The sequence below is a fragment of the Emydura macquarii genome, unplaced genomic scaffold (assembly GCF_026122565.2).
Source record: "Emydura macquarii macquarii isolate MOO-44397 ecotype Brisbane River unplaced genomic scaffold, CSIRO-AGI_Emac_v2 contig_1254, whole genome shotgun sequence".
NCBI lineage: Eukaryota > Metazoa > Chordata > Testudines > Chelidae > Emydura > Emydura macquarii.
In genome coordinates, this window is record NW_027131391.1 from 7,988,011 (window position 1) to 8,122,524 (window position 134,514).

Here is a 134,514-nt window from a genome sequence, read left to right on the forward strand (position 1 = left end):
GATTCGAACAAGGACTGGACATTTATATGGCTAATAGAATATCCAGAGTTGTCATCATTCCTAATAAGAACAATATTGGCACGGAAGTTAAACCTCATCCTTAAGGTTTAAGACAATCTCTAGCTATGAGAGATCAGGATGAGACTGAATACGGGGCAGATTACTCTTTTTCTGCTTAGTGCAGGTTTCTTGTACCTTCCTCTGTAACTTTTGGTGCTGGCCACTGTCAAAGACAGGACACTGGACTAGATGGGCCTCAGGTCTGATCCAGTCTGGCTGTTCCTATGTTCCTAGATTCTTGTCACTAATTTGCAGTTTCTTGAACCAGAAAGCGAGGCTGTCACACAGTTCCCACAGCCCAGAAATTCACCCCAGTGCAGAGGGTCCACACAAGGCACTTAGGGCCCACTGTGTTACTAACACAAACTAAGAACTGTGCATTGTGTATCATTTTGGGCCTTCTGCGCTGGGGTGTATCTCAAACATATTGGGCAAACTCCCAAAGGCTGGGGGAGGAATTACCGAGTGAGAGACAGGACGCTAATATGGAACCTCGTTGTCTTTGCTGATTCTTTCGCAGATGGAGCAGATAAAAGCTTGTGCCACATCGCCCATTTTCAAGCTGGCGGGATGACCCTGGAGAGTCCAACTAAAATTAATAACTTCTTTGCTGTCCTCGCAAATCCCAGCTTCTCCCAGATTGGCGTGCTCTGGAGAAAGATCCGTTCGGCCATCAAGTTTATTCCCATCCATTCCCTGGTGCTTATTTACCGGATGCTCAGTGCTGCAGATATAACTCTCCACCTCTACCTGATACCCAATGATCACTCACTGAGGAAGGTAAAACACAATCCGATTTATACAGCACTCCCACAGCCAAGATGGCCGGGCTCTGCCCACCTATTAGAGTGAAAATGAGCCACATAAATACACTGGAACAGCTAAGCACAGTACTGAAAAGCCAGGAACCATGAGAGGGAAAGAGAGAGGCCTACATGCCAGCCATTGACACTAAGGGAAACAGAAAGTACCTCAAACCGTGGTAGAGGTCTGTGCAGGGGATCTGACATCCTTCTCATCTGAGGGTTTAATACTGCCACCCATCGCTGTAATATGTGAGCATAAGGTCTAGCAGGTCAAATCCTGCTGATGATCCATCTGGAGATCCTTATGGCTGCCCCTGATGGAATCTTTTTCCATTTTTTTTTTTAATCCGGATTATTTAATTTGCAGAGTAAAAACATCCTTAAAAAGAGGTTTCATAGTTCAAAACCATTGTCTGTTATGACCTGACTTAGAACAAAACCCAGCTCTTCCACCCAGTGGTCATTTGCCCACATTTTAATTGCTTGTGTCACACAGTGGGAGGTGTGTGGGTTAAGAGAAATGGCTGTAGCCCACTGGCAAGGGACCTGTAACACACATGCCCCCGTCTTTTCCTTTGCTGATGCTCTGTGTGAATGGAGAGCTGGCTGCAGGTCAAGGGTTCCTGTCTGTACATCTCAGAAATGACAGTGCTTTCAATTTACAGGCCATTGAAGAAGAAGAAACGAAGTGCAAATCAAAGCATGTGCCCAAGTCTCCTCAGACCGACCCTCTGTACTTTGGAGCTCAGTACCAGGTGTCCGGTCCACCGGATCTTGAGATAACCCCCAGAGTAAGTGAGACTGTCCCCTGCTGGAACAAAGGCAGGAAACACAGGGATTCCCTGCCCCAGAGCTACTGTCAGAATCTACCTTACTAGGATTCAGAGTAAACTGAGCCAGTAATCAGTGGTGTGAGGTATTCATGGAATCAAATACTTCACTGGTGAGTCTTTTCCCCATGAACAAGGTTAAACTTGTGGTAGGGCTCTCGGTGGGATGGGTGGCCTAGTGGTTAGCACCCACTCATTGGGAGGGGTAGTGATAGGGGAGCCCGGGCCCACTCACTCCACCAGGCTTGGACCCAGGGCTCTAGGAGATGCTGCAGCGTTGACCCCTGGCGGGATGTGGACCCTCTGCATTACCCTCCCTGGGTCACTTCCTACCAATGCTCTCTCCACTGCTGGGCCCAGATCAGGAGAAAGAAACTCTAAAAGGGAAGCCAGGCCGTCAGCCCCAGCCGGGCTCAGCACAGTCCTGGTGTCTCAGGGGGGCGCCTCTAGCCCAGTGGTCCCCAAACTTTTCCTCTCACTTCCCCCCTTACCAGTAATAGAACGTATCTGTGCCCCCGCCCCCCGGACATTCCGCCACGCCCCCATAGGGGGGCTCACCCCACAGTTTGGGGACCACTGCTCTAGCCCCTTTCATTAGGAGCCTGCAGGGGAAATCCGCAACCCTCCCCAGCCCTCCCCCTTCTGAGCTGGGTGCCTGCCTGCTCCGCTCCCTTTCCAACCCTGTCTCCAGCTGGAGCATGCTCTGCAGGGCTGGAAGGGCAGGGCTCACTGGGTCCCATATAGTCCTTTAACCCCTTCTGTCCCAGTGCAGGTTTTGTATACCCCATCACAGGGATCAAGAAGGAATTAGACCCAAAGCTGTATTAGCAGGGACCTAGGAAGCGGAGCTCACTTTTATCTGGGGCACTGGGCAGAGACCAGACCCTTCAGTCAGCTTCTCTGTCTGCAGTCCCTTTCCATCAGCTCTGGGAGATTTCAGGGAGTCCTAGCACTGCGAACCTTGGACTGTCCCATCTTCTGGGTTTCTCTCCCGGGTTGCGTGTAGACCTCTGCACTGGGTAACAGACTGACTGCAGCAGCTGGCCTTTGAGAAGCTTTGGCACACATCCCTCCTTGTGTCTAACCCTGTGATACTGAGATCTGTGATTTCCTGAAGGCACTCGCTCAGGACCCACCTACTCTACAAGTGCTACCGTATTGTGATCTGGTTACAAAAGTCAAAGCCTGGTTCGATGTATAGGCATGACCGTAACCACATCCCTGAACTGTACAGCAGCCCTGCATTGTCCAAGGTTTCAGCACAGCTCAGGGGCACTGTTGGATCCCATCTACCGTACAAATTGGAATCAGGCTTTAATGGTTTCTAGAACCACCACTTTGTAACCAGGTGCTCTGACACAGCTGTACTTCAGCTCAGACAGACCCTTACAAGCTCTGGCCCCTGTATGTTCTCATGGCAATTCCCCTGCTGTCCGGGGGAGGAGATGTAGCCTGGTGCATGTGATTGTTCATTCCTGCTCTTGGCTGAGGAGGGAGATTCTCTCAACACCTTCTGTCTTTGCTTCAGCAACTGCTCTTCTGCTACTGGAGCCCAGGGGAGCAGCAGTCGTATATTGAGATCTACACCAGAGGGATGGAGAAGGAAATCCGGCTCCAAGTGAATGGTCAAGGTGACGGCAACTTGGTCTGGGAGGCCTTGGTGAGGCCAGGTAGGGTCGGCAGGTTGTAGATCCGTGGGGATGACATTTTGAGCAGAGAGTCAGGGGAGCTGGGCTGGTTATTGTGACTGATGCTCAAGCTGGGAGCACAGTGGTCTGGGACAGGTACAGAGACTCCAACTCAAAGCTTATTAACAGCTGTGGAAGACTTTCCAGTGACTTCACTGGATTTTGGCCAGGGCCCTAAATCAGCTGTCAGAGATTTGCCATCTCTGGCGCTGAGGCAAATAATCTTATTCAACGGAACCGAGTCCTGTGGATCAAACACCGCTAAAAGTACCCCCTTCCCCTTTACCCAGGGCAGTTTGTTCTCCATAACAGAGAGATCAGCACCCACCGAAGGGAGCCAGGTTTGGTCCGTGACGGGACTCATCTGTGGTCCCTGCAGGGAGGGCAGAGGTCATGTGTGCAGCATTCTGCCACTAAGGAAAAGGAGCCCCAAAGGCAATCCTAATTTCGTCAGGTCGCATCCCTGAGTTTCATGTGGGGATCCCCAAAGGAGAGAGGGAGGGAGGAACCAACTGTACGGTGTGTGTTGCACGGCTGGTCTCCTTGGTTCCCAGTGCATGCATAGCACTGCATCCGACTGTTCAAATTCAATTTCCAATTAAAATAAAATAACCAGGATGTCAGACACATACACACCCCAGTGCAAGAGGGAAAGTGCAGTTCCACGCTACAGGCAGAGATAAGAGGAATATCCAGCTTTTACGGTACATGTCCCGTCTTAAAAAAACCCCAAATCATGCATTCTCCTCTCCATCACTTTTCTAACTCGCTGGAGAGAAAGCATCCAATAGCAAGTGATACCAGGCAGGAAATGCACAGACTTGCTAACTGGAATCACATATTCCAAATTTAACAGGCGCACAAAAGACAGCGGAGGATTAGAAAAGAGAGAGGAAAACACACAGTTAAGGATGGAAAGGGGCACAGAAAATTGCAAAGAGAAAAGCAACAATCCTGTGTCTGGGTCTGATGATGTGCAATGAGAGATGTTCGGAGAGGACGAATTCTCTGCTCACACATCTAGAGAGAGTGCAGCCATTAAGGCTTCCAGTTCAATTCAACTGAGAATGTGTTCTTAACCTCCATGTCTCTCTGCCAAGCACTGCTGATCCTCTTAATATCATACAATTAGTGTAACCTAGCAAAAGAGACTCTCTCACACTTTGCATCCTCCATAAGGAAGTTAGTCCAGTGAGCTATAAACAGCACCACCTTGCATCTCTAGAGAGAGAGTAACTTATTTCTCAGTTACGGTGGTCCTCAGGACACATTCTTCATGGTACTGCTGTAGTATCCCCCAGAATAAATCATAATCCCCTGTGATGGGACAAGTTCCCATCCTATCCAGCAAGGGATTAATGAGCTCCTCTGGGCACCTGAAATACCTGGAGGAGGCTGGCTTTTTAAAGGGAGGATCCATAGCACCCAGAGAGAAGCAGAGTTAGACGGCAGAGATCCCCAAACCCACAGAGCAGGGACTGCTAACTGGAGAAGCAGCTGAGTATCCTCTGCTGCCTGGACTCTCTAGATAAGTGGAGGGACTTTTACTTTGGGGTTTTGTTTTTCTCTTTGAGCCTGGGACGCTCAGTCTGGGCCCCTCAGACTGACAAGGGGTTACAGACCCAGGTGCTCAGAGACTTTTACTCCATTCACCTTACAAGGATAGCGGGGAGAACTTTGGCTGACTGGGGGACAATGGGATAGTTATATTGTTGTCTTTTAGGCCGTGGGGGGTTTTCACCTTGCTCTATAGCATGGGGCACGGCTCACTTGCTGGGGGATTCTCTGTACCTTGAAGTCTTTAAACCATGATTTGAGGACTTCACTAATACAGTCATAGGTAGGCTCTGTTACAGGAGTGGGTGGATGAGGTTCTGTGGCCTGCGTTGTGCAGGAGGTCAGACTAGATGATCACGATGCTCCCTTCTGACCCTAAAGTCTATAAGTCTGAGTCTTTTCCATTTAGATCAGAAACCCCAGAAAGAGGGGAACTGAGACTCGTAGCCAGAGGGACATTCTCCTGTGGCAGACCACCTCTCTGGTAACACCTGCAGCCAGAGAAGCGTGTTGGGGACAGAAGAAGTGCACATCCCCACCCCAAGGGGGTGCTCTAGAGGCATGGTCTGTGACACCCCCACAATATTTTGATGCTGGTTCCTCCTGAGATTCCAGAAATTATCTTCAGGAAATTAACCAACTATTTGAAGATTCCTTGTGGGAAGGAAGCTATCCAGTATAGCTTTAGGAAAAGTCAGACACCTGGCTAGCCAAGGGTCTCTGGGAACGCAGAGCCTCTCAGATTGCCCTTAGCCTCTGTTATTCAGTCCTCCCAAAAATGAGAGAATTGATTTGCTGTTTGACTGACTTCTTTCTTTTCTCTTCTAGGGGATGTTCGTTTTTCTGCTTTGTCCTCCAACACGCTCACAGGTCAGTGTGATTTTTACAGAGCTTTGAGTTCCCATAGTCTGATTCCATCCCTTTGGCATCTCTGGTCCTCCTGCTTGAAGCACAGACATTGGAGATGGAAAAAGGCTAATAAGACCTTCTCCATCACTGTGCCCTCTCTCTGAGCAACAAAGCTACACTTTAGTTTGCAACGACAGATCAGTTCCCAATACTCTGCTGAAATCTGACCAGATGGTCGAATTATAAAAAAACCAAAAAACTTGAAAGCCAAGAAAGTTCTAAGTTAAAATTTTAAGATTAGGAAAAAAACCCAAACTGTTCAAAATTCTTGATCGTCAGCCTTAACCTTAATCCTGCCATCATACCCTACACTAGGCACATAATGTACATTCGCACCAAGGTTAAACATTTCTTATGCATGACCTGGAAATTGGTTTCTGTAATTAAAGCAACCTTTCCTCCCCTTCCCACCCAACCCCTCATGGGGCTGGCTGGGACAAGCCCCTTTGCTCTTCCTTGGCTGCTCCTCGACTGTCGAATGGCGAAGGAAACACCTTGAGTTAAAGGCTGGCTGCCTGGCCTGAAGTGGGATTGGGGAAGGAAACACTGAGATCCACCAATCTGGACTGAGAAGTAGCACAGAAGAGTGAGAAACTCCACCCAGTGTGAATTCCAAAGGGAGTTCTGATCAAAATGCTGCCATTCACCCCACTGTCCTCCCGGCCACCCACCACCGCAGCCTTAGCATCATATTCAACTCTTCTCTCTCCTTTCCCCACATTCAGCCTGTTCCTAATTCCTGCTAGCTCTTCTCCCTACTGCCAAAAGCATACTCCAGGCCCTGCTCATCTCACCTGGGTTACTGCCACCTCCTTCTCCCTGGCTCTCATGGGGGAACCCCCGACAGATAGCGCTAGCTAGCTGAGCAAGATCCCTCCAGCACCCCGCTGCCAATCTCCCCCGCTACCATGTTTCCTCCCTCCTTCGGTCTCTGTATTAGCTCTTGTCTCTTTCTGAATCACACGCAGGCTCTTCATCCTCGTCCTCCAGGCCTGCTGAGCCCCGTGTGTGCCTACGTTTCCTTATTCTGCTCCCTCGACTCCCTGCCACACGCTGTGCTCTCCCAGCTCCGCTCCCTGCGTCATGTTTGTCAAAAAGCAGCATCCTCTCTCACTCATCCCATACACCCCAAGGATGGATCAGGGAGGTCTGTGGCTGGGTACATGGCCCGTAGGCACAGTATGGACTGCTGTGGTACTGACTGCTCTGAGACTGGAAATGCACTGAGTGGTACGCCTGGGTGTAAAATCAATGGTAAGACATCCACTGATTTCTGCCGCATCTGGTGATCAGTCACGCTGGCACAGATCTGGAGTAACTCGGTTCTCTTCAGTGGGGTGACTCTGGGCTTACACGGGGGAATGGGAGAGCAGACATTTGCCAGTTAGTAAAATGGAACTGTATTTATAGAGACTTCCAAATTCTCTGACCTTGGGTTTAATTTCAAACCCTGACCTTTTTTGGTTTGTTTCTTGCATTTACTGTTTTGCAGCATTTTGTCCAGTGCAGTGACATTTCATCCCTCCTCATCTAGCTCGCTTAACTACACATATGACCCTAGTAGCACAGTCACGGAGCCTCTCACAGTCTTTACCCTCACAGATCCCTGTGCGGCAAGGCAGAGCTATGATCGCCATTGTACAGAGGGAATTGAGGCACAGAGAGGCTAAGTGACTTGCCCAAGGTCACACTGGAAGTCTGTGGCAGAGCAAGGAAATTGAATCCAGGTGTCAAGCAAGTGCCTGAAGCACTGGACAATCTTTCCTCCGCTAGAGAGACTACTCTGTAGTCTAGTCAATGTCACTGCTAAGAACTGTTTTATGGTATGCATTGTCTGAAGTTAAAATGGATGAGTCTTTACCTACCATATGCAACCATAAGTGACTTTACAGCCTTTATGCACAGAACCCGGGCTTTGGGCTAGCAGAACCTCGTGTACAGGGGTGGGAGCGGAGAGCAAGTCCCTGCAACCCAGAATGACACGGGAGTCGCTCGGGGGGGACTGACGCAGGGTTGTGTCTCCCACGTCCAGCAGAGTAACGCAGGGCTGGTGTCTCCAATAGGTGCAGCCTTTGTGACGACGCACCGGAGGCAGCTCTGGGATCGAATGGGCCAGATCCAGCCTGTGCTGACACGCTTACGGGAGGCACAGCTGCTTACCAGTGAGGAAGAGGAGGAGGTGAGAAGTGAACGGACGCGTCACATGAGGAACGACGCCCTGCTCCAGCTGGTTGAGAGGAAAGGCGCTCGGGCCCAAGAAAAGCTCTATGAGATTCTCAGCGTGACAGATCCTTACCTTGTACAGGACTTGGAGCAATCCAGCTAGCGCCTGGAGAACCACTAGCAGCCACCTGTGCTCCTGGCTGCTGCCATTGCCAGGCTTCATAGAACAATGTGATTTACACACGTGAGGAGCTTTTCGAGCCTTCTGACACGGCCCCTGGGTCTGAGCCTCATCACCTTTGTGCCACACTAGCACTGCAAAGGAGCTGAAAAGTGGCTAGCCATTCAAGCTAGTGCGTCCCCTGCATAGCTGTCTCTGAACCCTCACAATGACCCCTGGGGGGCCTCTGCCACCAGGCCCAACCGAGAGCAGCCCTGACTCCTAGCCCAGTGCCTTAACCACTAGACCATTCTTCTGCCCTAACAAAGACATTGACACCGGTATGAACTCCTCAGCTGGTTCCCAGCAGAGCAGTGCCTCAACATAGGAAGTACCTCCTTCGCTGATCTCCCAGCCCAGCCTGGTTTTTAGGGGCCAGGCTGAACTCTTTCTCTCCTAGAAGGATAGCCACTAACCCTGGGAACTCAGAATGTGTTATACCCAGCATAGAAGAATTCTATATTAGACCACATCTTGAGAAATAAAGAGGAACTGATCCCAGAACTAAAACTTAGCAGTAACTTACATTCAAGTGATCATGACTTGATCGTTTAATGTGCAAACAGAATAAAGTCCAAACCAGTGATGATGCTTCAAAAGGGCCAATTGCACAAAGCTGAAAACACTGATGAGCCAAATCATCTGGGAGGAAAAAATTAATCAGAAAAATGTGAATGATAATTGGGAATTGTTTAAGGACACTTTACTGGATGCGCAAAAAAAAAAAAACACACAATCAAGGAAGAAGGTCATATTGGTTTTTAAAAAATGACCTCTTTTAGAGGGGAAGTGAAGGCAGCTGCAATGTAATGTAATTAATATAAAATATAACAAGTGAAAAAAAGGAAAGTTGATAGTAATGAATATAAATCAGAAGAGTAAGGGAAGCAAAGCGACCCAAGGAGAAATCTATGGCCAGCAGAGATAAGGACAAGAAGAAGGAGTTTAAGTATATTAGGAACAAAAAGAATCCTTACAATGCTATTTGGTCCATTCCTAGAGGGAACTAGTAGCATTAATTATCAATAATTAAGACAGAAGTGTTCAATAAATATTTCTGTTCTGTATTTGGGGAAAAAACAGATGATGTTGTCTTATCATACAACACCACTCTTTCCATTCCACTAGTATCTCAGGAGGGTATTAGATAGCGGCTACTCAAGTTGGACATTTTTTAAATCAGAGGTCTGGATAATTTGCATCCAACAGTTTTTAAAAGACCTGGCTGAGGATGTTGATTTTTCTATAAGTCTTAGAGCACTGGGAAAACTCCAGCAGACTGGAAGAAAGCTCATTTTGTGCCAATATTTAAAATGGTAAACAGGGTGCCCCGAGTAAATATAGGCCTGTCAGTCTGACATTGATCTCAGGCAAGAAAATGGAGCAGCTGATACAGGGCTTGATAAAGAAAGAATTCGAGGAGGGTTGTATGCCAATCAACATGGGTTTATGGAAAATACGTCTTGTCAAACTAACTTGGTATCTTTTTTTAATGAGATTATAAATTTGTTTGATAACGGTCATAGTGTTTGATGCAATATCCTTAAACGTCCGTCAGTCGTTTGAATTGGTACCACTTGACACCCGAACCGCCAGGAGAAGGCGCCATCCTGAGGGCGATAGTGCTCCCCAGTTAGAGACGGTCAAATGCTTCGAAGACAAGGCTCCGTTAGGACCTTATTTAGATGTTTCAGGCGGAGCCCTGCTGTGTGTGTTCCTGATTCTGAGGCGGAACACGAGATGGGGAGTGGGTTGTATTGTTCTGAGCTGAAGGATGTGCTTTCATTCATGTGCTGCCATTTCCAGGCGTTGCTGACACGGGAGAACGCTGTGCCTGATTTGGGCACAGTTCTGTAGAGGTGCTTCTCTGGATAATGGCCAGTGACCTCATTTGGATCAAGGCTGCAGGGAGCCATTTGCTCACAGACTAAAGTTGGTTGGGAGTCCCCAGGATAGCGCGGGGGCGAGAGAGGGCAGAGCTACTGACCTGCCGCAGCTCCCTGCACTTGGTCCAGCAACCACTTGTGGCGTGGTGTTCTCCACTGTCGTAGTATGGGGACTGCTTCCGCTGGCCACATGGCCTGTATTCCAAGAGCCAGGATGGTACATTGACTTCTGCAGTGGCCCTGAATAGCTTCCGCTTTCCAGGCAGTCTCCAGCAATAGCGTTAGGAGAGCGGGGGACTGCCCTGCCTGAGCATCTGACCTCAAGGCGCAAAGCCCATGTACCGGGGTGAAGTAGCTTTGTAACCCGCAGGGTATTTCAGAGAAGCCCTGAGCTCAGAGCTGGCCAGGGTGGGGGACCACACCCACCCTACTGCCCACCCCGTGACCGGCTTGTGTCAGCTGACAGCTCACAGTTGTTGGCCTGAGGCGAGTTTGCCTGGACTCAGCTGCCCATGAAGGGCCTGCATTATAGGAGGCTGCACTTACAGGTAAAATCTCCCCGAGTTAGAAACTGCACGTCCCTCCCCGCCAGGGGAGACAGCCACGCTGCCCTTCAGCAGCGACACCCCCAGGCTGGACTTGGACGGGTGCACATTGAGAAACCTTCTGGCCTTACACAACAGAGGCCAGCGGGGCAAGAAGGGAAGAAAGAGGCCCCTTCCCGCCTGCTTGTTCTTCCACGGCGGGGCTGCTCTGTCTCCCTCTTGTAGCTGCACAGGGACGGGGGGTGGGAGGCATGGCAACCTGCTGGAGAAGCTGGGAACAATAACTGGACTTCAGGGCATGGTGACCCGCCACAGCGGCTGGGGACAACAGCCGGCTGCGTTCCAGCCTTTACATGTGGCAGGAAAACCCTCTCCCTCTATTACAACTCCGCCAGGTGCCAAGCAGCAATACACCACTGGAGCTTAACTGAGCTCAAAAAAGAATGAGAAGTTCATAGAGGATAGGCCCATCAATGGCTATTATCCAAGATTGTCAGGGACACAACCCCATGCTCTGAGTGTCCCTAAACCTCTGAATGCCAGAAGCTGGGACTGGACAATCACTTGATAGACAGGAGACAGGATACTGGGCTAGATGGACCATTGGTCTGACTCCATATGGCCATTCTTATGACAACAATCATGTAATATAAGTCTTCTTTATAACAGCCTTTAACATACTTGATGACTGGTAACAGGTCCCTCCTCCGACTTCTTTTCTCAAGGCTAAACATGCCCAGTTTTAACCTTTCCTCCTGGGTCAGGTTTTCTAGACCTTGTATCATTTTTTGTTGCTCTCCTCTGGACTTTCTCCACTTTGTTCACATCTTTCCTAAAGTGTGGTGCCAAGCAGTGGACACAGTACTCCCGCTGAGGCCTCACCAGTGCTGAGTAGAGCAGGACAATTACCTCCTGTGTCTTGCATATGACACTCCTGTTAATACACCCACGAATATTAGCCTCTTTCACATCTGCATTGCATTGTTGATTCAATCTGGGATCCACTACAATGCCTAGATCCTTTTCAGCAGTGCTACTACCTAGCCAGTTATTCCCCATTCTGTAGTTGTGCATGTGATTTTTCCTTGCTAAGTGTTACATTTTGCACTTATCTTTATTGCATTTCATCTTGCTGATTCCAGACCAATTCTCTAATTTGTCAAGGCCATTTTGAATTCTAAATCCAGTCCTCCAAAGTGCTTGCAACCCCTCCCAGCTTGGGGTCATCCCAAATTTTGTAAGCGTAACTCTCCACCCCACCATCCAGGTCATTAATGAAAATATTTAATAGTATCAGACTCAGGATTGACCCCTGCGGGAATCTCACTAGGTACATACTCCCAGTTTGATAGCCATGGCCGTCCAACATCTTGACAGATGAAAGGAGACACAACAAAGTCGGTCCGTCAGTGATCTTAGCAATGGGATGGGAAAAGAGCCTGATGTGCAAGCAGCAAATCTTCCCAGTGACCACAGGTCCACTCACCAGATGGAAGTTGAAGCACACTCTGCTTCCTGACTCACCTGGGGCTCTTTAATATGTCTCCGCAGCGACTGCACCGATCTTAACCCAGCTTCTCCAAACTGAGCGACTGTGGGCAGGATTTTCCCAGTTGTCAGTGGGAATGCTCAATTTCTTGAGGCCTTGCTTGACCTCAAGAAATTCAGCCAACCACTGACAACTACTCTGAGTATGGTCTTTCAACCAGCTGTGCACTCACCTTTACTAATGTCATCTAGACCACGTTTCCCTAGTTTGCTTATGAGAATGTCATGTGGGATATCAATTTGTTAAATAATTTGTCCCAGTACCTTTGCAGGTATTGAAGTTAGGCTGACAGGTCTAGAACTCCCCAGATCCTCTTTTCTTTTCTTTTTTTCTTTTCTAAAGATAGGTACAATGTTGGCCCTCCTCCACTCCTCTGGCAGCTCACCCATCCTCCAGGAGTTCTCAAAAATAATTGCTAACGATTCTAAGATTTCTTCGCTAGTTCCTTAAGTACCCTAGGATGAATTTCATCAGGCTCTGCCAACTCGAGTACATCTAATTTATCTAAATATTCTTTAACCTGCTCTTTCCATATTTTGGCTTGCATTCCTTCCCCCTTGTTAATATTAATTGGGTTGAGTATTTAGTTATCATTAACCTTCTTAATGAAGACTGAAGCAAAATACGCATCAAGCACATCAGCCTTTTTGATGTCATCAGCTCTCCTTCCCCACTACATTTCTCTTCATCTTGCTCTTGCGGATGAGACCATCTTATCCCATCCTGCAACTAAGAGGAGACAGTCCACTTCCGCACGCAGCTTTCCCAAATCAAGCATAATCGGCAAAGGCACCACAGTAAAACACCAGTAAGTGAAACAGAAGTTTTATTGTAATTAAAAATGAAGATTAAAAAAACCCAAAAAACGTTGTGCTGGTTTCTTCCCCTAGCAGTTGATTTTGTTATTATTGTTAAGCGGCATTAGAAAGCAGTTATTGCAGGTCTTAGTCAGAAAAGAATCAAAGTATTATTTGTAGTAGGCTAGTGCCCAGGGCTCCTCGTCAGGGATAAGCGCCCTACTCATTGTGCGTGGCACTACGGCTCTGTGCACAGTGTAGAATCATGGAGGATTTGCAGTGGTGTCAGTTCTTGTAGATGTTCCCAGATTGAAGTGGGGGCTGTGAGTTCTGAGTACCAACAGCAATTGCCTCAACAGGCCATGGAGGTCAGTCTGAAATTACAGCTGTGTTGCTATCGCTTCCTGATGGAGGCCAGATAGGCAAACCAGAAGAGAGCAACCAGGTTTCCAAACAACACCCGAAACTGTGGAGAGAAGTGTCAAGATACACACCGGCCAGGGGCTGACAGTCACCTAACTACAGTACCTTGGACAGAACTGGGTCCTTTCCTGCTGGGGATGCAACACACACTTAGGATACAGATGTGAGTGCCAATGTCTTATTGACAAAAGCATCAGGGTCTGTCTGGATTCGTGCGATCCTTCACATATGAACAACTGATTTGGGGTAAAGGAGGCCTCAGTTCCGTAGCTAGCCAAGGAGTGATAATGGATATAAGCCAAAATCTTAAGCACAAGGACAACTGAGGGAGGCTGCTAGTGCAGAGAACAGAAATATAAAAGGAAGGGGGTCTTGGGGTGATTGATACGCGTGCCCTGGGCAAATAGTAGTGGGGAAAAAATCCCATGCCATAAGCCTGGAATGTAGGGCTGCAAATGCAGTCAGAATTAACAGGCAAGGACAGCGTGAGAGCAGGCAGCCACTTACCTGCATAGGGACGTAATTGATGTTAATAAACTGGACTGGGGTCCACAGTTTCCAGTTCATTTTGAGAGCTACCCAGTATCCATTCTTTATCTTCTCAGCAAATGCAGACAGGTCCTTTCCCTGGAACGCAAGGAACAACGGTGATGCCCGGGGAGGGCTCCTCCTAAACTCCAGAGGAAGAGGCCCCGAAACTCACCTTACAGAGCCCTAAGCCATGTGCGCAAAGGGGTTACAAAGATACAGATCCCAACTGAGAGCACAGCCAGAGAAGCACTCACCTGCCTAGAGGCTCATCATGCTAGCCAAAGCTGGCTTTTCCAGCAGAGGGGAACAGAGCAACCGGCCATGCAGCACGCTCAGAACATCACAGTTCCCATGCCGACGTTAAACACGAGTATCCCCGCTGTGCAGGATAGCAGGGCAAACCAAGGCCCAAAGCAGCTGAGTGGGCGGCCCCAGATCTCACAGGAAGACAGCAGCAGAGCAAGAAGGTCCTTTGCTCTAATTGCTGACCCTCTTCTAGATCAGAGGTGACAAGGAGGTAGATGCCGTCCAGTCACATAAGCACACGGATCTATCTTAACTATCTGTTGCAGTCTCCGGAACCAAACCCCAAAACCTACAGCCCGACTCCAGCCAAGGGAGCGGACCCACAGCTTAGGGGCTGGTACACGGGGGGAGGGTGTCTGTTCCACGATGATGCAGAGCACACACTGGAGATAGGCACCTACCTCCAGCAGATTCATGACAAAGAAGAAAAGCAGCAGGAAGGGTGGAGCGACAACCAGCCGGTCCAGCAGAAGCCTCTTGACCATTGCAAAGGGGACGTTTGATGGGATCAGCTGCTCCAGGTACAGGTAGAAATAGTGACTGAGCGGCCCTGTGAACAGGAACCTGACAAACCAGAGGGCATGACTATGCTTTATCGCTGTCCTCCAGCCTTCCTCAGCCTTTCATCCATCCCCAGTAGGTTCTTAGCTGGCCCCCGTTACCATAGTGTCTGAGCACCTCATGATCTCTACTGTGTTTACCCTCACAACATCCTCTGCTGTTATCCCCTTTGAATAGATGGGAACTGAGGTCCCAAGACACAAGTGACTTGCCCAAGGTCACAAAGGAAGTCTGTGGCGGAGAGTTCTATGCTACTGCTCTAACCAGACCATCCTTTCTCTTGCTCCAGAGAGAGACGCCAACGACGCCATAACAGTGAGGGGGGAAGCACTTTGCAAAGCAGTGTATCCTGGAGAGGAGACCACCAACTCAGAACACCCTCTGTTCTATTCACGCCCATCACCATGGTATCCAAGCACCTTCCAGAGGTGCACTCAGTGATGTAACTGGCCCCTGTGCTTCTCTCCTTAGCAGCTGGGTATACGGAGTGAAACCTTGCAGCTTTCCCATGAGCAGGAATTGAGATACAATTTTGCATCCTCCCCAGTTCTAGTGGCTTCATATTTCTCCACCTGATCACCCCTGTCTTGTTTATTCAGAATGTTATTTTCCAGGTAAAATGATCCAAATTAAGTGGCCCCGTTGGCACCAACAATGGGAGCCGTTACATGGACACCTGTGTACGTCCCCATTCAGTACTCTCCTCCACATCTCTGCACAGTACAGAAGCTGGGCCACATCAGCCACTGCTGTGACTTCCTCCGTGATGAATGAACAGAGCCTGTGGTTCCCGGTATGTTTGGAGTGAAATGAAGCACGAAGGCTTCGGAACGCATCAGGTGACTGAAAGGGGTTAAGATGTCGTTTGGCGTTAAAGCGATAAACAAACAAAGCTCAAAGAGCTCCCATTCGTGGCATGTTGAAGTCAGAAAGAGCCAGTAGGCTGCTCCAACCCTGTCATGTTGCACACCACATACGCACTGCATGGTTTACATGTAACCAGAAAACCAGGGCTACACAATGCCCCATGTATGCACTGCAGATAAGAGGGTCAGGGCAGTCACACCTACAAGGATCTCCTGACCCTTCTGTGCTTGGCTGAGCACAGAGGCACCGGGCAGGGACTTTGCATTGCGCTATCATGAACACATCTTCCCCTTCCAGACTGTCTATGGAACTGCTGGGGGGAGAGGAGGCATCCAGCCCAGCTCTGCGCCCCTGCCTGGCACTTACCCATAGATGGCGAATCTCAAGGGCCCGCTCAGGTCCAGGCTTTTGGATGATCCTGGCTTTTTCCGGTTCCTCTCAATGACCTGGGACAGGAGGCTCCCAAGCGCTGACAAAACAGCACTGAAGGCAGAGGGAAGATGAGATCAGAAGACCAGCCTAGGGTACGGAGGGGGGTGAGAAATTCTGCATCTTTTATCTAGATTTAGTGACACTGGCTCACATCCTGCAGCTGGTAGCCAGGGAAATGCTCCCAGCAGCCACTATGGAGCCCACCACTTTCCACACCTTATAGCTGTGCTGAAAACATGCCCTGTCATAACTCCCCCCCCCTCTCACACACACACACACACACACACACGGTGCGGGTCTTCCAGAGTCTGCAAAGAGTATGTGCAACCCGCTCCTATTTATCTCAGCAGTGTCTTGATTCTGAAGACTAATGATAAAAACAATAGTTGGTAACTATTTCACGACACACCATTAGCAGCCGCATCAAGCTGGTCTATATGCCGCGCCATGGAAATCAGAGCTGGAACAGACCTATTCGGTCAGGTTCCCCAGGGGTGCTGTAGGCCTGTTCCCTACAACTTTCCCATGCTTCAGCCAGCCTCAATTAAAATATCCCAGGTGATGGGGCCATCACCTTAGTGAGAAAATTCCATCCCCGGATACAGCTCACCATCAGGCAGCTCTTCCTGATCTTTAAGCCAGGTTTTCCTTCTCAATTTCATCCTCTGATTCCGAACTGTGCCTCGGTGCTCGATCTGAGCTACCAGAGAAAGAGACCACCCCGCAGAGGAGAAGGGTTGTAGGAAGAGGCGAATGAGGTACCAGCAGGGTCACCACCTCGCCCATGCCCTCCTTCATTTGAGCCCTGCTTCTGCGGAAGACCAGGTCTGTTGACTGCAGCCCCATCCATTCAGCAGGGTCTTAAGCAACCCTGCAAATTAGCAGCTTTTCTGCCAGCTGCCAAGCTGAAAGCAATACTCTCTGCAGAGTCTGTGCCCTTGAAAGCGTCGTCTGAATTGCAGCTCTGCTTCGAAAATGGCCCCGGGAGATCTGCTCCCAGTGTGCGCCAGCCAGAGCTGCAGGCTTCGGGGCCAGGAAGTTTGTGCTGCCCTGAAAAGCCGACACAGCTAAGAAAGAGCGCTGAAGGCCCCTCCTTGAGTGCAGTTAAATAGACTAGTTCGACGTGGGCCAAATCCTGCTTCCACGGACACCTGCTGGAGCCTTCCACATTGATTGCAACGAGCATTTGATCAGCCCTGAACTTCAATCACGGCCACCTACGCAACCTCCCTGGGGCAATGGAATCACACGTGTTGTTCTGCGCCAGAGGTGGCCTGCAGAACCCTTCATTACTGGCGATGGTGTGTGGGAAGGAAAGAGCCCAGCATGGCTCTCGCAGCCACAGGGGGGAGGAAGGGGAGGAGAGTGCTGAGCCAGTGGAGAGCCACTTCTATCTATAGATGGCTCCCACTGACCACAGCCTGCAAGACACCGGTTACACTTTGCACTTGTGTAACATGGTTCACCGGTGGATCTCAAAGAGCTTTACAAGGACAGGCACTATTATCCCCATCATTGAGGCAACAAACATTTCAGACTCATTTGCCAGAGCAGAAATGGATGTAGATATTCTTTTTCATTCATCGTCCTTACTGCCCGCCCCTCCTGCTGGCTAGTCTGTGCCACAGGGAATGGAAGGAAAGCCAAGGAAATCCTGGAGCTGGTGAGAGGGAGCAGAGAGGAGCCTTGTCTATCTACCTATGGGACTCCCATGGCCCACATCTGTGTAATGTCTGAGCACCTCACAATCTTTAACGTATTGATCCTCACAAGCTGCCATTAATCCCCATTGTACAGAAGGAAACTGGGGCACAGAGACTGAAGTGACTGGCCCAAGGTTACACAGGGAAGTCTCTAGCAGAGCAGGGACTTGAACCTAGGTCCCTCAAGTCCTAGGCTAGCACCCTAACCACTAGGCCACACTTCTCCTCCTTTGACCCTCCCCCCAATCAGAGGCCATAAAGTGGGTAACTGAGTCTAGGGCAATGGAGATGCTGAAGAGAAGGGGGATGGGTAAAACAGGAGGGGAGGGTTTAAAGAGGGGACTAGAGAGAGAAGAAAAAGCCAGCCAGCGCTCTGAGATTAGCAATGTCAGTTATTCACACTGGGCTGGGCTCAGTGTATCAGACGGCGATGGGGCAAACACTCGCAGCACTTCACTCTTCACCACACCTTCAGCCAGGAATCGCCACGTGCTTTACAAACAGTAAAGGCTCCCAACCCTCCTGTGAGGCAGGGCAGCACTGTTCCCATTTTAGCGCTGGGGAAAAACAGAGAGGAAGCGACTTGTCACAGGAGTCAGTGACAGAACCCGGGAGTCCTGATTCTCAGCTCCTCAGCCCTAAACAGTTGCAAATCCCAAACTGGGGCATGTACCCACCTGAACGTGTGGGCGTCTGGTTTGCCCGCCCCACCCAGCCTTGTACTATCACTTGCTCAACACAGATCTGCTTCCTGCCAGCACTCACTCTCCTGCAGTTTGCAACATCTCCATGTCCAGCTCAGAAACCAGGGCAGGGAGTCTCCCCATCTGTAGCATTCAAACACAGAGATGTCTGTGCTAACAGCTTCAGAGTGCATCCCTCGGGGCTGGCAGACCCTCTTTGCACTGCATGGGAGCAGGACTCCTCAATGCTCCCTTCAGTTTGTGCTGGGAGGAGGCTGGCAGCCTCTGCAGAGGGGGCACCTCTGGGCCTCCTTGCAAAAGCCCTGCTGATAAGCTCATCGGTTCATTAAATCAGTAGCAGGGAAAATGCCTGAAGACTTCTGGATCCAGAATGTGGACTTTGGCCCAGCAATCAGGTTCCTCGGGCTCTGGGGGAAGCTGGATGGTTAAGTTGGCATATGGCGTGCTGGCAAGAGGTGTCAACCCAGTGGCTCTGGAAACTGGTGTTATTATCCAGACTGTGGTAGCACTAGGGACCCCAATCATAGAGTAGGGCCCCACTGCCCTAGGCGCTGTATTATCCACAAGGCAGGTACAGCCTGGGGGCAGGGCAAGTTTCTCCCACTCCAGCAACAACTGTGATGTAGAGGGGAGCTCAGTGTCTGTGACCCAGGCAGTCCTTGGTGCCTCTGCTGAGAAGAGCAATCGGCGCAGGCGGTACAGATGTCTTCAGTGAGTAAGGAGACACCCTCCCCCCCCAACTCACTGGCCACGGGCCGCTGAACCCAGCCAACTATGGCCTCTTGTGGGGCTACTGACCAGCTGGGCCAGAAAGCGGCCCAGAGGTGAAATCGGCTGCAGCCCCCTTTGACCCATTACAACCACATGGGTGAGAGGACCAGGAGCATCTGTCCGAGGCTGCAGCAGCACCTTGTCAGCAGACACAAGGAGAACTGGCTGACAGGCGGTGCGCCAGCCCCACGGAGTGCCCAGCCCCTAAGAGCAAGGGGGCGAGGGCCAAGCACCCTGCAACCCCACCAGCAGCTGGGCCTCTGCCCCGAGAACCGCCCTGTTCCAGACAGCGGCCGCTCTGTCTACATGGGGGGGAGCCCGGCATTCGTTGGCACCGAGTGAACCAGGACTCTGCCCTTGGGCACACCGGGCCAGCTGTATCCACGTGGATCCCAGCGCGTCCTGGCTACGGGCTCGGTAGGAGGGCACCTGCGCAAGCCACAGCCGGGCACCCACACTAGCAGTGGGGTGGGGGGTCGGTCCCGGTCTCTTCGGGGGGGGGGGACTGGTTCCCTGGGAAGGGGCGATCAGTCCTGATCTCTTGGGGGTGGGGTGATCGGTCCAGGTCCAGGGAGGGGTCATTCCCAGTCTCTGGGGGTGCAGCTGCCTCCCCGTTGGGGGGGGAGGTGCTCAGTCCCGGTCTCTCCCGGGGGGGCTGGTTCCCGGGGGGGGGGGCGCTCGGTCCCCGCCTCTCTCCCCTGTACGGCCGCCAGCCCCGCGCTCACCTGGATACCGCCTTGGTGAGCAGCGGGTGGAGCCGCAGCAGCAGCAGATACCGAGCGAGCAGCCTCTGAGGCAGCGGCCCCGAGGGGGGCTTGGACAGCGCCGGGCACATCGCGCTGCTGCAGCGGCAGCAAAAGAGCAAACCACCGCCAGCGCCGGACAGCGGAGCGGGGCTGGCTACTGCGCATGTGCCCTTCGGTTCCGGGAGGGATCAGCTGGGCGGGGCCAGCGAGCCAAGGGGCGGGGCTCCGAGTGCAGGAGTCAGGGCAGGCGACGCGAGGGCGGGGCCAGGCCCGCGGGAGGCGGAGTTATCCGTGTTGGGGCGGGGCCAGTATGGCTTGGAGGTGGGGTTGCGGCTCAGGGGCGGGGCTGGTCCGACGCGGGGGCGGGCCGATGGAGCGGAGGGCATCTCTCCCATTGGCTCTCGGAGGGGCGTGCGCCAGTAGCACCCGGCGATTGGCGCAGCGTCGGGGGGGAGGGGCGGAGAACGAGACAGGCGACCGCGGAGGGGGCGGAGCCAGGCAGATCTCGCGGGAGCAGCTGGGTGCGGGCAGCGCGGGAAATTCCGTTGCCGGCCGCGGCGGGAGGGGCGCGAGACGGGAGCTGCAGGCGCCGGCTCGCGGGGATGGTGCTGAGGAACAGCGGGCGGCGCCGCGCCGAGCCCGCGGGCGGGGACCCCGACAACGCCCGGTGAGGGGCAGCGCTGCGGGTCCGGGTCCGGGACCGAGGAGCGGGGGTGGGAGGCTCGGAGGCGACCCCCGGCCCGCCCCTCTCCCCCCGCTGGGCCTGACGCGCTGCTCTCCGCAGGGACGATGGCTCCGGGCTCTCCGCCCTCAAGCGCCTGGAGCGCCGGCAGCGGACCGAGCGGCTGGACGCGCAGTTCGGCTTCGAGCGGCCGAAGGAGCCGGGGGAGAAGACGGGCTGGCTCATCAACATGCACCCGGTAGGCGGCCCCGGCTCTGCCCCGAGGGGCCTGTCCGCGGCGGCCCGGGGAGCTGGGGGGACACGGCTGGGCCCGGGCGGCGGCGCTTGGAGAGCCGGTGCCCCGGGTGTGCGAGGAGATGCAGGGGACTCGGGGGGGCTGGGGCGGAGATGGGGCAGCCTTGGGGGAGGGGACAGCCGGCGCGCGGGGTGCGGGGCTGACGTGCTGCGGCCCTAGGCTGGGCGCTGTGATGTGTTTTCTCCCGCTGGCAGACGGAGGTTTTGGACGATGACAAACGCCTGGTCAGCTGTGTGGATTATTACTTCATCCAGGAGGACGGCAGCAGGTTTAAGGTGAGGCCCCTGAGCTGCAGAGGACGGAGGAGCGGCTGCTCCTGGGCACAAAGGAGTCTGGCTGGTCCCGGGGGTAGGATTTGGGAAGCTGTACACTGGAAACTGCTTCCTGACTGCCACCGGAGAATGGTCCGCATTGAAACCAAAGGGCTGTTTGTCCTTTGAGGTGCACAAGTCCGGTTGACAGAGGGGTGCTGATGGGAGTTGGGTGACTGCATTAAGGGGTACAGACCCACCAGATTTCCTTGCAGTTCAGTTGACAACTTGACGCTTTCCTGATTCTCCATTGATCCCTAAAAGGACATTGTGAATAGCCCTAAGGAAACAGAAAGACAAGGCGGGCAAGGTAATATCTTTTACTGGAGCAACTTTCCAAAGGATATTCTCTTGCCCATCTTTTCTTTCTAGCATCCTGGGACAAACACGGTTACAACACTGCATGCAATGAAGGAAACAGTCTGATCACACTGTTCTGTGCTGCCGGGTGTAGGTAGGGGTGGTTGGCTAGAGCTGGGATTAGGCCCTGTGCATAACATCTGCCTGTGTTGCTGTGTATTGGATGTCTCAGTCAGAAGCAGGTGAGGGTCAATGCACAAGGTTTGCTCATAATGGCCAGTGATTGCAGTGGTAGCAGGAGGTGTGTGTTTCTATAGTCTCTTCCATGTTCTTGCCCCAGGAGCTCTGCTTTTCCTAGGGGTCCACATGCTTTGATTCCTTCTTGCTTAGGTTTTAAGGAGGCCATGGAAATCTATCTGCACAGGTTGGGGCGGGAAGGGCCCCTGCTGGACTTTGCTTGAGAGCCAGAGGGGGTTGGAGAGGTGGGGGTGGGTGTCAGGACCAACAAGAGAGTATATGGGAAGAGGTGTGTTAGATTCTTGTCTGAATGAGAGAGAGACCAGAGGGAATATGCAGGTCTGTGTATGTCTCATGCACTAACCCAGAGCAGGGGAATGTGCTGAACTGTATGCCTCTCCCCTCTTAGCTAGGTGTGTGCCATGCTGACTGTCTCTGCTCTTTTCTAGGTGGCCCTGCCCTATAAGCCGTACTTCTACATTGCAACCCGGAAGGTGGGTATGGACTTTGTGGCTGTGGGGCTGGCAAGCAGGGCTTCAGGGAGAATGTGGAGGCAGAGTTTGGTCATAATGATTCAGGGACGTGAGTTAGGCAGGTGCAGGACTGGGGCAGCAGTATAATAAGAGGGCTTGGGGTGGGTGTCCTGGCTGGTGAGACAGAAATCCATGGTTATAGTTGGGCTTGGACGGATTAGTTGGTTATCAGTAATTGCTGGTAAATGCTGATTTCACTGCACATCCACAAACCAATGAAAAAATGTTTCCATCGACAACAATCACAATTTACAGATAGGCAAAATAAGAAAAATGCTGCTTGAAAAATCATTAGAGCTTGATTTAAAGATATTTACTTTTGTATATTTTGACATGAGCTGTTGACAGTTTACCAATTTCTCGAATTTCAACATCTGTCATTAAATAATTGTCTGGTCACTCTTGCATAATTTCCTGCAATTCTGAACATTTAAATCAATGAAAATAAAAGGCTTAAATCACATAATTTTGTGCAACTGTGAAAATCTAAATAGATAAAAATTGGAAAAAATGTTTAAAAATGAACATTAATATTAGCCAGCAAAATTAGAAGATACTGAATTCAGCACTAGTTACAGTGCTGATGTCTGAAGCCTCACCAGCGCTATCTATCTGTAAAGTCACTGTAGAGCTGAAATAAATGGGAACCAGCTATACCAAATGTATACAATCCTTCTAAGTGTATCAAAGGAGAGTTGCTTGTGTTTCTGAATGAGCTGCCCCCAAAGTACCAGCCACCTGCTGCTCTTGCTAAGATGAGTTTAAGCCTCAGCGAGCCCGTCAGCTCCTAACCAGAAGCCTCAGTTGGCTTCTGTACACACTCCTGTGACTAAATGCACCTTTTATTGCTGGTCAAGGCCCAGTATGTGGCTGACGGATCAGTGCCCCGTTGCTCTGTCCCTATGGAGAACTCACCTGGTTAGCTGTAAAATTGAGTGCATGGATGGCAGTTCTGGGGTTTTACATTTCCGGAAATGTTTGTTTAAAAAAGCAAACAAACCTGTCCTAGTGTGAAGGGACTGATTTCCAGTCAGGTCAGCCAGCATTAAAGCCCCTGCACATCTAGAGGTTCAGGAACACATCCTCAAGAACTGAGTGAGACAGTATCTGTAAATCTGCTCTGTTTTGATGGGTAGAGATTTGGCTGCCCTCTTGAAGCTCAAGTCTTTCTGCAGGGCTGCGAGCGGGAAGTGTCCTCCTTCCTCTCCAAGAAGTACCAGGGGAAAATCGCAAAGCTGGAAACTGTTCCCAAAGAGGATCTGGACTTGGTGAGCAGCTACTCTGCCTCCTGCTCTGTTGCTGTCATGTTGCACAGCTCTAATGGGGGAAGGGGAGTATAGGTCCGGGAAGAGCGGGTGCAGACAGGTCTGTGTGGCTGTGTCCTCCTAGTTCTGTTCTCTCTGCATACCAGGCATGGGGCCTGGACATTGATCATGGGGAAATGACATCAATTCTTGACAGGCCCATTATCTCTTCCCTACCTCTCTCGCCACTCACCCACACACACACTCCCCAGCCCTCAGCCCCTTGCTCTGTGGCCTCTTCTTACCTCCATCTCCCCAATTCATGCTGTTTTTCTTGGCCCACCTCCTCCCTGTTGGTTGATACAATCTCCTTTCTCAGCCACCTCTCACTCCTACAGTCTCTCCTCCCGACTAGTACAACCCCTGTTCTCACTGTCTCTTCCTCTGGCTGCTTTGTAGCCCAATCACCTGGTGGGCCTGAAGAGGAACTACATCAAACTGTCCTTCAACACCGTGGATGACCTGGTGAAGGTGCGGAGGGAAATCTCTCCTGCTGTGAAGAAGAACAGGGAGCGAGACCAGGCGAGCGACACCTACACATCCATGTTGTCCAGGTAGATGTTCTCTTCCTTGGCTTGGCAGTACACCTTGAGGCACTGGTCCCAGGGCCCAGCAGGATATCCTTATGTTCTTGTACTGTGTTTCGTGAGGCATTCCCCATGTGACCCAGACCTTCTCTAACCAGCACTGAAAGAGTTTAACTCTAGCTCCGTTACCTTTGTGTGGTGTTAAATTTACTTATGCTGATGTCAGTTCATCTGTATGGGGAGGGAACTCCCTGAGCTGATGCTTACCCTCGTGACCACAGCAAATGTCCCAGTTCTCCTTTGTCCATGTGGATCCCACTCAAGGTGAGCGTGAGCCTCAAACATGCAAATCTCTCGCACAATAGGCACATGTGCACTTTGAGGAAGATCCACACAGACAGAACACCACAAAGAACCACAGTGAGCCTAAGATAAGGACCTGTTCTTTTCCTTTCCTGAAGTTGGCTGTTGAATTAATAGGGAAGATTTCCCTCTGGTGCCTACCCTAGCATCTGCTGGTGCTGAATCTCCTGCTGCCCTGTTCAGCCCCCCTAAATATGAGATCTGTGCATAGCCTGATTATTTAAACCATCCTTTTCGCCTGACCCTTGCAGTGCTCTAGCTGGGGGCAGCCTGACCATGGATGATGAGGGGCCCTCGAAGAAGACTGTCAACCAGATGGACAATATCGTGGACATGCGGGAGTATGATGTACCATACCACATCCGTCTGTCCATTGACCTGAAGATCCATGTGGTGAGTGAAGAAGCTGGGGTGCCCCGAGGGCCTTGTAACTGGGTAGAACATTTGTTTTAGTGCTGTGCCCTTTGAAGGGCAAAGATGATGGAAATACTTTGCCTCTTTTCTATCCAAGGATCTCCATGGCAATGAGGCAGTCTCTGTTTCTCGGATATGGAAACTGAGACACAGCGGATAAATGGCTTGTCCAAGGCCATATCTTGATCCACTGACAGAACTGGGACTAGAACCCAGGATCCTTAACTTCCAGCCCCCTGCTCCAGCTGCTTAACCCGTGCTCCCCTTCTTTCATATGGCACGTATTAGATGCCAGTTCCACGGCCAGCACATGGCTAGCAGGGTTGGCACTGGGAGACGCCATGTTAACGCAGCTCCTCTGATTTTCTCCTGCTGCGACAGGCGCATTGGTACAATGTCCGATACCAGGGGAGCAGCTACCCTCCTGAAATCACCCGTCGAGATGACCTGGTGGAGCGACCGGTGAGTGCTCTAATTAGAGGGGGCCAGTCTGTGTCTCTCCTGCATGGCTGGCTAGTCTCTGCTTGATGCTGGCTTCCACCAGGGAAATGGGGAGCTTTTCCCAATAATGATCTTGTACCAGAGGCTCCAAAATGATCAGAGTACAGGGTTTGGGGATGGGCTCAAGGCGGCAGCTTGGGGTGATGTGAATTGAGGGGCAAGTGGTGTTTCTGCCTCACTTCCCTCGGTTCACACGTTCTCTACCCATGCTAGCCTGGAATCACTTTGTTTGAAATCCAGGCTCCCATGCTGACCTTAAAATGTTGGGTTCTTTTCAGGATCCTGTCGTTCTGGCTTTTGACATTGAAACCACCAAGCTCCCCCTGAAGTTTCCCGACGCAGAGACGGACCAGATCATGATGATCTCCTACATGATTGATGGCCAGGTAACTGCAGAGCCAGGGCTGCTGTCTCCGCATACTCCAGCAGCAGAGCCAGGCTGTGAGCCCGGCAGTGACTTCAGGCACCTTCCCTCCATTTTGTCTCATTGCAAGTTGCATAGTATCTATTGAATGGCTCAGGGAATAAAACTGATCTCTACGTCAGAGACTACAAGGTTCCCAGGGGCTTTACTTTGTCTTGTCTTTTGCGCTTCTCCCAGATGGGATAGCAGCAAATACCTGGGAGGGTGTAGGGAAAATCCAGGATTCTAGCATTACCTTCTCCCAGTCCCCAGCATTGAATTTAATAAACCCTGCATGAAGAGTTGAGGTCTCCCCACCTGTCACACCTGGTGACAGGCCCAGGTCCTTGTCTGGACAAAACAATCTGTGATGGCACTGGCTGACGTACCACCGGCATCTTCAGCACCGAGGAATGGTCATGCTGGCTCTGTGGCACTCCCCCCAAGCACACAGCACCCGCAGGGCATGTGTTCGGTAACCGTTCTCCTCTGCTGCCTCCCTAGGGCTACCTGATCACAAACAGGGAGATCGTCTCTGAGGATATTGAAGATTTTGAGTTTACTCCCAAACCGGAATATGAGGGTCCCTTTTGCGTCTTTAATGAGCCGGATGAGGTGAGTAGGTTCTGTTTGAAAGATGAGAGATTGATTGCTACCCGCCATCCACCCGGAGCCAGGCAAGCCAAAGAGAGCTGGCGGCTTCCTTTGGGGATTACAGTGGGATCGTAGTGCCAAGGCAACACGCAAACAGCTTTTGGTTCCAGTGTTTTGTCATGCTCGAACAGATCAGGGGCTGCGAGAAGGAGAGCAGCGGGGTGGGGTTGGGAGGTAACATTATACCCACATGCCCCACCTTTCTCTTAAACCAGGCCCATTTAATCCAGAGGTGGTTTGAGCATGTCCAGGAGACCAAACCCACCATCATGGTCACTTACAACGGAGACTTCTTTGACTGGTAAGGGTGGAAGCGCAGACCAGGTCTTGGGCTTCATAAGGCAAAAGTCAGCTGATTGTGGGGTGGGGGCAGGTGCATGTACTAGGTTATATGTCCCTCTGTATCCAAGGAGTCACAAGGTGATTGTGTGCAAGGCTGTTCCCATCCCGAGTGAGTATTCAGCCACACCATCTGCCTTGGCACACCCTCCATTAAGAGCTCCTCCTCGGTGCCGTGGGACTGCTCAAAGCCAGTGGGGCTCAGAGCCCAGACTACAGAGCACTGCTGTGGTGGGGAGGTGGGGTTAGAGCTGAATCTGTCGGAGCTGCTGGCTTTGAAGCAGTGATACTGAGTGTTCCAGCCTAGACGCTCTTGCACATGCTGCTGATCCCAGCACTGGAGGGGCAGTGACCAGAAAGGAGATGAAGTAAACTGCACAGTGATCCGGGGAGAGGAAAGCAGCAGAGGGCTCAAGCCAGGTTGGTTGATAGATCATTAAGTCCTGCATCAAGATACAGAATGTAACTGAGTAGCTGGGCCCATCCTCTCCGTAACACTGTGCTGATACGACACTGGAATGCCAAATGTTTCCCTTCCCGGTTAGTTTAGGGGCAGAGTCCATGGTAGGAGCTCCGGCTTCCATGGTCTATAAAGTAAGCCAGGTTTGAAACCACTTCTCCATGGGATGAGGGGTGAAGGTGCCTGTCTTTGGGTCCCCTCTGTCCTATGCACGGCTTTCCTCCCCAGGCCCTTTGTGGAAACCAGAGCAGCAGCGCATGGACTGAACATGTATCAAGAGATTGGATTCCAAAAGGACAGCCAAGGGGAGTACAAAGCCTCCCAGTGCATCCACATGGACTGTCTCAGGTACCAGCCGCTGCCTGCATTCTGCGAACCGTCTCTCTCCCCCTCGTGGCTCCAGGGAGCGGAGGACTTCTGTAAAAGTGCCTCTTCCCGGAGGAGTGTGGATACTGGCGGATGCTCTTCTCACTGGCGTCATGCGTAATGCCTCCTTGCCTTGGTGGGCCAGGCTATTATTTGGCTGGTCCATGTCCAGTGCTGGGTACACTAGGGTCTGCGTGGTGTAGTGAGTGAATGCCCGGGCTGGCAGCTCACGAGATGGCCGACAGGGCTCTGGCTTGGCTGACAAGTCCCAGGGGGGTTGGTCTCAGCCCATTGCCTAGTGGGCAGATGACATTCTAGCCTGTGGTCTTAGCTCAGGAGAGGAGGAGGAGGGACATTTGTGCAGTGAGGCAAATCCTCCGCAAAGAGCTGTGACTGGAACAGTGTTTTTAGTCTGCAATCCAGATAACAACCCTCGTCCTGGCTGGCAGTCCCAGGGCCAGGTCCCCTGCACTCATTGAGTGTAGGTCAGTGATTTAATGTGGGAGGGGCTGAGGTGCATTAAAGCTGGGGCTGGAGGGGTGGTTTGAGGTAGCAGAGCTGCTGCAGAGCAAGATTGAGACTAGCAGAGATGCACAGGCCTGACTCCCGGTACCTTGTACAAAGGCCACGCTCCCCCTCCGCTTGTCCGAGTGCCCAAGGTGCTGTGCGTGTGGTTCAGGGTTTCCTGGGGCAGGCTGGCTCATGGCGTCTGTTCACAGGCCAGCGCTCTGGTTACTCTTCCCAGGTGGGTGAAGAGAGACAGTTACCTCCCGGTGGGAAGCCACAACCTGAAAGCAGCAGCCAAAGCGAAGCTGGGCTACGACCCTGTGGAGCTGGACCCTGAAGAGATGTGCCGGATGGCTACAGAAGAGCCTCAGGTATTCTCCGCTCTGGGCAGAGATGGGCCTGGTGCACTGGTCAGCATCACTGGATCATTTGGGTTAGTGGCGGGGGGGAGAAATGCCTTCAGCTAAAGCAGTGCACATGGAGGGAAGCCAGGGGTCACTTTGGCCTCCTGTGTTTCTGGTGGCCGTGGATGGGGTTCCCATTTAATCAGCTCAGTCCACCCAGGAGCAGGAGCAGTCCACCCAGGAGCACTAACGGGATCTGTGATGCGCCTACAGCAGGTGATGCACCTCTGTTGCCCAAGAGCTGTGACTGTGCAATGCTTCACTCCAACTAAAGCAGTGGGGAAGGCTCTGTGTATGCATGGACCCTACGGAGCATCAGCTATGGGGCATCTGGAGGGACATGAAGCAGTCTCTTCCCTCTCAGAACTAAGAATCCTTTTTCCCCCTCCCCTCAGAGCTGAGGGCCCTCTGGGTGTACAGCTTATAGACAGCCTTTACTGTCTTTGTGACCGGGGGTTGTGCACGTCACCCCAGGCTGCAGCGTGTGCAGCAGGGAACAGGCATGGAGCAAGGGTTGCTCTGCTAGACTCCTGTACTGAGCTTCGCTTGAATTCATCCGGCGTTTTGCTGTTTCCCATCAGACCCTGGCCACTTACTCGGTGTCCGATGCTGTTGCTACCTACTACATGTACATGAAATATGTGCACCCTTTCATCTTTGCCCTGTGCACCATCATCCCCATGGAGCCCGACGAGGTGGGTGTGCCCGCAAGCCGGAGCCTGTTCTGTGCCGGGCAAAGACACTAAGTGCTCTCTGTGTCTGTGGAACGAGGACATGCTGGCAGAGGAGGGTTCCCATTGCCAATGTGCTTCCTTCCCTTGTCCTGGAGGCGTGAGAGTGGCCTGCGGGGGGAACGTTTCTGTCAAAAGTGGCGGTGGCTCTTGCAGCGCTCAGAGGTGCTGAGCACCTGCAGCCCCCAGTGACTGGAGTTATGGGTGCTGGGGGGATCTGCAGGTCAAGCTCCAGTTGTCATGCAGGTCTCTGGGCATTTACCCAATAGCGGGAAGGTTTCTGGGCCCGATTCATTCAGGGATCCCTGGGAGCTGCTAGTGTAGGTGCAGTCAGCGATGCTCCCCTAAAGTATCCCTTTCCAGGGCAGGGGTATCCTCTGTTCCCCGCTATTACCACACGCTGGGTGTTGCTAAGCCAAGCACCTTTCTCACGGATGCATGCGGCTCAGGCAGGGCTGGTTCCTGGGTTCCTGCCTAGCCCGGTCTTGGCCATGCCTCCAGTTTCCTGATGCCGAGTGCCCCCATGTCTGTCTCCCTACAGGTGTTACGGAAAGGCTCGGGGACGCTGTGTGAGGCGCTGCTCATGGTCCAGGCCTATCACGCCAACATCATCTTCCCCAACAAGCAGGAGCAGGAGTTCAACAAGCTCACAGAGGACGGGCACGTGCTAGACTCAGAGACCTATGTTGGGGGCCATGTGGAGGCGCTGGAGTCAGGGGTCTTCCGCAGTGACATTCCCTGCCGCTTTAAAATGGTGCGAGCCTAGGCCTGATTTCCCCTCCCCCCATCTCTAGGGTGGGGAGGGAAGTAGAGAACCCTTCTGGGGAACCACACACCCCATAAGTAGTTACTTTCCCCTGTGCTTTCTCTTGTGCTGGGATCCTTTGGCCCTGGGCACCTGAATCCAGACTTAGCTCAGACGGGCAAAAACCTTTTCACAGCTGGAACTAACAACCAATGGGAATGTCGTGGCATTAGAGAGCATCCCAGAGTCACCCGCCCTTGGCGGAGAAGGCCCTGCCTTCCTGTCCCCTCAAGATCACACACAACCTCCAGGCCTCCCGCCTACTTCAGCCATGCTTTTCCTTGCTTTCTCTCTTTCACCCACTTCCAACTGGCTGCTGCTTTCTACACTACTCCCTGTGCCCACCCGGCCTTTCCTCATTCAGCCCCTGCTGCCGTTCTTGAGCACACACTGCTCGCGGTGTGTTCGTTGGGCTTTTAGCCTAAGTTCTTTGGGGCCAGTGGTTAGTCTAACCTGCTGGGTTTGGCTCCCGTGCTATGGAATATTTCAGCAGGTTCAGCCCAGCAGTGATCATTCCTGCTGCAGAAGACAAGGCAGCACGTAGGCTGAGCATAAAAGGACCTCCTTGCTACAGCTGACCCTTGGTTTCTAGGGACAGTAAGGTGTGCTAGGAGCTGATGGCTGGATCCACTTTGTCCTGCGTGAAACACGGTGCTTACAAGTGTACTGATAATCTTCCAGTCCTGGGAGCGTGGCTTTCCAGCTGGCCTCATTGTGGGAAGAGCCTCAAAGGAGGAGAAGCCTCCTGTCTCTTGCCAGCTTTGTGCTTTGTCCCAGCAGCAGCTGCCCAGAACGGCTGGCAGTCGTAGAGCCTTGTAGGAAAACGTCGCGTCTGCCTGAAGGGCTCTGGCTGGTTCTGGGTCAAGGACGCATATTGCCTGCCAAGGATTTGCTAGATTGTTCAGGATCTGCTTGTGCTCCCATCTCCTTCATTGCAGTTGAACCCTGGGATGGATTGAGTCTCTCCTCATCACGGGCAAATGTTTGGCTCTCAGTGAAGGAAGGGAGACGTCCTAGAGTAAGCTGTAGGTTATTGTGGAGAGTGACTTGTTGCATGGATGCCCTCTCTTGTGCTAGGCCCATCTAAAGCATGCATAGAAACACGGACAGCTCGGTAGGAGTTTGTGGTTGCTTTCCTCCCACTCAGCCAGGGAAGGAGGTTGGGTGAGAAGAGCTGGAGACAACCTCATAGTTACATTGTATATCTCATGTCCCCCAGAATCCTGCTGCCTTTGACTTCCTGCTGCAGCGCGTGGAGAAGACCCTCCGGCATGCCATCGAGGAGGAGGAAGGTTTGCCAGTGGATCAAGTCACCAACTTCCAGGAGGTAATGAGGCCTAGCCCTGATTCCTGCCTGTGTGGGAGTGTGGCACAGCTTGGGGCCGGTAGGAGCTGTTGGGATGATAGGCGCTGTACATGGCGTTTCTCTAGACAAGCCTGTCCCCTGTTTGTGTGCGTTAGCGTCATATAACCGCTTCCCTTTAGCTCTTGTTCTTTTCAGCCCTGAGTTCACCTCTTCCTCCCTCCCCCCACAGATCCCTGGTCCCATTTCCATTGCAATGACATCAGAAACAAGGCTGCTGAAGAGCAAAATGCAGCTTGTTCTAAGCTTCGTGCTCTGTTGGCTCTTACTCTGGGTCCCAGGGCATGTGGTCACAGGAGGGTCCAATAAGTCCCTGTCGAGGGTGGGCCGTGCTATGCTCTCGGCCGAAATTCTGATTTGCTCCTGTCTGGTTTCTGCCTCTTTCCCCTCACCACAGGTGTGCGATGAAATCAAAGTCAAGCTGACCTCCCTGAAGGACATTCCTAACCGGATCGAGTGTCCCCTCATCTACCATCTGGACGTGGGCGCCATGTACCCCAACATCATCCTTACAAACAGGCTGCAGGTGGGTAGCAATCAGCCTCCTCCTGTGTTGGCATCCAGTGGGACAGGCCTCAAGACCCTGCCTGCTTCCCAACCAGCAAGGAGCTACCTCCCTGCACAGGAGGAAGTGCAGAAGCAGAACTGGGTACTGCCGCCCAGTCAGGCATTTGGAAGGACCTGCTATAAATGTAGCTCCTGCTGATCAGAGGAGAGAAGCCTCGGTGGAGGCAGAGTTCTGAACCAAGTTGCTAAAGGCCTGGGCTGTAGCCCCAGCTGGGGTTGTAAAACCGTTATTTCTACAGCTTGTTTCCAGACTAAATCTCTGCAAAGCGGAGCTTGCTTGTTTACTGCCCTCTTGTGTGCTGCCTTATTCCTAGCCTCTGCAATAACGCCAAGCCAGGGTCAGAGCCAGGCCTGTTGCTCTGATCTTGCTCTGTGTCTGTTTCTCTCCAGCCCTCGGCGATGGTGGATGAGGTCACGTGCGCGGCCTGTGATTTTAACAAGCCAGGTGCCAATTGCCAGCGCCGGATGACCTGGCAGTGGAGAGGGGAATTCAGTGAGTGTCGCTCTGCTGCTTGCAGAGGTTCCTTTGCTGTGCCCCACAGAGGGGCGACCCTGGAGCCTGCCCGGTAACAGTCCTGACCCGACTCCTGCTCCGATGTGCTCACGGCTGTCCTTCCCTTGCAGTGCCCGCGAGCCGCAGTGAGTACCACCGCATCCAGCAGCAGCTGGAGTCAGAGAAGCTGCCCCCCCTCTACCCGGATGGCCCACCACGTGTGTTTCACGAGCTTTCCCGTGAGGAGCAGGCCAAGTATGAGAAGAAGCGACTGGCAGGTGAGAACTAGCTTAAAATGACACTTAGAGAACTCTGAGCACATGGCATCTTGTGGTTGTTTGCTTCACCAGCATGCAAAGTGTAGTTTTCCTGGAAGATATTTCTCCAGATCAGCTTCCCCTGTTGGCCTAGTTCATGCTGGTACGATCTGTGGGCTGTAAGGGATTACAGCTTGTAATGGTAGCCACAGTCCTACACAGGCACGTCTGGCTTTCTCCCTGGCATCTGTCATCGTATAGCCTCCTCTGTCCTGATACTGAGTGTTCTTGTAACCTGCTGCTTCTTCCTCACTGTTGAAGTTGGAGTTAATTTGTGTGCCAGGACAGATCATTTCTGCTGTCAGCAAGCTGTTATGCCAGCTCTTTTCTGAGGTCCCCCTTGTTTCTGCCCAGCTTTTTTGGGCTGGGCAGTGAGTTTCTAGCCCTTTTGGCTTGTGGAAAAAATCCTCCATGTGTGAACAGAGGCCTGGCTCCCTGCTGTCATCTTCAGAGAGCGCTCTGGATTCTGTCTGAGACATAAGGTCCCGTTCAGCTCAGATGAGTTTTAACTCTGAAATCATCACCATGGCCATCACTTTTTTATGCCTCCCATCCTGACCTCTGTGTGTGCAGGTGCGGTTTCTCTCTGCTGTACCAGAGCTTAGTTGCTGCTGCCATCCTCCCATGCCCATCTGTCAGGGCGAGCTGTCCATGCGGGCGTGCTGACCTCTGGCTAAGCTCCCTCTGCTGTCTCTGGCACAGATTACTGCCGCAAGGCCTATAAGAAGATCCATGTCACCAAGGTGGAGGAGCGCGTCACCACCATCTGCCAGCGGGAGAACTCGTTCTATGTGGACACCGTGCGAGCCTTCCGAGACCGTCGCTATGAGTTCAAGGGACTGCACAAGGTGTGGCGATCAGCTCCCTCTGCCCTGGGCATCTCCGGGGCAGACACAGATTCCCTTTTCCTGGGAGAGCCCATCTCCGCTTCCAGGAGCCACTAGGCAGTTCATTCCCCAAGGGCTGTCTGTGCTGACCTCGCTGAGCATGAGCAGCTGTGCTCAGAAGCTCTGAGGCCAGCGTGCTGAATCGGATCCATGTTCAGTACAGAAGCAGGGGTCCCTCAATGTGGCAGGTCGGGGAGGGTCTCCCCACTGATCCATCTTACTCAGTAAGCAGCAGCTAGGAGGCATGAACAGCTCCAAGACACAATCCCTGACTACACCAGTGAGCTGAGTGGTTGTGTGTTTAGTTCATACAGGATTTAGCTAGCCCTGCATGCAGGCGTCCTGGTTCTTGGCCCTTGTATAGCTCTGCGCTGGGTTCAGTTTGGGGCAGCACATTTAAATGCAGAGCCAGCCATGAGGTGAGAGGGCTGCAGACTTGAGATGGGAGAGGGGCACTCTAAGCATGCAAACAACTCGAAGGGAGACAGGGATCAGCTCCCCTCCTACCTGGGGCAGGGAGAGGCTGACGCAGAGCAAAACAGTAAGAGAAATTTTCCTGTAGGCATGGGTGAGCTGGCTGTGGAAACCCAACTACTGGGGATAGGGGCTGGGCAGTGGGTACCCATCCAAGGGAGTGGCATAGAGGTGGGAATGGAGAAGCAAAGCCCATTGATTGGTTTTATTCCCTTTGCTAAGACTGTGCATCCCCTCGCCCCTCACTTCTGGGCCCTGGGAGCCACAGCTCAGCTGTTAGCTTCTTGTGATGTCACCGTCTTGTTCCGAGGCAGGCTGAGTCCAACAGAGGGAGGTTGGGACCTGGTGCTCCTAATGTGTATTGGGGAACAAAAGAAAGGCCCTTGAGTCTGTGACTCCAAAATGGCTCAGCAAAGGCACAAATGATCAATTGCCTCAGTCCTGCCACAAAGCTCCGGGGTGGGCTAGCTGGCCCTGCTGCTGGATTGTATCCAGTCTCCTCCCACCTTCGCAGTTTGCTGGCATCTGTGCAATGAGAGGGGGGCAGACAGCTGATTTGGAGGGGATGGGGAGGCAGCTCTGCTGTTGTTGTGTGAAGTCCAAGGAGCTTGTCCATCAGAGCTGAGGGTAAAGCAGGAAAGCTCCTCTCCATCTAGCATGATACCTTGTTTCCTAGGTCCCGATGAAAGGAATGTAGAGTTAATATGCCATTGATCCCATAGCACCCATGCCATATTGGCACTTCAATACGGGGGCGGTTACCTTGGGGAATAACTGGGCACTGGTGGGGTCTGTAGCGGGCTGGTGGGATCATTCTGACCTGTGCGTGTCCATCTGTCTGTCTCAGGTGTGGAAGAAGAAGCTGTCTGCGGCCACAGAGCTGGGAGATGCTTCCGAAGTGAAGCGCTGCAAGAACATGGAGATCCTGTATGACTCCCTGCAGCTGGCGCACAAGTGTATCCTCAACTCCTTCTATGGCTATGTCATGCGCAAAGGGTGGGTGCTGCTTGCAGCCCTCCCGAGGGGAGCTAGAAACATGCTTCTCCCTGCCCGCCCCCTTCTGGGCGGGAGGATCACTGCAGTGATTCCGCCCCAGCTTCTCATTGGTTTCCAAGCCGGTGGGTGGCGGGGGGTTGTCCCTGGACCATTCCCCTTATTACCGTTATTATGGTGGTACCTAGAGACTAGTGAGGGCAAGGCTCCATTGTGTTGTGCACTGAACAAACCACAATAGACAGTCCCTGCCCCAAAGAGCTTACAGCCTAAACAGATGAGTCAGAGGGGAAGGGAAAGGGGACACGACCTACAACTGGGTGTCCCTCTCTTGCTCCCAGACCTTCCCTTCTGTGGCTCCTTGTCATGCCCTGTTCCCAAAGGTTGGCATGAGGTGGAGCTGCCAGCTCCTGTGCCTATCTGGCTTCTCTTTCCAACAGGGCCCGCTGGTACTCCATGGAGATGGCCGGGATCGTCTGCTTCACTGGAGCAAACATCATCACGCAGGCCAGGGAGCTGATCGAGCAGATTGGGTAAGTTCCGGCGCGGGTCATGACCCTCGCAGGGGTATGGGAGGGGGCTTGGCTGCAGGACAGCCCCAACAGGACATGGGGCATGAGGGCTTGTGAATCACTGAAGGCCCTGGTGCCCAGAGCTGGACAAAGGCTGACACCTGCAGCTACTTCCAGTCCCACTGCTCGTGCTAACTGGACATGCTCTGCAGAGAGGCCCGTCTCTTCCAATCTCCCAGCTGGATGTGCTCTCCCTTACTAGGCGGCCCCTGGAGCTGGACACGGACGGAATCTGGTGTGTCCTTCCCAACAGCTTCCCAGAAAACTTTGTCATCAAATCAACCAATGCCAAGAAGCCCAAGGTGACGATCTCCTATCCCGGTGCCATGCTGAACATTCTGGTGAAGGTAAGCGCAGCACCAGCGTAGACTAGCTGAGCGGGGTGAAGAGGGAGGCGTGGAGGACTCCAGTGGACCTGCTCTCTCACAACGAGGAGTGATCTTGGCCTTCACCCAGGCATGGAGCCGGTGAAGGCTGCTCTAGTCAGGGAGTCAGCATGACCTTTGTTGATTTCCAGGTTCCCGCATGGCAGGGACCCCCACAGAGGCAGCTTCTGTTCCAGTTCTGTCTCGCCACGTAATGAACAGTGTAGCTGAGCGCCTCACTTGCTGCACTGCTGCTTGCCGAGTGCCAACCTCTAGAATCATTAGCCCAAGCCTGGCACCTTGAGTGTGGGGAAGAGAGTCCGAGAACACTGCAACGCTGTGCAGATGCCAGCTCGCAGCGGGCAAGAGCCCAGGATTAGTGTGTGCCTGCGTGCGCACGCTCCCTTCCCTCTGTGCATGCTGCCTGAATGGCACCATGACCCGAGAGATCCTTGCCATGCCCGTCTGCCTATCCCCAGCATGGAGCCTGTCGTGGCACCTTCAGAGACTGGAACGCGGCACGCCGACCTCGGTTCCTTGCAGCTTCCTGCAGCCCATTACTGCCTTGCTGCATACTCTGTCAGGGCAGCCACTTTAACAAACTCCCCTCTGGTCCAAATCCAGCGCGCCTGCTCCTCTCTGTCAAGCCCTCCCATGCCAGCCCCCCACTTGCTGGGAGCAAAGTGAGGTGCTTTGTAAATCTTTTATTTTGTGCCCTGCCAAAGTGCAGATCAGAGGTGAGACCCTCAGTGAAGCATCTCATCTGTCGGGTAGGTAGATGCTCCACCCTAGGATCATGGGAGCATGGCTTGTCCCCTCTGGGGTGCCAGGCTGGTGCCCATTACCCTGGGGAGGGAACAGGGAGGGTCAGATGTCCTTTCCTGCTCATTTGTGGCAGCAGCAGGTACTTGGGATGGGTCATTCAAGGACGGGTGTGTTTGGGGAAGTGTCACCCTTTCGCCCTGCAGATTTCCAGGCCAGAAGTGCAGTGAATTAGTTCCATGATTCTGTGTTCACAGGAAGGCTTCACAAACGATCAGTACCAGGAGCTTGTGGACCCAGCTTCGCTCACCTACGTGACCCGCTCCGAGAACAGCATCTTCTTCGAAGTGGATGGGCCGTACCTGGCCATGATCCTCCCAGCCTCCAAGGAGGAGGGCAAGAAACTGAAGAAAAGGTGGGCATCACTTGGCTCGTAGGCAGGGATCATGCTGGGCCGTTGGTCTGGTCGCGTTCTCCTTCAGCCTGATGGGCCTGGGAGGCAGACCAACCCCTGCTTCCAATGACTGTTGAGCCCAGTCGTTGCGCTCTGCGCTGTGCAGAATGCAGGAAATGCAATGGTGCAGGTTCCAGCTGCAAGGAGAGCTTGGCTGCTCTGACCCAGGCTGCTCGGCTGCTCAGCTTGTTGACTTTTAGCTGCATGTACTTTCTTTTTTTTTTTTTTTTCCGCTAGCCCCACAGTCCTTGGCCAGTCTGGCAGTCTGGCTGTGTGTGTCTAAGAGCACAGACTGGCCCGTCTCTACTGGCCGTGAAAGGGTGTCCTAGAAGAGACCTGCCCCTCACGTGCTTGTCTGGTCTCTCACGGTCTCTGTGTCCCAGGTACGCTGTGTTTAACGAGGACGGGTCACTGGCTGAGTTGAAGGGGTTTGAGGTGAAGCGGCGTGGGGAGCTGCAGCTGGTTAAGATCTTCCAGTCGTCCGTGTTCGAGTCCTTCCTGAAGGGCACCACGCTGGAGGAGGTCTACGCTTCCGTGGCCAAGGTGGCCGACTACTGGCTTGATGTGCTTTACAGCAAGGTGAGGGCTGAGCCTCTCACTTCTCTGTGCCGTAATGTGGGGCCCAGAGGGGAGAGGGGCGGGACGCCCTGGATGTGCAGGTGGGGGACGGGTGGAGGGGAGGACAGACTTTCTCTTCAGCGACCTGCTGTCTCCTGGTTTCCCCAAGGCCCATTGCCCTCCCTGCTCTGTTGCTTTGGTTTCCTCTGCTAGGTGGGGAGTGACTTTCTCAAAGACACCTAGCATAGCAGAGCCAGGATTAGAGCCCAGGAGACTGGCTTCCCCTTTCCCCGTCCTGCAATGAGGTCATGATCCCGTGTTTGATGTCAGGGAAATGGTGGTGTCAGACTCAGCGTCCTGGCCTCTGACCAAGGAGGAGGAAGGCCTGGTGGAACACACCCAGCTTTGGCCAGCCCTCTAAGAGACATTATGGCAGGATAGATGCGGGTGGTTAAATGGACATCTCTTTGCAGCAGCTCTGGTTCTCCCTGGCCGGGCCGTGGGTTCATTTCATGGTGACCCTCGGGGGTGAGTGTCCTGTGGAATCGGGCAGCCTTCCTTGTGTCAGAACTGGAGAGCGCCGACGTAGACAAAGCCAAGAAATTGGGGAGAGTGGGTAACCCCAGGATATAAACGGGGGCGGAGGGTCCCCAAGGGACACTTGGGAGCTTCCAGTGGCCGTTCTTGTGCCTGATCAGAATGATAAATGTCACGTGATGGTGATTTAGGGGCAACTCTGTCAGTTCCAGCCCCAAGTGCCCAGATGCCAAGGAGCGCTCTCCCTGGACTCGGCCGACACAGGGTGGCAGCTGCAGGCAGCGTGTTCTCTGTATGCCTTCGATTGTAAGCTCTGGGGCAGAGAGCAGCTCGGCCAGCCCCTGTAGGACCATGTTCTCCTTCAGCACTAGCTAATAGCAACAGGGTTTAGTTGCAGTGGTGCCTGCTGGCAGGTTCCCACAGACGCACTCTCTCCCCAGGCTGCCAACATGCCGGACTCCGAGCTATTTGAGCTGATTTCCGAGAACCGCTCCATGTCCCGCAAGCTGGAGGATTACGGGGAGCAGAAATCCACCTCCATCAGCACGGCCAAGCGCTTGGCCGAGTTCCTGGGGGATCAGATGGTGAAGGACGCCGGGCTGAGCTGCCGCTTCATCATCTCCAAGAAACCAGAAGGGTCACCGGTCACCGAGAGGTAAATCCCCTTCGAGGGCCGCTGGGCTGCACCGCAGAGGGCGTGGGCTAGACGTCTCTGCCAAAGTGGCTTGTGTAAGGGAGGTGGCAGCAGGGGAGTGATGATCTGCCCTGGGGAACAGACCATATCTGCTGCATTGAGCCCCAATGGGACGCTATGGGGATGGTGGTGAGCCCTGAAGGTCTTAGGGGATTCTCTGCTGCCAGCCCCCAGTGGGTGAGGAGTGCTCCCCTGTCTCCCCCAGGGCCATCCCGCTGGCCATCTTCCAAGCTGAGCTCACCATACGGAAGCACTACCTCCGGAAATGGCTGAAGAGCCCCTCCTTGCAAGACTTCAACATCCGTACGGTGAGTGAGCTGGGGACCCCCTGATGCCAGCTGGGACCTGAACTCCCTGCGCCTCTCGGCAAAGGTGTAGCTAGGGACCCCGCTGCTCTGCCTTCCCCGGTTCTAACCGGCGCCTTGTCCCTGCACACAGATCCTGGACTGGGACTATTACATCGAAAGACTGAGCAGCACCATCCAGAAGATCATCACCATCCCTGCGGCGCTGCAGCAGGTGAGGGGGTGGGGGGCGGCTGGATCTGGAGGGGTTGGCTCCCTAGCCTCTCCCTGCTCCGTCCGGCCTGACATGCGATGTGCCTGCAGGTGAAGAATCCCGTGCCCCGGGTGCGACACCCTGACTGGCTGCACAAGAAGCTCCTGGAGAAGAATGACATTTACAAGCAGAAGAAAATTAACGAGCTGTTCACTAGTGAAGGCAAGAGACAGGTAAGAGGGGTGGTTCTGAGACGGTGGGAGGGGGGGAATGGAGCATTGACTGAGGACACAGGACTGGCTGATGCTGTTTGCCTAAGCCATGTGTGGCCCAGTCCGTTCCCGCACCCTGGCCGTCATAGCGGAGTCCGCCACCCTTGTTCCCTGCCCAGGTCAGCGCCAACCAGGCCCAGGAGGGCACCCCCTGCACACAGGTTGCCGACATGGAGGATTTGGGGGTTGCCAAGCCCCTGCAGCCATTGGTTCCCATCGCAAGTAAGCGCAAGCGAGTCCCGCTGCCAGGGGAGAGCCAGGAGATGTCTCAGAACCTGGAGCTGACCCAGTCCTGGCGGGAGATCCTGGGCCCACCACCACCCATTGGCACTACCAAGGTAAAGCAAGCTCCCCAAGGGGCAGGGCGTAGCTCTGAGTCGCTCACTGGGCATGCCCTGGCCTGGGGGTGTGCGTAGCCTCTAAATCCCCTGGACCCCTGAGGGGAAGTACCACAGGGCTTCCCAGGGACAGCATGGGGGTATGGCAGAGCTACATCCCAGATCCTGCACTGTCTGGGGCGTGCGGGGGCCTGGGACTGGGCTGGGAGGCAGCAGACCTTTGTGTCTCAGGGGTTTGCCCTGACAGTGCCGGGCTTGTTTGTGGCTCTTGGTCACAGTAGCTAATGCTGTCTCCATGATCTCCCTTTGCCCCAATCACCCCCCTTTGCTCTGCCCCCAGGAGGAGCGCTGGGCCTGGCTCCGGTACCACAAGAAGAAGTGGGAGCTGCAGGCACGGCAGCGCCAGGCGCGCCGGAAGAAGCGGCGGCTGGAGGACGGCGAGGCGGTGCTGGGCGGGGGCGTGATCCGGGATGGCTCCTCCAAGGGGCTTGACAGCTATTTGCGCAGGACAGCACACAGCATCCTGGACCTGCCCTGGCAGATCGTGCAGGTACAGGGGGCAGGAGGTGGGGCTTCTCTGCCACGTCGGTCACGGGCCAGCTTAGACCATTCAGCCTTCGCTGGGAAATGCCTCCTGCAGATTCCCTAAGCCACAGTGGGGCAAATCCCAGGGAGACCAGCCGGGCGCTCCCAGCCCAAGAGGCTGGTGGCTCTGCATGGACCCATTGTCCCCGGCTGATATTGCTGGGCCACGGCTGAGCGCTGTGGGTGGGAGAGCCTTGCTTCGCCCTGGGGCGTTATTGTGCTTGTCCCCTGTAGTGCCGCCATTGATCCCAGCCAGCTGGGGCAGGAAGGAAAATGGCATCTGGACGTGGGTGGAGAGCCTCCTGGGGCACTGGGTGCCCAGCCTCTTGCGGCTGCTGTGCGTGGGCTGGCCTTGGAAAGCTCCGGGCTGGCTTGGGATTGACCCTGAGCGTGACAGCGATGACTGCATCGCTTACAAGGCCGGTGCCCAAGCTCGGCCGGGGACAGGTGCTGGCTAGGAACTGCTGGCCCTGGTCGCAACCTCCGAGCATAGGGCCCTGGTGGCATGGAAGCAGCGTCGTGGCCCGTAGGCTGCCTGGCCCGCGGCTACAGAGTGGACTCAGTGGGAATCTCCCCTGGCTCGGGGCCTGTTTGGCTTCCATCCGTAGGAAGAGAGCACCCCTGAGCGGGGGTAACTGAGCGCGGGCAGGGGACCAGGGAGGCGAAGGCCACAACTCCACTGCCTCAAGTGCGAAGGTCGGGAAAACATCCAGAGGGAGCTGCCTTCTCTTCCTAGGCTCCTAGAGCGAGGGGTGCGTCCTGGGGTCAGAGCGAATAATGCTCTGCGTGCTGCCTGCCTCCAGCTGCTGAGCCCCCTTCCCTCCTGCAGGTTGCAGAGACCAGCCAGCCGGGCCTGTTCAAGCTGTGGGCCGTCATCAGGAGCGACCTGCACTCCATCAGACTGAGCATCCCGCGCGTCTTCTACGTCAACCAGCGGGTCGCCAAGCCGGAGGAGGGAGCCGCCTGCAGGAAGGTGCGGGCAGTGCCCTGGCTCCGCTGGGTGTGCAAGGCACAGCCTCAACTGCCCTGGCAGTGAGAGAGTGTCAGCAGGCCCTGTGCAGTGCAGCCTCTCAACCCAGCTCTGCCAGTGCCCCTCAGTCCTGACCCCACGCGTGGCATGGGTGCAGACTGGCATACGGTGCCATCTGAGTGTCTCTCTCCCCGGCAGGTGAACAGGGTCCTCCCCCGCTCTAACCTCGTCTATAACCTGTACGAGTACTCGGTCCCGGAGGACATGTATCAAGAGCACATCAACGAGATCAATGCTGACCTGTCAGCCCCGGACATCGAGGGAGTGTATGAGACTCAGGTGACTGCGTCTGGCACTCGCTGTCTCTCCTGGGGGGCTGACTCCTAGAGACACACGCCTGTCTCCGAAAGTGCTGGCCAAGCCTGTTCTCGGATGCGGGGATGGTAACAGGCTCGTGCCCGAGGCGTTATGATGTGACCTACTCGCGTGTTGCCCCAGACTGCCTCGGACCTGCACGCCCTGGCCTGCAGCCTCACGCGCCCCGTCACTGGAGGTGCCTAAAACGCGGCCTTTCCACCCAGTGCCCAGGTAGGCAGGGATCTCCACCCTCCACAGAAATGTAGCTGCTGCTTCGGCTACTGTGTTCTGCCCAGGAGCTGTGGAGCGAGGGGCAGGGGGAGCACGTCACCAGGTGAGATTTCAAAGGCAACTGGGGCAGTCCAATGGAACCACCCGAGTGCGGTGCAGGCCCTCGGTGACTGTCTGATAGATCTGCCCCTCTGGACCGCTCCCCACCCCATGTGAGCATCCTCCTGTGGAGAGCCGCTGGCCCAGCGTCCAAGCCTGTGGCCGTGGCTTCCTAGGAAAGCATCTCACTGAGGCTGACGAGCTCTGCCTCTCCCCAGGTGCCGTTACTGCTGCGTGCCTTGATCCACCTGGGCTGCGTCTGTATGGTCAGCAGGCAGCTGGTGAGGCATCTCACTGGCCGGGAGGCCGAAACCTTTGCCCTGGAGCACCTGGAGATGTGCTCGCTGGCCCAGTTCAGCTACCTAGAGCCAGGTGAGGCCCTGAGGCTGGGTTTCTTAGCCGGGGAGGGGAGGCGGGGGCGGCACTGAGGGCTCTGACCCGCATCTGCTCTGCGTTCCTAGGGAGCATCCGGCACATCTATCTCTATCACAACTCCCAGGGCAGCAAGGCACTCTTTGGCCTCTTCATCCCATCGCAGCGCAAGGCCTGTGTCTTCGTGCTGGACACGGTAAAGACGCGGTCGGGCTGGCTTGGGGGCTGCGGCGTTTCTTTGGAGGGGCTGGGTGCTCTGCGCTGCTTCAGGGCTTGGATTCCCGGCAGGAGCTCAGCAGCGCTGGTCTGCTGCCTGCAGGCCCCGCTCAGCCCCCTGCACGTTAGGACCTGGGGCCCTGACCCGCTCTGCCTTTGGCACAGGTGCGCAGTAACCAGATGCCGAATCTCACCAGCCTGTACTCGTCGGAGCGCAGCGCCTTGCTGGAGAAGGTCGGCGAGGAGCTGCTCCCTCCGGACAAGCACGCCTTCGAGGTGCGAGCCGAGACCGACCTCAAGACCGTGTCCAGGGCCATCCAGCGCCTGCTGCTGGGCTACAAGGTATGAGCCAAGAGTGTGAGCCACAGGGACACCTCCCTCTCCCATCTCCTCCCCCCCCCCCCACCCCCCGTCAGCCATCGGCTCAGCGCCTGCCACACTGACTGGCCGTGCTGCTCAGGCAGTGTAAGCCTTGCAGCTAGGTCCCCTGACTGTTCCTGGGGCAGCATCCCCACAGCCTCTGCTCTCAGCCACAGTGACAGGAGCCCCACAATGCACTGGGACCCGCCAGCTGTGCGGGATGCCGTGACCCACTGCAGGGGCGGGTGATGCAATCGGCCGTGGGCACCCACTGGCCCTGCTGCAGTTTCCCCATCTAGACAGAGGCCTCTGCCCAACTCCCGTCCCACCCCATGCAGGACGAGCGCAGGGGCCCCACGTTGATCGCGGTGCAGTCCAACTGGGACCTGAAGCGGCTGGTGAGTGGGATTCCCGTCTTGGAAGAGTTCCCATTGGTTCCTGTGCGGGTGACGGATGACATCAGCTATGCAGTCCTGGACTGGCAGCGCCATGCTGCCCGCCGCATGATCCGCCACTACCTCAACCTGGACACGTGCCTGTCGCAGGCCTTCGAGATGAGCAGGTGAGCCTCTGCTGCTGCTCCTCTGGAGCAGGCCAGGGGGCTGGGTACAGCACGGGTGAGTAAAGGTGCCTGGCACAGTGGGAGGGCCAGGAGCTGTGGCTGGCTCTGTCCTATGCCCCTGAGATAGGGCAGACAAGCGTGCCAGTCTCCGTCTCCTCCTGTACCTGGGCTGAGCCCTGCTAGCCGCACCTCTTGCCTTCCCCGCCCCAGGTACTATCACATCCCCATTGGCAACCTCCCCGACGACATCTCCACCTTCGGCTCCGACCTTTTCTTCTCCCGCCACCTACGTCGCCACAACCACCTGCTGTGGCTCTCGCCCACGGCCCGCCCAGACCTCGGGGGCAAGGAGGCAGACGACAACCGTCTGGTCATGGAGTTTGATGACAGAGCCTCAGTGGAGATCAGCAACCCTGGCTGCTATTCCACTGGTGAGGAGCGGCCTGCGTGGTGATGGGCTACTGCCCGGTGCATGAGAAGCAGGGGGTGGGGGGCAGGATGTTTGGGGGACTCCTCAGCGCCTGGGGTAGCAGAGAGAGCCCTGCCACATGCCCCCTGGAGCTGAGATCCTCTCGGCTTTCACGAGCTAAGCCGGGATCTGGGTGGGTTGAGACTGAGGCCGTTCATGGTGTGAAAAGTCACATCGGCATAGAGACATCGGTCAGGGCTGTGAAAACCTGACGCAGCCATACCGATGGAGCCCCAGTGTAGACACTGCACTCTTCTGTCGGCGCAGCTGCCATGCAGGGAGGTGGTATTCCTATATTAACCAACAAACCCCTTCTGGCGGGGCAGGCTGCATCTGTACTATGGGCTATGCTCTCCCAGCTATGCCAGTATGATCTGGAAACGTACCCTTCGATGGGAAACTCCCAGGGAAATCTGGGTGCTGCAGGCATGGGAAAGCCGAAGTAGGGGACAGAGGATCCAACACCCATGGTCGTCCTCCGCTGTACTGGGAAAGTCAACCCCAGTATTGTGAAACGTTCAGAACTAGACAAAATGGCCTAAAGGCTGAATAACGCTGAACAAACCTACCTGGGGGGCCTGCTCCCTTGTACACAGAACCTCTTGAAATGCCAGCAAAGAGTGAAATACTAGCTGTGGCTAGTGGCTGATCAGCCAGCTACTGGCTCTGTCCCTGTCTGAACCCAGAAAGCTGTCCTGCCCCGTCTCCGCAGCTGCAGTGGCCACTGCTCCAGATTAGTGGCCCCTGCCATGCTTTCCACAAGGATTGCATTGTACAAAGCCGCGGGGATACCTTGCATTGTAAATAGCTCCCCATGGGGTGAAATCCTGACCCCGCTGAAGTCAATTGTGTTGAACTGTTGACTTCAGTGGGCCCAGGATTTCGCTTGTAGCCCCTAATAAACCAGAACCCCACCTAATGCTGCCGTGGTGGCTGGATGGTGAAATCCCCAGGGTGACTGATATCTCAGTGTTTGCATGACGGTGCCTTCGGGACGTGTGAGCGTGCTGTTCCCCAGGCAGGCCCGTGCCGAGCTAGGAGCTTTATCTACCCTGCTTAGCGACTGGGCTGGGGAACTGTTTGACCTGGGAACTGTATTTCACCATCTTGTCTGTGTCTGAAGCTCCCGTGCCAAGATCTATGATTTCCCACCCCCCAGTACACAGTGGTCACAGTGCTGAGATTTGGGCTTTGACTTCCATGAAATGTTGCCTCCTAAGGCTGATGTGTGGGGGGAGCATCGGGGTGTTTGGCCCATCCGGTCCCTGTACGCACACAGCAGCTGGCTGGGGGAGGCTACGGGAGATTGACATTGACCCAGTTGTGATTCTGTGCAATGGACACGCCATCTCTCACGTGATGCACACAGCTGAGCTCTGGATCGTGTGTGACAAGTTCAGGGGCTCTTCAAGTCCATGGGAGTAGGAGGTGTTAGCCCCGTTGTCCAGGCCAAACATAGGTTGGGGTAATGCCCCTCTGTCCCTTGGCAGCTAGAGTTGGACGCTGGATTTTTCCACGCAGCTTCCTAGTGGTGCTGTGCACTGTTGTGGCTACGTCTGGCCTCCTGTGTTCCAGCCCAGATGCAGCTGCATTTATGTGCTGGGCCCAGTGAGCCCTGTAAACAAACCTGCTGGCTATTTGCAGGATGGTGTTGCTGCTCTGGCTAGCCATTGCCCTGCTGGGAGTGGAGGGGAGGGAGCGTGCCAGGCCTTTGCCCTGCTGGGGACTTGGGGGACTTCCCTCCTGCTGACCGGCTGCTCATATTCAGTGTGCCTGGAGCTGGATATCCAGAGCCTGGCCGTGAACACCATCCTGCAATCCCATCACATCAATGACATGGAGGGAGCCTCCAGCATGAGCATCAGCTTCGATGTGATCCAGCAGGCGTCTCTGGAGGACATGGTGACTGGGAACCAGGCCGCCAGCGTCCCAGCCAGCTACGACGAGACCGCCCTCTGCTCCAACACGTTCAGGTGCGGCCAAGCAGCTGGGAGCACGGGCCGTGCTCTCTGCTAAGGGACGCCTGTGTAGACGTCTCCCTGGCCGCTGTCTGAAGGGCATGGCTGTGGGTGGCCTGGAGCATGACTAGTGGCTGTGGGGACTGGGCAAGAGGTGGCCCCGGCTTGGATTACAGCAGGGGAGGGTGCCTGGACCCAGCAGCTGGTTGGGGGTGAAGTCTCTGGTTACCTGGGGCTCAGCCTGTAGTTACAGTGGGGGCGTGACTGGGTTTTACCTTGGGCCTGTTTGGCCTTTCCCCCTCACCTCTGCAGGAGGCCCGTAGGTGTGGCCCGTAGGTGTCGGCGGGAGGATATCTGGAGGTATGGCCCCGGCTGGGGTCGGGAGGCAGGGACACCCGAGTGCCGCGCCACACCCGAAGCTGTGGGGGGATGGGAGTCGCCCCTGTGGGTTCCTCCGGCAGCATTTGGAGGGTATCAGTCTCCGGCTGGGCCGGTAGCCAAGCGGGGACTGATCTCAGCTCTCCTGGCAGGATCCTGAAGAGCATGGTGGTGGGCTGGGTGAAGGAGATCACGCAGTACCACAACGTCTATGCTGACAACCAGGTGATCCACTTCTACCGCTGGCTCCGCTCGCCGGCCTCGCTGCTGCATGATCCGGCGCTGCACCGCACGCTGCACGGCATGATGAAGAAGCTCTTCCTGCAGTGAGTGAGGGTGGGCGTCCGCCGGGCCGTGACGCCACATGTCACCCTATCATGGCTGCAGCCGGGTCCCCTGAACGCCACGGCAGCAGGAACAAATGGGAAGAGCTAGCTGCGGGCGGGGAGGGTGGGCCCCAACACGGACCGGTCACCCCACACGCGGATGTATTCCTCTGGCTCTGGGGAGGAGCTCTGCTGTGTGACTGCATCTCACGCGCAGCACCGCTAGGTGGCATCAAGAGGGCCTTGACTGGTTCATGTAGCACCTTGAAAAGTGGTTGTGATGTGAACGGATGGAAGATCAAGCCCGTGTCCAGCAGTCTGGGAACCCCTGCACTGTCCCAGAGCAGAAGATTCAGGCGAAGAGGTTCAGGGGCTGGGCCAGGATGGATTCACAGCCAGGGTGGCAGGGTGTCCCCAGCGGGCTTGGAGGATGTGCATTGTGCTGCTGCCCCCGTCAAACGAGGGGAATGAGCACCGGGGCCTGGGGCTGTTGGGGCACTAACATGCCCCCCAGAGGTTAGGACATGCACCCTGGACAGCTGGACGCCCGCGCCCCGGCCAGGCCTCCTCTACCCTGCCCCCTGCTATAAGGGCAGCTCCCTTCAAAGATGAGGACCTGAGCATGCGATGCCCGATGGGGTCTGCTCAGCCAGCCCATGCCCAGGGAGGGGGCTGGTGCCGGGGGCACACGGGCTGAGCTGTCTATGGAGGCAGCCCCTCCCTCACTTGCTGCTCTCCCCTCCCCCCAGGCTGGTGGCTGAGTTCAAACGTCTCGGCTCTTCGGTGGTTTATGCCAACTTCAACCGCATCATCCTGTGCACCAAGAAGCAGCGCATTGAGGACGCGATGGCCTACGTGGAGTACATCACCAACAGGTGCGGCGTTCGCGTGCAGCCCCCTCAGGTCCCCTAGAGAGCATCCCTACAGGGCCGGGCTGGAGTCAGAGACTGGTGCTTTCAAACCAGACACGCCGGCCAGATGTTGGCTAGTCTGCCTCCTGCGTAACGCAGGCCGTTGGATTTCCTGCAGGGCAGCTAGCCCAGCATACCCCGGTATGGCTGGCTCCCAGCATGCGCCCAGGCCAGGAGGGTGCAGGGGCTCCACATGGGCCTTGGGGTCTGGGCGGAGCTTAGGGTCCGGGCAGCCTGATGAGCGCAGCCTGGTGTCGTCCTGGAGCCCCAGGGTCAGCGGTGCTCCTTCGTCCCCAGGCCCGGAGCCTCCGTGGGGCAGATGCCACCGGTCAGAGCAGAGCCACACTCCAGGCATCTTGTGCCAGGCCCATCCCTTCAAGAAGGTCTGATGGGAGGGGGCTCGGCTGGCTGGCTGAGTGGGGGGGAGTGGCACCCCCACGTACAGCACACATCTCACATTGCCCTCCTCTCTCGGGGCCCCAGGAAACTGAGGTGGGAGTAGAGGGCAGAGCCTGGGGCGAGCCGCGGTCTCCATGCGTCACTGGCTGACTGCCATCTCGTCTCCTCCAGCATCCACTCGAAGGAGATCTTCCACTCCTTGACAATCTCCTTCTCCCGCTGCTGGCAGTTCTTGCTGTGGATGGATCCGGCCAACTACGGGGGCATCAAGGGGACCGTGCCCTCCAGTGTCCATTGTGGGGCGGTAAGAGCCTGGGGCGGGGTGGGGGCACACTGAGAAGAGGGATGCAGAGGCTGTTCCAGGCGTGGGGGCAGAGGAATGGGTTGCCACTGCTAGGCGTGGGGCGCTGTTGGCCCCGAGGGAGGTGAAATGGGGCCAGGGGTCAGGCATGGAACCGTCCAGCATTTGGCCCGTTGCTCTAGATGGGCCCCAGCAAAAGGCAAGCAGCGGATGAAGAGGACAGTGAGGAAGAGGAGGGGGAGGCAGAGGAGGAGGAAGAGCCCGGGGAGGCCAGTGTGGAGGACTTGCTGGAGAACAACTGGAACATCGTGCAGTACTTGCCCCAGGCGGCCTCCTGCCAGAGCTACTTCCTCATGATTGTGTCGGGTGAGTGCGTCCCCTCCCCGGTGCTCACGGCTGCCCCCCGGTGGGGCTCCCCGTCTGTGCCCATTCAGTTACGGGCCCTGGCCGTTCTGCTGACGGTGTGCGAGGGGCTAGCCGCCGAGAGCCCCAAGCGCAGGCCGGGACCCCCTTGTGCTGGCGCTGCACAGCCAGCCCCTGGAAGGTGCATGCCCATAGCCCCCAGGGGAGGGGCTCCTCAGGCGGCCCCGAGCACAGTGGGTGCCGTGCTAGGATCATGGTTGGAGACTTGCCTCTGTCCCCCTCTTCCCAGCCTACATCGTCGCCGTGTACCACAGCATGAAGGAGGAGATGCGGCGCAGCGCCCCCGGGAGCACGCCCGTCAGGAGGAGGGCCAGCAGCCAGGCCTCCCAAGAGCCTGCGGGTGAAGCGGGCGCCATGCCAGGTGAGTGCCGTGGCAGCGTGCTGTAGATGGTTCAACTCTTCCCTTTGCCCTGGGGGCTGCGTGCTGGGGGACTGGTGTCTGGGGGGCTGCCCTGTCACGCCACAGTCTGGCTCACGGGGCCTCTTTCCCCTCGCCCCCCAGGCATGATCACCTTCTCGCAGGACTATGTCTCCAACGAGCTCACCCAGAGCTTCTTCACCATCACCCAGAAGATCCAGAAGAAGGTGACTGGCTCCCGCCACGCCACAGAGCCCTCGGACCTGTTCCCAGTGCTGCCTGGCTCCTACCTGCCGCTCAACAACCCAGCCCTGGAGTTCATCAAAGCCGTCTGTAAGGTGAGCTGTGCGCCCGCTGCGCGACAGAGCCCTGGGCCCGCTGGCTTAGCGGGACTCTCCCCCGCCTGTGCTGTAGGGTGTCTGCAGCGCCAGTGGGGCGCTGGGTGACCCGCTCGCCTGTCCATGTGGGTGACTGCAGCCCCGTGAGAGGGCTCACACCCTTATGTGGCGGGTGGCCCGTGTGGCTCTCCCCTCCGGCAGGTGCTGTCGCTGGATGCCAACATAACCAACCAGGTGAACAAGCTGAAGCGAGACCTGCTGCGCCTGGTTGACGTGGGCGAGTTCTCGGAGGAGGCCCAGTTCCGGGACCCCTGCCGCTCCTACGTGCTCCCCGAGGTGATCTGCCGCAACTGCAACTTCTGCCGGGACCTGGATCTCTGCAAAGACCCCGTCCCCTCCCAGGTACCAGCCCCCGGGCTTGCTTTACTACCCCCTCGGCTTGTGCGGGAGGGGTCTTGGGGGATTCCCAGGGGCTGAACTCTGCCAAGTGCCCTGCTCGCTCTCACCCTGCCTCTGGCCCCTCAGGATGGCACCGTGCCCCCCAGCTGGGTGTGCTCCAACTGCCAGGCGGAGTATGAGCGGGGCTGCATTGAAACGGCCCTGGTGGAAGCCCTGCAGAAGAAGCTGATGGCCTTCGCGCTGCAGGACCTGGTGAGGAGTAGGGAGCTGTCTCGATGGGCCCCTCACTACCGCGGCTGCCTGCGTCAGATAGGGCAGGCTGCTGCACGGCCTGGCACAGGGTCTGGGGGAACAGGGCGGCCGCTCAAGGCCCGGGGGACTTCGCAGCCTTGCACACGGCATCTGATCTTGGTGCCCTCTGACTGGCACTATCGTGGCGGGTTAGTAGTGGCTGTTCAAAGGGGCTGGGGTGGGGTGTGGGTGTCAGCCTCAGAAATAGGCAGTGCCCCTCTGAAGGGCCCCGCGGGTCCCATGGGCCTGCTGCTGGGCTGAGCTGGGGGACTGGGCCCGATACCAGGGCTAGCCGGCCTTGTGCCCCTGAGCTCAGCAAAGCTCCTCTCTGTGCCAGGTGTGCGTGAAGTGCAAAGGTGTGAAGGACACACACATGCCCGTCTTCTGCAGCTGTGCTGGAGACTTCACCCTGATGATCCTGACCCAGGTACGCGCTGCCCCCGACCGACCCCCTCCTCCCCCGCTTCCCTCCGGGTGCCCTGCCTCTTGTCGGGTCGGGTGGGCTCCCTGTCCTGCCCAGGTGCCAACCCGTGGCGCCCACTGCGTGCTGTGGCTCAGCTCAGCTCTCCCTCTGCTCCCGCAGGCCTTCGTGGAACAGATCAACGTCTTCCGCAGCATCGCCCGGCACTATGGCATGGCCCACCTGCTGGAGACCATCGAGTGGCTGCTGCAGATGAATCCGCAGCTCCGGCGCTGACGGGACAGCCTCTGCCTGCACGGCCCTCTGTGCGTCTCTGGGCCCTGTGCCAGAGCAGCTCCTGCCACTGGCTGTTGGCACCCAACGCCCATGCCCTTCGGCTTTCCCGCTGCCCGCTCAGCCATCCCCAGTGATGGAGACTGTACAGGGACTAATGCGCTCCATGCTGCAGGGCAGAGCCCCCCTCTCACGGACACACTGTGGGCTCGCGCTAGCTGCCAGCGTAGAGGAGCAGCGGGCACCAAGCCCGGGGCCCAGGGCAGCTCCTCCTCTCATCATGGCTCCTCTCCGGAGCCCTAGGCTACCCTCTCTGCCGGTGGGCAGGCACCCTGGGCTGCTGGCACTCCCCACGCTGGCAGTTGGATGGTTTTTATTGGGACTTTTGATAAATCTGTGAATAAACAGTTGCTATGACATGGGTCCCGGTTGTTGGGGCGGGCGGGGGCAGCATGTACCCCAGTGGGGGGGAGGGCCCACACTGGAAATATCACACTCCACCCAGTCCTAGTGCCCCTCCTTCCCCCAGCCCCAGAGCATAACTAGCCTGAGCCCTCACCCGCTGCGCCCCATCCCAGCCTGGGGAAAGCGGCCATGCAATGGTACAGCCCTGGGAAGGGGGGACGGGACAAGGGCGGCTCGCGGTGTGGGGGATGAGGCTATACAGACGTCAGTGCTGCTGTAAAATCAACCACAGTCGTATGTCACAGGCGTGCCCAGCCCACTGCCCCTGGGCTCCTGGGTGTCAGGGCCTGTGGGCAAGGGCTGAGTCACTCACCTGCCCCACTGACACCCTCCATCTGATGGGCAGCATGGAGGGGACGTGCCTCTGCCATCCTGTGCTCTGCTTGGCCCAGGGCGGGGGGGCAGGATCTCGTTCACAGGCTGAACCCCTGGTCCCATCTCAGGTACCGAGCTGTACAGCTGCGGTAATGGATTCAAGCCAGGCCCTGAGGCAGGAGGCTGGCATGGAAAGAAACTTGTGTCTTCCTTAATGCCATGCCGTGGGCTGCCACCCCTGCCATCTGTCAGGGCAGCTGCCGTCCCAGCTCTGCTGGGCCCATCCCTCTGCCGGCAGGCTCTGCTCCCCAGCGCACTAGCTCCTGCACCCCGCCCTGGCCTCGTCCCTTCCTCGGGGCTCTGCAGGCCGGGGGCCTGATCCTGGCCCATGAACTGCCCTGCTCCTAGGAGAGCCCCTGGGCTGAGGACCTGCCCATGAGCACTGATAAAACTCATGTCCCCAGTGGCAGGGTGGGTTTGCATGTGGCTTGGTCCGCCTTGGGCTTGGGGGGGGGATTCGTTCTCTGAGCTCCGAGTGCTCCGAGATCTGCTGCTGGGGAGCCCCGGCTCAGAGCTACAGCTTGTGGGGGCTGAGACTATTGCAGCTGCAGGCGGGGCAGCGAGTGGCGCCGGGCTCCCAGGGTAAGTATTGGCCATTCGTCCACTGCGGGGGAGCTGTGTAAGCTTCCTCCCTCTGTGCCCGCCTCTCCCTTGCCAGGAACAGAGCTTGGCTCTAGCTTATTCTAGCTGCTTCCTGGGCTGAGCCTGGTCATGCCAGGGCTGATTAATGCCCCCAGCACTAGCGTGTGTGCAGGGGTTGATGGAGCCTGGCATGAGAAACCTCTCGGCTCTGGCAGGGGTGGGGGCTGGGAGGTGCCAGGCCTGGGGCCATCCAGCCCAGCTGGCTGCGACGCTGGAGTGGGGCTGTCGATTCAGGGCAGGTTAGATGTGAAAGGCACTCCTGGAAGTGGAAACTGGCTCCCCCAGCCAGCACCTGGCTCCCCCCACTGCAGCTGCAGGCTGATTCCTTTGCAAAGCCCGTGGGGCAGAGCCAGCCTGGGGCAGGGGAGCTGGGCTAGGGAGCCGGGGTGGGGGGGAATGACCCTGCATTTCCAGGTGGCAGCCAGGTGGGGGCGCTGCTGACCTGCTCTTTCAGCCTCCGCTGCCTGGTGCAGGAGCCTGGGCTGGGAATGGCCGGCTCGGCTCCGTTCTGGGCTGTAGGTTCCCATCACCGGGGTCTCTGGGCACCTCCGAGCCATTCATGCGACTAACCTCGTTTGTGTCCCATTTCCCTTCCAGCCCCCGCCCCTCCCTTCACGTCTCACTTTAGCTCTGTCTGGGTGGCCACGGGCCGGGGCATTTCTGCCCCGTTTCACCCCCACCCAGCCCCCCCTTGTGTTATGAAAACAGCTGGTCGGGACCCTCCCCTTCCTGCTCCTTGATTCCTTATCCCGGTCCATGCCTGGCTGGGCTGAGATGCCAGGGACCCATCCCTTGTGCTGGCCTGCAGAGCCAGGTCACGCCACGGCTTGGTCGTGGTAACCCAACCCCCGTCCTGCTAGACCAAAGCCCTCCAGCAAACCCAACCCGGGGGCTGGGACGGGGCAGGAGGGAGCTGCCGTTTGTAGAGTGGCTCAAAACTGCCTCTTCTTGGAAACCGTTCTGCAGTCTGGGCAGTTTTCCCCCAGGCTCTCTGATGTTTTAACCAGCTGGGGTTCAAACAGGCTCGTGTCCTGAAAAATGATCAGTTCTGTTTTTTTCATGAAAGAAAAGAAAACCACAGAACAGCCCTGGGGGCGATTGCTCCTGGGGGGCGAGAAGCCGCTTTGCGTTAAAGTCGTTGCTGAGTCAGTTTCCCCCCAGCTGGCGCTGCCCCCTCCTGTCCCCAGATCTGCACTGAGGCAGAGCCCAGACGCGTGGGAACCGGGGGGAGCCTTAGGGCTTCGTGCACATCCCAGACCAGCTACTGGGAACCTGGCGCTGCAAACCCGCGCCCGTGAGCCGACAGTTGCCAGCTACTGCGGTCTGGGGCTGGGACTCAAGGGATGGGGCCTCTGGCAAGGGCCCTAGGCCCAGTTAGCCAGCGTGGCTGCAGCTCCTCACCTCTGGCGGCAAGCGGGGAACCGGAGCTGCCTGGCAGGGGCAGAGAAACCCAACCCTAATGGGCCTGCCGCGCCGTGGAATCGAGTTAGCAGGAGGCGCCGGCCGCCCTTTCTGGGAAGCAGAGATTCCGGCAGGTGCCCGCTGGGGATGTGGTTGGCGAGGGGCTGTGAGTTACATGCATGCTCCCAGCTCTTTTTCTAGGGCAAACTCCTCCCCCCCCGCCACCATCCCGCCAGTTGGGCTCGGCTCGGGGCTGCCCCCGAGGGCTGGGATACGGGCAGGTCTCAGTGCGATCAGCGGGGACGGGGATGGGCACTCGCTTGGCAGCCAGAGGCTGGCCTGGAGAGAGCCATCTTGGTGGTGCCACATTGCTGGCCCCCGGCTAGGGGCCTGGTCGCTTCCTGGAGGGTCCCAGGGTTCCCCTGTCATTCTCAGGGGGTTCCATGCCTGTGGCCGCCTGGGCAGCGAGATTGTCCCTCGCAATGAGGCGAGCCAGAGGTCAGTGCAGGGTCGTTTGTTCCCCTGCCCCAGGCAGCGTAGTGGGGGGCTCTACGATGTGGGGGAGACAGTGTGGGTGATGGTGCCTTCAGCATCCGGCTCGTGCTGCAAGTGGTACCTGGGCCGTAGAGAGACTGGGGGTCTAGCGCAGCCTGAGGCCTGGCTGGCACCCGGGGGTGCGGTGGGGCAGCCGCAGGGAGAACAGGCGGAGATGCTAGCAGCTCCCCGGGCCAGGGGCTGCACTGGCCACGTTACTGCCACGCCAAGGAGTCACCACCACCAGCCTGAGGAGAGAGGGCCCCACGCTGCAGGTAGCCAGGCCTGTGTGAGTTGGAGAAGAGATTCCTGCAGCTCCGTGGTGGGATCTGAGAAGGCTGAAGTCAATATAAATCTCCAGGAGCCTGCTGAGAGCAACCCGGGCCATAAAGCCTGGGGCTTTCTGAAAACGACTATTAAACGTTGCATCCCGTTTCTACAGCAGGCCAGGGTTTAAAATACCCCGGTAATGTGCTTTCGCCTGCCCCTCCTGTGCACTGTGCGTGCATGTCTTTACCTGGCCTGGCTCGGAGTTCAAGTCACGGCATAAAGTCACATTCAGTGTCTCTTTAGTCTCCGCTCCACCGTGACTGCCTCCCGCTTTCAAGACAAGCAAACAGACAGGGCTGGCGGTGAGCGCTCTTCAACACCGAGCCATGTCGAAGGCAGGGGCAGAGTGCTGCTGCTCTTACGGCACTGCCTGGCGTAAAGCCCTTGACTCTAACAATGGACTTTGCCAAGTCAGTGCAGTTACAGCAGAATGCAGTTTGTGGCGTCGAGCGTTTCCCGTTAATTAAATCTAATCCGTGGGGTGTTGCTGTATCTGTGGTTGTCTAATGGTGCGCCGTTTTATCCTCCGTGTTTTAAATAGAGGACGTAACTAATGCACCCATTTAAACCTGCATTAACAAGCAAAGTAACCTCAGCCCCAGCTCACAACTGAGAACTGAGAGTCACTGACAAATGAAGGTTTTGCAGCAGTGTTTATTTACACAACAGGCTGCAAATGTGACATTGGGACACAGCCGCCACTCCTCACTGCCACGGACGGCTCTGTGGGGAGCGAGTTTTAGAGTCCGATGGGCCAGCCATTAATGCCTTTGCATCATGTGATGACACCGCCCAGAATAGATCCAAACAGCATTGGCAAACCTAGATCGAGAGCGGGTGTTTGCCTTAAAGCCCCAGCTCCTGGAGTCAGGGCGTTAGGGGAGAATCTCAGTGTGTGTCTACCCAGCAGCGGGGGAGTGACTCCCCCCACGGGCAGCCAGACACTCAGAATAGTGGGCGTCAAGCAGAGTAGTCGGAAACTTGGGCTGGCAAGCCGGAAACTTGGGCTGGCAAGCCAAGGGCTGACCCTCCCGCCCCCAGCCACATACTCAGGTGCCCAGCCCGAGCCACTGCAGCCACGTGGCTATTAGTAGCGCACTAGCTGGAGCAAAGCCGGTGTGTGTCTGCCCTCGGCTGGGTGTCACACGCCCAGCTGCTGTGTAGACGTACCCTGAGCTTGCAGTGACAAGCCAGGGGGCAGCATGGCTGGGGGGCAGCGCCCACCCCCAGGAAGGCTCCTGCATCTCGTGAGCTTGGGGGCCTGACTCGGGGGTTCTGGGTGCTGGGCTGGGCACCCTGCCACCCCTCACAAGCTGCAGCTGGGGCAGAGAGCAGAAGCGCATGTGTGGCCCCCAGGGGCCCAGCCTTGTTCCCCTCCATCCACGCTGGCTCCTGGTGGCTTTGGGTGCAGGTGAGGGGGCTGCCTACCTCCACCCCCCCCCTTGTGATACCAAGGTGATGTGGGCACCGGCGGGAGGGGGTCAGAGCTCCTCTTTGGGGGGGCCCAGGGGCCTCCAACTCTCTCTCAACTTTCAGGAAAAATCCAATGAGGGGAAAATACAACAAATAACTGAGCCAAGCCCCGACCCACCCCAGAGCCCCCCAGTCGTGCCTGGAGCAGCGTCTCTGAACTGACTCTGGTGCACTTTGGAACAGAGCCCGGCCCCATTGCCTTCCTCCACCCCATCACAGGCTCCTCGGCCAGGGGGGCAGCTTGGATCCCCTTACCAGCAGGAACACCCACCCGCTCCCCGTCCAGTCCACTTTCCAGCCACATCTCCAGCCGGATCAGGGACTCTCCTCGACCCAGCCCCGCGGGGCGGGGACCCTCGGGAATGTTCCCACCCCCACCCCTTGCCGTCAGCCTCTCCTGCAGGAGAGTGGTGGAACCAGCCCTGCCAGGGGAGCCAAGCTCCAGCCGCCGGCCTTGGGTCCTGGCTGCCCTGGCCCGTGCGTTCTCCCAGCAGGGCGGGGGCGGCCCGAGGTTGCTGCGGGCAGCTGCTAATGTGCTGGGATTTGCCGCAGGAACAGAAGAGCCAGAAAATGCGATTATTCTCAGAACCGCCCCGCTCGCTCAATTCCCTTCAATTACCTCGCCCTGCCTTAATTCCCCGCGCCAGGCTGAGCGGAGGGGACACACACACACACACCATGCAAGGGGCACAGCGGGGCCTGCGATGCCATCCCTGGGGCAATCACAACAGGAGACCCCGGCTCAGGGCTGGCTGGTGCGTCCGGCAGGGGCTGGGGCAGCTGAGTCGCGCTGGTGGCTTTCCCTGCCCTGCCCAGCTGGGGGCAGAGCTGAGCTGGAGGTAGCAAGGGGGAGAAGGCCCCTTTCCCAAACCGCCCAGCACGGGGTGGGCCGTATTGCACGAGTCGGGAGCCCCCGGAGTCCCAGCACAGCTCGCCTGCTGGCTGTGAGAGCCTCAGTCTCTGGAGGAGCCCAGTGGGGGATGCTGGGGCCACTGGACACTCCAATGATGCAAAGATCCCAGCAGCACCAGCCTGTAGGTCCCCGTTGGCGCATGGCACAGGAGCCGAGACATGGAAAGCCAGGGCTGGGAGACAGCAGGTGTAGAACCCTGCCCCCCAGGGGTGCTAATGGGACAGCGGGGCTGCCTGGCTCTGGCCATGTGGCCCCTGCCCTCCCCCCACGCTGCAGGTGGGCCACGTGGGGCCTGCGCCGTCCTGCTGGCGCCTCTCTCTGGAGGAGCCCGGGATGCGGGCAGCGACGCTCGCGCCCGTTGAGCCCGTCATGGCACAGGGCAGCATCGTCCATTGCTGCTAATGGACACGGCTGCCCTACAGCGAACCAAGAGCGCCCTCCCCCAGCCCCACAGCCAGCGCCTCTGCCCCACGCCTTACAGCACCCCCTGCTGGGAGAGGAGTGGGCGCGGTGAATGCCCCACAGCCCCTACTCCTGCCCTGTCCATCCGGCACCTGCTGCGGGGAGCGGCAGGGCCTGGCATGAGAGTCACTGGGAGCCCCCCACACCCAGCGTTCCCACCCCACTCCCGTCAGCCTTGTGCCAGTTCCCCAGGCCCCGTGGCCGGGCCCTTCTCAGGGCAGCTTGGCACCATTCCAGCCAGTGCAGCCGCCAGGGGACGCCAGGCTCTTTGCTTTGAGTCACTCACACGTTCCTGGGTGTTGGGTACTTCCTGGGCACACGGGTTGGCTAGGAGAGTTTCCCCGGCATGGATGGCCAGCAAGGGCCGCTTGAATCTATGGTAGGCACCAGGGCCATGTGGGTCAGAGGCAGGGCTGGATGGGGGGGAGAGGGGGCAGTCCCTTTCCTGGTTACAATGACACTAGCGGGCCAGCGGTCGGGTAACGTGCCACCCCAGCCAGCCCCACGAAGGCAGGGCATGTGGCTGGCCAGCCTCCCGCAGCGCCAGGAACCCAGCAAGTCTCACGTGCGCTGCTCATCACCCGGCCTGGCCACTCCCATCTGTCCCACGGGGCGGAGCACCCAGCGGGCCCCAGCTCGCCCGGACGGACCCGTAACACTGTCTGCTGGCGTTCATTTCCCAGCTCTTCGTTAATGCGAGGGGGGAAGAAACCAGGCAGGCGCGGCAGGACAGCCCCTTGCACCAGTCCCAGACGCCCCCGGCGAGGTCTTGGTGCCATCAGCCTGCAGCTGGCTGTGAAGTCAACCAGGCTGAGCCCGCTGCTCTGCCCGGCCCGGGCGTGTCTCCCTTCTCCAGCCCTGCTCTGCCAGGCCAAGGGCCCGGCCTGCCCCGTGCCCTGGAGGGGCTGCATGGACACAAACAGCTGGCGGGGGTGATTCCACAGGGGCCTTGCCTCCTGGCCACGCAGGGGCAGTGGGCCGGCTCAGGGCCGGCGTTGAGCTGGTGTTTGCTCTGCCTTCGTGCGACCCAGGCTGTGCTCTCAGGCCCAGCTTTCCAGCAGTGACTAGTGATTTGGGGGCATCTCCGGTTCACGGGACGGGGGCTCAGCATTCCCTGGAAAATGAGATGTCACACGCTGGGCTCCCAAAAAAATTTAATTCCCCCCCAAAACTCCAGGCACGAAAAGTAAATCTCTAGCCGTATGATTGTGACAAAACCTTCAACGCATGACCCAAGCGTCACTGATGCAATGGGCTCTGCCTGAGTCTGCAAAGAGCCTGAAACAGCATCTCTGAGAGGGGTGAAGTGTCCTGGTCAGCGTGATGGCACGTTAACTCTGAAACCTAATGAAGGCTAGTCAAATAGCAGCACTGTTCACTAAGTCATTGCTGATCAAAGCCAGCCAGAAGGTTGAGCAGCGCGCGCGCTATGCGGCCCTGCTCTGTGCGTGGTGTCTTGTCTGATGTCAGGAGTGGGCATGGCTGGGTTTGCGGGTGGCCGTGGGAGGGCGCTACCAGGCATATGGTTTTACAGCGTCAATTCCCTGGGGCGAGCAGGCTCCAGAACAGCTGGGGTAATGTGGGGCACCACCGTGGAGGAAGGGGAGCCCGGGGCGGGGCAGGGAGGGCAGAGTAGCAGGGAAAAGGCGATGCCCCAGGAGAGGCCACTGCCTATGTGCTCCCTGCTGGTTCCGTTCCCCCTCAGCACCCGGCACCCCGGGACTCCCGGGCCCGTGTGAGTTAACGAGCCAGCTGGGGCAGGGGAGGAGGGCGCGGCCTGCCCAGACCAGCCTCTCTGCGGCTGGGTTTCTGGCGCCAACCCGGCGCCCCGTCACAGCCCGCTGGGCATGTTCACTGCATGAGGGGCCGGTGCTGGCAAAGCAGGGGCGGGGAACGGGGCTGGTACCACGCGGGCCTGGCCTCTCCCAGGGCTGCCCCAGTGGAGGGTTGCCTGGCCCTGCCTTGGGGTCTGGCTGGGGATTTGGGGGGCATGTTCAGCCTAGCGCTGGGTGCCTGGCTGGGCCGAGGCTGAGGCACTCCGGGAGCTCTGCTGCCCATGGGGTGATTTCCAGACTGGGCTGAGGGGGTCTCCTGGCCCTCGCCCCTGCAGTGGACTGGGGGCAGCCCCACACAGTGGGGGGTGGGCTCACATAGCCTGCCCATTGGCTGGGCGTGTCCCCGCCCGGGGGTCCCCACTCTTCAGCCCAGCCGCAGCAGTAGGTGTGGGGCGGAGGCAGCTCAGAGCTGTCCGGGGCCCGTGGGTCGGCCGGCGAGGAGGCCTCGGTGGGGCAGACGTTCCCGCTGGAGCCTGGCGCCGGGGTCCCGTCCGCACACTTAGACATCTGGCCAGACAGAGGAGAGACGGGGCGGTTAGTGCCTGGCTTTGCCCCACGGCCCCACCCCAGGACACAGGGCCTGGACAGCGCCCGCAGGGAACACCCAGCCCTGCCCTGCCGCACGGCCAGGGAGACCACGCCCAGCCCAGTCCCCTGGCCCTGGCTCCTGAGGTGCTGAGCGGCTGCATCTGTGATGGGCAGAAACACAACATGTAACAGCAGCGAAGGGGGCGGGGGGCGGGCACCAGCCCCTTCTCCGGGGTCTCCCCTTGAGGCCACTGGCACTCCTGCGTCCCCTGGTACCGGGGAATCTCGGGGGGCGGGAGGGGGGGGCTCTGCTGAGCTTTCACGCTGGAATAACCTCAACAGCTCCTTTAATTTGGGGGGCGGTGACTACTGCCCCGCCACCGCCCTCCTGCTCGCCACCCGCGCAGCCAGCCAAGGCAGCCAGGTCTAATGGTGAGAGCAGGGTGCTGGGCCTCCTGCTCGGCCCCTGCCATGCTGTGTGACATGGCCAGTCACCCCCTGTCCCCCGGACCCACGGAGGGCACCTCCTGGTGCGGGGGAGCAGGGCAGGGTCATGGCGAGGGGCCGGGCCCGTACCTGATCGAATTTCCGGGCGCTGTACGCCTCGTTCTTGTTCATGAAGGTCAGTAAGATCCAGTCGCAGAGGAAGGAGCCCTGGGGAGCAGGAGAGCAGAGTCAGTGCCCGAGGGAGCCAGGGCCCAGCGTCTGAGTGCAGCGGGCACAGCGGGCAGGTACTCACCACGCCCACCGAGGTCAGCGCCGCGGCCAGGTTAATGATGGTGGGGATCAGGCTGAACTTCCCCGCCTAGGCAGCAAGACAGAGCTGTCAGCACCGCGCCCACGGGCTCCGCGGCAGGGCAGGGGCCCTGTGGTGCCAGGCCCAGTGCGGGCAGGGGATGCCAGGCAGGGGCCCTGTGGTGCCAGGCCCGGTGCAGGGAGGGGGTACCGGGGGGCCCTGTGGTGCCAGGCCCAGTGCGGGGAGGAGGTACCGGGGGGCCCTGCGGTGCCAGGCTCAGTGCCGGGGAGGGGGGGTCCCTGCGGTGGGCCCTGCCCTGGTGCCAGGCTCAGTGCCGGGGAGGGGGGGTCCCTGCGGTGCCAGGCCCAGTGCGGGGAGGGGGTGCCGGGCAGGGTTCCCTTCCCACCTGGCCATGCACGACGACATCGATGCGGATCCCGTAGGCCTTGGTCAGGCTCCGCGTGGTCGTGCTGTTGCAGTTGTAATATTTGGCAAACCTGTGGAGGAGGGAGCGGGGATGAGGGGCCGGCAGCGTGGAGCAGCCAGGCCCCGAGGGCAAGGCTGTCCCAGGGCAGTGGGGGTCGCGGCCCCACAGGAGCCGGGACGGATCACCTGTAGTTGTAGCCCGAAGAAGCCTGAATCCGTTTGGGGTCTAGCCTGCGGAAGGAATAGCTGGGGTTGCAGGCGGAGTCGGGCAGGTCCAGGTCACAGTTCCAGTTGATGATCACCCCGAGAACGCCGCCCTGCAGGAGACAGAGGGAAGGGCAGGACGAGCTCTGCACTAGCAGCACCCAGGCCCCCCCAGACCACCCTGCGTCTCAGAGCTCCCTTCGCTCCCCTCCTGTCCCGGCCGACTGGACAGAAACTTTTTCTCCCGCCCCCCGGCCCGGGCTCCGGGAGCTGCCCACCAGCCTCGCTTGGCACAGGGCCTGCAGGCTGTGGCTGGCGCCCGGGGCGGGCCAGGAGCTGGGTTTCCAGGCCCCGGTGGAGTGGGCGGAGGGGACTCAGGAAGCGAGTGGATGGCTCTGGCATCAGCGGGGACCTCGCAGCTGAGCTCTGCCCAGCTAGGGGCGCCCCGAGACGAGCGGCCAAGATGGGGCAGGGCTCTGGGTGCAGCAGAGAATGGCCGGGGGCCAAAGGGCATTCACCTGCCAGCGCCTCTGCAGTGGCTGGTGCCCTCACGGGCATCCGGGCAGTGTCGGGCGTGGGGCGTGCACCCGTCTTGAGTGACACTCACTGGGTTCAGCGCAGAGCTGCCCGCAGGCCCGAGTTATCCCAGCAGCCCACTGGCATGCCAGGACCTCCCGGCCATGGCACATGCGCCAATCCCCCTCACACTAAACCCTCGGCAGGCAGGCGGCAAATCTGGCAGCAGTCCGGCCCTGCCGGAGCCGTCCCCTGGGGAGAGCCCGCGCCTGAGACAACCCAGCCCCACAACAGCCCTGCAGCGGCAACCCCGGGCCGGAACCTGTCCCCTAGCGCTGGGTATGGGGCCGCCCCCGTTCTACCTTCTCGGCCAGCGCGGTGAAGTTCTCGCCTGCCTGCTCCGCGATGGAGCCCAGGCGGAAGATGGGGCAGTACAGGTCCGTGGTCTCATTGAAGGTGCAGCCTTTCAGGGAGCCGTTGGTATCGCCCTTCACGTTCGCTCTGGGGGGACACATCGAGCGCGGCTGAGTCTCCCCCACGCCGCCCGCCCCGGACACGAGCGAACACAGCCAGCCCCGGGGCCACGCCCGCCAGGACCCATGCGGACGCACAGACACACCTCCCCATGCAGGTGCACGGACGCAAAGCCATGTGCACACACACACAAACACCCAGGTGCAGTCACACACACACCTCGGCACATGCCCAGCCACCAAGCCCTGTGCACACCCGGACACACCCCGACACGGCTGTCACAGCCTCATCTCTAGCGTGTGCTGCTCTAGGGACCACACCAGCAGCCATGGCCAAACGGGCATCGTTCAGCCAGCGAGGGGTGCCCGCTGAGACAAACCCCCACCCCCTTCACACACGCCAGAACAGCACCCGGGCAACGGCCCCCCTTGCCCATGCGCCAGTGTTCTCCATCCCTCCCCGCCCCGGCTCTGTTCCTGCCTGGCACGGCCGGCCATCCCCCCCCCCCGGGGGGCGGCGGGTGGGCAGCCGCGGGGGGCACATACTTGGAGAATCCGAAGCGGGGGAAGTGGATGGTGTTCTTGATCAGGATGGTGAACTGCATCGCCATCTTCCCCAGGGACTCGCTGGCCAGGGCAAAAAACAAGCGTCAGCCCCCTCGCCGCACCGGGGGTCCCTCCTCCCCCGCCCCCAGGGCATCAGCCTCCCCACCCCCACAGGAGACTGCCCCCCGCCCCCAGCAGAAACCCCATCGCCCCGAAGCACAGGGGGTCCCTGCCCCACCATGAGGGCGCTGTGTCTCCCCCCTTTACCTATGCTAAGCCACCCCTGCTGATAAGGGGGGTTCCTGCTCCCCCCAGCATGGCAGCCCTATCCCTGCCCAGCTCCGTCTCCCCCTGGGTGTCCCCGGTGTCTGAGTGGAGCCAGGCGCTGGGGTGAGAGCAGGGCGGGATCCCAGGGCAGGAGAGGGGCTGATGGGCAGCAGCTCCCCCCGCCTCTCTCTACCTGACTGTGTGTCCGTCTTCCACTGGACACCAGGCGAAGACCTCGCAGGTCTTCCCCGGCCCGCTGTAGTAGGGGACGCAGCGCCCCGTCCTCTCTCCTGCGGGGACAGACAGACAGACGGACTGAGAGCGCGCCCTCCCGCTGGCTCCCCAGCCAGTGCCCACGCTGCCGGCACTCACCGTGCCCCAGCACGTCCGTCTCCCCGGCCACGCAGTCGCTGTCGGAGCCGCAGGTGGCGTTAGGGACCTCCCGGCTCTGCAGGGCAGAAACCAAGCAGCACGTGTCACCGGGAGAGGCGAGGGGCACCCTGGCGCCTTGCAAAAGGGGGCAGGGCTGGGGGGATCAGGCCAAGCCAGTCCCGTCCCCCACCCAGCACCCTCACCTCCACTTACACCGGGCATCCTCCCCACCTCAGCCACCCTCTGCAGCCTGCCGTCGCCTGGCCTAGGGCAGTGACCTCTGCCCCCTGCACGCACAAGGGAGCTGAGGCAGATCATCCCAGCCCCGGGTGTGGAAATGGGGAGCAAGTGGAGCAGGACGCCTGGGTGGTGGGAGCCAGAGAAGCTAGGCTTTCATTTGTGGCCCCCCCCGGGCAAGGCAAGCATTGAGCCTGGCCTGCAGGCCATCCCCTGCCCCTGGCATCGCTTCCTCTCCTGGCGCAGGGGACAGTCTGTGTGCCGCACGGGCCTCCGTGCTCCTGCTTGTCAACCACCCCTGGCCCAGAGGCTGCAATCCCACGTACAGCTCCACACACTCCTCGTTCCTCTGTACCCAGCCTCCTCCCTCTGCCTCATTTCTCTCCTTACCTCCGGGCAGGTGGCCAGAGTCTGGGAGGGGGTGACTTCCAGCCGGGTGATGATACTGAACACGCTGCCGCCCTGCAGAGCCAACGGGGAGAGAGAAAGGGACTGTGTTCCCCATGGGGCCTCTCCCCTCCTGCCCGCCCAGGTTCCCCACCAGCCCTCCCTGGGGTGCCCCAGTGGATGTGGACTAAGTGAGACAGCAGGAGAAAGCCCTGGACGCTGGAGGGCGTCTGCCCAGCCAGCCGAGCCTGTCTCCTCGCCCGCCTTGTGTCAAGCCATTTCCCCTCCAGGACCCACGTGCGGCTGGCCCCATCGCGCACTCTTCTAGGGGGCCTGGTGCTAGCCATGGGCAGGGGCAGGGGCAGGGGCAGGGCCCACCCTGACACCCCGTGGGGCAGCCTGGATGACATAGGCCAGGCGTGGGGCAACTCTCCTGGTCTCTGGCAGGTGGGTGGGTCTGTGTCTTACCAGCGGTGGAGGCTCACAGGCCTGGCACGCTGCCATGGGGCGTTTGCCAGGACATGCCTTGGGCTTCGTGTGGGGAGCGGACAAATCAGAGCTCACCCGGGGATCGCCCTGGAACTGCCCCGGGCTCCCGGCACGGCTCTAGAAAGCACGGGGCAGCTCCTGCATCTTCAGAGCCGACGCTTCCCCTGTGGCAGCGGGTGATGCTCTCTGCCAATCGGCACAGGGTGTGTTTGCCCCAGAGAAAGCCCAGGGCAAGCCGCGCTGGCAAACCCCCCCTCGTGTAGGGGCTGGGGATACAGTCTCCATCCCTGGGCCAGGCCGTGGGAACGGGACCCTCGCGATCTGGGCTGGTGCGGAAGAGCAAAGCGCCAGGGCTGGCGTGGGCATGGGTGGGCCAGGCTCAGCTTCCGGATCATCTCGCTGCACGGCCAGGCACTGGGGGCCACGGCGAGGGGGGCTCTGAGGGGCAAATCCAGCTGTGTGAAGGCAGCCCCGCCCCCCCCCCTCCTGCCCCACCCCTGCCTGGGCAGCCGCACTCAGGGTCCCACCCGCGGCAACCTCTTCTCTCTGCAGAAATGGGCCCGTGCAACGTGGTTGCCCGGCGCGCCCAGCCTGTGCCCTGCTACCCACGTCCTCTGGGCACAGCGGGAACCCCGGGGGTGCAGTGAGGGAGGGGGAGGGGGATATTGCAGGGAAGGGCGCTCTGTGCTGGGCCTGGCTCCCGCACCGCTGAGCAGGGGCCCTGGGGTGCAGCGGGGGGCGGTTCCAGGGAGGGCGCTCCGTGCTGCACTGAGCTGGGCGCAGGCGGGCGACGCGCTGTTATTAGCACTGGCACAGCCAGCGTTCGCACGGTGCCCAGAGCACCCCGCCCCGCCCAGCTAGGGGCTCCCAGGACCTGCTATCGGGCAGGGGCGATTACAGCCTCAGGGGGGCAGGGAGGGCAAGGCTGCGGGGGAAGGGCAGGGCCAGGCCAGAAGTGGGGGGGGGGCAGCGTCACGGCCTCACCTCGGCGGGTTTGACGTACTCCTCCACGTCCCAGACCTTGCCATGCGAGCGGGCCACGCCCTTGACCTTGGTGAAGACGGAGCTCTCGGGGCCCACCTCGCGCTCCTGGTAGCCCTTCTGGATGATGAACACGTACCTGGGGGAAAGGGGAGCCGTCAGGGTCCCTCCCGCCCCCCCCTGGGATCCGGAGTCCCTGGCAGACTGGGGCGCAGCGGGTGGGGTGGGGGAAGGAGCATCCCCCAACTCTGATTCCCGATGGCTGGGGGGGAGTCCAAAATGCAGGGGCTTTTCCCGCCCCCCTCCCCGCAACACGCCACCCTCACCCTCCCTGCACCACTCCAGGTTGGGGAGACAGAAGGCCAGAGACAGCCTGGGAGGGGGGCTGAGAAAGCCTGGGCAGAAGGGGGAGCAGAACAGCTGGGTGGGAGAGGGGCTGGTCTCAGGGTGAGCGAGAGTGTGGGGTGGGGAGAAGCGGGGCAGAGGGAAGCCGGGAGAGGGGGAGGCCGGGGACTCTGGGGAGTCGGTCTGTGGCTATCGGGGGATCCTGCACACAGACCCTTTCGGGTCCCTCCGTCTGGGTGGCACGTCTGTCTGCAATCCGTGGTCTTTGCCGAGAGCCCCTCCCCACACCAGGGACCCGCTACCCTAGGGCGAGCAGCCCGCCGGCAAGCCAGGAGACCACAGCTCTTTCGCCAGCTGCCATTGCAGCGCCGATGCGCTTCGCAGCCCATGTTATTAACCAGCCAAGCCCTCCCACGCGGCGTGTGGGGCAGCTGTCCTGAGCCACAGAGTGAGGGAAAGGCTGGGCTACATCACAGCAGGCAGGGACAGAACCAGCTCTCTGTAAGGCCGGGGACAGGCTCGCCCTGTGCCAGGGGCCTTACGGGGGCAATGTGCCAAACTATGTGCTCGACTGGGCTGTGTCACCACTGGCCCTGGGATGCTTCATCTGGGCATTACAAACCAGTATTGTCACCTCCCCGCCCACCCCGTGCTGCTAACTGGGTGGAGGGGCCGGGCTGGACCCCACCTAGATGGGATGGGGCCCTGGAGGGGTCCTGACATGGAAAAGGGGGTCCCAGTGCAGGATCTTTGGGGCCAGGGCTTGTATGAATGATTGCATCCTCTGCTAGAGAAAGGGCCGGGCTCCCACAGCTCTTCCAGGAACTAGCACAGGGCGGGCTGATTCACACTGTAAATGATCCCCCAGCGAGGTTTGCAGATGCTGGTTCCATTAACTGGGTTTCCAGAGTGTAGGAAACAAAGGCAGGGCATTCGGCTGTGAAAAGCTGTTTGACTCACCCAGGGCCGGAAGGGACCGTACGAAGCGACTGAGAAACGCTGCAGTAATCGGCTTCTAGAGCCCGGAACAGAATCCCAGACCCCCACTACCTAGTGCGTCGTGTCCCCCTCTCTGCCCTGCTCCACTTGCTGGCGTTCAGTAGCTTTCTAGGCAGCAGGCATCATTCCTGACGGTGGAACAGTCGTGCTTATTGGGGCCGGGATGGCTCTGGGCCCTGCTAGACAAGCCTTTCGCCTATAGGTCACCAGTCTGACACCTGCCCAGCTCCGCCGGGGTTCACAATTTATTCCCATCTAACAGACGCTCAGTGGCCCCCCTCTGGGATGAGGCCACCCGAGAACTGCACTGGCCATGGGCTGAACTATGCCTGGAGGAAACCATTGCCAGATCAGCAGGGCCGAGTGTGCAACTGCCCTGCTGGGAGATCTCATTCACCAGTGTGTGTGTGTGTGTGCACGCGCACGTGTGCGCGCGCACTAGTGACATGGGGGGTGGGAAAGGAGAGAAATTGGGTGTGGGGAAGGATGAGAGCATGAGAGAGCTTTCGGTGGGAAGGCAAATGAAGGGGGGGCAGCGTGGGAACGGGGGCAGAGAAGGGGATAGACTGGGAATGGGGGATGAGAGGGGATAGGACTAACAGAGGGAGAGGAAAAGAGACAGGCAAGTTAAAGGAAGGAAGAAGAGATACAACATAGACAGAGGGCAAGGAGAGGAGAAAACTATTATTAAACAATCCAGAAAAAGGAGATTGAGGGGACAATGGAGTGTGAGAAACAGAGCGGAGCAGAGCAAAGGAAAGGAAGGCAGGACATGGAAAGGAAACAGAACAAATCCCAGGGAGACAGAGGACGTTTTACTACATTTTTACTAGAGTCAGACAATAATTTTTTGGCAAAAAAATAACACGAACATTTTTATTTGAACTGAAATTTCTGGAGAACGGGGAGTGGAAGGGGGCATGAAAACCAGAAAAGGTTGCTCGGTTCTTGAATTTCGAAAGGCGACATCTTTGACCCCAAACTGATTTTTTTTTTTCTTACCAAACATGATTTTTGAAAACTGAACATTTCTCTTGAAAGCATTTTGATAAAAATGAATCATGCTTCAGTTTTGGTTTTTCACTGAGAGAAAGAAAACAAAACATTCTAATGGGAAATTTTTAAAAAGTCCCAACATTTCCGGCAAACCTTAATTGCCTTTCATTCACCAGCTCTTCTACCGCCGGAGTGGGAAAGGGGAGATGCAAAATGAGGCAAGAATTAACCCCATTGAAAAGGGCTGAGATGCAAAGTGTGGTGGGGCCAGCAATGCGCTGGCTACCCTGCCCCACCTGCCTTTGTCTGTTCTGTGTTGAATAAAACACCCCTTGCTGATCCCCCCCCCAAAACTTTTTTCTGTGGTCAAAGCTATGTGGCTCACACAGCACCTGCTGCAGGCAGGGGTGCTGGAGCAGGTGTTACAGTGGGGGTGCTGACGGCGGGAACCCATGCATTTGGATTGTTATTACTACTTTGAACTGGGGGGGTGCGGCACCCTAGGTCCAGCACCTATGACTGCAGAAACCTGTCCTAACCCCAGACACTCCCAGTTCCATCATGGAGCCGGCAGGACGCTCGTCCATTGGGACTGGACAGAACATGGCGTCGCCTCCCTCCTGCGTCTAACCCCACGCCGCAATTCCTTGGTCACGGGGCGAGCTGGTGCCTCGGCGGTACAGGAAAGAGTTAAACTGCAACCCTGGGGCCAGATCCTCCTCTGGTGTAAATCAGCGACAGGCTCCATTCAAGGCAATGTAGCTGGGTTTCTTTCTGCCAGCTGAGAATCCAGCCCCCTTCCCCCCCCCCCGGCTTTCAGTGTAGGTGCTGCCTGCCCCCTCAGCCCTCCCCACCCCTTTCCTCTCCCACGCGCGGGCTCAGCCAGGGACCTACCAGATGAAGTAGAGCAGGATCAGCAGCTGCACCCCTCTGTACAGGACGCCGAGTTTGCGGTTCTTCACCACCATGACTTTGGGGGTCTCGTAGTTCCAGAACTCCCAGAAGCATCGCCAGCAGCCCCCAGCCCCGGGCCACTTCGCCGGGGTCGCCTCCATCCGCCGGGGGACGATCCAGGGGAGCCTCTGGGGTGAAACTGGGATCTCCACGCCCTCTCCTTGTACTGGGGGGTCTCCCCGCCCTACAGCAGTGGCAGCCTCTCCTCTGCCTATCTGTACTGGTTTATACTGGGCTCGCCACTGCTCCTTCGCTCTCTGAAGCTGCAGTTACACTGGTTTATACTGGGACCTCCTGTCTCTGCCTGTCTAAAGAGACGCAGCAGGCTCACGCTCTGAGCTCACTGAGTCGCAGCCCAGCAGCTGCACCAGCCGTCCCTGCCTCTCTGTGACGAGGGCACTGTGTGAGCTGGGCATCCTCACGCCAGACCAGGCAGCTGGACTAGAGGAATCCCCTGGGGTGCCCGCAGCTGCCCATCTCTGCAGCACTGATGCCCCCTTGTGGCCCCCCCCTTGTAGACATTCACGCGCCGCTCACACAAGCTGCTCCGTCAGCTCCCACGCCGGGAGGGGGCTGGAAGAACGCTTGTGTTGTGGCAATTTTTAAAAAGGGTAAATGAACCGACCCAGGTAATTATAGGCCTGTCAGCCTGACATTGTGACAGGTAAGAAATAATGGAGCAGCTTGATTAATAAAGAATTAAAGGAGGGTAATGTAATTAACGCCAATCAACATAGGCTAATGGAAAATAGATCCTGTCAAACTAACCTGATATCTTTTTTGGCTGGCATGACGAGTTTGATCATGGTAATTGGACTGATGGCATCCACTTAGATTTCAGGCAGGCTTCCATTTGGTACCACAGGATATTTTGAGTCTGAAAATAGTCCAACACAGAAGTAACACGGCCCATATTCAATGGATTAAAAGCTGGCTGAATGGCAGGTTTCAAAATGTAACATTACCAGGGGAATCAGCACTGAAGGGGTCTGTTCCTAGTGCAGGGCTCAATTTCTGGCCCAATGCTATTTAACTCTTTATCAATGACCAGGAAGAAAACATAAAATCATCCTCATTAGTTTGCCTAGACAGCAAAGGGCTGTTGTGACAATCCCCTGCGGCGTGTGCTGTATTGGATCGTATGTCCCTAAATACATCGCCCCTCGGGGCAGGAGAGACGGAAGCCAGTGACTCAAGCCGTTTTCCTGACTATTAGTACTTCGCCTTCAGCTGTATAGCCACCTTCGCCATTGACCTGAAGGCTTAATCCACCGTGGCTGACAAAGTCTCCGCTGCTGCCCGGCCTTCACCAGATCTTCACTTTGTCCCTGATAAAGTTTGCACAGAATAGCGGAGCGGTAAATAACAAAGAGGACAGGTCACTTATGCAGAGCGATCTGGAGCGCGTGGTAAGTTGGGTGCAAGCAAACAACATGTGTTTTAATATGGCCAAATGTAACGGCAGCCGCCTAACAGCTACGGCTGCAGAGCATGCTTACTGGGGGGGCCTTTTACCTGGGGGCCATGGGGGATAATCAGCTGAACACGAGCTCCCAGTGCTCCCCCAATGGGCAAAAGGGCTAAGGCAGTCCTGGGATGTATGAGCAGGGGCCTGCCCAGTAGGAGCAGAGAGGTTACATTAAATCTGCATTTGACGCTGGTGCAACCACTGCTGGAATTCTGGGTCCAGTTCTGGAGTCAACCATTCATGGAGAGAGTTGGTAAATTGGAGAGGGATCAGAGGAGAGATTGATTGAGAAGAGAAGAATGATTAAGGGATAGAAAATCTGCCTGATAGAGATAGACTCAAGGCGCTCCATCTATTTAGCTTAGCAAAGAGAAGTTTAAGGGGTGATTTGACCACAGGCTAGCAGTACTGCCTGGGTAGCAGAAATTCGACAATTCACTCTTGCAGACCAAGGTGTAACAAGACCCAATGGCTGGAAGTTGCAGCTAGACGAATTCGGGCTAGAAATAAGGCATCATTTTTAACAGCGAGGGTAACTAACCTTGGGCACCACTGGCCAAAATCACAGTGGCTTCTCCCTCACTGGGACTTTTTAAATGAAGATGGGATGGTTTTTTTTAAACATCTGCTCTAGCGCGAGCCCAGCGATTGGCCTTAAAGCAGGAATTGTTTTGGGCCGTTCTCTGGCCTGTGTGACGCAGGGGGTCAGACTAGATGAGCACAACGGTCCCTTCTGGCCTTGGGATCTGTGACTCCCCAGCAAGACGTGAGCGGCTTCAGGAATGTTAACCCTTTGGCGCCTGCTCCCGAGTGGGATTGCAGGGGGCGTGGGGCAGCGCTCCGGGGACTCAGAGCCTGGCTTTTGCCCTCAGGGTTTTCAGTGCTCCAGGACTTAAAGGGCAGGGCGAGGGGGCTACGCGTACCTACAGAACTTTACTTTGGGTAGGGTCATCCCTGCAAACTGCCCCACAAAACCTTCCCAGAGTGGGATGATGAATGGACTGCTAATGTGATGTGAAGGCTGGACAATTAACGTCCCAGGGTCTGGGCCCCATCTCACTGGCTGTGTGGCCTGGTTCATGGCCCAGCGGGTGAGAGGGGAATGAAAAGAACACACACTCCCCTTGGCACAGTTCTCCAACTCCTGCTCCAGCCTCACCTTATTTGTAGTTGCACGTATCTTTGTGGTACTGTGAGCACAGCGCCACAGCCCAGCTACTTCATGTAGGATGATGAATGGGACAGACTGGGGCCGGGCTAACTGCATCTGCCTGCTCTAGACGTGGAACCTCAGGACTTTCCTGCCATCAGGCCCCATCCTCCTGGAAGCTCCCATGGAAGATTTTATTAGCAACAGCAGCGGTTTTGTCTGTTTCTCTCTTTTCTGACCATGTGACTAGCCTGGGAAGATGCCCCCAGGCTGTGACATCATTACATTCACACACACTTCTACCGATCACAGCACTGTAGGTCTGGGAGGGACCTCGGGCGGGCGTCAGCTAGTCCAGTCCCCTGCACTGAGGCAGAACTAAGTATTATCTAGACCATCCCTGACAGGTGCTTGTCTAACCTCTCTTAAAAACCTCCAGTGATGGAGATTCCACAAGCTCCCTAGGCAATTTGTTCCCATGTTTAACTACCCTGACAGTCAGGGAGTTTTTCCTAATGTCCAACCTAAACCACCTTTGCTGCAGTTTAAACCCATTGCTTCTTGTCCTGTCCTCGGTGGATGAGAACAATTTATCAGCCACTTTTTGATAACAACCTTTTACGTACTTGAGAACTGTTATCACGTCCCCTCTCAGCCGTCTCTTCTCCAGACTAAACAATTACTGGGTTTTTTTCAATCTTTCTGGTTAGATCCTGTTTCCTAGACCTTTCATCGGTTTTGTTGCTTGCCTCTGGACTTTCTCCAATTTGTCCACATCTTTCCCATGGCGTGGGGCCCAGAACGCAACACAGTACTCCAGCGGCCTTAGCCGTGCGCAGGAGAATAGTAGAATTACTTCTTGTGACTAGCTTGCAACATTCCTGCCAACACATTGCACAATGCTATTCCCTTTTTTTGCAACAGTGTTACATTGGTGACGCCTATTTAATTTGTGATCCATTATAACCCCCAGATCCTTTTCTGTAGGACTCCTTAGGTAGATATTTCCCATCCTCCCCTATAACTGATTATTCCTTCCTAAGTGTAGCACGTGGCATTTTTCCTTATTGAATTTCATGCTATTTATTTCAGCCCATTTTGTCAAGATCATATTGAATTCTAGTCCTGTCCTCCAAAGCACTTGGAAGCCCTCCCAGTTTGATATCAGCCACAGACGTTATAAGTGCACTCTCGATGTCATCATCCACGTCAGTTACGAAGATATTGAATATAATCAGATTCAGCCCAGATCTCTGTGCGACCCCCACTCAATGCACCCTTCCAGCGCGACTGGGAACCATTGATACCTATTCTCTAAGTATAGTTTTCCAAGCAATGGTCCACCCAGCTTAAAGTAGGTTTGTCTAGGCTGTGTTTCCCTAGTTTGCTTATGAGAAGGGCGTGTGAGACTTACTTATCTACTAATGACGGTCTCACCACTGAGGTAGCTGAGCCGCTTATCTTCACGGCCCCACTGGGAGGCAGGCTAGTGCAAAAGCTGCTATATTGGCCATCAGCCGTGGTTGACTCAGTGACCTCCTGAACTGAAAGTCTACAGTCTCTGTTGTCAGACTTGCAGCCCCTGTGGACCAGGCACAGAGGGGAACATGTAACACACACGCCCCAGAGGAAAGAAGCAGCATCCCCGTCTGACAGCTACACCCACAGAGAGTTTGTAGCCTGATTTTATAGTTATTAATTTATTGAATAGGGTAATAGGTTTGCCAATTTCTTTAATTAAAGGATCATGAGGTTCGTGTCCTAAATCAGGCTTCAGGTAAGTTTTATAAGGACCCCGGGTACAACACAGGAAGAATTCCAGCGATAACCAGGATTTGTATAATTTTATAAATTTATTAAAACAACACAAAATAATAAACAAATGATTACTATAGAGAAAATAAAATGAATAATCAAATTGATAATAGATTAATACAAAGACTTATTTGATAGATAAATTTATGATATGCTTTAAACTAGTATACTCACACCCTTCCTGGACTTGGTTGAAAGAGATGTCTAATTTCGTAAGTTGGAGTTGAGTGGAATAAGAGCTGCTTCAAAGCTAAGAGCTATAAGCTAAGACTAACATTACAACTTTAAGAATATAAAATAAAGAATGAAGCTTAACACTAAATAAAACTTTAAGCAGGGATAGCTGACAGTCGACTGCCCCGATGAGCTGGATTTGATTTTTTTTATACCCCCAAGAATATGGATCCTCCTTCCAGGCCCATACTTGGTCTTTCCACCTCCAAACTTTTGGGGTACATGTTGTCTATTGGCTGCTAGGTTCGTACGTATTATTGACGTATCCACATCCTTCTTCAGGTGGTCTTTTATCTCACCTTTGTTATTTCTAGCTTATTGTGGGTTCTGTGGTGTTCTTGTGAAGTTTCTTGGGTGTAACCGGGACAGCCCCTTCCCCTTTTAATATCTCTTGACTTGTCTAGGGTAAAGGTTATAACTATATATGTCTTATCCTGTTCTATTATTGATACTTATCTAGACTAAATGTTGACGTGGCCTGTCTAGGATAAAGGTTATGACCATATATATCTTATCCTATTCTACATCTATCTAAGCCAAAGGTCGAATATATAGAATCATAGAATCAGAAGGGACCTCAGGAGGTCATCTAGTCCAACCCCCTGCTCAAAGCAGGACTAACTCAGCTATATCATCCCAACCAGGGCTTTGTCAAGCCTCAGCTTAAAAACCTGTAAGGATGGAGATTCCACCACCTCCCTAGGTAACCCATTCCAATGCTTCACCACCCTCCTAGTAAAAAATAATGTCCAACCTAGACCTCCCCCTGCAACTTGAGACCGTTGCTCCTTGTTCTGTCATCTGCCACCACCGAGAACAGCCTAGCCCCATCCTCCCTGGAACCCCCTTTCAGGTAGTTAAAGGCCGCTATCAAATCCCCCCTCACTCTTCTCTTTTGCAGACTAAACAAGCCCAGTTCCCTCAGCCTCTCCTCATAAGTCCTGTGCTCCAGCCCCCTAATCATTTTGGTTGCCCTCCGCTGCACTCTCTCCAAATTGTCCACATCTTTTTGTAGTGGGGCGCCCAAAACTGGAGTATTCTAAATGCGGCCTCACCAATGCCGAATAGAGGGGAATAATCACTTCCCGTGACCTGCTGGCAATGCCCCTCCTAATGCAGCCCAATATTCCATTAGCCTTCTTGACAACCAGGGCACACTGCTGACTCATATCCAGCTTTTTATCCACCGTTACCCCCAGGTCCTTTTCTGCAGAGCTGCTGCCCAGCTCGTCGGTCCCCAGTCTATAGCTGTGCATGGGATTCTTCCTTCCTAAGTGGAGGACTCTGCACTTGTCCTTGTTGAACCTCATTAGATTTCTTTTGGCCCAATCCTCCAGTTTGTCTAGGTCACTCTGTATCCTATCCCTACCCTCCAGGGTATCTACCACTCCCCCAGCTTAGTGTCGTCCGCAAACTTGCTGAGGGTGCAATCTACCCCATCCTCCAGATCATTAATAAAGATGTTGAACAAAACCGGCCCCAGGACAGACCCCTGGGGAACTCCATGGACCGGTTGCCAGTTAGACATGGAGCCATTATCACTATCGTTGAGCCCTATGCTCTAGCCAGTTCTCTATCCATTTTATAGTCCATTCATCCAACCCATACTTCTTTAACTTGCTGATAAGAATACTGTGCGAGACAGTATCAAAAGCTTTGCTAAAGTCAAGGTATATCACATCCACCGCCTTCCCTACATCCACAGAGCCAGTCACCTCATCATAGAAAGCAATCAGGTTGGTCAGGCATGACTTTCCCTTGGTGAATCCGTGTTGACTGTTCCTGATCACCTTCCTCTCCTCCAAGTGCCTTAAAATGGATTCCTTAAGGACCTGCTCCATGATTTTTCCAGGGATTGAGGTGAGGCTGACCGGTCTGTAGTTCCCTGGATCCTCTTTCCTCCCTTTTTGAAGATGGGCACTATATTTGCTTTTTTCCAGTCCTCAGGGACCTCCCCTGTTGCCACGAGCTTTCAAAGATAATAGCCAATGGCTCTGAAATCACCTCAGCCAACTCCCTCAGCACCCTCGGGTGCATTGCATCCGGCCCCATGGACTTGTGTATGTCCAATCCTTCTAAATAGTCTTGGACCCGTTCCTTCAGCACTGTGGGATGTTTGCCTCCTTCCCATTCTGTGCCACCCAGTACAGCAGTCTGGGAGCTGATCTTGTCTGTGAAGAGAGAGGCAAAAAAGGCATTGAGTACCTCAGCTTTCTCCACATCCTCCGTCACTAGGTCGCCCCCCTCATTCTTTAAGGGGCCCACTCTTTCCCGAATCTTCCTCTTGTTGGCAACATGCCTGTAGAAACCCTTCTTGTTCCCCTTCACGTCCCTTGCTAGCTGCAACTCCATTTGCGCTTTGGCCTTCCTGATTTCATTCCTGCACGTTCGAGCAGTGTTTATATAATCCTCCCTAGTCACCTGACCAAGCTTCCACTTCTTGTAAGCTTCTTTTTTGCGTTTAAGTTCGCCAAGGACATCTTTGTTAAGCCAAGCTGGACGCCTACCATATTTGCTATTCTTTCCGCACATCGGGATGGTTTGCTCTTGTGCCCTCAATAAGGTCTCTTTAAAAAACAGCCAGCTCTCTTGGGTTCCTTTCCCCCTCATATTAGCCTCCCAGGGAATCCTGCTCATCAGTTCCCTGAGGGAGTCAAAGTCCGCTTTTCTGAAGTCCATGGTCCGTATCCTGCTGCTCTCCTTCCTTCCTTTCGTCAGGATCCTGAACTCGACCATCTCATGGTCACTGCTGCCTAGGTTGCCACCCACTTCTACTTCCCCTACCAAATCTTCCCTGTTTGTGAGCAGCAGGTCAAGAAAAGCACGGCCCCTAGTTGGTTGCTCCAGCACTTGCACCAGGAAATTGTCTGCAACACTCTCCAAAAACTTCCTGGATTGTTTGTGCTCTGCTGTATTGCTCTCCCAGCAGATGTCAGGGTGATTGAAGTCTCCCATGAGAATCAGGCCCTGTGAACTGGAAACTTTCCCTAGTTGAGCAAAGAAAGCCTCATCCACCTCATCCTCCTGGTCTGGTGGTCTGTAACAGACACCCACCAGGACATCACGCTTATTGTTCTTGCTTCTAAGCTTAACCCAGAGACACTCAACTGACTTATCTCCAGTTTCATACTGGAGCTCAGAGCAGTCATAGTGCTCTCTTACATACAGTGCAACTCCTCCCCCTTTCGCCCCTGCCTGTCCTTCCTGAACAGTTTATACCCATCCATGACAGCGCTCCAATCGTGAGAGTTATTCCACCAAGTCTCAGTTATTCCAATCATGTCGTAGTTTCTTGACTGTGCCAGGACTTCAAGTTCTTCCTGCTTGTTTCCCAGGCTTCTTGCATTTGTGTACAGGCACTTGAGATAAGTAGCCGAGTGGTCTACTTCCACAGTATGAATCGGGAGGCCTCCCCTGCTGCACCCTCCTCCTTCTGCTTTCTTGCGGTGTCCCTCTTCCCCACTAACCTTCGGGCTTAGGTCCCCGTCCCCCGTCGAAACTAGTTTAAAGCCCTCCTCACTAGGTTAGCCAGCCTATCTGCGAAGATACTCTTCCCTGTCTTCGTTAGATGAATCCCGTCCCTTCCTAGTAATCCTTCTTCCTGGAACAGCATTCCATGATCGAAGAATCCAAAGCCCTCCCTTCGACACCACCTGCGTAACCACGCATTTACTTCCCCAATGCGACTGTCCCTACCTGGGCCTTTTCCCTGAACAGGGAGGATGGACGAGAACACCACTTGCGCTTCAAACTCCTTAATCTCTTTTCCCAGAGCCACATAGTCCGCAGTGATCTGCTCAAGATCATTCTTGGCAGTGTCATTGGTGCCCACATGGAGGAGCAGGAAGGGGTAGCGGTCTGAGGACTTGATAAGTTTTGGCAGTCTCTCCGTCACATCCCTAATCCTAGCTCCAGGCAAGCAGCACACTTCTCTAGTTTCCCGGTCCGGACGGCAGATGGATGACTCCGTCCCCCTTAGGAGGGAGTCCCCGACCACCATCACCCTTCTCTTCCTCTTTGGAATGGTGGTCGTGGAACCCCCATCCCTAGGAGAATGCATCTCTTGCCTTCTGATCAAACGGGTCTCCTGATGATCCATTCCCTCTGAAGGGTCCTCCAAATCATTCTCTGCCGTAGTACTTGTGCAGAGAGGATGAAAACGATTCCTTACTTCTATCTGCATGGTGGGCACATGGGTTCTCTTTCTTCGGGAGGTCACATGCTGCCAATTTTCTTCCCCGTTCTTCATTTTCGCCTGCCCGGCCTTCTCTGAATCTTCCTTATGCTCTGCCTGTGCCTGATGGAGAAAGACATTGTTTTCTGTAATGCACCGCAGGGTTGACATTTGGGTCTCTAGTCCTTTAACCTTCTCTTCCAATAAGGAAACCAGCCTGCACTTGGTACAGATGAAGTCATCTCTATCCTGGGGGAGGAAGACAAACATAGCACACCCAGTGCAGGTGACAACAACAGATCGCTCCATCTCCATATCTCTGCTCTGAGAGCCTCCTCAGATGCTCAATTTCCTGCTCAGCAACGTCTGTAAGGCAAAAACCTGCAGTGGGCTCTCTCCGCGGCGAACTCCCAGGCAAACTCCCTCCTTCTCCTTCTGTTAGCCGCCCCTCTGTTCGCTGCTCAGCTGGTTCGCAGCTGGCTGCCTTTTATAAGGCTGGGGCAGTTGCCCCCCCCCCTGCTCTTACCCCTCAAAGCCCCGCCCCCGCAATTAGCCCCACCTGGATTGTTTTGGAGTAAAACAAAAATTTTGGGTCTGTGACCTGACACTTCAAGAGACCATAATGATACTTCTTTTGGTTAGTTACCATGCAAAATTGACCATTTCCAGCATAGGACACCTTCTCCATTGGAGCTTTCCATGTTGTCAGCCTCACCAGGCATAACAAAAACGATGTTTTGTGATTCTCCCTGGAATCCACACATGACAGTATTTGTTTCAAATACATTACAGCTACAAATGTACTGAAGCCCCTTTTCAGAGCAACAGGCCATCTGTGGAACTTTCCAAGTTTAAGTCGGAGTGTGAGATTACCACGGGAGGCACATTGATCCGTTCTCTGTAGATGTTATCTTCCAGGTGACCTATGAACTGGACAGCTGCCAATTGCTTGTACACATCCTTCTTTGGATCAAACATTGAGTGAATGAGACACACAAGGATTGTGCCATTGTACCATTTTTTTTTTTTTTTTTAAAGAACTGTTTTGGTTGGGGTGTGGTGTCACAGATCCCATATGTCTTATTGTTTTTAATGATAAATGCTGGCAAAGATCCAAACATGTGGATTGCTTTCCTTCTAACCCCTGAAAACATTTAGGACAATACCAACTTAGTAATTGTTTATCTTTGATTAGGTTTGGAACCCTTTTGTGTAGTTTCTATTAATTTTCCCTGTTTCACAGTATATTTCCAATTTAAATTACCTTATATTTTTCACATTTTAAATTAGATGAGGGTTTTACTTCTGTTACTCTCTTCCAACTTCAGACAATGTTTACCGCATTAATACTTAAAACATTTACCATATGAAGGAATGAGTCCATTGAAACATTTCCCACAGGTTTGGGATGCATTTTTAAGGTAACCATACGACCTGGATTAATTGCAATAGTTTTTTTTCATTTCTTCCTTTGTAATTTGCGTCAAATGTTCAGTTAATTGATCAAGTTCATGTCGCCACACTTTTTGGTCTTGAGTGGTAGGTGGTTCTTGATTTTGGCTTAGTCTTACCCTTGAAGCAACAATAAGGGTGTAGTAAATCAGAAATACCAATGTCCATTTTATGATGGTTAGTTGCTGGACTTCAGCGGCAACTGTAGCAAACTGCTGTTCACCTAGCTCTTGAGGAGGAAGCTGCTCCTGAAACCTGAATGATTGATTATCATGAAAAATTTTGTTTTTATTACGCTTGCCTCCTGTTACCTTAATTTTATACACTGCTGAACCGAGTTTATCGATGATTCAGAATGGTCTGATCCATCGATTACACAATCCATGCTTTGGTGCCTTTCCTTGTATGTTAACAACATTACCAGATTACCAACTTTCCAAGTATTCTCTCTTTGAGTATTATCAAAGTAGGCTTTTGCCTTATGTCAAGATTTCCCCAATTTAACAGCTACCTGCATTTGGACCTGATTTGAATTATGTTGCAGATTTTGCAGGTATGTATCCATTTTTATTTCCTCTAGTTGAGTGCCACTAGTGTGCCAAATCAAGTGTTCTGGTAGCCGCATGTTTCGGCCTGTCATCACCTCAAAGGGTGTTTTATCAGTAGACGCAGCAGGTGTTGCTCTCAATGCCATTAGAATTAAAGGCATGAGGGTATCCCAGTTACGTCCATTGGCATCTAGTTTCCTCAACATTATTTTTATAGTTTGATTGGTTCGTTCCACCATCCCAGATGACTAAGGTTTATATGGGATGTGTAGTCTCTGCGGGACTTCCATTAATTTAAGGCAGTTCTTAAAGAACTGTCCAGTAAAATGTGATCCCTGATTTGATTTTACTTTACAGGGATCTCCATTGAGAGAAAACTTGTTTTACTAGTACCTTGGCTGTGGATTTTTCAGAGTAGTAAACTTTGCTGCCAACCATTAGATGTATTTTAACAGCGAAGCATACTTGATGGGTGATCCATCCGAAGATGTGAATCCATTAGTTTCCCAATATGGTAGAAACTCTGTAAGAGAGTTGCACATCCATGCTGAGTCTGAAAACAGACAAATGTTTTGATGTGTAGAGATGTAGTGGTGTTGGAAAAATTGCACATTGTTCCAATACACAAGCTACTGCTGCTAATTCAGCATATTGGGCCGAATGTGGTGTGCATGAGAATGCCTTCTCCCCAGGTTCTCCTTTTTCTTCTGGTGGAATTGCATAAATTCCGAACCCAATATAATGTTTTTTTTATGATAGTAACTAGATCCATTTACAAAAAGCTGGTACCCTTAAGGAACCTTTTTGTATTAAGGGTAGGAAAAATTTTCTTGCCTCCCCCTTTGATGGTGTTGTGCAGTATTTGGACACATATGTGTTAGAACAGACTTAACAGTTTGGTTTCTATATGGTTTGGCTTGATTTGGATAAGGGTATTGTTTTTGAGCTGGTAAATCTTCTCCTTCTACAATAGCAGTGACTGCCATGTATCCACAATTATATTTGTGTGTAGCAAATACATGTTCGCAGAGCAGAACTTGTAACTTAGGTTGGTCTGCGTGTTTAGCCACTATTTTTTTTCATGTTGTAGCCTTCTGGTTTTGATTTCTCCTCTGGAGACACCATGCCACATTTAAGCATGGTCACTGGTGGGTTGTCAATTGCCTGTTCTGTAAAATATAACAACTGATTAATCAAATCAAGAACACTTTTTTTGTTTGTATAGGAAATTGGATGCTAGTAAGCTATTTTATTTATTTATTTTTTATTTATTTATTTTGTGGGGGGGGTTGCCAATTTCATTAGGGCAAAGATGTGAATTCTTTGCATGTGACCTATTTGCATTTTGATAGGTTTAAATAATATTGTTATGACCCAGTTATTTGCAAAAGTTGATAGCACTTTTGTCTGTCTTGAAGACAGAGGAGAAGAATAATTTTAATTATTATACATGAATAGTGCAATTAGCATTGCTGCCACAGTATTTATAATAACTTTATGTAGCAGCCCCTACTACTGCAGATAATGTGGGTCTTCCGCTTGCATCCTTGTTTAAAGGGGCCTAATGGCGTCATACCAAATATTCTGCAGACAAGTTGTCCACGGTTCTCCAGCCATCTCCTCAGGTGCAACTAACCCTTTAACAGGGGAAACTGTCCATGGGAGAGAAGAAAATGAGTTAATGGAGGCCACAGGACGATTTGAGTGTACTGGGCCTTAGCTTTCCAATATTAGCTCAGTTAGACTTGTCCAAAGTTTTCGGACATCCTGGTGTTGTTCCTCCAAAGTTTGTTGTATCACTTTTAGCATTGGCATGACCACATCTTCACTCTGACAGGGCGGTGATCTGAATCTCTGCGATCGTGATTGGTTCTTGGCTGTGTCTGAAAAGAAAGAAACACGATCCCGGAGCCCCACATAGGGTCCGAATGTATAACCCTGTCGAGGGACACGCCCACTCGAAGATCCAGGATTATTCCGTTGGTTAGAATTATTTTGCCAATGTTTGTTTCCAGGGAATTTAGAAACACTTTGGCATATTCCTTGAGGTGATGTCCTCAAAGGTCCCTCAATTTTTACTGTGGGATTGGTGTGTGGCTCCTGAAGCGTTGCAACAGGGAGCCCACGCCGACCTAACTTAAGGCCTCCTTGAGAATGTGCTTTAGCCAATAAGGCCAATGCATCCTTCAAGGAAGTGTCATCATTGACATGCATATTAACCTTTTCCTGCAGCTGTGGGAGAGAATTGTTAATTAATAAACTAACATATTGTGGCCCATCTATGTCCTTTTCCATATAACTGTGCCAAGCTGCACTTAACCGAAGATGAAATTGATGTGGAGATTCATTGGGTCTTTGCTTTAAATTCGATAGGATAGCTACTCCAGCTTGTCCTGGGTGCTGATTATGTTCCAGTAAGGCTACTGTTTCCTTAAAAGTTTTCTCTCCTACTCTGTATTCAGGGGGTAATGTACTCCACAAAGCTCGATTTACTGTGAGCTGTAGGAGTTTAACCCAGTCTTCTCTCGGTAACCCAAACACTTTTGCCTTTTCCTGTACATGTTGTGCATGTGCTGCAATAGAACTATCCTCCATTATTCCTATTTGCTTAGCCACCAAATCAAGGGTTTTAATATCTGTAACTAATGCCACAGGACAATTTGAATTTGAATCTGATCTGATAATTTCTGGGGTTTGATTCTCCAATTTGGGAGATGAAGTTTTTTTATTCTGATTAGTATGCTCTTCATTAGAACTATTAGAGCTTTTTGTTGAACATTCTTCTGGGGTAGCTGGTGGATCAGGGTAGGTTTTTATTAAAGTTTTACATTCCCTATTTAAGGCTTCCCCACACTGGCGCAGGACATTTCCTAGTTCCTGAAGAGGTATAGTTGAGTGCTTTACAGGTACACCAGGAGATACTAGCATATACCAAGAGGGTGGTCTTGGTTCATGAAATTCAAAGGATTTAGGCAGTGCTTGTAATGATTGTTCAAATGATACCAAATGTTCACCTGAAGGTGCTAGAACTTTTGAATCATATGGTGCCAATGTAACATTAGGTTGGGGTACAGGGATAACATCCCTGTGCTGTTGCCTTACTTTCTGTTGCAATTTAGAAATTACTATATCACAGGCACTAGCTGCTTGTGTTACTTGGGAAACTGCATCTTCCAATCCCTGCACAATTACAAACTCTAAAGACACATTCTTTTCTCCAACAATAGCAGATGCTAATGGAGCAGATGTCTCCTCCTCTTTTGCTTCCCTTGTCTCATCCTGTACATCACCAGTTTCCTCCTTTGAGATGACGTCTGACTCCTCCTCCTGCTGTGCCACTCTAGGACTTCCCTTTTCTTCTGACAGAACGCTTACAACTGCTTTACCACTAACTTCCTTTTTCGACTCCTCTTGCTGAGACGCAACCTCCAACTTTGCTTTTAAAAGTACTGTGTCAGATTGAATTAACTTTTTCACTTCTGCCAGTTGTTTTTCCTCTGTTGGTTCCACCGTTTGTATCCCTCTGCTTACTCTATTCAAAGAGCTCTCAGCCGACGTTCTGGTATTTGTGTGCTGATTCATCTTCTCTTTCACTAACATCTGACAAAACTTTTCCAATTTACTATTTTGTTCTAACAACTGACCACGCTCTGATTTATAATCATTTAGTGAGCCTTCCAACTTGCTGATTTTCCCTTCTGCTTCCTGCACTTGATACCGACCTTGCTCTAACAATTTTCCCAACTCCAACTGGTTCTTTGAAACTTCATTTAATTGAATTATTAACTCCCGGTTAGTCTTTTCTCTCTCTTCTAAAGTTTCCTGAGCTTTTCTAAGTAACTTTTGTTTTACCTCCTGATCAAAAACCTGTTCAGAGATTATGTTACTGTATTTTAGTTGTTCTAAAACCCCTTGGTGTTTCTTAATATATTTCCAAAGCATTCCAATTAATTTCCAAAATAATAAGCACTTCCAAATAATAAGCATTTCCAAATAATTCTCCAAAGCAGAACCTCGGGCTACGCCCACAAATTCTATAGCTGCTACTTTACTCATTTTAAATGAATTTACTTACAATCTAAATAAAACAAACTATATAACGTTATTTGCTAGCTTACAATACTATGGTTAACCACTATTTTCTTTAAACTCTCAATCCAAGGCGTCCCTTCGATTACAAGGAGAAGTAATAAAGAAATAATACCCCTGACTAGTCTCACTATATGTATTTTCTGTTACTTTAAATACGTCCCAAAACCAGAAGGGTGGGGGTGAGTTCCCTTCTCTTCCTTCGATAACTAACTCTTAGCTGATCGATAGGGTAGTTTACTCAGTCTGGATTACTACGGCTGGGGAAACTCATAGCAAGCAGATCGTGAGCGCAGCACTGGATAAGTTGTTAGGGACTTAAGAAATACGGCGGCTTTTCCAGCGGCCTTTCCTAGCGGCTTTTTCAGCGGCTTCTTTTGCGGTTTCTTTAACAACGCAAACTCAACTTTCCAGCCACCACTATGTGTGGGTCACCGGGCCCCGGTGCTACTGCAATTCTTTATTTATTTATGGTACCTTTGATCAATAATATTTCTTCACTCCAAACGCCCCTTTAAATGTACATATCACTTTAATTATTATGCTACCCTTAAACATATGCCACACCTATAATAAACAAAACGGAAATAAAGGGCCACAGAAACTTCTGAGAAAACTGCCAAAAACCAGTCAAGGAAACCACATGTTTCCGTTTCAAGCAGCCTTCTCAAATGTTTATACAAAAGAAAACAACTTAACTCTTTCGCTCCCTAATTTGATTAAAAAAAAATTTTTTTTTTTTATTAAATTGATTGGTGGTCTCTAATTACCTGGTACCACCTTGAATTTACCTGCTATGTACTTTCCAGGGGCCCCACGTTGGGCGCCAATCTGTAGCCTGATTTTATAGTTATTAATTTATTGAATAGGGTAATAGGTTTGCCAATTTCTTTAATTAAAGGATCATGAGGTTCGTGTCCTAAATCAGGCTTCAGGTAAGTTTTATAAGGACCCCGGGTACAACACAGGAAGAATTCCAGTGATAACCAGGATTTGTATAATTTTATAAATTTATTAAAACAACACAAAATAATAAACAAATGATTACTATAGAGAAAATAAAATGAATAATCAAATTGATAATAGATTAATACAAAGACTTATTTGATAGATAAATTTATGATATGCTTTAAACTAGTATACTCACACCCTTCCTGGACTTGGTTGAAAGAGATGTCTAATTTCTTAAGTTGGAGTTGAGTGGAATAAGAGCTGCTTCAAAGCTAAGAGCTATAAGCTAAGACTAACATTACAACTTTAAGAATATAAAATAAAGAATGAAGCTTAACACTAAATAAAACTTTAAGCAGGGATAGCTGACAGTCGACTGCCCCGATGAGCTGCCTTTCGATCTTATTTATACCCTTAAGAATATGAGTTCTTCATCCGGGCCCATACTTGGCCTTTCCACCTTCAAACTTTTGGGGTACATGTTGTCTATTGGCTGCTAGGTTCGTACGTATTATTGACGTATCCACATCCTTCTTCAGGTGGTCTTTTATCTCACCTTTGTTATTTCTAGCTTATTGTGGGTTCTGTGGTGTTCTTGTGAAGTTTCTTGGGTGTAACCGGGACAGCCCCTTCCCCTTTTAATATCTCTTGACTTGTCTAGGGTAAAGGTTATAACTATATATGTCTTATCCTGTTCTATTATTGATACTTATCTAAAGCAAAGGTTGACGTAACCTGTCTAGGGTAAAGGTTATGACTATATATGTCTTATATATATCTATGATATATATATATATATATATGAACAGTAGCTGTCATCCAGGATGTGGCCTGGAAGGTACCTTGCATTACAGCTGAATAAAACTAATTTCATCACACAATCATATCAAAATATATATATGAAAAATATCTCTAATAATAATGCAAGCAAGCAGGCTAGTTCTATGCTGGGGACGGATGTGCTCTTGCTTTAGGAGCGTGGGCTGGGGTGGGTTCACACTCTGAGCCAGCCCACACGACAGAGCTGCCTCGGCAGGGGCACCGAACCTCCAGCCTTGTCCCGGAATGAAAGATGATGTCACGTGATGAAACCTCCAGGAATGCGTCCAACCAAACCTGGAAACTCTAGAAACCTCTGCTGGAATTTTTTTTCCCAAGAGAAATAACCTGAGGACAAATTTATCAGTGCCTTTCTTTGCCATCTGAAGGGCTGGGCTGGGGGTAGCCTGCTCTCTCTGGAGGGTGATTCTGGTGTTTGGGGGCCAGGGTCAGATCTTGGCTCAGGGTGACAGTATCAGCTGGAAGGGTTTACACCCCCATGTATCAGAATCAGCAGAGAAAATAAGGGACTCAGGAGGTGGCCAGGATTTGAGGAAGCCTGTTTATTGATCCTCTTAGAGCCTCATTATCATGTATTTACATAGCAAAGTGGTGGGCGGTGGGTAACACAACCAGAGACAGATTGCGCCAATCACAGTTCAGAAAATTCAAATACTTTCATGTCACAAAAGAGACCAAAATCCACACAGACAACGCCAGCAAACAATCAGGCCGTTTCCTTTCTTTGCAAGCCACTAACGGCCCCCCCCCGCCCATCATCATAGCCTAAGCCCCGCCCCTAATTAATTATTCATGAAAGCCCCGCCCCCAGGTGACATCACAGGAAGCAGCTGCACACCCCTATGTCACACCTGAACGTAATCGGTGACAGCCGTTCTTGGGCAGAGTGCTCTTCTGCCAGGCTGAATCTACACCCACCCGCACAGGACTCCGGGAAAACCAAAACTCACACCTGCAGCAACACAACAACTCGCTACGCACAGGGCACGACAAAAGGAAGCACAACAGACGTGGCGAGCTCTCATTTGCATGTAGGAGCTAACGAAGTACGGGAGAGGTTGCCACCATGTTGTAAGGAGCCTACCCCAGCGCGCCCTCTGGGAGGAGCAGAGCCTGCCCGGCCCCGGGTCAGCCCAGAGCTCCGGGACACAGCCCGACACACCAGGACCGGGCTGCGCTGGCATGTCGCTGGCATGTCACTGCCCTGGGCCCTGACGCACGGATGCACAAGGAGGGGCCAGGGCTGTAGCGAGCTGCCCCAGGGAGAGAGCGGGCACAGTGGGGTGCGCGAGAGCCGTGGGCGACCCAGCGTTAGGGTGACGCTCACTCTCCCAGGGACCTTCTGCCCGTCTTCTGCATCACCCCCCACCCTAACCAGCGCCGAGGTCAGTCACAGCATGTAGGAGAGTCTGAAGCTCAGGTCTGTGTCTAGCTAGGAACAGAGGCAGGGAGCAGGAAGGACAGGACGGCTGGTCAACGCTGTGCTCGGCGGGGCACCGGGGCTCAGCCCCCCCGCAGACGCAGGTGCAGGAAGATGGTGCAGTGGGGGGCGATGTTGTAGTCCCCCAGCCTGTGGCCGTCCTCCAGCGGCTTCCCCTCAAAGCTGAGCCAAAATTGCTCGGCCTGGATGTTCTCCTGCTGCTGGACCCGCGCCTTAAACTGGGCGACCCCGTCGGAGGGCAGGACGGTGTAGGTGCTGGTCCGGCCCTTGTCGTTCTTCACGAAGATGGCGACGGGCTCCTCGTTCTTTACCATCAGCAGGATGGTGTCTCCGGGCGTGAGCTGGTAGTCGGCGAGCCGGGAGCCGTCGCGCAGCTCCACGTAGGTCCCGTTCTGGCACGCCAGCTTCTGCTGGTACTTGGGCACCCCCGTCTTCCTGGCAATTTGGGCCTTGAACTCCGAGACGGTCATAGCCCGGGTGACCTCCACCGTGTGCGCCTCGCCCGTCAGCAGCTTCACACTGAGCCACAGGGCCTGGGGAGGGGAGGGCAGAGCGTGGTCAGCACATTCACCCTGATGCAGCCAGACAGGGGAACACGGCCCGCTCGGCACGGCCACGATCCACACCCCGGGCGCCAGTGGCGGGGCCCGCACACGAGGGGTCAGGCCGGCTGGGCTCAGTGAACGCTTTCCAGATCCCTGTCCATGGGGGGCAAAGGGGTGAGCCCAAAGGGGGGGGTCCAAGGATGAGGCTGCTGGCTGGGCTCGCTGGCCTGCCCCCTCTGAGCCCAGCCATGGCTGGGGGTGCGGATGGGGGGACCACCTTGCTGCTTTCACCCCAGGCCAGCAGGGAGGGGGCTCAGGGCAGCTGGGCTCAGGCTGCAGGAGGCTGCCCTGCTCCCCTCACCTCAGGGGGCTCCACAAGGGCCGTAGGGTCCTAACAGCGAAGGGGAGAAGGGGGGCGAGGGATACAGGCTGCAGCCGCCCAGGAAAGGGCCGATCCTTCCCCTCCCCTGCTCCAGGGTCGGCGTGAGGCGGTGCAGCCAGTACAGGAGAGGGGGGTAGCCGGGGGGCACTGTGCCGAGCCCCGCGCTCAGGGTCCCCCCCAAACATGCACCTGGCCCGAAGAGGGGCGATCTGACCCTCCCAGCCCCGCCGCGGGATCCCGCCCCCCCGGCCCCACTCACCATGTCTGCAGCCAGCGGGGGTCCCTGGTTCCGCAGCGCCCCGAGTCCCAACCCGCTCCGCTCTGCCCGGCGCCGGCTCCGGCTCTCCCATTTATACCCCGTCGCGCGTCACCGGAGCCGCTCCGGAGCCGAGAAACAAAACCGGGCTCTGAGCCGCCCAGTTTCAGTTTCCTTCTCCGCCCCCCCCCGCCGGGATCCGCCGCCATCGGGAAACGAAACTAGCCAGCGCCGGGGAAAGGGGCCCAGGCACGCGGGGATCCCCCGGCCCTGCACGCTGGGGGCTGGACGGCAATCCTCCCCCGGCCAGGGACACCCCCAGCCCCGCGCACTCCCCGCGGGGAAGCGACCCCGGCTCGCTGCTGTCTCAGGGGGCCCGACCCAAGCCCTCAGCCCCAGGGGCAAACCCGCATCCCGAGCGGCCCCTCCCCGCGGGCCGCAGCTCTCAGCCCTTTGGGGGTGCGAGCCAGGCCTGAGTCCAAATTCAGGGGCTGGATCTCTGGTTTGGAAAAGAAAAAAAGAGGGGGTGTCAAATTGTGCTCCATGGACCCCCATGCACTCCCGCCCCACCCCGGTGCCCACAAGAGGAGCTGGCTTGGTGTTTTAACAGACTGTAAATATTAACTGGGGGAGATTTGTTTAACATTGAGCCTTGTTAACCTGTGGAACTCACTGCCACAGGAATCCCGGATATCAGAGGGCAGCAGGCTGGGGAGAGGCTCAGACTGTTCCAGGGGATAGGGGAACATCCCAGGTTATTACATGGGCACAATGTGGATGTTCAATGAGGGTTATAACCTTTCCTGCCTCAGGGCTTGAGCTAAGGGCCCACTGAGGGGGTCACAGGGGCACATTCCCTGGGCAGGTTGTTCTGGAGTTATGCACTAAGGGGCTGAAGGGAGCAGCATTGGGAGCAAAAAGTGTCAAGGGTGGTGTGGGGCAGTGAGCGGCGCATATAGGGAGCAGTGTGGGGCAGGGAGGGGTGCATGTCGGGTGGTATGGGGAGCAGTGTGGGTCGGGAGTGGTATGTGTCGGCGGTGTGGGGAGCAGTGTGGGGCAGGAGGCTGCACGTATAGGGGGTGGTGTGGGGCAGGGAGTGGCGTGTGTCGGGGAGGTGTGGGCAGCAGTGTGGGGCAGGGAGCAGTGCATGTTGGGGGGCGGTGTGTGGAGCAATATGGGGCAGAAGGCGGAATGTGCAGGAGGCGGTCTGAAGTAGGGAGCCGCGTGTGTCAGGGGCAGTGTGTGGGGCAGGGTACGGCATGTGTTGGGGCAGTGTGGGGAGCAGTGTGGGTCAGGTAAGAGTGTGTGTCAGGGCAGCGTGAGGGGTATAGTGTGTCTCTTCTGGCCATTGGCCGTGTCCCCTGGAGCTGAGTTGTCCCCTCCCAGGCGTCTGGACTGAGAACGTGTCTCGTGTGCAGTGAACGGGCCTTAAAATTTCAGTCAGGGACAAAAGAGGCGCGAAAGCCAGGTCTGGGGGCAGAACGAGGCGTACGCGCCCCTCTGAGCAGGGCGGGGTCTGCAATCCCACGCAGCCCGCTCTCTCGGGAAGTAGGGCGGCGTGTCTCTGGTGAAAGGAACCGGAGACAGACAGCACGGCACAGCTGAGACCCGCTAAGTGACACGCAGACAAAGGGCTGGTACCAGGCCATGCACAAAGCTGCGGTTCGAAGGGAAGCCAACTGAGCCATGCAAGGGGACATTTCCACGGCTGTGCGCCGCGGCACTCACCCGCAGAGTGGTGCTCTGGCTGTGGCGTTATCGGGCTTCGTGTCGCCCCTCTGGGTCATTCTGATGCTACAGCAGCCTGTCGTGTCTGGCCCAGCCTAGCTCACTGCCTCGCCCAGCCCCCTGCCAGCTGAGCAGAAACGTCCCAAATAGGAAACCCCGAAGTTTAGAGGCTGTTGAGCCTGGTCCTCAACTTTCATCTGGGGCCAGGGCCAAGCGGAATTTTCTCAGGCCCAGGACAAACGTGTAACACGGGCCCCTTCCCACACACATCCCACAATCCCTCCTCCCACACAGACAATCTCATGAGCCGGGAACATTTTTTTTCCTCCTGGTAATAGGGGTTGCAGCCTGGGTCAGCCCCCCCCTCCCCCCGGTAACGTGTACCCTTTTCCCACCCACGTGGTGGTCCTGTCTGGGGCCTGTGATGTGTGGCCTCTTCTCCTTCTGATGCCTGTTCCTCCCCCCAGCCCAGGGAGATCTGGGCCCATTCTCTCCGCTTGCTTCCAGCCCAGGAACCCCGTGTAGGCACCAAGGACTGTTCCTGGCATCCCACCCGTTGCCCCTGGGCCGCTCCCACGGTCTGCTCAGCTTGTCGCATCTGTCCCCAGCTCTCTGGATGCTGCTCACCTCGCCTGGCGTCTGTGGTTCTTCACCGCGTCTCCGGCAGCTGCAGCCGACCCCCTCGACGCCGCACCCAGCCTAGCTGGTGGCACCTGGGCTGCGATGGGCAACTGCCCCGGCTCCTGCCAGAGACTAGTCAGTCCTTGCCTCCTCCGAGCAGGCGCTTCCCCTCCGCCCTGCCTCCGGAGCCAGCCTTTTGGGCTCTGGCCAGCCCTGCCCTCCTTCAGGTAGCTGTTCCCTCCCCGGCCCTGTCCACGGGGGCTGCCGTTGTGACATAAGTCAGCTGCAAGACTTTTGCCAGCTCCCTTCAGTGAACCCCCTTGTCAAGTAGCCTTCCCCTCTGCAGGGCGCCGCAGAGCAGCCTGCTCCTGCCTCCAGGAAGTGGGACGAGGCAGCTTTCATACCGCTCTGTCTGCCAGCGCCTTCCACATGGCTGGGTGAGGGGAGCCTCGGCCCAGCTTCTCTGCAAGCTTCATTCCCAGGACCCTGAGGGCTCTCCCTGTATCTAGCGGACCCATCCGAGCCCTTAAAGGAGGGGAGGGCTGACCACTAGGCACTGCTGCCCTGCGTGGCAGTCGCCGTGTCACAGGCTGGCGTTCCCCTAAGGGTTTATTGAACAAGGCGGCCCGTAGACAGCCACTGCGCGCAGCGGTGCCCTATGTTTGGGTATCAGCTGGGAATTCACCACATAAAAGGTCAGTATCATGGGAGATTGTGCAGGCATGAAAGGGCTGGGACAGGAAATACAGGAAATACTCGCTCCGCCCTTAGACGGACAGTTGCGGGAATCCCAGAGCTTGAGGGGCGGGTCTGCTCTGGTAAGTGACCAGTAAGAAAGGCATTATGGCTTCCCGTGTTCAACACTCGAGGATTCCGGGGTAATACGCTGAATTCACAGGTCGGAAGATGCATGTCTTCATTCCCAGGGCAGCCCGGCACTGGTCCCACAAGCTGGGCTCTTGCCAGATCGTCACCGCCAGGCTTTTCCACCCAGGAAGAGCACGTCCCTGCTTTCACATCAAGTGCCCTTTATTTCAGTTTAAGAGAACATTACAAATACAAGAAAGGACATAAGTAAAGTCTCCCTGAGGGAGCATGGCGTGCGTTTCCTCTGACTTAGCCGAATGGCTGCCTGACTCCGAGACTGAAGAGTCCAGAGAGATTAAAGATGCAAGCACAGAGAGGTGTAACTATTGCAGAGCTGTATTCACCACCATCACCACGATGAAGGGACGCTAACGAGGATTTCGGGTAGCTTGCAATCTGTGGACGCTACACAAGCTGTGCGAGACTCCAGCTCTCTCTCCCCCTGCAGGGTGGGGTCTGCTGGGGTCATGGGAATAAGATGTTTTTTACACTAATCCCAACTGTGTCCAAGGGGACACTCCAGGATAAACTCTCCCTGCAAACACCGCCCCCAGCACAATCTGAAACACGGCCCTGTGGGGAAATGATTGCCCCCCGCCATCTCCATTCCTGCCCAGCAGGCCCCGTGTTTCACTCCAAGGGGATTTGCCCCGCTGGGTATGTGGCTTCCGCCAAGCCGTCCTTCCAACACACCCCAACTCAGCAAGCAGCAGGAAGGGCAAATCCCCCGTCCTGGGCAAAGCAGCCACGTCACAGACTGACACCACCAGGGACCAGTCTCCAGAGGCGGGCAAGGAAAGCGCTTGGAGATCACAGCGCCCTCCCTACCAGCCACACAGAGCCAGAGAGAGCAATTGTCCCCCCGCCCCGGTCCTTCCCGTGGCCCCTGCAGAGGAAGAAGTGAGGCACCAGGCAGAGGAGCAGCGGGCAGCAGCTATTGGTGCAGCGTTTCAAGGAGCAGACGTGCATTGTTTCCAGCCGTCTTCCCTTCCTGAGCCACCCACGGCCCCCGGGCTCTAAACCCGCTAACGTCCCCTCCATGCCTGGCCGCCCTGGAGCAGTGCTAGGGCCACCCAGAAGGACTTGCTCCTGTCGGGAGGGGTGCACCAAGCTCCGGGAGTTGCATGAAGGCAATAAGCAGACTGGAGGCTGCAAGGTCTCAGGCAGGGATCTAGCCGTGGGCGGAGACAGAGCTCGGTGCTCAGAAAACGGGGGGCTCTCTCCTTTGCGCTCAGGAGCGGCTATTGGTGTTCCTGAAAGGGGGTGCTCTGGGGGGAGATGCTGCCCGCTGTTCCTGGGGACAGGAGGGATTCAGGGGTCGACGGGGGCTCTGGCTGTCTGCAGCCAATCCCCAGAGAGAGCAGGGAGGGGGAAAGGAGATGGAGGAGAACGGAGCACGTCCCTCCAGGGCTGAGCCTCACCCAGCCCCCAGGGGCCGTTTTCCCACAGGAGGAAGGTGTAGACCAAGGAGAGACCCCGGTAACACCTGCCCGCCCTGCCCCAGGGAAGGCTCGTGGTGTGGAGGGGGGTTGAGCGGCAGCTGTCAGAGGAGCGTGCAGTAGGATTCCTCCTCTGCAGCCTGTGTGAACATCCGGTTCTCAGTGATGGGGTATTCTTCATCCGTGGTCCCAGACTGCAGGACAACAGCGGCTTCCTCAGCCATTCTCATCTGCTCCGGCTGAAAGAGAGACACACACACAGCTCACCGGTTACTGCTTTCTAGAGCAATCGCCCTTGGCCGGGGGCTCCGGGAGCAGCCAGGCCCCTGCAGCCACCGCCAGCACAGACCCGTGTGTTACGGGCACAATTACGGATTCACACGGTGGCTTTCTTAAGGCAGAATTGGTCTCAGCATTTCAGGGGTCCCCGGTGCCTCCTGACGACACCCCAAAGCTGCTGTGCCCAAGCCGAGCCCCCAGCCCTGCCTGTCCAGGTCACACCAAGGGCTTACTACTGTGTGAGCTGGGAAAGGAGGAGATGGGAGCACAAGAGAACCCAAGGGACCGTGGTGCAGCTGAATCTGTGCGAAAAGCCAGGGGCATCTGAAGGGAGAGAGGCCCCTGGCCTCCCCCAGCCAGCAGAGCCTTAGCCGGGGCTGGAGCCCGGAGCCCTGAAGAGCCGACAGCCCCAGAGCAGGACAGATGGGCAGGTCAGCAACTGCTGGCGTGGTGAGGAGACACCGCTGAGGGCCGCAGAGGCATCAAATGCTATTGCTTTGTAAGGCAAGAGCTGTGTCCCTGCAGGGGAGCTGCAGTGGGGAAAATGGAGCCGGGCCCTGGGCTCTCCTAGCCCCTGCAGTGCAGGGCAGGGGCGCTGGATGGGCTGGCCTGTTAGACACCAAATGAGACAATGCAGGGAACCCTGCCCTCACCGGCACATCCCAGGGCTGAACCGCGAATCCATTGCGCTTCCGGCAGCACGGCTGGCGACAGCAGCGCTCGGCCTCCTTTGCAACCAGGTCCCAGCGGCAACCCTGTCCCACAATCCCCGTCGGTTCCGCCGGGTCCAGGATGATGGGCCTGAAATTCAGGGAGACACGAAGGGTCACGGTGCAAATCCCAGCCGGGCGGAGCCAGGGGGTGCTGCAGTCCAGCTGGGCATAACCCTGACCCCTCAGGCTCTTCCCTGCCAAGCTCCCATCTAGTCCTTCCTAGGATGTGGTGCAGCTAGTTTATGGCTGCTGCCACCTGGCCCGATTCCCAGAAGTTCTTCTCTTGCTTTGGCTGCTCTCCACTCGCTGTCAGCCCTTGTGCATAGCCAGCGTCTGACTCCTCCTGCCTTTAGATCCCTCCCGCTTTGGCAGAATGAAGACGCCCTCTTCCACCAGCTCCACACCCATTTCCCCAGCCTCTCCCACACACTGGGTGTTGGTAATTATTGCCACCAGGTGCCCATTGCCGTGGTATCTTGGCCATTCAGAGCCTCAAACCCTTCTCTCCACTTCGTGCTGGGGCTTCTCAGTCACGCTCCCTGCCCCCAGAGGCCGTGTCTGGGCCATCAGCCGGGACCGTTTCTCTCTCTCTCTCTCTCTCTCTCTCACACACACACACACACACACACACACACACACACACACACACACACACACACACACACACACACACACACACACACACACACACACACACACACACACACACACACACACACACACGGATCGCCCGGCCTGCCCCCAGCATGGAGTTGTGCGTGGAGGAATCACGGGCAGGGCTCCAGTGACACAGGGGCAGGGAGCCGAGACGCACACGCAGGGGCGGGGTGGTGTTTGCAGGCACCTGGCTTTGCAGAGCTGATAATTCAGGTACCATCTCAGGGTTTCATTCTCAAAGTTGTAGTTGATGGTCCAATAGACACAGAGCCGGGTGTGCTGCCGGACCAGCTCCAGCACCGTCCGGAACCCCTCGGCCATGTTGAAGGCTGTACCCCTGCCACCTTTCTCCCAGGCATAGACAGACAGGAGCTCCAGCGCGTACTGGGGGGGCAGGGACTCTCCCGGTCTCAGGTTCCTTTTGTGGGGAAGGACAAACTGGGATGGACAAAAGGAAGAGAGATGAGACCGACAGGCAACAAACTCTGATTCCCGCCCCGTTCATGCCCCAACATCCACTCAGAAAAAGCGGTCAGGGCTGGGAGTCAGGGCAGCTGGGGCTGGGGCAGGGAGAGCAGGGCCCTCCCAGGGGCACCTTGGTGCCCGTCAGGACTCCAGCCAGGTATGCCCCGACCGGCTCTGTCCTCCACTAACTGCGGGGGGCTGAGGGGGGCCCGGCCCGGCCGCCGTACCTGTTTGTACCAGTGTTTCACCAGGCGGATCAGGCTTTTCAGTTTGGTGGGGAGAGCCATGATGAAATTCCTCTGCAGCTCGGTGAAGCAGGGGGAGAACTCGCTTCCCTCGGGAGAGCTCTCTATCAGCCTGACGTACACGGCCGGGTCGGGTGTGTAGCCTGAGTACAGCTGGCCTAGCAGAGAAGGAGCACAGGCGTGGGTACGAGGCGTAGCTACGCACCGCATGTACCCGAGCGCCGCGGGTGGCACGTCCCACCCCCCGGCACTGTGCCCACTCTTCCAAGTGGGGCCTGGTGTTAGAATCACAGATCCAGTGCCCACTGGCGCCTGGCCTTTCCCTGCAGCTATCCCTTCCCCCTCCGATAGGAACTACTTTGCGTGGCAGCAGGATACACTTCACGCTGCCCGCTCCCACCTCAGAGCTGGCTTTTTCAAGGACGGTTACAGCCAAGGGGCCAGACTCCATCCGGGGCATGGCCAGGCCCCTACAGGGTGTGCCCTCGGCCTGCCCGCTCAGCCTGGCTGGGGCTGGCTCAGCTGCGGAGGGCCCAGAGAATTGACACAGCTTGTGACGACTGTGGGGAGAGCAGAGCAGCTCAGAGACGATGAGCAGCTCTCGTGGGCGAGATGGGCAGGTGGACCTGAGGGCACCGTCACCAGAAAGAAGCAGGAGCGGGACCGAGGAGAGCTGGGCTGGGAACGCTAGTCACTAGCTGGGTCCAACACTGCAATCATGGGCCTCCCTTGACCATGCATTGCTCCTCTCTCATGGCCCCTCTGTGAATAGTCCTGGGAGTCATTCAGACAAGACCCTTCCCCGAGCGCCACGGGGTGGTGCTCCCCAAATGCTGCTTGCTTGCGCCTGAATGGCTGAATTTAAACAGTGACAAACAAACCCCGCTTCCCCATTGGCTGGGGCCTCTGTTCTGGACCACAGGTGGGCAGGAGAAGCTAGAGGAAGAGACGCCATTCAGGGGCGTTATCGGAAACACGGCCCCTGCACGGTGCTTTCATTTGATGAGAGCTAGTGCCCCAGGACGAGATCCCGTGTGCATATGGTGCGTGTGTGACAGCCACCTTCCTGACAACACCTGGGATTGAACCGGGGTCCTCCAGAACTGCCAGCATGGTAGAGTGTGAACTAAAGCTCCCAAACTGGGTCAGTAACAAACTCGGCTGCTCTGCAGAGTGGGCCCAGAGAGGAAGCCACAACCCTCACTGAGCGTGGGTGCCACACATCCATGGGAATTTACAGCTGCAAAGTTAGACATGTGGGATCCATTTGCAAATCATAGTGGGGGAATTTGGTCATGGGATTCCCCTTAAAATCTCCTGGCATCACATGCTTAAAACCCAGCAAACCCTGGAGAAAATGGAGCCATCGCTATCTGGAAAGCAGCAACAGCTCTGGCAAGGGAAGACTCAATCCACTGTGGGAATCCAGAAAGACTAGATGGTCACTGACCGATATGGCCCCTGCCCTGGGAATCCAAAGCAACGCATCTTACCTAGGGCATCGAAAGCCGGCAGCACATCAAAGTCAATATGCTCGCCCATGGACATAGACGTCAGGGTAAAAGTGAGCACACGGGGGTTCTCCCACTTTGTTGCCTTAATACTCAGCTCTAGATCTTCTCCCAGGGAATCTTTACATTCTTCCAGCTTTGTCTGGATTTCAGCAATGATTTTTTTCCGTTCTCCTTTCAGGGCCTGGAAATCCTTCACCGAGCTGACAAACACGACAAGGTCCACATCAGAGACGTCTTTCAGGGCTGTGCCCTTCCCTGACGATCCAGCCTGGAGGAGAAAGCAAGAGACAGAGAGAGCGTTGGCCTGGATTTGAGGGGTGTGGTACCCCACCAGGTGATCAAGATAATTGCAACCATACTGTGTGCATTCAGTCACCATGAATTAATCAAATAGAACACCACCGAGTTAAGGGTTCATTTGAACAAGCTGGGCTTCTAGAGGGAAGGTCAAAGGAGGCTGGCAGTTTCTGCTAATCAGAGGGAGAGAAAAGAGTCAGCAACTTGAGATTGAAAGAAAACACGTGTACGGGATCCTTGAATTTAGGCCCCTTTGATACAGAAGCTTATAATGACTGAGATTGTTAGGAATGTTTTGTTAATAATTAGTTTATTGAAGTTAGGAGAAGTGATGATCCAGTCGAGGTCATTATGATTTCTGTGTTTTGCGACAGTTAGTATAAAAGGACTAGATGATACAGTTTACTCTGAAGCAGTTGTCTGAAGCTATCGAGAGACTTTTTCCTGACGACTTTACTCCCCAGCGGGGAAGCATCCGGCCAGCGCCGACCTGCTGTAAATTATTCAATACCATCTCCAATTCTAGGTCATTATTGGGGATGTTCTACCCCTATTGCTTATGCCTGTGTGTGCTTAAATCGAATAAATAGTTCTTTTAGATAAGAGCATGCTTGCGTGTATTAATCTTCATCCGCTAGAAGCGCTGTGTTCCCATTGTATTCCTGAAATCAGCTGGAGTGAAACAGTGAAGTTACCACTGCTTTAGGTTCTGGCTAACAAGAGAGGACACAATGTGTCCCTCTGCAGGCTGTCCCGCCATGCCCCCAGCCCCAGAGAGCTTACCTGTAAGTCCACCCGCATATAGGAGCTGCTTCCAACACCCCGTGGGACATCCCACTGCTCACTATCTAATACCTTGTCTCTAATATCCTGGGATCAACACAGCTACAACTGTCCTACTTGGCTAGTTATTGTCCAGTGTAAGAGCTCAAAGTTTATTACACCCTATGGGAATGGCTACTGGAGGTATCTTTATTATAAAGACAAGGTGACACACCCCAAATATTTGTTTCCTTCAGTTTAGAGCTGTGGACACCGCACACCACCAAACATCTAACACCTTTCAGAGGCTGAGCCGCCAGCTTCAGCTGAAACCTGTTTTTCTTTTGGGTCAGACGCCCGAGGTTTGGAAGCTGGCGATCCCGTGACAGGGAGGGAATCAGATGGCTGTGGGAGGACTATACAAGCAATAGCCTGGGGTCAGGATCAGGAAGGAGAGAAATAGAGGGGAAGTCTTAGGGTTGACAGGTGTCCAGTTTTCGACTGGAAAGTCCGGTCAAAAAGGGGACCTGCAGTAACCGGCCTCCACCGCCCGGGAGTGGGAAGTGCGCCAGCTACTGCAGAAGCCCGGGGTAGTGCTCAGGAACTAGGGACGTAAAAATGCGTTTAATTCACTATCCGTTTAAACTTCTAAAGATGGAACATTGAGGCGTTTAAAGGTTAACTTACCCTGCAGTGGCAGCTGTGTGCAAAAGGGGCGGGGGGGGAGAGATGCCATCAGGTGGTGATGAACTTCTCCTCTGGCTGGCTCCCCCCGCTGAACTGCTGCTCAGCTAACAGCTGCTGCTGGCTGGGTGCTGGCAGAGCCTGGCAAAGCAGCTGCATGCCCCCCCCCCCCCCCCCCAGCCTCAGCAGTCTAGCTCTGACGGAGGCTGGAGAGGGAGGAGGCAGAGGCGGCCTGTCTACGAGGGCCTGAGTGTGAAATTCAAAGTCCCTCCCCTCCCACCGGCCCCACTGCCAAAGATCTCCTGGTTCCCCCATCTCAGTGATGTTACAGGAGGGGGTAAAATTACTTGGAAGTTGGAGGGAGGGAAGCAAAGCAGGATCCTGTGGGTTTGGTCCTTGGAGGAGAGACCAAAAGGTGTGCAGGTCAGTCTGCTAAGTGTGAGCTGATTTACTGAAATGGCCTGCAACATGGTGAAGTTTAAAGAATGATACACATAACATTCTAGCTGTATAAATAACTTTAATTGGGTACTCACCAAACGTGAAAGAAAACGGTTAAATCTGCAGGAAAAACTAACTGTAGTCACTTCTTACAGGATGGCCTCAAAACACAGAATACCCGGCAAAAAACAAACAAAAGTCCGATGCAAAAAAAAAAAAGAAAAAGTTCTGAGTCCAGTTCAGAGGAATCCAGTTTAGAAAACGTTGCATTTCATTTTCAGCTCTACTACTGCTGATTCTGGTTCAGAAAAATTAACATATTTACGTGCTCTGGTGTCAGCCTTGTGCTGTGCAGCCGATTAACGGTAAGGTCAGCGTTGGAAAACACACGTTCTGCAGGCACAGACGAGCCTGGAATGCACAGGTAACTCTTCGCCAACTTTCCAAGTCTTGGAAAACGCTGAGCATTGACTTCCCACCACTCCAACGGACTGCATTCCAGTGAAGGACAAGGTTCCCTGTAGTAATTTTCCAGCTCATTTTCCACTGCATTCTCCTCAGTCTCCTTTTCGGTATAATCTTCGCCTAAAAGCATCACGATCGCGCTCCTCTCAGCGACACGCATTTTTTTCGGCGCTGGCTCTGTTTTCGGCTCCTTCAGTTCAGCGCCGCTCGTGCTGGGCGTCGATTCAGCTTCAGACCCTGCACTCGGAGGCTCTTCTATCAATGCAAGTTGCAGGAGCTTTGATTTAGCAGCCATCTGGACGACGGGCGAAAGAAACCGCATGTGTTTATGGCGCGGATCTAACAAGGAGGCAACAAGGGCAGGTTTCTCACCTGTGGCAGGATCGTTGGGTTTCATCTGATGCTCCAGAGAGTGGCGGACGGCAGCCTTGAAATCAGCCACTTTCTGATTCTCGCCAGGGGCTTCGCTTCTCAGGTGAGTTTGGAGAAGACTGTTGCAAATGGGATAAATGTTAGAAATGGAAACTGACTGCTCAGCAGACAAGGCCAGTGTAGCACATTTTAAAGTGGAGAGTAGTGGCAAGATGTCCTCTATTAATTGCCAGTGCTCATCTTGCAGCTGAAGGGTTTGGGCATCAGACTGCTTGGTTACAGAGCTGTCTGAAAGCACAGCGGTTACAGCCCATCTTTGCTCGCTGAGTCTTTCGAACATGTCGTATATTGAGTTCCAGCGAGTTTTACATGACTGGATCAGACGGTGGGGCTTAACCTGAAGCTTTGTCTGTTTTCTTTCGAGTGCTTTTGCAGCCCCGGAGTTGTGGTGGAAGTGTGCAACTAGTCTGCTCGCAGCTGCAACAACACAATTCACATTGCTTGAAGAAAACCCCTCGTTTATGGCTAGCTGCAAAGTACGGGCAAAACACTTTACAGATTCCCACGCAACACACCTCGGTGTGCTGGCGAGCACAACGTTGCTTGCGTTATCGTGCACACACGCCAAGACCCGGCCTGCCAGACCCCATCTTTCCACTGCGGTGTTTAATTTTTCAGCGAAGTTTTCCGCTGTCTGCTGTTCTACCACACTTTCCGTTTGTAGGACTGCGGATCGCAGCTTCCAGTTTTCAATATAGTGGCAGGTGATGGTCATGTAGCTCTCTGTAGTTAATGCAGTCCAGCAGTCGGTGGTGATAGCTACTTTCACGGCGTTTTCCAGTTGTTCCCGGAGAGACTTCACCCGGTCTTTATAGCACAGCTCCAGCCGCCAGGTGACAATCTGTCTCACCGGCACACAGTAATCCGGTTCTAGAAAACTCATCAGGGCCCGAAAACCTGTACCCTCAATGACACTTATAGGCAACATATCTGTTGTGATCATGCTGCACAACAACTCCGTTATCTTTTCGGCACGTTGGGCGGTGCATTTCCTCGCGCTGCCAGAAACAAACGCTGCCGGGGCTGTCTGACTTTTGTCTTCTTTCTCACACAAAGTGGAGGGATGCTTCAGCTTCAGATGGTTCAGCATTGCCCCGGTGCTGTTTGTGTACCGCAGCTCGGCGTTACACAGCTGACATTTCACCGTGTCTTCTGAGAGTTTTGTGAAATAGTTCCAGGCAGCGCTCCTCCTTTTCGTCCGCTCCATCCTGATGGGAAGCTGAACGCTCACCCCAGGCAGGGAGAGGGGCTGCAGAGATCCCTGATCCTTAGGCTATGGAAGAGGAGTGGAAGCGGGTCGTGCTTGCCTCCGTCCTGGGGGAGGGCACTGAGGAGGGACAGGAAACACGGCCTGGTGGCGGCCCGGTCTGATAGGCTGCGGTGTGAACCCGGAACAGCGAGTCAGCAGAGCCTGGGCGGGGACTGGGGGGCAGGGGGGGAGTGAATGGCTGTGGAGGATGGTGCTGCCCCAACTGGGCAGGTGGGGGGAAGGCTTTGAAGACAGGGAAGGGGGCACGGCTGGGAGTGTCGGGGGGGAGGAAGGGGGCCGCTGACTTCTTCCAGCCCAGCCTCCACACAGCCCCCCCGGGCAAGGGTTAAAGGAATCAGGGAATGAATCACACACCGTTTAAACGTTTCGCCGCTTACATCCCTCTCAGCACCGGCTCCAGCGGGGGGAGGGGCTGGAACCCACCCCCATCCCACCCCCAGTGGGGCTCCCCCTCCCCCGCCCTGCCCCAGTCACACCCCCACACCCTAGTCACCCTCCCCACCCCCGGCTCTCCCTCCCTGCCCCGCTTTGCTCCAATCACCCCTGCCCCCCATCACCCCTGTTCAGCTGGCAGAGGGAGGGACAGAGGGGGAGAGCAGCAAGTGATGGTGGGGGCGGAGCCGTGGGTGGGGAAGGTCCCGCACTCCGCACGCGGTGTGCGGTTTTCACAAATTAGAAAGTTGGCTGCCCCAGCAGTGCCCCCGGGGGCCAGGCCTGGGAGGGGAAATCTGATGAAGGAGGAGGCCTGGGTGATGCTCTAGCATTGCTGGGGCTGGAGGTCCGACGCTGGTACCAGCCGTTATTTAAGGCCAGGCCAGGGCTTCTAGGGAGGGCCTGACGGGTCCCCAGTGGGGCAGGAACCAGCTGGAAGGGGGCTGGCAAAATGTTATTTTTGTGTGGACCCTGGCATATCTCTGGAGGCAGTCCAACCTGGCCTAGGTCATTCGTGACCGTCCCTTAGAGGGTCACAGGCTGTGCTGCTCGCGTGGCCTGGGCTGTGTTTCCCACTCCTTAAGTGCACACGGCTCTTCTAGTTTTCAAAAATACAATAAAATAAAGATTCTCTGGATGTGACTATTGCCAGGCCTTGCCCCCCCCCACCCCCCCAAATGGGCACTGGCTGGGGTTGGGGCAAGGGGCCCAGCTGGGCGGGATTGGGCATTGTGGGATCAAAAGAAACAGCTGGGGGGGGGCTGGAGTGGGGACAAGGGCCCAGCTGAGGCTAGCCCCCACCCTAAAAGTGACTCCGCTTCCCTCCCCCAGGCCTCCGCAAGGTCACCGCCTCGGCCTCCTAGCCAGAGCGACCAAACAGTGATTTTAGTGCAATCGGGGTTTTCCGGTTTTCACCACAGCCACTCTCATCCATCTGATGCACCAGAGTCCCAAATGCCAGACCCCCACCGAGCCGGGTCCCAGCTGTTACTCACGAGGCCTGGGGCCCATCGCTCAGGGGGTCTCCCTAAGCGAAGGGCCGTTCTGCAGATATTTTGCCTGCCCTCTGGCTCTCCCCAGACACAGCCTCGCACAAATACTGACAGCGACTCTCTGTCCCCCATTTCCTGCACCCACCTGGGAACCAGCCCCACCTCCCGTCTTGCACGCCCCTTCCTCACAGACACAGGCAGAGGGTCCCTGACCCTCTGCACCCTGATTCACAGCAGCATCACCCTAGCTGTGTGCTGATCACCCCTTAATACACCCACCACCTGGACTGTTCCCCTCTCTCCCAGCATCACCCCCCCCCCAAATGCCTGGAGATGCAGGGTCAGGTCGCACTGTGCACCCCATCTCCATCCCTCACCTTAACCACCTTCAGCACCCGCATTGCAGAGTAGGAGTTTCTGAAGCAGTTTTGGGTCAGAAAAACAAAGATGGTGTGGATGGCTGTGCTGATCTGGGCCTTAAAATCTCTGTTTGGCTGCAGATCTTTGCTGATGAACGTATCAAGTTCCTCGGAGGGAGTCTCATAAAGCGCCATGACTGGCAGTGGCAAAGAGACAAACAGCAGGGGCTGCGTGGAACTGGAGGGACCAGCCTGTGTGTCCCCCTCTCGCAGTGGGACTGTGTCTTGCTCCCTCTGCAAGCACAACAGGCACTGGGGGGCTGGGCGGGGGCTGGGGACTAGCAGCTGCAGAGGGTTGATAGTGGCACAGAGGCCTCGCCTCCTTTCATTTCCTCAGCTCTCTGATCAGTTTCGTTTCTCCAGAGGCTGCTCCCTGCACCAGGGCGGAACGCTGGCACCCCGCCTGGTTGTAAACTGGGCTCTTTCCCTGCCTGCCCAGAACTGCGGGTGTGCATGCATGGGAAGTGTTCAGCTGGCGCATTGCTGGCTAGGCACGCATGGCACTGGCCGGGTGAACCCGCAGTTCCACCATTACTGGGTCTCAGTGATTTTCACATCCAGTGTTTTCAGTTCCCAAGTCCCAGATGGTTTCCTGTCAGCCCTGTAAAGTCCAGCTGGGCTCTGACAGTCCCGCCATGTTTTTCCATCTCCTGCATCACCACCTGTAATCACGAGTCCACAGGGCAAACCCCATCTTCTCCTCCTCCTGCATGCCCTTCCCAGGGCTTGCGCAGCGGTCACTGACGGGGCCTGGATGTGGAACTGGGCTTTAGTAAAATCCGTCTGTGGCAGGGTCAGTAGGAGGGTAAAGCAATAAAAACTCCGGCTTGCCACGAATGTCAGTGACACTGACACAAGCAGGCAGCAGATCTGCTGAGCACTGGGGGGACTCTCCCTCTGCAGCATAGAACTGCACTTGATTGAAAGCGAACGGGACCCTGGCATGCGGGCAGTGCAGTGACCCCTGCTAACACGGGGCCCTTGCTGTGACACGCTCACAGACTAATGTAAGACAAGAGGACTGAGTCGCGCCCCCCTGCTCCAAGGAGCTCTGGGTCTCACGCAGGGCACTTGAGAGGCAGGGTCTCAGAGTGGCAGGCAGGTGCTTTGCTGCGCTCCTGACTTGGCTGTGAACGTCCGCGTTGCAGTGGTGGGGCGTTCTTGGTCTGTCTCCCCAGACTGCCAGGTGTCCCCGAACGCCTCAATCCCAGGCCACGGCTGCTGCAGCTGAAACAGGGAAACGGGCTGGGGACCGCTCCTCCACAGAGGAGTCGACTGTCCCGTCTTAGCCACGGGGCTGCAGGATCAGCCAGGCCCTCGGGCTGCCGCAAGCATGGACCCGCGTCGCAGTTGCTAATTTCACCCAGCAAGGGTGACTGTCTGTAGGGAGATGCAGCCTTGACCGTGGGAGGTCACTGCAGTATCCTGATGGTACTGCAAGGGTGCTGGGCCCAGCCCTCCACCCCCCCCCCGCCAGGACAGGTCACTCCACGGAGCCCAGCTGGGTGACAGCTGGGGAGGGAGGGGGGGATACAGGATAGGGAGGGCAGAAGGCCTGAGAAACTGTGGGGGGAGAAGGTGGAGCAGGGGATCCCCCCACACCTGGAGAGCAGAGGGCCAAGCCCTGCCCATAGGACAGGGGTTGCAGGTCCCGGGGAGACGGGGCTGATTCTCAGAGCAGGACGACTCCCGGGGGGTTACTCTGCGGAGCACCCTGCCTGCACCCAGTGCAATTCACTGACTTGAACCAGTCCTGGCCGGCTGCTTTGGCTGCTGCCCCTCGGCCAAACGCCCCAGAAGTTGCCCCTTTGCCTGCCCCCGTTGTTTGCTCCCTGCTTGCCCAGGGCCCAATGGCCTGTGTCTTCCACCGGGCCCACAGCCTGGGCCAGGCCAGGGAGATCCTTAGATGGCAACGTCCCTCTCAACAGAAAAACACCTCGTACTCACGGGTCAAAGAGCTTCAGCTGATGCAGGGGACAGACCCAGCCTGCCTCCGGGCCGGCACTGGCATCCCCTCTCCCCACACAGGCGCTGGGAGTGGCCATGGCACAGCACCCCAAAACACAGCTGCAGGGCACTGGGACCTGCCAGTCACTGAGGTCATGGGAGCTCCCCCCTCCTGGCCTTGCCTGCATGGTGGAGTCAAGGGCCCCGTCCTTGCCATCCAGGACCCGAGCATGGGGCGCTCCCGCCTTGCGGCCCCTGTCACCGGCAGCCCAGACTTGGGTAGGGGAATTCCCAGTGCCCTGGCAATGCCAAGCCAAACTCAGGTGGGGGACGTCCTGGGCAGTGGGAGATCACTTACAGGATGAATCTTCACACGCTGGCTTTGGGTGCTGAGCGCACACCCGGCATGGGTGACACCCGGCGTGGGAAACTTCAACCCCGACAGTGAAACTCTGGCAATGTTAGAAAAAACTGAAAACAGGGTCTTAGAATGGACATGTCGGGCAACCTTAACTGGGGGCAGCATTTCCAGCCCCAGCTGTCATGGGTTCTTTTACGTAGCCTCCTCCTAGCGTGCCCCGATCCCCCAAGGGTGGTACAGCGCCTTTCCCTCCTTCCACAGGGCATGGTGACCCTCTGTAGGAACAATGGGCCCTGGGTTCTTTACACTCAATGTCTGCACCTAGTGGCTGGGTGAGTCACTGGCTAGACAGCCCCTACAACCTCTAAGACAGCACACTTTATTGGTCCAGGGAACCCAGGACCAGCAGATAATAAAAAGAAATATTTATTCCCAGAAAAGACGGGGGTGAATTAAAAGAAGGAAATGGGACCCAGCCCGTAACCAACCCAACACACCGCACAAAGCGCCCCCTGCCACAAACAGAGGAGAAAGGACAGCCCTGCCCTGGGAGCCTCCCCAGAGGCCTGAGCTGGGTGGTGGAGTGGGAACTCAGGGAGTGGGGCTGGCGTCTCTTGCAGTGGGTCAATGGTGGCCTCAAGCCCTGGCTGCCCCTGGCTCCAGGTTCAGGGAGCCCCGCTAGCAGTAAGTCTTCACAGACGCAGAGCAGTCTTGGGGCTCAGCACCCAGACGGCCAAGTCAAATGTGATGGGGATGACTGAAAATCTTTATCCATCATACGTAAAAAAGTTCTACCAATCCCAAAGGATCAGACACGTTACCAAACGGGTCAATGAATAGTTCAGATCTTACCAAAATACACGCTTAAAGCCAATGCTTATTAACTAAACTAATATTTATTTAGAAAAGAAAAGAGTGGAATGGTTAAAAGCTCAGTGAACATACACAGAGGAAAATAAAGTTCTAAGTCAGTTTCAAAGTAGAGATGATAACTGAGTGCGAAGTTCTTACATTGCAAAGTCTCTGAAATTACCCAAACAGCTTGGGGGTCGTCAGTCCTTGTTTAGAGCTTCTTTGTTAGAAATCCAGTCCAGAGAAATGAAGGCTAGATAGTCCATGGGCAGAGTTCGTTCAGATGCTCCCATAAGAATTAGCAGGGTGATTCCAGGCTGGGATCCCAATCTTGCGATCCAAACTCCCTGACGAGCTTGGACAGATGTGAGATTAAAAGGATCAGCCCTGGAGCTTCCTTTAGAGTTGAAGCAAGGTAGGCACTTGCAGGTAACTCCTTCACGGTGGGCTTTGATGAAAGCTGAACTGACAGTTTGATCTTTACTCAATAGGTCCTTCCTCAGACAATCCAGTCAGCAATAGCCATTTAAACTACCAAGACAATCCACAGATATTTCCTTGAGTGGAGAACAGTAATGTATATTGTCCTTTGAAGTAAAACCTTCATCTCCTAGGCACACATTGGTAATTAGCTGCATCAGCGCAATTAACAGTTACTTAAACCTCAAAGAGTAATGCAGGCAAATGATGTTCTTACACCAATGTCCATCTGGATGTTAATATTCCCTTTTGACCTCTTAATCAATAGAACAATAGTGATAGACGGGAAAGCAGTTTATCTACATTGCTAACCTCTAACAAGATATATGCAAACAACATCAAATAACTACCACCAATACACTTGTGTTAGAAATAACCAAACAGGTTGTCCCGGGGGCGGATTGGGGAGACAGAACCCTTTATTGCCTGCTCATTCCACCTCGACGCCGTGAGTGAGCGACGAGGGGTTATTTTACAATCCTTTTATCCATAGCAGTCTGTAAATGTATACATTGCCAGCAACTCCCCATAGACCCTTATTTGGTTACACTGACACCTATACAATGAATATTTACAACTACATAATGAATATAATTATACCCGCCCCTGTTTGTTGTTTACGGGATTACCATACAGAGGGCAGGCCCATCACCTTAAAACCTATCAATTTTACACTAACATTTTTAAAAATAAAGGCATGCCAGGAGGAGGAAGAAGATAATGTCTTTTTCCTCCCACCAAGGCCTTGCACAGGAATGCCGATAAACTCATCCCCTGGCAGGAAGGGAGGAGAAGAGAGATAACAGACTAACTAAAATTTACAGAAACAAGATATGCCCTTGCCTTGACCCCATTCCCTGTAATTTAGGCCTGGCCACTTGTCCAGCTTTTAACTCTTTACTCTCCTACAACTTGCGTATCAAAGCTCTGGTCTACTTGTAAGGAATGACCCTCATTACTGTTTGGTGTTTCCCTTTAATACGTCTTTCAAGGTCAGAGTTGGGCCATGCAACTTGCAGAGTTCTTTAGACATTGCAGTCTTGGCCGGCTAAGCCGGACTCTTATTAACAGAAGGATGGGAAAGAGAAGAGTAAAGGGAAGAGCATGTCTTTTCTTTTCAGCACCCAAAAGGGAGTGGTGGATAGCATAGCCCAGCCTCTCATTATTTAGACCTAATTTCTGATGCACCAATTCTGGTTGATTGATTCTGGACTCACGCTTCTCCTGTTTACCAGGCAAGGTCTTAACAGAGTCCTTGAGTTATGTCAGGAGGCTGTTTGGTTACACCACAAAGGTAAGCTGACCTACGTCAGGCTGATTTACAGCCGCCGCATTAATTACTGCGGAGGATGATGTTCACACGCCCCTCCTCGGGGCGGTGGTGCGTGTCCTCACCAGCGCACTAAGAGGGGCAGTGTGGAGAGCTGAGAGACCGGGCTGGCAGCTCCCTGCCGGGAGCCTGGCTGCCACACAGGCGGAGTAGCAGCAGTCGGGGCACTGGGTGGAATGGTCTCAGGCCCGGTTCACACAGCGGGGCAGTTCTCTACTGTGATTGCCCGGTACCAGTGTTCCTGTCCACCCACGGGCAGGGGGACCATGACATGAGGGGACTAAGGGAACTGGCCACATCCTCCCGGAAGATGAGACCAACCCAGCTCCCAGGGCTCAAGGCAGTATGAAAAGTAGGAAAGGATCCCCTGGAATCGCCCCCTCCCCTTCCTGCCCACACTCCTCCTGCCCCTCCCCGCCCCCCCCAGCTGGAGTCGTCACCGCAGGGAGGGCTGGCGAGGGGGTCTCAGAGCACGGTGCACAAGGACGGCTGCTCTTCGGGCTGCTGTATGGCCATGGCTTGGTTACAGGAGCAGGTGTAGACTGGCTCAGGCTGAGGGGCTGAGACCAGACGTTCCTGTGCTCCGGTGTGGATCTCAAACCCCCGGCTCCCTTTGGGGGTTTGCTCAGGCTGGAACAGAAGCACACAGACATTGGGGATCAGTAAAGAGCCGGCACCTGCCACCCGTTAGCGCCAGGCCTCAGAGGTCAGCAGGGGCCCCTAGTGCTGTTGGCTGGGGATAACGGAGGGCGGAGGGCAGCCTGGCCAGCTAGAGAGAAGAGCTGATTTCAGAGGGCAGCAGCCACCTCCTGGCTAGACCCTGCTGGGATCAAGGTGGCCAGACTTGGCAGTTCTGGGCCCAGGCTTTGGCAGCGCCCTGGCTCCCCCCAGGCGTGAGCTGTCTGGGAATGGAGGAGCTGCTGGGGGCGGGGGGCCACAGGGAGAGACAGGAAAGGGAAGGCCGGATCTGCAGCTGCCTCCCTGCAGGGTGCCCAGGGGCCAGTGTCTGGGCGTGGGGCAGAGCAGAGAAGCTTCGATGGAGCCCTTCACCCCAGCCACACCCAATGTCACCTGGCGAGATGGCGCTGAGTCACCCTGATGGGTGCACCCCCAGCCCCAGCACGGGCCCGTCTGCAGGGAGTGACCGCCTGGCACAGCCAGTGGCATTGCACAGCCAGCGCCTCAGGAGGGCACCAGCTGGGCAGAGAAGGGGAAGGCCAGGGCCAGGGTGAATGGGTGAACCCCTCGGCAGGGGTGGAGGCATGCCCAGGCTGGGCCAGTCCTGTACAGGGTTGGAGGGTGGATGACCTGTGGTCCCAGCACAGTCGGGGAGACTGGTGGTACAACGCTCACCGACACATCCCAGGGCTTCACAGGAACGCCGTAGAAATCCACGCAGCATTGCTGGCGGCAGCAGCGCTCAGCCTCCCGGGCCATCAGGTCCCAGCGGCTCCCCTCCCCCACGATCCCCGTCGGATCCGCCGGGTCCAGGATGATGGGCCTGAAATAGAGCGAGACACGAAGCGTGACGGTGCTGCCAGGCCAGACAGTGCTGAGACAGTGAGCTCAGCTGGGCACCCGCTGCCCCCTTGCCCCCGGGCTCCGTCCCGCTAGGCACTGCTGGCCACGGAGGCCACCCCTCGGGCACACGTCCCTCGGCAGAGAGGGGCTTGTCTGCAGCTCACCCCCCAGGCTCTCCCCACCCGTCCCGAGCCGGGGTCCTGAGTGCGAGCCCTTTGCATTGCCCCTCCCCTCCCACAGGGGTTACCTGGGTCCCCGCCCCCCTGCTCCCCAGTCCAGCCACACTCGCCCTCCCTGTCCCCAGCCCACTCCGAGGGAGGGGATTTCAGTCAGCCTCCCTGCCACAGCTACCCTCCTGCCACCTCTGATTGGCTGCCTTCCCCACTGCCCCGCCTCCTGGGGGGGTATGCACCCCCATTCTCACAGGAGGGGAGCAGGGGATGGGACGGTTTCTCTGCTTCCCCACTGCAGGCCCCCCTCCCCTGCCTGGTACAGGGGGTGAAGAACCCCAGGAGGATCAGAGGGCAGGCAGGGAAAGGCAGAACTGATGTGGGGGTTGGGGGGCTGGACAGGGGATGGGCAGATGTGGGGTGCGAGCTCCTGCAGCAGGGGCCAGCCTCACCTGACCCAATACATCTGGGACCCACCCGTGGGGGTGGGAGGGGGAGCACGGCACTCAGAAAAGCCAGATGGAAAAACACAAAGCGTCTTTCTTTTGAAAAAAGTCATGCCTTTCGGGGGATCTGACTCAGGAGTTTTGATCCCCTGAGGCTGGCCGTGCTGGGATCGGGGAGCCCCAGGGAAAAGCCCGGCTGAATTGCTGGGCGGTGGGGCTGGGCAGCTGGGGGTGCAGCATGACTCGGCGGGGAGGTTTTGCTCTGGGGAGGCGCTGAGAGCTCCGCACCCCATCAGGCAGCACCAGATAGAAATCTGCGTCACTCGGTGGCGGGTGGGTCTCGTGACGAGACCTCCTGCAGCCGGGCCCAGCCTGGATGGCTCATTGGGAGGTGGGGGGGTGGGGGCGCTGTCGTCACACACTGGGGAGCTGGGGGAGGATCACACATACCCCCCCCCCCCCATTGTCTTTTTACATCCAAATCTCCTGACGTGGGGGCCAGTCTCCTGACTTTCTGGGCTCAGCCGTGCTGCAGTCGCCCCTTCCCCACCCAGGGGCTCTGGGCCCAGATCACCAGCCTCGCCTGTGGCGTGGCAGCTTGTGCCAATGCTGGGCTCAGCCCAGACTTTCGTGGCGGGGTGGGGAGCTGAGAGCCGGGTGGCCCAGGAGCAGTCACAGCACCAGCTTCTCCCTGTGCCTGGAGCAGCACGTCCCGCCTGCGGCACATCCCACTGGCTGGACCCGCCGGCCTCCCAGCCTGCGCTCCCTGCTCCTGCCTGGACTGCCCTGTAGCCGCATCCCCAGCCCGTGCTGATGGTCCCGTCTGCTGCTCCCCATGCAGACTTGGCCAGGACCGGGCCCGGAGCAGCGATGCAGGGGAACAGGGTGGGTGGAAGCACAGAGACGGGTGGGGACAGCCATGGGAGTGGGACGTGCAGGGAAACTGACCTGGCTTTTTTGAGCTGATATTGCAGGAACCCTGCCAGGAGCTCATCCTCGAAGTCGTAGTTGATGGTCCAGTAGACACAGAGCTGCTCGTACTGCCGGATCAGCTCCAGCACCGTCCGGAACCCCTCGGCCATGTCAAAGGCTCGGTCCCTGCTGCCCCTCTCCCAGGCATAGACAGACAGGAGCTCCAGCGCGTACTTGGGGGGCAGGGACTCTCCCTTTTTCTCTCCCAGGTACTCTTTGTATGGACGGACGTACTGGCATGGACAGAGGAACAGAGATGAGACCCAATTCAGCACCCAGTTCATGCCCCAAAATCCACTCCGCAAGGAGCAACCAGGGCTGGGGCAGGGGGTTTTCTCCTCACAGTGCCTTGTCCCATTCGGGCACCGTTCACCCATCTCAGACGCCAAAGGAAAAGCATTTAGCGAAAGGGTTTGCTGTGCCACTCAGGGTGAGAGAAGGGGGTTGGGCGGGGCAGGCGTGACCCTCCCACCCCAGGCGCTGGGGGCTCTGGGAAGCCCGGCCCGGCTGCCGTACCTGCTTGTACCAGTGTTTCACCAGGCGGATCAGGCTCTTCACTTTGGTGCGGCGGTCGACCACGAAGTCCCGCTGCAGCTCGGTGAAGCAGGTGGAGAATTCGCCCCCCCGGGAGTAGCTGTGGATCAGATCCGCGTACACCAGGGGGTGAGGCTTGGTGCCAGCGGCTGTCAGGGAACATAAACAGGCAGGTGCATGCCAGTCTCGAGGTCTGCAGGGGCCTGATCTCCACCCCTGTTTGACCTCAGCGTGGCACCTGCAGTGCAAACCTGGACCCTGGAGATGCAGGGGGACCCCAGCTGGGGCTGCTCAGCGGAAGGACCTGGGTGGGGAGCAAAGGCCTGGCAGGCAGGCTGGGAGCAAAGAGGATGATTCCCGTTGGTCTGCTACTCTCTCTCATGCACCCAGTATAGCACGAGTGCCTATCCAACCCCTGTGGGAATTCACGGGACACCTGAGCTGTTAGGAATGGGCCCGGTGCCTGGGGGAGAATGTCTGCATCGTTTCAGGGTGCTGGGCCATTGTGGGGAGCGGGGTATTGGTAGCAAAGATCTTGGGATCTGTGGAGAAACAGTGACACCAGAAAACACTGTTCTCCAGGGGTCCAAGGAGAATCCCTGGCCTTTGATGGGCAGAGACACGTGTCCCTGGCCGAGTCGGGGCAGCAGGACTTACACAGGGCGTTGTAAGCTGGCAGCACATCGAAGTCTATGGATTCGTTGAGTGTCTTGGAATGCATCTGGAAGCTCAGCACGCGAGGATTCGGCCACCGGGACGTCTCGATGATCACCTCAAAGTGCTCCTGCTTCTGGCACTTCTCCAGCATCCTCCTGATCTCCTTAATGATCCCTGCCCGGTTCGTCTCTTGATCTTCATACCCTTTGAAGCAGCTGAGAAACACCACGAGGTCAGCATCAGATCCGCCTTTCAGGGATGTGCCTTTGCCCAAGGACCCGCCCTGTGGGACAGAAGAGTTAGCCGCACGCCCCCAGAGAACTCTGCCCAGGGATCCCTGCATCCGGCCCATAGCGTCTGGCCGAGCTACAGCCTGCCTGTTCGAAAGATGCCTAGTCTTGATCGAAAGATTTCAAGTGATAGAGAGCCAACCACGTCCTAGCCTACCACGTTCCTTTGGTTAATGACCCTCACCATTACAAAAATTGTACCTTCTTTTCAGTACAAATGAATCCGGCTTCAGCTTCCAGCCATTGGATCTTGTTCTGCCTCTTTCTGCTAGATTAAAGAGCCCTCCACTGCCAGAAATCTTCTCCCTGCCTAGATACTTGTTGACCATGATCATATCACCTCCTCCCATCTCTTAGATACACTTCTTAGGCCAATCAGGGTAAAGGCAGATTTTCCAGATCTCAGATTCTTCCTTGGCTCTTTGCTGAACTGTTTTCAGCATCCATTTTAACTGTGAGCAATATCCAGGAATGATCTCACCCCAAGTGAAAATACCACCTCCCTCCTCTGACTGCACCCGCAGCTGTACTTATACACAGGAGCACCCCCCATGACCCCTAAGTACTTCTCAGTCACTAAAGTCCAGGATCCAGCTTCCTTTCCCGAACACGACCTACTTTCTTTCTCCCTAGGTGTATGACCGTGCATGTCGCTGTAGTAACGTCGTTCCAGTGAGCCCACCTTACCGAGTGTCCCGGACTGCACTGTGTAATTGATCGCTATTTACCACGGCACCAATGTTTGTGTTATATGCAGATTTTAACAGCAGTGAACTTCCAGATCACTGACAAAGCTACTGAACAGCATTGGGTCGAGAGCAGATCCCTGTGGGCCCCACTGAAAACACCCCCACTGGATGACAGCTCCCCATTTACACTTGCTTTTTCACTTCTCTCAATAGGAGAGCTTTTAATTGATTTTGTATTGTGCTGATTTTTCCCTCACAATGTCAGATGGGACTAAGGCAAATGCCTGACAGTCGAAGTACATTACGTCCACACATCTCCCCGGTGAGCGCCCTAACCACAGGGCTGGATCCACAAAGGGGAACTTTAGGTGCTCTGCCACTCACTGACATGCATGGGGAGAGCCAGGCACCTAAGACTGGGTCCCGCTCAAAAGGCAGCTGGAGGAGGAGATGCACTCCTCTGGGACATGGGAGAGCCTCTTTCAAATCCCCATTCTGCTCAATCACCTCGGTCTCCCACTGGGAGCCCTAACCACTAGCTATAGGGTATTCTGGGGTGAGACTCCCACAATCTCTCCTGGGAATTTAGACATCTACAGGATTAGGCAGTAGCTCAGTCGCAGTTTTGAGGATCTAAATTTTCTATGTAGGTGCTTAAAGCAGCAGTCAGGTGCCTAAATCCCTTTGTGGATTTAGCCCCAAACTTGTACTGGCATCTGAAAACATGATTTGTTTCACAAGAGCCACTGGCCATAAAATCATGTTGACTGGCATTAAGTATTCCGCCATCCTTTAATTGCTTACTGATTGCACTCCGTACCAATCTGATTTTACCTGGGACTGATGTCAGGCTAACTGGTTCATAGTCACCGGGATCATTCCATTTACCCTTTTCAAATACTGACACATTAGCCTTTCCCAGTCTTCTGGATCTTTCCCAGTGCCCAAAATTTGTTAAAAATCAACATTAAAGGCTTAGACAGCGCCTCAGCCAATTCTTTTAATACTCTTGGGTGTAAATTATCCGGTCCTGCAGATTTTAAAATGTAATCATTGCTTTTTAGCATCCTCCCTAGTCACTGAAGGAATGGGCAGTATTTCATTGTAACTGTAACAGATGAATACTTCATTCTGCCTCTGTCCAAATACGGAACACTTCTGTCTTTTCTGCATCATGACTGACAGATTTACCATCCTTATCTAATAGCGGAGCTGTACCATATGCTAGGATTTGATTTGTTTCTGAAATATTTAAAGAATTCCTTCTTATCGTCCTTAACCCTACTGGCCATAGATTTTTCATTGATGCCTTTAGCTTTTCTTATCAGTTGTCTGCAATTCCTAACTTCCAGTTTGTGCTCATTGCTCTCAGCTTCTTATATATAATTGTTGCTTTCACCACCCCTCTCAACCATGATGACTTTTTTAACCAAAGAAGGCTTTGTATATAATTGTAGATTTGTGATTTCTTGGGCATGTAATAAAGCATTCTTAAACAGCCGCTAATTATCATTCACATTTTTATATTTATGTTTTTCCTCCTATTCAGTTATGCTCGGGCCTGTTTTCAGCTCTGGGAAACTGGCCCTCTTAAAGCACCAAGTCTATATACTGGTCGGGACTATCTTCTGCTTGCCCAGAGCAAATGAAATTAGATCATGATCACTTGAACCTGGGTCACCATCAGTTTTTAGTTCAGTGATGGAATGAGTGTGATATAGAATTACCCGGAGCTGATTAGGATGCTTTTTTGCATTAGAAAGTTCTCATCTATAATGATTAGAAACTCCATGGATGTTTTCCCCATGGCCGCATGTGCTCCTCCGCCCTCCCCGCAGATCAAAACCCCCCTGATAAAGCAACTCTTTCTACACAGTCTGGATCACTGTTCAAGGCACTGCTCACCCCCTTCCTTCATCTGGTTTTGTCTAGAGCAGAATCCCAGGTCCTATTCCCCTGTCACTAGCTCTAAAGCAGGTACGGGTATCTATGATGTAGATGCTACCTACCCCCCTTCTGTGTTTCCTTATCACCTCCTTCCCCATCACTTCCCTGGAGATTATGGCCACAAAACCCACCCCACCCCCCTTCTCCTTCCTCTAGTCCCCAGTGAGATCCCCCCTCTGCTCTCTCCCACCTGGGCAAGCCTGGCAGCTGGTCCCTCCCTCTTCCCCTCCCCTTGGCAGACAAAGTGGCTCCCAGCAGGTAAGCCAGGCATGTTCTGGGTGACCAGGTGAGAACCCACCTTCCTTTCAGCACTGCTCTCAGCAGCTGGAGGGGCAGTCCTGGTGCTCTGCCCCCTCCTTCCTGCCTGGCCCAGAGGCTGCCTGCTCCTTGCTGCACATGCCCTAGCAGCGATCCCTCCTGGCGAAGCCTCCCGCCAGCCCCAGCACTCCCTCCGGAGGTACCTCGGACCCTCAGCAGCCCTGGCGGGGTTCAGTCGTTCAGCAGAGTCCCCACGGGGTCTCGGAGCACCCTGCCCAGAGACCCCCTGGCCCATTCTCCACCTTGCCTCTGACATTGTTCCCTACCAGGGCCCCAGAGGCCAGTCCTGGAGCCCCGTGTCCTGCGGTTACACCCGGGGCCAGTCACTCTGCCACCCCCGAAGGAAAGGACCGAGCCATCGGGTCTCCTGCAGCTGGCTGGTCTCTCTCCTACGTCCCGGATGTACACACAGAGCAGCAGAGATCCTTGACTCTCGGGTCACCTCACCCTACGTGGCATTGCCCTTCACCCTGTGCGAAGCAGCCGCCCGATGCCCCGTCCCGCAGCGGTCGTGCCAGGGGTGCCCGGGACAGGCCGCTCACAGCAGCCCCGCCACTCACCTTCACCACCTTCAGCACCTTGATGCGGGGCGGGGGGCAGTCAACGAAGCAGTTTCTTTTCAGGAACTCACAGATGGTGTCGATGGCTTGGCCAGCCTGGCGCAGGAAGGTGCCGTCAGGCTGCAGAGTGTCGAAAATGAACTTGTCCAGCTTCCGAGCTGGCGTCTGGTAAAGATCCTGAGCCATCGGGGCTGGCCTCAGGCAGACAGGCTTCCCGGCCCGGAGCTGCTCAGAGATCCCAGCCTTCGGGGAGCCTGGGCTGCGGCTAATGTCTACAGCAGGGGCGGTGTTCGCACAGCTTTGCAGAGCTCCGTCTCTGTGCTGCAGCTCTCACTGGCTGTTTCCCCTGGCACACCCAGCTTTTGTTTTCCTGGCTCTCTGGTTGGTTTCGTTTCCTGCTGCAGCTCAGTGCAGACTGGCGAAGAGAGCTGCTATCAGGCGTCAGATAACGGCTGTGTTTCGGTTCGGCAAGGCGTTGTGGATTTCGCCCTGCTTGGCAGTGTTCACTCAGTGAACTCCTCCAAGCCAAGCCCTGTAAACGCCCCCTTCCGATCGCACAGAGCACCATCTGGATTGGCCCTGGTGGCCATGACCCTGTCCTCGCCCAGAGAAAACTCCAGCAGTGACATCCCTAGCCCCACTGACGCCAGTGGGTGTCCTGGGTCCGACCCCCGGAGGGCAGGATCCCATCGCAGTGCACTAGAAGAGCTGGCGTCACGTCGTTTCATTTCTCAGCCTGTTCCATATCATCTCCAGGGGCCCAGTTCTGTCAGCTGCAAGCAGCTGCTGGGACGTCCTGGGCTGAGGTAGGGCGTGAGTAGGGTGCCCAGGTAGCAAGTGTGAAAAATCGGGACAGGTATGGGGGGATGAATAGGCTCCTATGTAAGAAACAGCCCTGGATACCGGGACTGTCCCTATAAAATCGGGACATCTGGTCACCCTAGGCTTGAGGCTGGGTGGAGGGCAGGACCAGTCCAATAGGCAAGACAAAGCCATGGTGGCGGGTGCCCAGCAGTTTGTTTGGCCGCACAAGAAAACATCCTCCCGTTCCGGCCGTTCAAAGCGATGGTTCCACCCAGCGGCCAGGGCTGAAAAGGGGAGGTGTCGCAGCTCTGGGGGAACAGCGCTAGGGCCACTGCCGGGGACTCCGTACAGCCAGCCAGCCCCAGAGACACCCCCAGCCCCACTGACTGTCACTGAATCCCAGCTCCCCCCAGCCCCACTGGCTGCCATTGCACCCCAGCCCCAGAGAGATGCTGCACCCCAGGCCCTGCTCATTCAAACTCACAGGATGTGTTTGATTTGATTAAATGCTATGCAGCCGTTTGCCACATTTAAAAAAAACAAGGTTACCTACCAGTAACTGCTGTTCTCCGAGACGCATTGCTCATGTCCATTCCACTCTAGGTGACTAACAAGCAATACCTTTGGAGACGGGTCAGAGTTACCAGTGAGCTGCCCTCAGCACCGCTCTGCCGAACCCTGCGTCCTCTCTCGCCTGCTGGCCGATGGCGTGGTGGGACGTGAAGTGTTGAAGTAAACTGTGCAGGCCTTAAACTTTGGTCAACTTTGTCTTCTGGGTAAGGGAGGGGTAAAACAAAGAGCAAGACTGTGCTAAGAAATGTAACTCTTTGAAGCGCTAAATGCTTGAGTTGCAGTTTTGTACGTGTCTGTAACCTTGGCTGATAAGAAAGTGAAATGTTTTTGTAACCTAACACGGCTATAAATATACGTTACAATCTGCCTGAAGGCGGAGACCCTTTACTGAGCAGAGGGAACTCTGTCAGTGGCTCTCTCCCTGCAATTGCTTGTACTTAATGAAAGTGTCTCTGACGAGCCTCAGCTAACTAAACGCAGAGTGAAGCTGTATTTCTTCCACAGAAGGTGTGCACCGACGACCAGGTGGCAGCTTTGCAGATGTCCTGCAGGGGCACTCTCTCCAGGAAGGCTGTGGGCGAGGCTTGAGCTCTGGTTGAGTGCGCTGTGAGGGTTCCCGGACGCGGCACCTTCGCCTGCTCGTAGCAGAACTCGATGCACGATGTGATCCATGAGGAGATGCGCTGGGTGGAGACAGGTGAGCCTTTCATCCGGTCTGCCACTGTGACGAAGAGCTGCGTTGACGTCCGGAACAGCTTTGTACACTTGATGTAGAAGGCCAGGGCTCGTCTCACGTCCAGCGAATGCCATCTCCTCTGCCCCTCCGAGCTGTGCGGTTTGGGGAAAAACATGGGGAGAAAAATACCTTGGTTACAATGAAATTGGGAAACCACCTTGGGCAGGAAGGCTGAGTGCAGTCTCAACTGCACCTTATCCTTGTAGAATACAGTATAAGGGGGCTCCGAGGTCAAGGCCCTAATCTCAGAGACCCTCCTAGCTGAGGTAATGGCCACCAGGAAGGCTGCCTTCCATGAAAGCAGGAGCAGGGGGCATGAAGTCATGGGTTCAAAGGGGGGTCCTGTGCATCTCGAGAGGACCAGGTTGAGATCCCAGGGAGGCACCGGGTTACGAACCTGCAGATAAAGTCTCTCCACCCCCTTGAGGAACCTGACCGACATGGGGTGGGAGAACAGCGATCTCCCCTCTCGCGGCTGATGGAAGGCCAAAATGGCCACCAAGTGAACCTTCAACGAGGCCAGTGCCAGACCCTGGCGCTTTAGCTGGAGCAGGTACTCCAGGATCGCTTGTATAGGTGAGAGGCTGGGTGGGATGTCCTGGGACTCTGCCTAACAGGTAAACCGCCTCCACTTAACCCGAAGCAGAATGGGCGGGAACACGTACATGAGGGTTCCCATCCAGTCGATGAGGAACATGTTGGAAATCGACCCAGTCTTGCGACCCCGGCACGAGCAGAACCTCAGACACTTCGTGTTCCGGGCCGATGCGAATAGGTCCAGTCGGGGAACACCCCACTTCTGGAAGATTGTAGTCACGACCTCCGGGTGCAGCGACCAGTCGTGGTGGGGTAGAAACGACCTGCTAAGGTGATCCGCCTTGTCGTTCCTCACTCCCGGGAGGTGAGAGGCAGTCAAGTGGAAATCGTGCCTCACAGCGAAGTCCCACAGACGGGTAGCTTCCTCGCAGAGAGCAGAGGAGCGCGCCCCTCCCTGCCTGTTTATATAAAACATGGCTGCGGTGTTGTCCGTCAGCACCTGCACCACTCTGCCTGTCAGGAATCGGAGGAACACCCTGCACACTAGGCGAGTAGCCCTCAGCTCCTTCACGTTGGTGTGCAGGTGCCTGTCCTCCTCCAACCAGAGCCCCTGAGTGCCCAGGTTGGCGCTGATGTGGGCTCCCCATCCCACATCCAAGGTGTCGGAGATTAGGGTGACTGACGGGACCAGTTCCCTGAACGGAACGCCCTTCAACCTGCCCTGGGAGACCTCCACCAGTCTGGGGAGGCTAGGACGGGTGCGGGAACTGTGACACCCAATCCAGTGGGTGTCTGCTTGGCACATACACTGAGGCCAACGACGCCTGAAGCGGTCTGAGCCTCAGGCGAGCTAGTCTCACTACGTACGTGTAGGCCGCCACGTGGCCCAACAGCTGTAGGCAGTGCCTGGCTGTTGTCATGGGGCATGGGTGCAGCTGGGAGATGATAGAGACCATCACCTCGAAACGTGGCTGAGGCAGGAAGGCCCTGGCCTGGGAGGCGTCCAGGGTGGCCCCAATGAATTCTATGCGTTGCACTGGGGTTAGTGTGGACTTCTGCTCGTTTATGAGCAGTTCTAGCCCGCTGCACGTGGAGCAAGTGAGGGTCACGCTCTCCTGCACTTGGGGCCTGGACCTGCCCCTGATCAGCCAATCGTCCAAGTAAGGGAAGATTTGCACCCCCATTCATCTCAGGTGGGCAGCCACTACCGCCATGCACTTGGTGAACACCCTGGGAGCCGAAGACAGCCAAAGGGCAGGGCTGTAAATTGGTCGTGGAAGCCAGCCACCGTGAAGCGGAGGAAGCGCCTGTGGCTGGGGAGGATGGACACGTGAAAATATGTGTCCTTGAGGTCGAGGGCGGCCTACCAGTCTCCTGGATCCAGGGAAGGGCTTATGGAGGCCAGGGAGACCATGCGAAACCTGAGTCGTTTGACATATTTGTTTAGACGACGCAGGTCTAACATGGGTCTCAGCCCCCCCTTTGCCTGGGGGATGAGGAAATACCTCGAATAGAACCTGCCCCTTTCTGCCTTGAGGGACCATAACCACCGCTCCTGTGTGGAGCAGGGTGTCCACCTCCTGCAAGAGGAGTTGCTCGTGAGAGGGGTCCCTGAAGAGGGACAGAGGAGGGGTTGTTGGGGGGGTAGATGTAAGCTGTAGGGCGTAGCCCCTGAGACTATCCCGAGGACCCAACGGTCCGACATGATCTTCGCCCATTCGGGATAGAAGGGCCTTAACCCGTCCAGGAAGGGGTGGGGCAGATCCAGGAGAGCAGTCGGGGCACCACCCTCGGAAGCACCATCAAAACTGTCTCCTCCGATTGCCCGACCCCCTGGGGGGCCCCTGCTGGGGGGCTGAGGACGAGCTGGGGGCTGATTTCTTCTTCTAAACCCCCTATTTGTGTCCCTATTTCTGTAGGGTTGAAAGGGCCTAGGTGGAGACCTCGGTTGCTGCTGCGCCTGGGACCGTGACTGGCGCCTGGAAGCCTGGGGCATGTGCAGGCCCAGGGAGCGAAGCGTGGCCCTGGAGTCCTTCGGACCGTGCAGCTTCCCATCGGTCTGCTCAGAGACGAGGGCCGACCCATCGAAGGGGAGGTCCTGGATGGATTGCTGCACCTCCTGGGACAGGCCCGAGGATTGCAGCCATGAGCAGCGCCTCATGGCAATGGCGGAGGCTATGGCCCTGCCCGCCGAGTCAACAGCGTCACTGGACGTCTGGAGCGCTGCCCTAGCCACCGGGATTCCTTCGTCCAGGGTGGTGGTGAAGTCTGCAGCCTGGTCCTGGGGCAGGGCCTCAGCGAACTGCCCGAGGGAGTCCCACAAATTACAATTGTATCTCCCCAGGAGGGCCTGATGGGTGGCAATCCTGCACTGCAGGCTGCCGGGGAATAAATCCTTCTCCCAAACAAATCCAGCTTGTTGTTGTCTGTGTCCCTGGGAGGGGAACCAGGCTGACCTCACCTGGCCCGTTGCTTGGCCGCGTGCACCACCAGGGTTCCCGGGGCCGGGTGAGTGAACAGCTACTCCAACCCTTCGGCCGGGACAGAATACTTCCAATAACAAAGAGTCCAAACAATGGGGAACGGCACTTGCGGAGAGCGAGGCTGGTTCCAGCAACCGTCGGGGCGGAAAGAAGGGACTGAGGGGCCCCATATACCGCAGCATGGGCGCGGGGCTCCAGGGGGCACCGGAGCCAGCCCTACGGGATCTGCTAAGGGGAAAAAGTTCCGGCAGCCGTGCCCGGAGGCGTGCGCTCACCTATAGCGCAACAGACACGAGCAACACATCTCGAAGAGGAACAAAAGCAGCCAACAGATGTAAACAACTGCATGGGCTGAACACGGACGTACTATTGCGTCTACACGCGTCAGATGGCCTCGGTGTGCCAAGTGCCTGTATCAAGGGCATGTGAATGTGTTCCAGCCTGAATGACACTGCCCCCTCCTCCCCGCCCCCGGGTTTTTCAGACCCCCGCACGCCCTGCAAACTGGCAATAGCGACTGTGGCTCAGTGAGCGCTTCCCCACGTGTGACGGGCTCTGTGGCGTGACACCTGCTGGACTGATGGCGCACAATTCAGCTGGACAGGCCTCGGCGCCAGCGCACAGCCGGCCATGCTGCTTTCCCTGCCAAGCGTGACAGCGCCAAGTTCCCCCATGATCCCCTGGGGGGGGTGGGCCTCAGGAAGCCCTTCCAACAGCTAGTGTGGAAAGCAAACAGGCCTTCTCCAGCCCTGGACCAAGCAAGGGACGCAGGGCACCAATGCACTGGGCAGTTCTTGGGGAATTAGCCCATCCCTGGTACTTGAAACCCTCCAGCATCCGTGTTGCAGCCCACGTCCAGGGACAGCTGGACATCCTGGCTTGCCTCCTGCCTGGGGCCGCAGTTGTCACCAGCTGTAGCACCCCCTGCTGCCAGAGCAGGGTGCTACAGACGCTCCCTGCCTCAGTTTACAAGCTGTGGCAGCCGGCCTAGAGCAGGGCAACCAGTCTTTACGTGGTTAAATAATAACCTCAGCATGTGACCGTCTGCACCTTTAAATGCAAACAGCAGGTGTTGGTCGCAGGGCCTGAGGCCCTGAGAAGCTCCTCTTCCCGCCGCCCCAGCACTCCCCCATCACTGAAGCAGGCAAAGCTTCTTTGCCCACCTGGTGGGTGCTGGTCGGGGATCTCCTCCCAGCGCTTCTCGCCCCAGAAGGGGCACGACATGCTGAGCCTCAGGTATGTGTAGTGGGGGAGAGGGGTGCCAAGGCCCCCAGCAGGGGCAGAGGTCTGGCACGCCCTGGCACAGAGATGCATTGCATGTGCCCCAGGCCTGTGTTCGGGGGGGCTGGGCACTGGGGGAGCCGTTCCCTGGGCCCTGCGTTTCCTGGTTCACCGTGGTTTAGGTTTTGCTCAAAGAGGGCAGAGTGAAGGCTGGGGGCGGAGGAGGCATTTCCTGGCTTTCTAACTTTTGCATCCTGGTTTGTCACAGGTATTTCCTGCTTCCCAGAGGTGCCAGTCTCAGGCTGCCAGCCCCTTATTGTGGAAGGGCGCAGGGCTCTGCCATGCAGCCTCCGCCCCCTCGAACAACGCCCAGTGCCCGGGCATTTAAGTTACAAGGACCCTCTTGGGAAAACGCAGCTCACACGGGCCCCATCTCTTCTTCTGTCTAAATGAATCTCTTTGAGCCACCAGTTCTCTGACAACTGCACAATGGAGCATGAAGCTGGGCTGGAAATGCCAGCCCCAAGTCAATCAGACTGAATTAAATGGAAGCTGGCACGATGCACCAGGGAACTCCCTAATGTGGGACCCAGCCGGGGGGAGCTCTCCCTGCCCTGCGGCGCACAGACTCTCACGTAGTGCCCGCGGGAGCTGAAATTCCAGGGAGCCCGTGGCTGCTGCCGCGTTGACTCAATCTGCAAACGCCCAAAGGCGTGAGCTGCCCCTGGAGGGGGCTAACTAATAGCAGTCTCCCTGGCAGCTCCGCACAGGGCCTTGATCTCTAGGGAAGGAGGCAGCAGTTGTTTGGCTGTGGCTGTCCCAGCTGGGGTCTGTTTTCTTTATGCAGGGAAGGCAGCCACCGGAGCGTGACTTGCCGGCTACCTTTCAAACGTGGCTTATGCCAGGTGCTGCTGCCCTGGCCAGGGACTAGTTCCCATTTCATGCAAAGCCCCGATTGAACCTGCAGCCCAAACCCCAGCTTCACGGGGATCGAGCTGCAAATTCTGCTGCCACTTTCCATCTGGGCATTGCTTTCGGGCACAGGCTGCAGCAGGCCAGGGCACAGGTTGTGGGCCCTGACACCGCCTTGCTGTGCAAGCCCCACTGCTCCGTGCCTCAGTTTCCCCAGCTGTCAAACCAGGTTACCCATTCCTAACCCCCTGCCCTGCTCAAACGTGGCCAGTGATGGCCAGTAGCCATCAACAGTGAAGCCTCAACCCCAGACCCTCCAGGTGTGTGCCAGCAGCATCAGACAAACCAGGGGCACAAGCTGCCTTGTCTCGGGTCACCCTGAGCCAGAAGCAGAGCTAAGAGTGGCCAGTGTCATGGCCTGGCCACTAGACCCTCCCTTCCTCGGGCGCCTGCTTCCCAGCCCTCTTTGGATGGCAGCCTGCCCGGGGCAGGGGCTGCATCTGCACTGGCAGCACCTGGCACGGTGGGGCCTGATCCTGACAGGGCATGGAAGCCGCTCCCTGTGCCAGTCTGTTTCCCTCAGCTCAGCTCAGCTCAGCCACCCTTTCCATGCCCCCCATGCTGCTCCCCCACTCCGGCCTCTCTCAGCAGCACCCCGTAGCCTGTCCCCAGCCTTGTGTCCCCTGGGGGGGCAGTGGGGGCTGGGATTCCCTTGCGGAGCAAGCTGGGGTGCAGACGTGCTGTGATGCGGTATCGGAGGCTGCCACTAGAGGGCGGCAGAGGCCGCAGAAGAACGCCACCCACCTGTGCACGCAGGTGTCTGGCCGGGGGGTGGGGGAAGGGGACCAGGTGGTGGCTCATTTTCCAGTCCCCCCCCCATCCCCTCGGGTGCAAAGTCCCGCCCCACCCCACCCTCTCTTGCATTGGGACTGTCAAACCCCCTGAGCCAGCTGGGGGGTGGGGGAGATCCCCCTCCTTCACCAGAGCAGAAGCATCCCCCACACCCACCCCTCCCCCTCCTCGGGATGGCAGCGCCCCACACCCACCCCTCCCCCTCCTTGGGATGGCAGCACCCCATTGATCCCCATTCCCTCGGCTGGTATTTTACAAGTCCCCCCCAGTTCCAGCCTGCTTCAGCACCGGTGCTGCAGGTCAGCCTGTGACCCTGCTCCATCCCTCGTCCACCGTGTCTGTGAAGACAGAGGCAAAAAAAGCATTGAGTACTTCAGCTTTCTCCACATCCTCCCTCACTAGGTCGCCTCCCCCATTCTGCAAGGGGCCCACACTTTCCCTGACCTTCCTCTTGTTGCTCACATACCTGTAGAAACCCTTCGTGTTCCCCTTCACGTCCCTTGCCAGCTGCACCTCCAGCTGTGCTTTGGCCTTCCTGAGTTCACCCCTGCCTGCTCGAGCAGTGTTTTTATACTCCTCCCTGGTCACCTGACCAAGCTGCCACTTCGTGTAAGCTTCCTTTTTGTGTTTTAAGCTCACTGAAGATTTCTCTGTTAAGCCAAGCTGGACGCCTGCCATATTTGCTCTTCTTTCTGCACATCGGGATGGTTTGTTCCTGTGCCTTCAATAAGGTTTCTTTAAAATACAGCCGCTCTCCTGGATCCCTTTCCCCCTTGTATTAGCCTCACAGCGGATCCTGCCCATCAGCTCCCTGAGGGAGTCAAAGTTCACTTTCCTGAAGTCCATGATCCATATCCTGCTGTTCTCCTTTCTTCCTTTTGTCAGGATCCCGAACTCGACCATCTCATGGTCACTGCTGCCCAGGTTGCCACCCACTTCTACTTCCCCTACCAATTCTCCCCTGTTTGTGAGCAGCAGTCAAGGGGAGCACGGCCCCTAGGAGATTCCTCCAGCACTTGTACCAGGAAATTGTCCCCAACGCTCTCCACAAACGTCCTGGATTGTCTGTGCTCTGCTGTGTTGCTCTCCCAGCAGATGTCAGGGTGATTGAAGTCCCCTGTAAGAACCAGGGCCTGTGATCTGGAAACTTGCACTAATTGTCTGAAGAAAGCCTCGTCTGCCTCATCCTCCTGGGCTGGTGTCTATAGCAGACGCCCATCACAACATCCCCCTTGTTGCTCTTGCCTCTAAACTTAACCCAGAGACTCTCAACAGGCTTTTCTCCAGGTTCATGCTGGAGCTCAGAGCAGTCACATTGCTCTCTTACACACGGCGCAGCTCCTCCACCTTTTCGCCCCTGCCTGTCCTCCTGAACAGTTTATACCCAGCCATGGCAGTGCTCCAGTCGTGTGAGTTACCCACCAAGGCTCGGTTCTTCCAGTCACATCATAGTTCCTTGTCTGTGCCAGGACCTCCAATTCCTCCTGCTTGTTTCCCAGGCTTCTTGCGTTCGTGGACAGGCACCAAAGATAACCAGCCGATTGCCCGACTTTCTCAGGACGAATCAGGAGGCCTCCCCTGTTGCACCCTCCTCCCTGTGCTTCCTCCTGGTGTCCCGCTTCCTCACTTACCTGCCGGCTTAGGTCTCCATCCCCTGGTGAACCTAGTTTAAAGCCCTTCTCACTAGGTTAGCCAGCCTGCCTGCGAAGATGCTCTTCCCTCTCTGCGTTTGGTGGATCCTGTCTCTTCCTAGCAACCTCTTCCTGGAACAGCAGCCCATGGTTGAAGAACCCAAAGCCCTCTCACCGACACCGCCTGTGTAACCACGCATTTACTTCCGCAGTTCGATGGCCCCTACCTGGGCCTTTCCCTTCAACAGGGAGGATGGACGAGAACACCACGTACGCCTCAAACTGCCTTATCCTCCTTCCCAGAGCCACGCAGTCTGCAGTGACCTGCTCAAGGTCGTTCTCGGCAGTGTCAGTGGAGAAGTAGGCTGGGGCAGCCGTCCGAGGGCTGGAGGAGTCTCGCCAGACTCTAGCTAGACTTCCAGCTCCAGGCAAGCCGCACTGAGTCAATGGCAGCCCCCAGGAGCTGCCGCTGCGGGTTCTGCTGGGGCCGTGGCTGGGTTGCAGGTGTCTCCCGGTGGGTGAGCAGGGGGTCCCGGGCAGAGGTAGGGGGGGCGCAGCTGATAACAGGCTGGAGGTGGAGTCTGTGCGGGCAGCGAAAGTGAGCAGCGTTTGGGCTGATGCAGCACAGGCATGGGTAGAGTGGGGGGAGCCGGTGCCAGCTGGGGGCAGGCAGAGGCCGCGCAGGGAGGGCTGCAGGAGGCTGGCGGAGCAGATGGGACAGGATGTCTTGCATAGCATGGCAGCTGCCTCAGCCCACGTGGAAGCCACATCCGCTCCCCATGCAAGCTGCAGCCTGCGCCAGGATCAGCCCCCTCCGGGCGCCAGCCAGCCAAGGAGAGCGCAGCGAGCCCGGCCCCCTGATGGAAGCTGCATCCCCCCCCAGCCCAGCAGCCACGTCCGCCCCGTTCCCTGGGGTGGGGGCATGGGGCCAGCTGCTGGGGAAGGCTGATGTCAGGAGAGCCCCCGGGGCTGGGAAGCATCAAACACATCACACCGCGGGCCAGCGTCACAAGGGGCCATGAGAAACACAGGGCTCCCTGCCATGCTGACAGAGCAGGCCTGGGGGAGGGGCAGAATCGAGCTGCACCCACGATCAGCTCTTGCTCTCAGGCCCGCCAGGGAGATCTGAACTCAGGGCCCAGCACCCCCCACTGGGCCAGGTTTGCAGTTGCAGAGAGTCCGGCCCCGAGAGCCGCCTGCCCCTGACGTGACTGGGGCTCGTGGCAGAGAGCGGCGCGGCCTGTGAGCTGCTCTGCAGCAGGATCAGGCCCTTGGTGGGGCTGGAGGGCGGCTGGCAGGGATTTGCGAAGGGAGGGCTGTCCCAGGGGGCCCCACAGCCACATGGGCATGAGGACAAGGGGCCCGTGCAGTGGCAGGCTGGCACTGCTTCCGCAGGACTGGCTCTTCCACGCCCGCTCTCCTGCCTCGTCTGCTGTGAGCCAGCCACAGAACCAGCTGGGCTGTGTGGGACACATGAGCAGAGACAGGATCCTGGGCAGCCAGGATATGGGGCCCTGCTCCCCACAGAGACAGCCAGGAATCCAGCAGGCTTAATCTCAGGTGTCAGCCCCACATCTCCCACGCCTCCATTGATGAGACCTTCCCCCAGCCAGAGCCATCCAAGAGCCCCAGACCCCTGCACAGCTCCCCCCCCCCCCCCCCCGAGGGCTGGCACTGTCTGGAATCCTGCACGCACATGGACCCGCTAGGGCCTGTGCAGGGACCCTCCATCGCTGTGGGAGCTCAGGGCAGTCAGGGCGCAGAGCAAAGGGGAGAGCCATGAGTGAGCGGTACTCTGACCCAGAGCCGGAGAAGGGCCCCAGTGGAAACGCCCGAGGATCTTGCAACGCCTACATGGGAACCTGGGCCAACTGGGAACCGGATGCACAGCCGGAGTGGAGGGGCAGACTGGCCCCGGCATGGCTCCAGGGGTGGATTTGGCCCCCGTATCTCCCAGCTCCACACACAGAGACATGTCAGCGTCCCCCGGGGCAGGAGCAAACAGCCCGAGCAGAGGACGGGGGCCAGTGCCTTGCAGGCGTGCAGCCATCGGCCCAGCCAGAGGGGCCAGCTCAGCTCTGAGCCTGGACACGACCCTGAGCCCTGTCACTGCGCCGCTGCAAGCTGCCCCCAGCGCAGGGTCACCCCAGGACATCCTTGGCCGGTGGGGCACGGGGAGCCCCGCCTGCCCTGTCCCGGTGTCCGGCACCCCCCGCAGTCCTGCAAGAGGGGGTTTAATGCACTGCACAGACTGGCACAGCGTGAGTCCTGCCCCCAGGGGAAGGGGCAGGGGGCTGCACTCTGGTGGCCCAGCCACCTGTATGCAGGGGAGGGTTGAAGGCCAGAGCTCAGGGCGTCCCATCTTGTCCTGTGTTATCTCCACGACGAACCCAAACCGGGGCTGGTCCTGGGGCGGCGCGGAGGCCCTGGCACGCTCACACACTCGGCACTGGGTGCAGGGACAGCCGGGCAGCCCCCTGCTCCGGGCAGCTCTCCCCAGAGCTGGGCCGGCAGCATGAGGCTGGAGCAACGGGCTCAGCCTGGGCTCTGGAGAGCCAGGGGCACTCAGGCAAGGGGGGCAGGGAGGGCTGGAGAGCTGGAGGGGCTGGGGGGCAGGGAGGCGGCTATCAGCTGGGCTGGATGGTACCCCGGGGACCTGGGCAGGTCCCAGCCCCGCTCAGCCCTGGAGTCACGCCAATGCCGCTGAGCGAGGAGCCGGAGTTTGCAAACATCTGGCTGGCTCCTCCCGGGGAACACGGCGTGCCGCTGCGGGGCAAGGGGCAGCGGGAAACGGCCCTGCCTGCGAGTAACCCCCGCCAGGTGACACGGCAGCCGGGAGACCTTTGCGACACCTCAGGCGATGGCGAGAGCCCCACGCGGGGCCATGTCACAGCCAGGCTCTGGACTCTGCCCTGCCTGTCCCGTTGGCCCCGCAGCGCGCCGTGCCGGCAAGCCCTGATAGCAGGGACGAGGGCTGGCAGTCACAGCCTGACCTGTCTGCAGCACAGCGTGGGCCTGACAGCACCGGGGGTCCTCGTGCCGCCCCTGCCCGGGCTCCGGGGCTGGCTAGGCCTGGGGCTTTCCTTCCACGGCCTCAGGCCAGCGAGGGTCACTGCTGCTCTGGGCTTCGGTCCTCCACGTGCCCCTGGCCGCGAGCTCCTCCAGCCACCGATGTCCAGGGGAAGGCGCCCTCCAGCCGTGGGGTCTGATTCTGGGGGTGGGCTGGGTCTCAATCGGGGGGGGGAGGAGACACATGGGTCTGACCTTGAGGGGGCTGTGTGGGGTCTGACTCAGACAGCTGCACCCCCCTGATGCTGGGGGGGCTGTGTGGGTCTGAATGGGGAGCTGTAACAGGGATTCCCAAGCTCTGCACTAATCTAGATGCAGCCCCCCCCCAGGGTCCAGCAGAGGCGTCTCAGGCTGGGTTTGTGGGAGCAGCAGGGGTCTGGGAGCCCCCAGATGCAATGTTGTGAAGCCCAAGATGGGGAAGGGAACTGGAGGGGGGGCAGGTCCCTTAAGGAGAGGGCCTGGGCGTAGAAGAGCTCAGATGGGCAGCCTGGCAGAACAGACCTGCTTCCACCCCGTAGACCCTCTGCAGCTCAGCCCATGCGCCCCATCCCGTGGCCAAGGCTCCAGGAGGTCCCCGGCGTGTGGGTGATGTTGGGGAGGGGCCCCGGTGTAAGGTAGGGACCCCCCCAAACAATTTCACAGCCTCTCTGTGACCCCTTCCCAGTCAGCACAGATGCACCCTCCTGCTGCCCCCCTGTGAACTACATGCCCCGTCCCCAGGGCCCAGCGAGCCTGGGGCAATGGGCCCCTGCCTGTGGCAACCCGGAACCTACAGGGCTGGGAGCTCAACACCGGGCAAGGGATGTGTGTGAGCAGGAACACAGGCAGCCGGAGGAGCAGCTCCCCCACTCCCACAGCAGGGCCGGGGATGGGGGGCCGGGGTGCAGCAGGATTAAGTGGGGAGAGGGGGTGGTGTGGGTCACCCATGAATGCCCTCCAGGGAAGGGGCTACCTGGCAGGGCTCCCCAGCTGTGGTACTGAACTCCGCCCCCGCCGCCAAAGGGAGCTGGGCTCGGGCGTGAGCGGCAGGAGGCTGGGCCGGGGCAGGGGAGCCAGGGGCTCCCGCACTGGCGTGGGGCCAACGACTCTCTGCCCTGCTGGGGTGTGGCGAGGGCTGGCTTGTACGGTGCCAAGGAGGAGAGAGCCCCGGCAGCCGGCCAGCCCCCTTCGGTGCCTGCCCCCTGGGAACAGCGACGCGCCAGCCCCCTGCCAGGTGGTGGATCCCGGCTCTCGGCTGCTCCTCTCCCGCCCCAGCCGCGTTGCCATCAGATACCGTATCTCCTAGACACAGACACCGATAGGGCGGGTCAGGCAGGCCGCCGCAGGGAACTCGCCCCACGCCCAGGTGACTGGAGCGCCTGCCAGGAGAGGCTCTTGTACCACAGAGCCCAGCGCAGGCTCCAGCCGTCCTTACCACCCAGCCGGACCAGCCCAGCGCCCTCAGCTCACCCGCAGCTCCTCACCTGACCGCCCGGGGGCTGCACCGGGGGTTGGGGGGGGGTGCCTGAGCAAGGACTGCAGGCTTTGGCCCACTGTTCATACGTCAGGGACCGACAGGGACGGAACGGCCACCTCAGGCTCTGGAAGCCGCGCTCCCTCCCACCGTCACTCTCGGGCCCCATCTACCACAGACACAGCACAGCCCCGTGGGCTGGGGCAGCGAGAGCCGCACCGCGGTGTGTGCACGCAGCGACACCCGGAGAGCGAGGCCCCTGCAGGAAGGGGACCAGGCGGCACTGGTATAACCAGTCTGGCAGCTGGCCGGCCCCCAAAGGTTCACGGATCACGAGTCAGACCCCCCCCCAATCCCAAAGTCAGACGGTGCTTTGCTGCTTTGTTTGAAGGCTGCATTGTGTGGTTTCATCTGCCTTCGGCTTGTTGCACTCCTGTCCCCCCCCCGTCCGTCCCCCCGCCTGGGGGGCCGTGACAAGCACTGTTGCCAACCCTCCAAGACTGGAAATTAAAGTGGGTTTATTTATTGGGTGAATCTGGCCCCACCACAGGAGCTCTCACCCCACATCTGCCTGGCCCTTGCCCAGCCTGCTGCTCGCCCCCCCTCCCCCCAGCTTGGGGGCTGCAACAGGGTCTCCTCCCCTCCTTCCAGACTGGGGGGGCTCCAGGGGCTCTTCACCCACCTCTGCCTCTGCCCAGGCAGATGCTGCGGGGAGGAGGGGGACAGAGGAACTGTTTCAGTCTATTGCTAACCGGAGGGGGCGGGGGTGGGGGGCTGCCCTGAGCTGCTGGGCTCTTTAGCTCCCTCCTGCCCCCTCCCCTTCTGTGAGAACAGTGTTGGCTCCTGGGGGCGGGGGGGGGGGGGCTCTTCCTGCAGCAGCTCTGGTTGGCTGTGGGGAAAGCAGCCGATCAGAGGAGTTCTCCCCCCACACACACACCGGGCACAGCAGAAATTCTCCAGGGGGCTGGAGCATCTGGGGCCATCCCCAGAGGAGCCCCACCCCGGCTGAGCTCCTATGGCTGGCAAAGAAATCATGAGCATTGTCAGCAACGTACAAGGCCCCTTGACCCGGGTATCGGTACATCCACCCCAGGGGCTGCAGCACGTCGCTCGCTCTGTAAGATATCCCCCCACCGACCAGTTACCAGACTCACCACGGCCTCACAGCGGGTTTGAACTTTGTGAGCGGCTGTGATCCAAGACCCTCCTAACGCCACTAGCAAGGGGTGCCCAGGGGTGCCAGCGATCTCCTGGGCGTGGGATGTACCCTCTGCGTCACCCAGGTGCGTCACGGGAGGTTTCAGAGAAAAGCTGGTGTCACGTTGGTCATCAATAGCATGGCCAAACGCACGCCCGGGTGCTGGGTAAGGGTTAGGTACAGAGGCTGACAGTTCTGTTCCTACGTTCTCTGCTCAGGGGCTGGTCACCAGTAAAGGTGGGCGCCAGGTTTTCCGTCAGACAAGAGATGTTTATCCAACTGGCGGAGCAAACCGCCAGGGTGGGGAGAACCTTGTTTTGCGGTGCTCACCAAAGGTTCCCCCTGCTACATCTGGGAGACAAGGACGACACCGCGTCGTCCTTCACCTGGTAAGGAGATGGACAGCGTGCTTGCTTCACGCACAGCGTGGTTGACGAGAACTTGGGTGAGCTGAGCTTCCTCAGACAGGAGGGGAACCTGCTAGTTCAGTTTAGCCTCCAGGAAGTGTGTTTGGATTTTTTTTTCTATGTAACCTTTTGTTTCCAGTAGCCTTACTTCACTTGCCTCTCTGTTTTTGGATAACAAACTTACTCTTGTTTTCACTATAAATATATCTCAGAGCTGTGGTGTTGGGCAAACAGCTGGGCCTGAGCTGACAGTTACAAGCTGGCGTGGTCTGTTGTTTGGGGAACAGCGGGCCTGGTCGTTCTGTGAGCGTCCAGTGGAACAGGGGCAGGACATCGCAGGGAACGCTCCAAGCCTGGCGTGTGCCTGTCGCCACCCACACAGAGCAAGCGACGCCTGCAGAGGCGTGGAAGGCTGCGCTTGTTCTGTTGCCAGAGGCTGGTGGTTTCAGGGAGCTGAGCCACAGCAGGCACAGACAAGACTGCTCCACACCAAGGGCAGGCGGCGGTGAGGTGCCTCGCCGCCCTGCGTACCCCTGGGGAGCGTCCCAGCCGCTAACGCAGAAGAAAGTTGCACAGTCACCAGTTATTCCCCAAGCAGGATGGGCGATTTCAGTAGCGTGCAGACATTTCCCAGAGCAGGAGTTCCTCTAGATCTAGTTTAAAACTGCAAGCAAAGCCCAGATCAAAAGGAACTGCAGCTCACCGGGCCGCTGCTTTGGGAACAGCGTGGAGTAATAACTGCCCCTCTGGGCTCCACACCCCTGCGATGCTTCTCAGGCACCCACCTGCTGCCACCTGCCTCCAGTGAGCTGGGTTCTAGCTCAACACAGCCAGCCTGTCAGCCACTCAAGCCCTCTCCTCTGGGCTACACCAGCCCTGCCTTTGCCAAGCCGCTTGACAACAGATGCACCCCAGCCCCTGAGTCCCTTCAAAGCATTTCCCTGTGGTATCCAATCCCCCAGAAATCCCAGATCCTCTGTTCCCAAAGGAACAGTGTCTCCCAGTGTATCTGAGCCCACCACTCCTGCATCACACACAGGCCTTGAGTTCAATTATAAAACAAAAGGAAATGCAGCTATCAAAGACTAGAGCTTTAAATAAAAACCAGCGTGAGTGACGGGAACAAATTTCCACCATTTCACAGTTTTATCCGTGACCTGGAAGAAAACATCAAATCATCACCGATGAAGTTTAGCGGTGACACAGGAACTGGGGAGTGGTAAATAATGCAGAGGACAGGTCACTGATACAGAGCGATCTAGATCACTAGGTAAACTGGGTACAAGCAAACTGTATGTGTTTTAAAATGGCTAACTTGTAAATGTGTGCATTTGGGAACAAAGCACGTTGGCCGTACTTACAGGTGGGAGACGCTTGCCTGGGAAGCAGCGGCTCTGAAAAAGATTTGGAGCTCCTGGCAGATAATCAGCTGACAGGAATCCATAAACAGGGAAATCTCAAGTAGGAGCAGAGAGGTTATTTTACGTCGTATTTCACACGGGTGTGACCACTGCTGGAATACTGTGTCCAGTTCTGGCACCCACAGCTCAAGGAGGATGTTGATCAGTTGGAGAGGGTTCAGAGAAGAGCTGTGAGAATGATTAAAGGATGAGAAAACCTGCCTTCTGGTGACCGACTCGAAGAGCTCAATCTGTTTAGCTTAACAAGGAGAAGGTTCAGAAGTGACTCGATCGCAGTCTGCAAGTACCTACATGGAGAACAAATATTGAATAATGGGGATCTTCAGTCTAGCAGAGGAAGGTCTAACACGATCCAGTGGCCGGCAGTTGAAGCTAGACACATTCAGACTGGAGATAAGATGTGCCTTCTTAATGGTGAGAGTCATTAATATGGGGACAATTTACCAAGGGTCATGGTGGATTTTCCATCACTGGCAATTTTAAAATCCAGATGGGATGTTTTTCTAACAGACCTGCCCTAGGAACGATTTGGGGGCAGGTCTCTGACTAGATGGTCACAATGGTCCCTGCTAGCCTTGGAATCTATGAATTTATTCCAAAGCCCAAACTTAACTAGCAAGTTCTCCTCCTATCTAAAGAAGCTTTTTCTCACCCAAAGTCCTGTCCAGCATTTTCAGCCAAGCCTGGTTGGGATCCCTTTTTCATGAAGCAAATGCATTGTCAATTCACTTCCTAGATGAAGGCCGCCAGGGTGTCTTTTTGCATCCCCAAATGTACCAGGACAGTCCTTTGATGCTCACCTCAAGGTAGTGTCTCCCTCCCCCTCCTCCCATATTCTCCGTACATACGTCTCGACGTG

The 134,514-nt window shown here is 56.1% G+C and overlaps 6 protein-coding genes across 8 annotated transcripts in view; 2 read left to right on the top strand and 4 right to left on the bottom strand.

Annotated features, from left to right (window-relative positions):
* The window catches only part of LOC137154490 (caspase recruitment domain-containing protein 8-like), a 10,867-nt gene extending 2,587 nt beyond the window's left edge, over nt 1-8,280 (top strand). The window contains exons 2-7 of one of the 3 annotated variants that reach the window (XR_010920221.1): nt 581-840; nt 1,532-1,657; nt 3,225-3,366; nt 5,770-5,811; nt 6,819-7,104; nt 7,914-8,050. Coding sequence is in view for 1 of the 3 variants with exons in the window: in XM_067550179.1 (XP_067406280.1) it covers nt 581-840; nt 1,532-1,657; nt 3,225-3,366; nt 5,770-5,811; nt 7,914-8,176 (833 nt within the window). In the remaining 2 variants the exon portion in view is untranslated. Of the gene's footprint in view, nt 1-580; nt 841-1,531; nt 1,658-3,224; nt 3,367-5,769; nt 5,812-6,818; nt 7,105-7,913 lie in introns of all 3 variants that reach the window. The other 2 variants (XR_010920222.1, XM_067550179.1) reach the window with 2 other exon arrangements.
* A 4,742-nt stretch (nt 8,281-13,022) lies between these two features.
* Nucleotides 13,023-20,193, bottom strand: PXMP2 (peroxisomal membrane protein 2). The gene is made up of 5 exons (XM_067550297.1): nt 20,034-20,193; nt 16,065-16,181; nt 14,672-14,834; nt 13,941-14,060; nt 13,023-13,476 (listed from the first exon to the last, which is right to left on the bottom strand). The coding sequence occupies exons 1-5, from the start codon at nt 20,141-20,143 to the stop codon at nt 13,405-13,407; spliced, it is 582 nt and encodes a 193-aa protein (XP_067406398.1). The 5' UTR covers nt 20,144-20,193; the 3' UTR covers nt 13,023-13,404.
* A 367-nt stretch (nt 20,194-20,560) lies between these two features.
* Nucleotides 20,561-53,425, top strand: POLE (DNA polymerase epsilon, catalytic subunit). The gene is made up of 49 exons (XM_067550180.1): nt 20,561-20,721; nt 20,839-20,974; nt 21,226-21,306; nt 22,329-22,373; nt 23,588-23,680; nt 24,116-24,270; nt 24,858-24,999; nt 25,402-25,482; nt 25,800-25,907; nt 26,429-26,539; nt 26,794-26,879; nt 27,606-27,725; nt 28,489-28,621; nt 29,236-29,349; nt 29,927-30,139; nt 31,410-31,517; nt 31,951-32,079; nt 32,511-32,613; nt 32,745-32,891; nt 33,633-33,778; nt 35,139-35,287; nt 35,725-35,817; nt 36,059-36,203; nt 37,241-37,398; nt 37,821-38,016; nt 38,973-39,187; nt 39,432-39,534; nt 39,665-39,745; nt 39,835-39,957; nt 40,116-40,334; nt 40,675-40,884; nt 41,749-41,892; nt 42,088-42,228; nt 42,795-42,948; nt 43,038-43,144; nt 43,330-43,506; nt 43,863-44,086; nt 44,297-44,517; nt 46,324-46,528; nt 47,044-47,217; nt 47,967-48,092; nt 48,699-48,831; nt 49,011-49,194; nt 49,481-49,612; nt 49,754-49,947; nt 50,149-50,349; nt 50,473-50,598; nt 50,975-51,064; nt 51,221-53,425. The coding sequence occupies exons 1-49, from the start codon at nt 20,657-20,659 to the stop codon at nt 51,332-51,334; spliced, it is 6,855 nt and encodes a 2,284-aa protein (XP_067406281.1). The 5' UTR covers nt 20,561-20,656; the 3' UTR covers nt 51,335-53,425.
* A 6,495-nt stretch (nt 53,426-59,920) lies between these two features.
* On the bottom strand, nt 59,921-69,318 carry P2RX2 (purinergic receptor P2X 2). The gene is given in 13 exon segments (XM_067550298.1): nt 59,921-60,306; nt 60,309-60,450; nt 60,866-60,943; nt 61,029-61,094; nt 61,432-61,522; nt 61,638-61,768; nt 62,534-62,672; nt 63,191-63,271; nt 63,651-63,747; nt 63,830-63,905; nt 64,457-64,528; nt 65,927-66,062; nt 69,158-69,318. Coding segments are annotated over 13 exon segments (1,656 nt in total).
* Nucleotides 69,319-86,279: 16,961 nt separating this feature from the next.
* Nucleotides 86,280-88,982, bottom strand: LOC137154493 (ubiquitin-like protein ISG15). The gene is made up of 2 exons (XM_067550181.1): nt 88,566-88,982; nt 86,280-87,912 (listed from the first exon to the last, which is right to left on the bottom strand). The coding sequence occupies exons 1-2, from the start codon at nt 88,566-88,568 to the stop codon at nt 87,442-87,444; spliced, it is 474 nt and encodes a 157-aa protein (XP_067406282.1). The 5' UTR covers nt 88,569-88,982; the 3' UTR covers nt 86,280-87,441.
* Nucleotides 88,983-91,853: 2,871 nt separating this feature from the next.
* Nucleotides 91,854-116,790, bottom strand: LOC137154361 (2'-5'-oligoadenylate synthase 3-like). Its single transcript, XM_067549947.1, has 12 exons — nt 116,359-116,790; nt 112,555-112,837; nt 111,880-112,046; nt 111,340-111,596; nt 109,608-109,755; nt 108,729-108,884; nt 103,243-103,518; nt 97,070-97,358; nt 95,559-95,734; nt 95,054-95,304; nt 94,150-94,297; nt 91,854-93,456 (listed from the first exon to the last, which is right to left on the bottom strand). The coding sequence occupies exons 1-12, from the start codon at nt 116,542-116,544 to the stop codon at nt 93,322-93,324; spliced, it is 2,472 nt and encodes an 823-aa protein (XP_067406048.1). The 5' UTR covers nt 116,545-116,790; the 3' UTR covers nt 91,854-93,321.
* Nucleotides 116,791-134,514: the final 17,724 nt, after the last annotated feature.

Excerpts from the sequence above, each read along its gene's own strand:
- POLE (XM_067550180.1), top strand. The coding sequence starts at position 20,657 with ATGGTGCTGAGGAACAGCGGGCGGCGCCGCGCCGAGCCCGCGGGCGGG. Across the intron at positions 36,204-37,240 it reads TGCTGAACATTCTGGTGAAG|GAAGGCTTCACAAACGATCA; the intron begins GTAAGCGCAGCA and ends CTGTGTTCACAG. Across the intron at positions 39,958-40,115 it reads CTAGTGAAGGCAAGAGACAG|GTCAGCGCCAACCAGGCCCA; the intron begins GTAAGAGGGGTG and ends TTCCCTGCCCAG.
- LOC137154361 (XM_067549947.1), bottom strand. The coding sequence starts at position 116,544 with ATGGCTCAGGATCTTTACCAGACGCCAGCTCGGAAGCTGGACAAGTTC. Across the intron at positions 112,047-112,554 it reads GCCAGCTTACAACGCCCTGT|CCGCTGGCACCAAGCCTCAC; the intron begins GTAAGTCCTGCT and ends GTTCCCTGACAG. Across the intron at positions 103,519-108,728 it reads AGCAGCCGTCCTTGTGCACC|AGGGAGCAAGACACAGTCCC; the intron begins GTGCTCTGAGAC and ends TTGTGCTTGCAG.
- PXMP2 (XM_067550297.1), bottom strand. The coding sequence starts at position 20,143 with ATGTGCCCGGCGCTGTCCAAGCCCCCCTCGGGGCCGCTGCCTCAGAGG. Across the intron at positions 16,182-20,033 it reads CTCACCAAGGCGGTATCCAG|TGCTGTTTTGTCAGCGCTTG; the intron begins GTGAGCGCGGGG and ends CTCTGCCTTCAG. Across the intron at positions 14,061-14,671 it reads TTGTCATGAATCTGCTGGAG|GGAAAGGACCTGTCTGCATT; the intron begins GTAGGTGCCTAT and ends CTTGCGTTCCAG.